We start from the raw sequence: 141,885 nt of genomic DNA, 5'->3' as shown, positions 1-141,885 counted from the left end.
TGTTGTGTTGTGTGTTTGTATGTATATATGTGTTGTGTTGTGTGTTTGTATGTATATATGTGTTGTGTTGTGTGTTTGTATGTATATATGTGTTGTGTTGTGTGTTTGTATGTATATATGTGTTGTGTTGTGTGTTTGTATATATGTGTTGTGTGTTTGTATGTATATATGTGTTGTGTTGTGTGTTTGTATGTATATATGTGTTGTGTTGTGTGTTTGTATGTATATATGTGTTGTGTGTTTGTATGTATATATGTGTTGTGTTGTGTGTTTGTATGTATATATGTGTTGTGTTGTGTGTTTGTATGTATGCTGGCTGCTGGAACACCTACATTTCCCTGCTGGGATGAATAAAGTATATCTTATCTTATCTTATTGTTGGCATTTGTGGTTTTGAGTGAAATGTCTCAACAACTTTACATTGGGTTGTCATGAAAATGTTTTTACATGCACAGGATCCAGGGAACTGGACTGAGCGGTCAGGCTGGTTTAAGGTCAGTGCTAATGAGCAACCAATGACAGAGTGCTACAGAAAATTATTTTCTGCATGTTGCGTCCTTGTAAAGCACTTTGTGACTGACGTCTGTGAAAGTACTCGCCTAACTTCACTTTACAACACACATAGGCCTACATGAAAAATACATATAGGCTACCACAAACATTGTTACCATAGCAACCACAGAAATTAGCTAACTCCAACATTAGCCTGCTAGCAGTAGCTACATTTAACCTGAGTCACCCAGAAAATAACAGAAGAAATTAACTTCCAGCTCAGGAGGTTAACTTAGTATTATATTATATTATATTAAAGTATCACTCTCTACCGGTTAAATATAGCAAAGTAGATTCATGTAATGCTAATACAGAAACAGCACAAAGTTATTTTATCTTTACGATAACTTACAGTATTAATGCAGCTCGTTCAGGCTGTTCCTCTTCTTTAGGTTATCGTCCATCTATTGCAACACAATCTCCACAACAGTTAGCCTACTTGCTATTAGAAATCCGTTAATCTTCACCATCAACAAAAGCAAAAGCAATGAGGTCCATAATGATTTATGATGATTTTACTGATTCGATGTGACACCTGTAGTAACACAGACAGTCCGACTTTCAGACTTGTAATGATTTAATGGTATAAATGAACCAATGAAATATCACAAATGCAGAAAGGTCAAAAGTCATTACAGCTAAGTTCACCTGAAAGTCAAGATTCATGATCCAATCATTATCTCATGACCTGTCAGAGGGGAAGCTGGGGATGAAATATGTTAACATAGAAGACAATGATCAATAGTCACTGACCACAGAGGTAGATCTTGCCTAATCGAAGGTCATCTTTGATATGTAATCATCTCATGTACCATCATGACCTTTTTTACCCTCAGAGAACCGAACACCAAAATTATTCATGGATCCAAATTATATAAAAAACTCCCTCGAGGCAATATCTCGTCTGGAGCCAACTTCCAGATGGTACTAATGTTGCCAAAAAAAATGATAGATAATTTATTGCAAACTCTTGAACTTATGGCTAAATTAGCTGCAGACAAATCTACAGACAGACAGAAATAGACACAAGGTCAGATAGATCAGGGGCCAGGCCATTCCCCCTGCGTGGTTTTGCCGCAGGGTCAGATGTCTGAGACATGTTTTATGTCCGGCCTGCCTGCTCGGGGAAAATATCAGGGAAAAAGTCAAAGTCGCACAGGAGTCAAGGGGGAAAAACCAGGGTGGGGTCTGCATACTAAAAGTGGCTGTCATTCTCTCTGGGAAATCTGAATGAAATCAGAAGACAGGCGGTTGATTTAAACACAATCGGGGCCTAAGCTAACACACTTTAATCCTTATATAACAGACAGGATCCATAAGAACAACAACCAGATGTGTCGTTCAGGTCCTGAATGACCATTAATGGTCACAAATACACATCAGTCTGAGCTTACTGCACAGGAATGTTCTTCGCTTAAAAGGCCAACTGCAGCTCAGTTCATGTGTTTGTTTTACTGATAAAACAGTGATGACTTATCTGCTTATGGAAAGGACCGCTCGACCTAAAGACACTCAAACATCTGTACAGTCAACATTATGATTATGATGATCAAGACAATGTTACAACCTCTGATGGTGAAGGAAGTATAGGCCTACTTAGTTTACATACTTATAACACATCGTGCAAATACTGATTACAGGGAAAAGCACTGAAGAAATAAAGTCAAAGAACACAAATGTTATCCAGAGAGTGTTTTAAAGTACTCCTACAGAACATTCACAGCTGTGACCGATATATTTTGACATGTTCCATCACTCCATAATCAAATTTGACATCGCTTGAGGGGGAGCTTTTTTGAGTAGGACAATGGATGAATCTGATTGTGTCCTTGATTGATTAATTAATTGATGGCTTGATTTGTAAAAGAAATATTGAGACATGCTGTCACAATGACCCACAGCCCAAATTGACATCTTCACAATGCTTGTTTTACCCAACCGAAAACCCAAAACAAACAATAAAATAAAGAATAAAGGAAAAGCAGTAAATCTTCACATTTGAGGAGCTTCACCAAATACATGTTTTTATGTGAAAGGGACGAAAGGAATACTACTGTAGATACGTTTTTACACTTCATCCTGAACTAGTATTTCAAGAAGAGAAATGTAGACATTACAGAAAGTATGTTGTCTTTGTTGTTTGCTTTGTTTTCCTGTTTATATATACGGACCGTTTTATTGTAATGAGGTGGATTTCAATTTTAAATTCAACAACAGTCAACTCAACTTGAAGCTCTGAGAGCGGCGGGGGTCCTATAGGTGGATCCCTCCCCCCGGCACGCCTCTAAAGGTTAAAAACACGGGAGACATGAGAGTCTGCGGCCTACCGGGACACCTGAGCCTGCGTTCACCCCGAGGCACACACACACACACACACACACAAACATGCACAGCTCATTTATTTTACATGAGGAGAAGACAATCACACACACACACACACACACACACACACACACACACACACAAAAGGAGGTTATAGGATCCTCCCAGTGGGAACAGTGGGTGATTCCCTCCACTACCTGCGATCATCACGCCCTGCGGGAGCCGACAAACAAACACAGACATTATGCAACAGATGTGTGCGTATTATGTAACATGTTTAGAGCTTGATATGTTTGAGAGGATTGCACTGGACACAAATATAAAAAAGAGGCTTCAGATGATGAGAAGGAAAATGCGGTGCTCACAACATTTGAGCCGGAGATTTCTCCTGAGCTAGTCGGCGCTGACTGACAGCAGCATAATAATGATCCTCCTCGCTCACCCCTGAACACAGCAGGTTAAAAAAACCACAGCGTTTCCCCCTTCAGCGTTCATTCCTCTCGGCCCTGTGAGAAGAAGCAACCCCATGCGGACGGAAAACCAACGACAGAGACGGTGCACACGGATCAGAAAGCTAAAACCTGTCACGTCTGTCTGCGGGGGAGCACAAATAAAACGAGCGAGTCAGACATTCAGAGTTTATTAACAGAGTATTTACAGTCACAGGGAGGTAACAGGGCCAGCACAGTGTGGATGTGTGTCACTGTGTTAAGGCTTTTGAGTCCGCGTAGAGGAGATCTGACACCAGTGCTCTGACTGCCGCTGGGTCCTCGCCGTCTGTGGAGGGAAAAACACAAACATGCCGATGATCAAAGACAATGAAAAACATAGTGTGGGAGCAGATAAACAACACGAGGACTTTTCCCCATTCTTCTTCTTCTTCTTTTGTAGGAACTCAAACTGTTACCAGGGTGAGCATTTTACTTTTCAGCCATGCCAGCTGTTCTAGGGACGGCACAGGTCGTCGGTCCAAACAGAAATATCTAATCAATTAGATGCACAGCAGAGAATATTGACTGCCTGGGGCGCTGGTAGCCTAGTGGTTAATGTATGCGCCCCCACGTATGGAGGCTGTAGTCCTCCAAGCGGACGACCTGGGTTCAAATTCGAATTATGGATCTCTCGCCCCCGATTTCTGACTCTATCCACTGTCCTGTCTCTAAAATAAAAGGCATAAAAATCCCTCTGAGGAGACATTTTTATGTCCGATACTGAACGTGACTGTAAACTGTTTTGAGCCTGCCAGTCACATTTTCCAATCCTCAGTGGAAGATGTCACTCCTGCTTCTGGATGTAAGCGTATGCTCAGCTCACGATTGAATACGTGTCACCATACTTGACACATTTTTCATTTTTGTAACGACACAAGATTCAAGTAAACGTCTGAAAACTGTCACCATGGACAACCTCGGAGGTGCAGAGGGGCACCGGACGCCTGCTGCTATGATGTCACTCCGCCCACCACTTTAGGATACGGATTGCAGTAAAACCACAAGCGAGATCAGCGTTTTATGTTTTTTTTTACTTGTTTTCCTTTTAGTCAATCTGTGCATTAAGTGCATTTTTGCAACAATTGCTCGTGAAATCACATGTTCTCCTCCACAGCAGAATATCCCTCAGACACATTTTCACACTGTTCTTTGTCTGCAGATGTCTCTCTCTCTCTCTGTGTCTCTCTCTCTCTGTCCCTGGGCTCCTGCATCAGACGTTTGCCACACTGGGTTAGGTAACAAGTCGGTGAAATCACAGTCAAAAGAAACACAACAGGCCCAGAGGTTGAATTATTAACACGGGCAGCAGGAAGCTATGGTAACACCGCCATCAGGCTTCAATAAAATCAGCTGGAACCTGAATTTTCATCTGCACTCCGAATGCTCCAGAGAGTCCTGCTGATAACATGTGTGTGTGTGTGTGTGTGTGTGTGTGTGTGTGTGTGTGTGTGTCATTGTTGTTTCCTTCTCGCTGACTAGGTTTCCACTCATTTCACTCTCAGGCGTGGTTGACTAGCTGGTCATCCATGCAGACCACAGACGATGGACTAAATTGCGTTTTAATCAGGTTTCCGCTCTCCTGTAACATCGTTTCATTCACAACATGCAGGGCTGATAAAAACGCAGCCTGACAGAAGCGGGATGGATGTTTAGAGGAGGAAAATATGAAACTATTGTGCACATTTTCAATGATTAACCAGGTTACCGACTTAGTTAAACATCGTGTTAGTCACCGGGAACAAGTTGGTCAGCAACAAAAGAATGATTCAAGAGAGGGAAAGAGTCAGAGGGCGGTTTTTCTCTTCCTGCTTTTGTGCTTGTGGGTTACAGCCTCTCTGGACACACTCCGGTGTTTTTAGCCAAGTTTACTCACACGCGAGTGATTTATATAGACTTGGCTGCAAAAAGGAAACCTTTGATTTGATTCTTCCTCCATACATTTCCTCCTCGATCTCTTAAATGTGTAGATGTGTGTATAATAAATTACAGAGAGGCATGACAGCTTATGCAACTTTTGTGTTTTAATCGTAAACCTCTGTTTCATTTGTTCCTGTGAGCTGTGTTACTTCTAATGCTAAAACTTGGATTCACCAAACTCTCTTCTCGTAAATGACTCTTTTTTTTTTTTCCATCCTAATGAGCCGACTGGCCACGAGGAGGTGTGTGCGTCGTTAGATGTGATCATTAGGCTAATTGATTTCGCCTAAAGAGCTTTTTTAATGTTATCTCTTTCTGCTCTGTTTGTGAGGACGTTTCAGGAGAGAGAAATTCACATTTTAACACCGCACACATTCTTGTCCTGCTGTTTGAAATGTGCAACTCAAATCACTTAACATATGGCCAATTAATTGGGCATGGAGCGCCAAAGCCCATGCCGCATCTCCTTCCAGAGAGGGGGCGTGGTCAGACACGGCTCATTTGCATATTTAAAGGTACAGACACAGAAACAGCCTGTTCTGAGCAGGGCTGAAATAGAGGGGTTTATAGGCATGATCAAATGCAGGATCAGAGTGGATTTAGAACAAGAGACTTCACACACATGTTTTGGGGAGCTCTGAGACTTATTTTTACTGGTTGAAAAGGAGGAGAATATGCAACCTTTAAAAAGAAGTCGATGAATCGTGTCAGTCTTGGCGGAGACTACATTTTTTAAAACATTTATCTAGTTTAGTTTTTGATTTAGGGATTGAGATTCTCAAGCAACAGAAACTGTTCTCTCAGCAAAGCCAGGCAGGATATCAGAAGAAGAGATTTACAACTAAAATTCACATGTGGTCCAAAAAAATAAAAAAGGAAAGGAAATCTAGTTCTGAGAAAAACCGGTGAACTGTTTCTAAATCCCTGCTACTCACCAACCTGCCAGCCCTTGTTAGTAGTAAAAATCTGCCATGTGGGGATCTTTTTTCTCTCTTCTCGTCCTCATTAGTATTCAAGTTTCAGAGTTTCACAACAGAACGGCAGAAAAGTTGGCTACAGATATTCACAGTTGGTCTCTCAGATTGACAATCAGAGGAGATGTGAATCAGCATCCTTATAAAGAACTGTCTTTAGTTTTTTTTTTTTTTGTTTTTTTACGTACCGACTCCCAGCGCCTTCAGGCGGCTCCTAAACTCTGGTCTCTCCTCCAGGACCCTGAACAGGTTGGTGGACTCCATGTGCTCCAGCTCCACCTTCCAGTAGACGTAGATTTTGTGGTTGAAGCTCACATACACCAGGCAGGGGCTGTTCTTACCCTCCTTACACGTATACTGACCTGAAAACATAAAAAATGACATGTATGAAGGTTTTTTTCAATCAATATGTGGCTGCAGTATCAGGATACGGTCTGTTGTGTGAATCCCAATGAACCCATCAGGACTAATATGAGCCTCTGTAGCAGAGCCAGCCTGCACACAAACAGAGGAACAAATCTAATCTTCTGTAATGACCCCACAGAGCAGCAGAGAGCAGAGCAGAGAGGAGGATGGTGAAAAGAGACAAACCCCAATTCACTGAGGAAGATCAAACACAGTCTCTCTTATCCGCTTACTGCTGAACACGTCGTATCAGCTGCTTTGACTAATCGGAGGACTGTTTGTTCAGTCTCTGCAGAAAGGAGTATTTAAAGACAAGCAGAGAATACAAGACAGGAGAGGAACGAGCAGCGACCGGGGGAATCCAAAGCTCAATGTTGCCCCCTGCTGGTGTCATGAGATGTTTCGCTCGGCTTTGATTAAATGATGAAAACAAAAAAAGCTTAGAATTAGAATTTAAGTTTGAAGGCTTTATAGGCTTTTTTCTTTTTTTGCAGTACTCTGGCATGATTTCAGAGGGTTATTTTTTCGGGTTATTCTCATATTTTTGATTTTTCTTTTCTACAGAGACAAACCAGAGCTTAAGCCGACATAATAAGTGAACATGCAATATATATTTTTTTAAACAGAAATATAATCCAGGGTGCAAAAAAAAAAAAAAAAAGGTTGTAAACTTCTGCTTCACGTTCCAAGAGACAAGAAGACAGGAGAGAATCCAAACTGACAGGTGAGATGATTTGGAGGAGGAGTCCCTCACCCGCACAGAAGGCGTTGACGTTCTCGTCGAACTGGAACCTCACGACCGTCCGGTTGTGGTCGATGATGTACGTTTGACCGTCCCAGGCGCACGCCACCACCTCCTCCCTGCCATCTCCCTAAGAACAAAACAAACACATGACCTCATCACGATCATCGAGACAAAAGTGGACGTCTTTGCTTTTCTGATTAAAGGTGTTGAAGTGACCCAGCTCACACCTGTTCTTGTTTTCAGGTTTGTGTCTTGATAAAAAGGGAAATCTTTACAATTTTTTTGCTCATGGTTAAAAATTTTGCGTTGATAATTTGGGCTTTTACCGCATCTTAAAATAAACTCCTAAAACACCAGTCGGACGGTCGAGGGTTCGATCCCCAGCTCCTGCAGCCACATGTCCGATGCGGCCTTGGGCGAGACACTTAACCCCAAGTTGCCCTCGCTGTTTCATCATTTGAATTAAATGGATTTGGTCATTCTGATGGTCACTTTACATAGCAGCTTGTGTGTGAATGTGCAGGTGTGACCGGTCCAGCTCAGGTCCATTTAGCATTCACACAAACTCACAGTGACGTCGAGCTTCTGAAGTGCAAAGAGCTGATGATCCACCTGGACGGACCACAGCAGCTGCTCCGAGCTGTCCATCAACTTCAGGGTACCTACGAGGATTTACAAAGTTAGATTTAGCAGTATAACCTCAAAGTACAGCTGTAGGCGTTTGTGTGCAATAATATTCAAACAGGGGCACGAAGCACGATGAAGTCGACCCCGAGTTCAGACCACACGTCTTCCTAAAGACGAGGTGAGAGAATAACCCCTCCACACTCCTGACATCTTTGACTAATCATCTCTGAAGTCAACAGATCTGAAGTAGAAGCTGCTGATAGCGTCTCATAATGATCTTGATGATGTCATTTCTCCTTCCTCTCTGCTGGCCTGTCGTCGTGTCAACCAGAGGGAGACAGTGAGTTGGCAGGCGGAAGCCTTCAGCGATGATAATCCCTCTGTATCCTCTCTTGTTTAAATATTGATGAACTCTCCAGCTGCTCTCTGAGCCGTCTGCCAGAAATCTGCTGCTGCTGCTGCTGCTGCTGCTGCCAGGAGGATCCTCCACACTGGCTAACAGCTCCGCTCCTGAACATATTACTCCTGCTACAGATACAACAAGTGGCACACAAGACATATGGCCCTCGTTCACATCCGACCTCTGATTGGCTGATCATCTTAAAGAGTACTTTTCTGGACTCAATGAAGAAATGACACATAGCTGAGCTCAGTTCTCGGCCAGCTGGTGTTCACACCGTCTCAACACGAGGTCACACACTTTAAATGACTCAATTATTTTGACTCATCAGGAGTGTGAGGACCCCCGTGCATCATGTCTTTAAGTTCCTATCAGGGGTTAAATACGATGTGAGAAAAACAGTGATTCAGATCTTCACTGGTGCGTCTTGACTTTATATGATTACATCATTATAAATGGGTATTGGATTGTTTTTCTCCCCAATATCGATATTGGACCCAAAAATCCGATATCGGTCTGACCCTACAACAAACACCTGCTTTGACTTCTGTTGAGTTTCTGATTGGTCAAGGAGAAATTCTTGGCACTCAGGTTAACATAATCACACAATCATTTTTTGGTATAAATCCCATCAGCAGTGGAAGTGCTATTAAAACATTCAAATTAAGGTTTTTATGTGTTTTAGGGATGGACACAGAATATTGAAGGCGCAAATATTGCACCTCAAAGCGGCCGTCTGAATAGACCTGTAGAGAAGCTCATGACGGCTATCTAAGGTTGGATACTAATTTATGAAACCTTTGCGTTTAAAGGCTCTGATGAAAAGAAGAGAACAACACAGTGAAAAAAAACTTGAAAGGAAATCAGCGACACACAATAAAGACATTTTTATGTGTAAACTAGACAAGAGTTCAGGTTTGTTGCTGACTATTAAACGTGTTTTAAATTCATGACTCACCGTCTAAAGTGCAGAGAGCGAACAGGCCACATTTAGAAGATTCTTCTTTAGAGCCTGTTAAAAAAAAAAAAAACACATAAATTATAACTCATGAGTAACTTATTCAAAGTTACACCTGACTGAAGAGCTTCAGGTTGAGTGTGTTTGGTACCTTTGCTGATGCTGCCGATGAGATGAGTGGACACGTTCTTATTGTGGATCCGCCCGGTGGTCAGATGGAGAACTACATCTCTGGAAGGTCCCTCACTGAGGAAAAAGACATCGAAGGAGATTTCAAGAGAAAAACATAATCATATATATATATATATTTTTTTTTGTTTATATGTCTGTAGCTTCAGTCTGTAAAGGGGTTTACCTCCCAGGGGTAGCAGGGGCCTCCTCTCCTGAGTCGCTGGAGTCCTGTTGGGTCCAGGAGCAGAGCAGGATTGCATAGCCGCAGCCCGGCTGAGAAACCATCAGCTCTGGTAAACCCTCAGGACCCGGATTCACTGACAAACTGTCTACCTGAAACGTGCACATTATCGAACAGACACTGAAATTGTTGTAAATCTATGAACCGATGTATCAACGTTCACCAGTATAACTTCAATCTCCACTCTGCCTCGCATTTCCCCTATCAGACTGAGAGTTGAAGCTCAGCGTACCTGCCCCTCTAGAAGCCATTTCTTCAGCAGGACCAGCTGCCCTGATCCCAGGTCTGAGCTCTCAGACGGCTCCTCCCAGCGGAAAGCTCGCACCACCCGGTCTGTATAACCCACCACCAGCTCACTGCGGCCGTCACCGTCTACATGTGAAGACATGAGCCAGCACTGAAGTCAAAATCCAACATGCAGGAATTATAAATGTTTCATATATGAGAACAGCAACAGAGGAAGGTTTTTACCGATGTCACTGATGAGGATGACTTTGGTGTTGGCAGGTATGTGCTGAGTGAAGAGCGGCTTCTGGTCGTCGGAGGAGGAGATGAACTCGTGCTGGCTCGACGAGTCGGATTTATTTGCAGTGGCAGCTGTCAGGTCGAAGAGGTGAAACCAGCCCTCTGCACCCACAGCGACCACAAAGTTCTTTCAGACAGGAAGGGAAAATGAAACAAAAGACAAAATGAAGGGAAACATCTCATCAGAAACACTCATCATGACATCCTGCAGCTGATGATTTCCTGACTCACCTTTCCTTTGTTGCAGACATCTCCGACGGCAACGCAGGTCAGCTGCAAAACACACGCGATACAAGAAGCACAAATGAACACGTTCAGTTTCAGTCATCTTTGAATAAAAGAGTTTTCAGATTCTGCAAGGGTTGTGTCACACTACCAGAATCGAGAACTTCGACACATTACTATCGAGTGGGGGGGGTTTTGAGATAATTAAAGGTATTTCATATTTTATTTTGAAAAATATTTTATAGGTGACGGGAAACTGTCAGTGGATTCTTGTCTGGTCATGAACATTTTCAGCAGATTTTCTGTATAGTTTTTGAAAAGAATTAAAGGAAAAGTCTGCTTAAATTGCACTAAGACACTGATATTTGAGTCATAATAATTTATTTTGAAGACTCTGTGATAGGTGAAGAGAAACTTTCAATGGATTCTTGTTCCTCATGTCCCTGACTGTGGTCATGAATATTTTTAGCTGATTTTACTGTATAGTTTTTGAGAAAATTAAAGTTTAATTTTGCTCAAATTGCATTAAGACACTTATATTTGAGTCATATTTAATAATTTACATTAATTTATTTTGAAAAATCTGTGACAGGTGACGAGAAACTTTCAATGGATTCTTGTTCCTCATGTCCCTGACTGTGGTCATGAATATTTTTAGCTGATTTTACTGTACAGTTTTTGAGAAAATTTAAGTTTAATTCTGCTCAAATTGCATTAAGACACTTATATTTGAGTCATGTTTAATAATTTACTTTAATTTATTTTGATTTTTTTTTGATAGGTGACGAGAAACTTTCAATAGATTCTTGTTCCTCATGTCCCTGACGGTGGTCATGAATATCTGTAGAGATTTTACTGTATAGTTTTTGTGAAAATTAAAAGTAAAGTCTGCTCAAATTGCCCTTAGGTGCTTTGATATTTTAGTCATTTTGAAAAAAACTGTGACAGGTGAAGAGAAACTTTCAATAGATTCTTGTTCCTCATGTCCCTGACTGTGGTCATGAATATCTGTAGAGATTTTACTGTACAGTTTTTGAGATAATTAAAGTTTAAGTCTGCTCAAATTGCCCTTAGACGCTTTGATATTTTAGTCATGTTTTTTAAAAACTGTGACAGGTGACAAGAAACGTTCAAACCCTTCAGTCTCAGCTCTCACCATGCCCACGCAGGTTCTCGTGATCCACGGTTTGGACTCATCATTTTTGTACACCAGCAGCTTTCCACTCGTGTCTCCCACAACCAGCTCGTTCAACTACAGAGAGAAGACAGCACAGTTAAAGTGGATGAACAAACACTAATAATAATGTGACCCTTGATGTTCATTATAAAAGGTTAGGCGTCCAGCATCTCCTCTGCATGCTTATCTCATCTGGTTTGTGTTTTAAAATATATAATATGAGTCAAAGTTGAACATGTTTCCTTACAGAGTCGTTGTCTGCGTCTCCCAGACAGATCGCATGTGGAAACAGAGTTCCTGTAAAGTCCAAACTCACACGCTGAACATAGTTTAAAGCCCGCATAGCTACTGAGGAAAGCTAAATTTCACAGCTGATAATTGTTGTTAAACATTTCTGCAGCTGGTTGAAGGAAAACGCGCGTAATTACCAGAGAGCATGCAAACACCATCGCTTGGTTTATTAAATATCTCTTTGTTGACTTTCTTTAAAGCTCAGATAAACAAGTTTTGCCATGTAAAGGTTGCTTTTTCAGTCAGTGCACACACGCTCTTTCCTGGTAAACAAAGGCACGTGACTTCAAAAGTACGGCAAGTAAGTAGAGACAAAAAGATCGTCTTCGAGAATCTAAAAACGGTAACTCTCGCTTTTTTCTGTTACTACTTTTCTTGTAGTTAATGTGCTTACTGCGCAGTTTGCATACATAGAGAGTAAAAGTATAATGCAAACTGGATGACTGAATATTCATTTTAAATATAGGTCAAATAATGCACCTATAATCTGAAAATTAAAACATGTTTCTGTTACTGTATTTTCATTTTAAAATTTGCTTTTTCATTTGAATTATGATACAGATTTAGCGGGGCATTTTTTGAAAATGATAAAGCAAATGTAATTTTCTTCTTCATTTTAATTTTAGTCAAAGAATGTGCATTTTTGAAGTTAACTAAAATTCAAATTAGATAAATGAATCATCATTTTATTTTTGAGTCAAATAATACAGAGTCATATTCTAAAAAATTAAAAAGCATTTCTGTTAATGCATTTGAATTTTCAAATTAGCTTTATCATTTGAACTTTGATCACTAATCGCTTCATAGCATACTGCAGGTGCCGCTATCTTTTAGTTGTTTTTTGTTTTCCCCAGTGTATTATTTTATTCAAACGTTTAACCTTTTGCACATACATGTCGGCATATATGTGTATAGTTTTGTTTACTATAAAAAAAAAAGAAAAAAAAAAGGTAGATCTGATTCACAATGTGAAGTACCAGCATTGTCCTCTAGAGGGCGACAATGAATCACAGGTTTTCATGTCAGAAAGCAGCAGAGGCAGGAGGGAGGAGATGTTTACACAAATATCATGAACAGTCAGAAGTCCAACACAAGAAGAGTAGTGATTTTAAAAATGCCATTAGCTCAATGTTAATGAGTGGGAGGATTGTTTATTCTGTTTTCTTCCCTTCTTCTGTCCTCCTCAATCATTATTTCTCTTCTTTTGTTTGTCAGTTTATTAAAACTCTTTCCCTTCTGTGTGAATTGTATGAAAAAATGTTTTGTTGAAAGTTGGTCAGGAGAAGTTTGCTGCAAGTTTCAGTAAAACTCTTCCCTGCAAAGTTTTTATAATAATGCTCAAATCAAGTGTTTGCACATTTTAAAAAAATCGGTTAGTTTTCAGTCAGTTTCCACGACTGTTAAACTTTTACAACATAGTTCTTGAAAGTAACTTTTAGCACACTCGTTGGATAAAATAAGTTTCAGTTAAACTTCTGTGGAACATGTATCCGTGTTTGTTGGTGCACCTGCTGAAAGACAACATTGTGAGAAAAACGTTTTTTAATGACAAACAAATTAGATTATCCTTTTACATCATCACACACAAAGATTGCATGGTCGATATGGTTGCTTGTGAGTTTTTTTTGTTTTGTTTTATTGTCTCCCAACAGATAAAAAAGGAGGAGAGGCTGAAACACATAAAGTGGTTTAAGGGGAACTCGGGCGCCCAGATGTCATATTAATTATTACACTCAGCTATGACTGGAAAGCCCCTCAAGAGAACTGAGCGCCCTCCCAGCCTCTGGAAGAGCAGCAGCAGCAGCAGCAGCAGAGGAGGGAGAGAAAGTCCTCACAAAGCGCTAATTGGACTCTGGAAGCACACTGACAGGGCATGGATAGGTTTCAGAAAGCCTGGCGGTGGCGGAGGGGTGCAGGGGGAGGCTGAATACAACCCACGCTTCTTTTCTAAACTCTCTTGCTGCGCTGAAAAAGAAGAGGGGGGGAGACAGAGAGAATAGGGGGGGAGGGAAAGAAAAGAAAGTATTGGTGGTGGGGGTGGGGGAGGAGGGGGCTCCTCAATGCAAGCTTGATTTTGAATGCCACTGCCAACGCAGAAAAATTGCACAATTTATTACAATCCGCTCTTCAGGACGAAATAAAGAAACGGAGGAGGAGGGTGAGGCTGTGGGTGAATAGAGGTTATCTGCACACACACACACACACATACACACACCGAAGTTACTTATACAGGAGACGAGCATTGGAAGGGACACAAAGATAAAGCACTTCATGCGTAAAAGCTGAAATATTACGCATAAAAAACGGTTTGAAAGTAAACCTTCCTCTTTTTGATTTGTTTTTGTGTTATTGATCACTCACGCCTTGCAAACACGAACACTTTGGCATCAACTTGTTTTTATTGGACAACTAATGGGACCAGAAAATTCAAAACAACTTCAGAGAAATCAGAAATGCATGCGTGACGGCTGAATTACGCACAAATTACGCAGGAAAGGTTTGAAGAAGAACTGTTTGTGTCATGACTTCTCTGTTTTTATTGAACTTGCACACACTACGCATACACACATGTATATAATATGATGTACGGAGGGGAACAGTCATAGTAAAAGAGAAGATTTTCATGCATAAAAAACTGAAAAATCAAGCAATCATTCCTAACCCTGGCTCCTCTTCTTCTGGAGGATATTACGCGTCCACGTTCTGCACATGCACGCGCAATCACACTCAGAGAAAAACAGAGTGGGTGTTTTTGCTCCTTGTTTTGTTCCGCGCTGAAAGACTTGTTTTATTATTCTACACTTTTTTTCAAAGCGACAATAATCGACAGGACTCGGCGCGTCGACGCTACTGTAACCATATCGGGTGTATCAAATCATACACAAAGCCTCCTCCCAAACTGCTTCTTAGGGCCCCTCCGCAGATTTGCGCCCCTTCGTTCCGCCTGTGCGCGGCTGATGATCTGCTCTAATCAAAGTGGAAAATTCGGCCTCTGATGCACAATGGAGCCTCAAACGAGCGGCATTCAGACGCGTCTGTAATGTTAACAATAAAACTAGAGCAGCGAATGACTGATTTACATTCAGAGATAAAACTGCAGCATGTGGAGAGTTGTTTTAAGTCCGGATGGTTCGCTGCGAGCAGAGCTGTCTTTCAGCACCACAGCTTGAACCAGCGCTAGGAAGAAAACCCCAAAATATAAACCAAAGTATGGCTACATGGAAGTTTATTTTCTGCCATGCTGGATAGATCTTCTGTGGAGAATCAGGAGGTTATTTAATTTGACAAAAACAATCCCTTCGAAAGCAAATATCTGATTCACTTTCTTCTTCTTCTCTTTTAAACAACCGCTGGATTTGATTCCACTCCTCAAACCACTGATTGATTTGATGTCACCTGTTGAAATGAAAGTGTTAAAAGTCATTTTCTGAACAAATTTTCTGTGTGAAAGTTCAAAGTCAGTGCGTCTGTTCAGTGCAATATGAGGGGAAAGTCCCAACCCAGCATTGGAAAGACTTTATTCAAGACGTGACTTTTTTTTATTTTTATTTTTTTTTTAGCTCAGTAAAGAACTGATAGTTTTTTCACAAGTTAAAAGTTATTTGTTAAAAGATCCATTCGTATTCTAATGTACTTTGTATTTAGTCCCAAGAACAATAGGAAAACTATCATTTTTAAAGGTTACAAAACTACATGAATGCATTAATCTAACATGAGCGTAATCAGGGAGTTTCGTTTGGAACAAAACATAAAGATTTTGGAAGTTGCACATTACGCACAGAGAGTGAACATGTTGTCCTCCACTCTTCTCCTCTCCGTTGAAACTTTCCGTTCTGCTCCTCCACTCACCTCTCTGACACTCGTGATAGATAGAAAGAAGAAGAAAAAAACTCACCACTGACTGTTTGTTTAGTGCTTCAAGTGGCACGCGTCCGGCGCGCTGCACCGGGGCAGGAGCCCAAGGTGAATCCACGCGACTGGAGGGCGTGGCTAGAGCCCCATCCACACGTATTGAAAAGCAGTGGCGTCTCTCCTCGAGGACTCAGTAGAGCTTTGAGGTGCGCGTGAGGCAGCAGCCAAGGGACTGCCCCCAACTGAAACAAGTGGAACATAACACGTGAACGGCACGAGCGGGACGCACCCCCTCGAGACTTGGGTGATTTTCTTTATAAGTTTGTTTTATTTTTCTTGGAATGGACATCACAGCCAAGATGGAAATTAACCTCAGCCAGCAGCAGCTCCTTCCACCCGCATGCTACTTCTCCTCCTCCGTGCCGCAGAGCATCCAGCTGAGCCCGAGCGGCAGCAGCCAGAGCAGCGGGAAGTCTGCGTCCAAGCAGCCGAAGAGGCAGCGCTCCTCCTCCCCAGAGCTGCTGCGCTGCAAGCGGAGGCTCAACTTCGCGGGGTTCGGCTACAGCCTGCCGCCGCAGCAGCCGCACGCCGTCGCCCGGAGGAACGAGAGGGAGCGGAACCGGGTCAAGCTGGTCAACAACGGCTTCGCGACCCTGCGGGAGCACGTGCCCAACGGAGCCGCCAACAAGAAGATGAGCAAAGTGGAGACGCTGCGCTCGGCCGTGGAGTACATCCGCGCCCTGCAGCAGCTGCTGGACGAGCACGACGCGGTCAGTGCGGCGTTCCAGTCCGGGGTGCTGTCGCCCACCATGTCGCAGGGATACTCCGCAGACATGAACTCCATGGCGGGGTCACCGGTGTCCTCGTACTCGTCAGATGAGGGCTCCTATGACCCCCTGAGTCCAGAAGAGCAGGAGCTGCTGGACTTCACCAACTGGTTCTGAGCATCCGTATGAGGTAAGAACCTAAAGATGTGAACTAAAAAAAACAGATTTCTACAGATACAGCATTCATGATAGACACAATGATCAGTCGTTTAACATATTGCATCTCTTTTCCTTTTTACAGAAATATGGATCAACTCATTTAACTGTTGTAGTGCGCTTGGGATGGTCCCGGAGAAGGCTGGCGGTCCATAACAACAAGACACACTGTCAAAGCCTTTTGGTCCCGCGTCCTGAACGACCGGTCCTCCCAGACTGACAGACAGACAGACAGACAGACACGGCCTTAAAAGTCCTGAAAACTTCGGGGTGAAATCAGGCCAGAGATCAGCGCCAAAGGATTAAAGAAAGTTGGATCTCCTGACAGCGTGGGAATCCAAGCTTCTGTGCATTCGTCCACGATTTAAAACAAACAAACCCTAAAGTGAATTCACGCTCTTCAGCAGCACATTGAAAACATTATTTAATACGCCGCTCTTCAACTATGCTAAACCCAATCACAGAACAGCAGACCCTTTGGTAAACCTCTCAGAAAAATGCTTCCAAGTCGCGGATTTTATTCTATGAAATTCTATATCGAACTCTTGTTTTTTTTTTGTTTTTTTTTAAATATATTAAGATATTTTTGTATGTAAGAGATTTATAGATGTTTTGTACACATCCTTTTTGTATATATTTTTGTCTATATATTGCGAAAGTTGCTTCTATACCTCCTGCCTATGTAGACGTGTAGTCTATTATTCTCTGGCTCTTTTTGTTCATGAGGTTTTTCCCAGAAGGAGTTTGACACTCCGCCTTTTTATTCTATAGCACCGACGTGTCTTATTTAATAGCAAAACCATGTTATTGCATTAAAAATGTCATGAAGTTAACGATGATCAAAACTTATGCAGCTACTGTCCAAACAGAGCGCAATGACCATGCATTGTCTCTCTACACTGCCAGCTCTATGTTGTCTTCACATAAAAAAAAGTCTTATAACCATATTTTCTACACTCAAGTCCAAAATAAAAATGATTTGCTACTGAATTGTTTTTATGTCATGTCTTATTTGGGTTGGTGTTTTTAAGGGTGGGGAGGAGGGTCCTTAAGTTACAGCTCATGGTGTGTAGCTATAACAGAAGGGAGGATGATGGAGAGAGGATATGATATGATGCTGCAAAAAGCCACTTTTACGCACATTTTACGCACAGGAAAACTTCTCTCTCGTCTGTAGAAATGCAGACCAAAGTGTGTTGTAGAAGTTCTCAGCTACAGATCACTCATCCAAATTCTCAGTAATCCACTCTTGTCTTTTTTTTTGTAAAATGGGACAGTAAATACAAGAGAATTGATCCCTCACGCATAGGCGAAAAAAGTAAATCTTGAGCCACAGGCGCGTAAAATAGAAGCCCTCTGTGTTTGTTTCTGAGCATAAACATATATATATATAGATTATATATATGATTACCGTGGTTAACCTGCAGCATAGTCATACAAAGGACCGATAGTTGGAAGTTTATCTTAAAAAGTTCTCAAACAAACACCTTTTAAGATAAAGAGAATGTCCTGGAAAGTTGTGGTCGCCTTGTCCTCTGATTATGGACTGTTTGCATCATACAGCGTCTGATGATGCTTTTAATTTAATGTTTTTATGTTAAAAATGAAAACTAGATAGAAGTCCAGTAGTTATAACTTTCTTGTACATAAACAGGCTGCACAGAAACAGACTGTAAGCGTTCAGACCCAAACTGGTTTCCTCTCAACTTTCCAAAACGAGTTCAACTTTGTGAAAAAATAACGAGACGATTTCTTTACGAGTCTTTACAATCTGCAGAGAAGAAGGAATGCCAAATGCCTGGTTACACTCGACGATCACAGGGAGGTTTTCAAGGTGGAGCGCGTGCTTTGTGTAAAACGAAGTTTGACAGGTAGGACTGAAGGCTGCAGCCGGGCGCGTGTCTGCTGTAATGAGTGAATGGAGTCTGTCGGGTGGTCGAGTGGAGACACGGAGCTGAACTGGCTGATGGCGTGTGCCTCCTCCTGACAGCAGCATGCCGCTGAACACACACACACACACACACACACACACACACACACACACACACACACACACACACACACACAGCACCTGGTATGTGTGTGAAGCTCCTCTTGTGTTTTCTAACTCAGATGAATGATTTCAGATTTAGGAATCAAAAGTTTTGGCTTAAATCTCAGTTTTTATCTAAAGAAACAAATGATTTCCAAATGAGAGAAACAAACAGAAACAGTCGTGATTCCTCCAGCTGTTCTCAAAGGAGAGTTCATGGGCCACCAGGGGGCCATAAGGGGGGGGGGGGGGAATTGAAAAATGAGCAGGACTGCCAGCTCAGAGTACTGTAGTCAGTAGAAGCAGATTTGTAAAGAAAATGACTTTTTAAGTTTAGACTCTTACTTTCATCCTTATTCTGCTGAATCAGTGAAAACTACAGGAACAAGATTCAGTGTATTGTCTCTTCCATAACATACTCAGTCATATTTGAAGTCTACATGTTGGTAGTTATTCTTTGTTTCTATGAATGGTTTCCAAAATGTTTGGGAGTTATACTTATGGAAGTCTAACTATCAAGTTAAAACTAGAAAATAAAAAAACAAAAAATATAAAGTTGACCTCAGACATATGTGTTGGCACATCTGTAAGTTGGCGCTATATTATGAAAAAAAAACATATTTTCCCCCCTCAATATGTGTGAATAAAGCTCTTATTTATATGTACAAGAACATTTCAGCATTAGAGCTTTCATTTCACTGCCAGAAAAATAGTAAAATCAGCTTTTTTCAGCTTTATTTATTTATACAAAGACTCAAAGACAACATGTGGCACCAGATTCTACAATATACAATAAAAGAAAAAAACACAACAGCTGACCGGCTGCATTACAGGTCACATATACACCTCCATGTTAGCAGATGGGACAGGGGTCAAACTAGAAAGTAAAAAAAAAAAACACGTGCACATTTTGAAATAATCTGTTCTGAGGGATCTTTGATGTTTGATCGTTAGCCGAAGTGGAGAGGGGTCAATTGCACAGTTCCACCAGCCAGCTCTGCCCTGCACATATCACCAGCACAGTCGGCGCCATTTGAGGGGTATTTTGGCTTCACTTTATACATGTGAAGTAGATGGAGACGCGATGTCCATATTATCGATATCTTTATTTGTTCAGAGCCAACTCGTAACTAATGTTATCTCAATACACTTGCAAAGTTACAGTGGCAAGAATAAATGTCATTTAAGAGGCAGAAACCTTAATCAGACCCGGACTCATGTTGAACAGTCAACTACTAAAACTGTGTTGGGAGTGGAGGGGTGGAGGGGGGGGGGGGGAATGGGGAGGTTGTATTTCTATACAGTCATTGCTTGGTAGATCTGCTTGGTCACTGTGGATGTTTTTAAATCCTCTGTGAAATCTCTTGAGTCCAGGCTTTCTGCGTCGCTCTGCAGATCGTTTTAGTGTTTTTTTTTTTGTTTTTTTTTAAATCTCCTGTTTGAGTTTATATTTGTGTTGAATCTGTGTTGCTGTTTTTCTTAGCCGAGTCAGCTCACGACAAACCTGGCTGAATAGAGGTTCCATAAATTAAATGTTTGGCAACTGGGTAAGTCAGCAGAACTAAACATGTGCGTCTTCTTAAAGTGTACTTTTATAATCATGTTGCAGAGTGACACTTCATTCTCATATTTATTTTAATTCTCCATGAAGACATACGCTGCTTACAGGACGTCCCCCGGTCTAACAGTCGTGGTTTTGCAGCCTGTCTGAGTCCATTATGTTTCCCTCCTCGGCGGTCTGTCAAGCGTGTACGAGCCGCAGGAGAGCACGGCCATATCTAATTGGCAAAGCGCGGGCTAAACAATGGCTCGAACTATATTAGATGAATATCTCATTGAATATCATTCATCAGTGTTGATTAAGTTGGATAGAAGAGGACAAAAAAAAAAGTCTGAGCGTGCATCTTTGCTCAGATATTGTTTTTTTTTTTTCAGAACAATGCGAGGCTGTTGCGTCATGAAGATTTACATGATGAACTCTGCGTCCACAGCAGCTTGTTCTCAATAAGAGGCAGGAGTTAAGAGGCTTGATGCGACACATGTAAAAGTGCTGTGGTGTGTTTTGACTGAGACAAACCCCTCACTGCTGGAGAACATTTCAGGACCACAGACAGCACTTCACAGCTCTCTGCAAATCTTAAGAACAGAACTCTTAATACATATTTCTCATCATCTCAAACATTTTATCACCTAAAGGAAGAGGAAAGTGAAAGCCCTCGATATGTTTAGGCCATAAATCATTGTGGGACAAAAGGGAGATTATGTGACGCGTTCAACAGAGACCAGATCAAAGAAACCCACAAACCAGTTTACATGATATGGGGGCGTGGCACTGACAAAGGCTGCGCAACGGATAATAACAAATGAAGACTTATTGTGTTCAATATGTTGTGTGGAAGAATGTAAATCGTGGATTATGTAGACTTTCAGATCAACACAAACGCTCTCCTCCACATGATTTATGCACACTCCCATGGCCCATCAGGGACAGAAACTGCTGCTGAAGAGAGCTTAAAAACATCTGAAAACAAGTTTCAAGAATATAAAATGCATCTCAACGTTGATTCTGTTGTGATACGTTTGACTTTTTAGGCCATATAATTCTGCCACTAGCCACAGCTTCCCTGAGTGGGCTGGGCCGTCTTCCTTCCCCACATGTGGAGGCAGGGCTAATGGTCGCACAGGGAGGGAGGGGTTCACACACACACACACACACACACACGTATGAAACATGTATGAGCCTCTGAGTGAAACACAGATGAGCTGAAGGAAGAGTGTGAACACAGAGCTCAGAACAACAAATCCAGAGAGGGGGGGGGGGGGGGGGGATTGTATCAAGTCTTTACTACACAATCAGGTATATTTAATTTGTGCTATATTAATGTTCAGAATGTCGCATATTATCTTAAACTTCTCTTTTCAAATAGTGTAAGCACCAAGCAGGTTGAAGGTCTTTTTGTCTTTTAAACTTTTCATGTTATCACCTGTGTTCACTTTTCAGAGGCACCTGATATCCCCGCAGTCGACGAAACTGTTTTGTTTCAGATGTTAAGAGAAATCACTTAGAACAACAAAGCGCTCTGATGATCTGATTGGCAGTAATGCGGATACCTGAGCTGTCGGCCGGCAGACATCACAGCGACTTGAGTTCAGAGGTCGCCGGAGCTATCGAGAGGGTTGGCGATGACCGACTTGTGAATGAGCATGAAGAGGGGCAGGTAGGCCAGGAAGTCGAGCAGGTCCAGCGGGGGGATGTGCTGCAGCTCCAGCCTGACGGCGGCCTCGTGCTCCAGTCGGATCCCCCCGGCCTTCAGCTCCAGCAGAAGCTGCTCGGCGCTGATGAAGCCCCGCTGGGCCGCGCTGTCTCCTCGCTGCTCCTCCAGGAGGAACAGGAACAGTTGCTACGGGAGGCAGAATAACAGTTTTAGGCACAAATAAGGATGGAAAAAGAAGGGAAACAGGCTTTAGAGTGTGTGTGTGTGTGTGTGAGTTATTGTGTGTGTTTGTGTGTGTGTGTGTGTGTGTGTGTGTGTGTGTGTGCTCCTGTGGGTAGCCTCGGATTACCTCAACCTGTTTGCAGGCTTGTTTGCGTGCACCTGTTTGCACAGTTAACGCAGTCAAGGTAATAATTGTTGGGGGGAGAGGGAGGTAATCCTTCTGGCAATTAGCCCCCCCCCCCCCGCCCCCCAACAGCCTCTCCAGTTAACAACCCTATCCCTAACAGGTCTGTAATTACACAGCCTCCCCTACCTGGCCAGAGGCTTCAGTTTCCACACCCTCGGCCACACGCTTTCATCTTCCTCCTGCCTCTACTTCCTCGTATGAATGAGGGCCGGGCCCTGCGTGAGCGGCCAGCTGGTCGGCCCCCGGTCCCCGGTCCATCTAAGATGAGCCGTGTTGTCCCGGGCTGATTACAGGACTGGGCGGAGTGGACGGCATGTTCACTGCTGGGCACTTTAATGAGATTAGGCTCTCGCTAATCTATGAAAAGGGGAAAAGCACCCCTCTCTCTTTCTCCCCTCATTTCTATGCATGAGGGCCGAGTATTTCCCTTAAAAAAAAAAAAAAAAAAAAGGAGCTAGCATTTCAAAGCATGCTTTGGAATTGCTCCTCAAAGTGTTTACCAGTGTTCGCTTCCTTAGAATTCAACCTGCGGAGCGGAGAGGCATGAATGCGACTCATTTCAGAGTTAATCTGATGTTGCATGGAGGGATTCAAGTGCACCTTATGAAAACAAATCTGAAGAGTAGAAACATGTGGAACAGGGTTCTTCTTCTGCACATTTAAGACAAAGAGTAAGTTTTGATGCAAGCTAACATTTGGAATTACCTTTGCTTTGAAGAGACGCACTTCGAGCGAGCGGAAGTCCATGTCGCTGATGAGTGATCGCATAAACTCGCTGCGAGAGAAAACAGGAAAATGAATGCGCCGGTAGCGGTTGAACAAAGTTTACAAAAGTTTATCTTTGATTTTTTTTGTTTCACAAGGTTGGGGGGGGGGGGGGCTGGAAGCAGAGGTCGAAAAATCGTATCCTGCTTTCACATGGTCGCAGAATAATCGTAAAGATGAGTCCCAAACATGGAAAAGTTTTGAAAATCACAACAACTTATGAAGTCATGGTAACGTTTGGTTTCCTCATCACATCATCCCATTTAAGAGTTATTTTTTCTGTTTTTGCATATCGATTTTAATCTCTCATGACGTCGTAACCACTGCATATAAAACTCAACTCGTCGTTTTTGTAGCATCCATGATGTTTCCTCGCTACTATCGCCCAATATCAGAGCATTTTAGGAATGCAGGGTTAGCCATTAGAGCTTAAGATGGATCCTACACATCCCAGAATGCAACTCAAAGCATCTAGTGTTACATCACGTCTGTCTGCTGAACGCCAACACCCTGACTTTGCAGGTTTTCTCTTCTGCGTCTCCAAACCCGATAAGACGATCGGGGTAAGTCTTCAGATTTTTAGAGCTCATTTTTTTTACCCCTGAACAGAGCTGTTGTGGATCACACAATCTCTCTCTTGTGCCTCTGTAGACAAATTCAGGACAGCCGGTTTGGCGGGTGAGTTTTGGCGGGTGTTGTGTGTTCGGAGAGATGTGATGGTAAAGTGTTCTGAGCCCTTTGTGGTTGCTCACAGTAGCCTGGCTGCCAAACAATACGTGGGCACACGTGGACATCCCGCCACAGTAACGGATAAAACTGCTCTGATTTTGGGACACTGGGGTGTTGGGGTGGGGTGGGGGTTTGGCTGGAGCAGGGTGAGTTGGGTTTTTTTTTTGTGTGCGAGGTTTTTGGGGAGGGGATTCAGCACACTCTGGTGCAATGTGAGTGCCGGCAGACCAGCAGAATCTAGGTCCGCACGGACAATTGAAGAGGGAGACACGACCGCTTGTGTTCCTTCCAGTCCAGCGTGTGGCACAGCGACGGCCGCCCCGTCTCTTAACGAGCGCCCGGTGTTAATGAGCCCCCTCCTCGCTGTGCGTTCAATGGCCAATGTTGGAGTGAAGAATGGACCAAGCGCTGGGCCAACGAGTGCAGTGAACGCCTGAGTGCTCGCAGCACCGCGATTGGCCCTCGTCCTCCAACCAGGGTGTGGGTGGGCGGGGGGGGGGCTTGACGGGGATGAAGCGAGACAGGGCAGCTAATGATCATTAATTGCACTTGGTTTGCAGTAAAAGAGTCCAAACGCTGGTGTGCTAAGGACACTGGCGTGATAATGGCGAGCGTAAACGAGCAGGCTGGGGGAGCGCTGATGAACCGCGGGGAGGATAATAGCAGCCCAACCCATTTCTCTTTGTTGGCCTCCCCCTGGCACCCCGCTGTGACACAGCAGACTTCTCGCTTACGTAAGGCAACAACATTTTGGCGGTCTCCTCGTCGGGGAGTGGGTGTACGGCGAGGCGGGGGGGGGGGGGTAAAGGGATGCAAATATATTCTGACCTAGTTTGATTTGACAGAATTGAGAGTTGTTTTTTTGGATGTTTTTTGAGCGGGCTGCGGTGACGCCGTGCTGACAAAGTGAAGGAGGAGGAGGGACAGTTTATGATGTGATGGCTGATGAAACAATTTAAAGCAGAGAGATGATTAAAATAAAGTCCTGAATGATGCTAAACTTCTGTAATTTCTACTTGACATGGTTAGATCGCAGGGCAGAGAGAGAAATACGTTTTTCTGCCTTGCCTATGGAGTAAAAGTGCAATTGGGATGCAGTCAACATTTTTCTTTTTTTTTCCCCAGAAACATTCAAAAACCCAGTATCACTTCTCCCTATAAACAAACCTCCCAGTAGTAAAAGTCTCTTCTTTGTGGCCACTTATAAATATCGTGATCGATAAACTGTGAAGGAATCCTAACATGAAGAAGATGAACTGATTTCAGCAGCAGCTCAGCTCCCAGCCCCCATTTTTTCTCCGTCTAACCAAAAGTGTCACAAAACTTTCTTTTGTTTTTTTTCTGCCTGTATTTAATTATTTTCTCTTAAAATAAAGAATTTTGCATGAAGAAAAAACTTCCTTTAACATCAGGATACCATAAGATTATAGTATGAAAAAGGACAGTCATCTTTTTTTTTGTTTTTGCCTTCTACAGAGCTGGTTTCTGTTTTCTGCTGTGTCATGTTTCCTGCAGCATAAGCACTTCTTCTTCTTCTTCTCAATCTTCTTCTTCTTCTTCGCTCCCTGACTCATTAAGTCAGTTCAGTGAAATTCCAGGAACGAGGAGACTTACGGTAACTCTCAGTGCACAGGCATGCATGCTCACAAAGGGGGCCGTAGTGACAATAACAATGACCTCGATGCTGTTTTGGGGGGATGGGGGGGGGGGGGGGGGGGGGGGGGGGAGTCCTGTATGGCAATGTGCTTGTTGGCGGATCATGTGACTTCCCCTGAGGGAATGCCGGCGCTGTGTGAGGTGGACTTGTTGGGGAGCACAATGCTGCAGCACACAGGGACAGATGGGCTGAGTCAAGGGCCAAAACAGCACGAAACAGAGGAGTGAGAGGTACGCGACAAGAGAGCCGAGCGGAGATTAGAGGGACGGACAGTGAAATCTGGCAAAGAAAGGAGGAGAGTGACGGGGGTGGGGGGAATGGGGGTGGGAGGGTGCAATTAGTGCGAGGTAAAACCAGGAGAAGAATAAGAAAGTAGATATAAAAACATGGGCAGCAGCTCCTCAGATTTCAAAGCCTTACATGATCAGAAAGACTGATTGTGTAACTACTGTTGCAGCTCATTTCTAAGACAGGATTAGAGACAACAGGATTAAGTGAAACAGGTAAGAGGATCAGTTGAGTTCAGTTGGGATGAGATGACAGAAGGATGCTTTTGTTTTCTTCTTGTTTGGGCGCTGGCATTATGAACGCCCGTCTTCCTGCTTCGTCTTATTTAAATTGCAAAAGAGGAGTTTTTGTGCAAAGAGGTTTAATGTAGTCATTCATTATCATTACTATAATTGCCTCCATACAGAGCAGACACCCTGGGTTTTTTTTGGGGTGGGTGGGGTGGGGGTGTGGGGTGGGGGGGGGGGGACCATGTTCAGGCCTCCTCTAATAACGCCACACAAAGGGCCACGGCCGTAAATCAGAGGACCCGTGACCCTGGCCCCGGCCTCGCTGAGAGGGAGCTCTCACTGTGGGGTGAGTGCTCCGGGAGCAGGCCTTGACCCTCGGGGACCTCCAGAGAAGGTCTTGGCTCCACGCTCTCCTGTCTGTCGGAAGCTTCACACACCCCGGGGCGGGAGAGAGGCGATGTGTGTGGGAATCTGAGGCATATGGGGGCATAATGTAAGAGACACGAGGACGCTAAAGGCCGAGTTCAAATCAGAGTGTTCAGAGTCCGTCTGTGCAGGGTTCAACGTAGAGATGTGACTTCTTAGAACGGGCAGGAAATGCTCTTATTAACCTTTTTATTGGTTAAGGCCACAATGTTGTACTTTTTACTACGATGAATTAAATATCATACGCCTCGATAAATGCTGAAGACGATATCTTCCCTCTATCACGTCTTGTCGAGTAGATTTTGGTTGAATTTGAGTTTCTTTTAAATCACTTTATGAAATCTTTTCATGTTTGAAGATTTATTTGTTTTCTTGTTTGAGCATCTACTTTCAAATCACTTATCAAAACTCACCTCTTCAAACAAGATTTTAATGTATGATTGTGAAGTATTTCCTGTTTTCTGCAGTTTTACCTTTATTGTTGTTATCTTTATGATTTGTGTGTAATGTTGCAATGTCTGTTAGTCTGTCTTTACTGTGCTGTTCTTTCTGTTTTTTAACAATTGTACAGTGTCTTTGACTTTTTGAAAAGCACATAAAATGAATTATTATTATTATTATTATTATTAATGTTATTGGCCGTTTTGAGTGGCAGGTTTGTGTTTCAGTGAAATCTGTTTTCAAGACGTCATTATTGACAGATAATTCAATAGATGTTTATTTTTTTTTAAAGTGTCCTAATCAGGTTTTTTGTACGGAAGCCCCAAGAGGACATGTATCCATACATTTTACTGGATTGTCCTGGGATGTGAGTCACTCTCTCGGTTGTTCAATTTGTTCATCCTGTCACCTCGGGATGACGATGCTCCCGTGATAAGTCGACAGCTGTTTTCTCGAGATCTTGAGACGCTAGCTTGCGAAGAAGGGAAAATGAGCGTTGTTCTCCTGAGATCTCAGAAATGAAACAACTAAAATGTACAGGTTATTACGTGAAAATTGAGTAAAAAACAAAGTGTGTATGTGGATGAATAGTTCAACAACAGTTCCAAGCAGTTCTTAGTAAAACATTTTGTGGAGTTTAACTAAAGTTACATCAATCTATGTGTATATATGTATAAGAAAATATGAAAATTCTTCAATTCAAAGTGATATAAATCAGAAAATCCTCACATTTAAAAGCTGTAACTAAAGATAGTGTCGCTCTTCTGATCGATAAATGACTGCATCCTTTTCCAAACGGACATTTGAAGTGTTTTTTGAATATGTGGCCATTCAAAATCCAGACTCATAACTTTGACTTCTAACAGTCACATAAAACGTCTGAAGACAGAAGATGAAGAGGATCAGAGAGAGCGCCCCACACACGACGACATAATCAGCGAAACCAAACTTGTGAACACACTCTTATTCTTTTTTTTATGGCGGGTCAGAGAGACTCGTCTTCCTGTGTCTCTCTGAAGGAGGAGCGTGTCGGCGGCTGACGTCGTCACTTACTCCATGGAGGCGATTTTCTGAGCCAGGCTGGTGATCACAGCGAAGAGCCTCAGGTCCACGAGTCCATCTGTCACTCTGAAGTCCACCATCTCCAGGATCTACAAGAAGAAACACACGAGGCCATCAGTGCTTTACAACTCTAGACTGGAATATCTTGACTACTGTCGGATGGATTCACGATCCTGTGAGGAGGAATCACACGGTTTAAGAGAATCACTTGATCCTACATGAAGGGTGCTCATGAGGCAGACATTTGTGCTTTTTAGTTAACATTTCTTAGTGGATTTCCAGGGATTATGACACCCATATTTAATCGAGTTTGTTGACTTCCTCTAGTGCTGTAATCGCGGCAAAATGTGACATTGTCCAACACAATTTTTTTCCTGAAAAAATACCTGCAAACTAATGTTTCACATCAGCTCGATTTCATCATGCTAAACACACATAGCACATGTTTCAAGATTCAAGATTTTTATTTGTCACATGCTCACACAGATGTGCAGTGAAATGTAAGGACTGTTCCGCAAGGCCATGCAATAAACACTCAAATTACTAATATACATATGTACAGTAATATAGAAATATAATGTAAAAAATAAAAATGTACAAAAGATAAAATATAGAGTAATGTAAACAGTGTAAAGTGTCAGTGTGTAAAGTATCCAGGGTCCAGTAAAATAGAATATAATGTAAAAATGAAAAAATAATTATTTGAATGTAAACAGTGTAAAGTATCCAGGGTGTCAAAGTGGAATGTGCAGATTGTAATGTGTGGTGTGTGTGCATCATGTAGTCACAGTTCTGTTTTGTTTTTAACTGAGGAGAGTGGAGTTAACAGTCCGGACAGCCTGAGGAAAGAAGCTCTTCCTGAGTCTTTCTGTGTTCGCCTTGATGTGTCGAAGGCGCCTGCCAGAGGGTAGCCACGTAAACAGTCCGTTGTATGTGAAATACACACACATGCACAAACAGCATCCTATGGACTTGCACTAATGGAGAGATGTCAGAGTGAGGGGGGGGGGGGCTGCACATGAAAGTGCGCTCGAGCAGTTTTGGGGGGTTCGGTGCCTCTGCAGTGCTCAGGAAGTAACCTGGCACCTCTCCAACTTCCAGACCAATTTCTATACTTTGGTCCGCATCGGTGACCCTTCAGTTCCCAACCCCAAGTCCCCACAGACTGACCTACTGCCGCCTTTATGAGCAAACGAGCGCCTGTCTGAGGATTTTGATTTGGCTGATTGGTGTTTTTTTAGTGTCACATTATGCATGCATAAGTAGAGATATAAGCCGACCCTGTAGACGAAGATCTCCTCTTCTTCAGACAGCAGCTCTGCAGGCAGGATGTTTTTGAGAGCGAGGAGAACCTGAAGGCAGGAGATGTAGCCGTCGCCGTCGCCGTCCTCCTGAGAAGAAGAAGAAACACCGTCAGCACCAAAAATATTAGAAAACTATACAGCATTAATGTGCTTGATGTCATTTCTGCATTACAAATATATATTTTTTTTTCATGTTTGGCTTTCAACGCTGCTGTAATCGTGGTTTAAAGATCATCTGAAGACTTCAACGACACGAACATGAAAACATCGAATCGAGAAGCCGAGAGGAGGACGTCCTCCAGAAAATCAGAAACTGGAATACTCACACGGCACATCAGTCCTGAAACATAATTGCATATCACAGCTTCACACGGCCTCTTAAATACTCTCTCTACACTTTCTTACATGTATATATAATACACAATATCTAAAAATGAAACAGCCAAAACTAAAGACATGTAACTTCAACTTATATCAGTATTTCCTTTTGAGTTCTGGGAAACTGTAAAAGAAGGAAAATGACTCGCCTGGTTCCAAACAACCAGAGTCTCATTTTACAGCGAGAGAAAGTACAAAAGATTTCGAGGAAATATAAAAGATTGAACAATCTTTCCACTTACTGCTTCAAAAGCTCTTTTGTACTCAGCCAGCTTCTCCTGACTGAAAATGCAGAACTTTGCCAAGAAGTCGACTGCAGAGAGAGTGAGAGAGAAGACAAAGAAGACAAACTTTTAGAGCTTGACGGAGTATCAGCTTCACTCCTGACTACCCAAGAGCAAAAATATCACTTTAGAAGACGCTTATTTTTTTTCCTTTGTGGTGCATTTTTGATTTCCGGACAGGCTAACAACATTCAGCCTCTGTGTGTGTGTGTGTGTGTGTGTGTGTGTGTGTGTGTGTGTGTGTGTGTGTGTGTGTGTGTGTGTGTGTGTGTGTGTGTGTGTGTGTGTGTGTGTGTGTGTGTGTGCAGAGCAGATTAGAGTAATATTTCTCTCCTGTGGTCGCTCTGGGGTCACGGAGGGTAGGCGACACAGGGTGAAGAGTTCACAGGGAGTCCAGTGGGCCTTGATTGGTTTGGAGGTGGGGTCGAGGGGACAGAGGGGACACTTAGCCGCTGAATAGATGATGGAGACCCAGCGGACGAGACCTTGAAATAAAACAAAGGATTCCACTCTAAACTTTTAAATGAGAGTTTAGAGCGGCGACCAGGAAGCAACCTGGGTAACATTTAAAATTTCTTATCATTTACATTTAATATTATGACTCTGAGGCTCATCGGAGCTGAAATCTAAAAAACTGATTGTAGGTCCATCATCAGAAACTAGAGGGCGACTATTTTTGGGCGTACTGTTTGATGGCAGAAAGACCGGATAATCTTTGGACCAAGCTCGTCAAGTGTGAGAATTTTCAGCTTTATTTTCTGATGGCTCTGAAAACTTTCAAGAGGTTTTTAATGCACATCTTTCTGCACATTAATTATCTTTGTACTTTTGTATTATCTGTATTTTGTCCTCTGCATTTTCATTAAAAAAAAAAAAAGAATTTCCTTTGACAGCTTGCAACGTGATTCGGAGAGAAACGGTTTTGGGATTTTTTTTTTCTGGATGTCCAAGTATGTATGGCAAAATAGAAAATAAAGAAGTCTGACTTAAGTAACTGCTTCATTTCTACGTGTGCAATTAAAACAACTCACCTCAAAAGTGTGTGTGCAATGTAATATCTTCACGTTAACTTCTGTTTTAAAAAAGAGATTTTAATAAACCTGCCTCGGCATGACATTTAAAACTTTAGACTTCAGCACTGGTTTAAATAGAAGCCACCAAAAACAGGATTGTTCTTGTACATATATCTGAAAAGAAAAGCACCCTAAGGTAAGAATCTTAAGTGTCTCTTGTGAATTTGTGACTTATTATTGCCTTTTTATGTTTGAACCCTGAAACAACTTAAAAGACTTTTAAGCGACAGAGTATCTTAATTCAGACTTAAATGTAATGATTAATGTCCAAGTCCCCAATATAAAAACGATGATTACACCAGGAGGACAAACTGAGGCTAACCACACCCATGAATATTTCAGCAGGCAAATTTGGGAGGGTGAGTGACTTAGAAAAAAAAACGGGGCAGAAAATGGGGCTTTTAAGCTGCTGCCACTTCAATTTAGGAGATGAGAATGAGTCTACTGAATAATGGATCTATTCATTGGTTTGGAGAAGAAAGAGGAGCAACAGAGTTGATATCAGTCTGGACTTAAACCCCTGGACCTCTGGGGTTTCTCCACAGTAGCAGGGGGGCTGTTTGAATCCGCCATTTATCAGCTTAGGCCTAATCAAAACCAGGCCTTCCCTGGCCTCGTCCTTTCACATGCAAAATGCGACATTCGCATCCAGTCAACTTGACTTGTTAAAGCTTGATTGATCAAAAAAAAAAAAAAAAAAAAAACCTGCGGACTGGCTTCACGCATCTGTTTGCAAATATCTTGTGATGAGAGAGGAGATCTGCAGGACCGGGATCTGCTGGAGTCGCCACATGGGATCAGGCGGAGGATTTAAAACCTGCTCTCTTCAAAAGATGCAAACACATTCACACACAGTGGCTGCATCAGTGCACCGGTCAATCAGCTAAAGAGAAATGGCAGCTTGTGTGTGTGTGTGTGTGAGAGAGAGAGAGAGAGAGAGAGAGAGAGAGAGAGAGAGAGAGAGAATGTATCCATCCTTCTCTTCTTTAAAAAAGGGGGCTGCAGAGGCGACCATCTGCAGGAGAGCTGACGTGCTGAGGCGACTTCTGTAAGTCCACCAACACGGATGTGAACATATAACGCTGTGAAGGAGAATCCATGAAAGTTTGTTTTCTTCTTTACCGACCTGCATGAACCAATCAGGCGTCTGCTTGCTGAGCTGACAAATATTTATTTCGATCCGTAGTCTCAAGTCTTGAGAATCCAACTTCCACAGGACGAGCATAACATATAATACTCATTAAATATTTGTCCTCAGAAGTGAAAATTTGAGTCAAAAGCCAAAACAGATGTTGACAGACATTTTGAAGAAGCATATGGGACCATGGGAGTTATGATACAAAAATATCCAACAGCACGCACATCTGAATCGTTGAGCACCGGGCTCGGGACAAAAAATATATCCAAAGACAGAAGGAAGACTAAATCTGCACACTAGAAGTTGCTCCAATTCACCCCTAGGGGGCCGAAACTTTCAATTAAATATTAATTAAAGCAGCTTCTGGTGTGCGGACTTACTACTTATGCAATCATATAAAGTTTATATCTAAAAGTTCTTTACATGATGTTCTAATGAAATAGCCAGTTTGCAGATTTTGTTCTAGACATACTTTTGAGTTTTTACCCCTGAATGAGGGGAACAAATGACACGAACAGTCACCTCTAATGACGTTCAAGATGTCTCTAAAGCTTTAATACATTTTATTATTTCACTTGTTTTGCAGCTGTGCTCACTTTGAAGATGAAAACTCCAATCAATAAAACACACACTGTGTCTCTAATGCCGGTCAAATGTGCATTTTGATTTGTGTTTTTGCATCACATGTGTGGATATTGTGGTGAGTGACTCGGCACATGTTGCTGCAGATGATACACCTGAGCACACACAGTGGGCGGAGCTTTGTCTTCTTCAGATCGTGTGGGGGGAAACATGTTTGAGAACACACTTGACAATGACTGAAACGCTCTGATTTCTTCTAATCAAACTGGTAGTGTGCAGGATTTGACAAGTTTGACGTCCTATACGCACCTACTTCATGAGATTGTGTGACCACCTCCTTAAAATCATGGTTCAGTGGGATCTAAAAACGGACCTGGCAAAAACTGTCAAAAGAGGTGAAAAGACAAAAAGATGGAGAGAAAGGGAGAAGTGAATAATGCAGGAAGCGTCTAAGAAAGTTCAACTTCAACATCAGGCCTGATCACAACTTTGCCTGTTGTTGTCTGCACTGCTTCTATACACACACACGTAGTGCAGTGGTGCTGCAGCAGGTCGGGGGGGGGGGGGGTCCCTGGCTGAGGGGAGCACTCCGTCAGGGAATCATCTGGACAAAAGGTGCAGTGGAGTGAGAGATTGAGGGAGGAAGCGAGGGCGGGTGGAGGAGCGGGACAAAGCAGAGGCGGTAAAGCCTCCTGCCTGATAGCCTTATCTGATTCCACTCCAGCGCTTGATGGCTTTTTTTTCCAGCCTGCCTTTAAAGCGCACAGGTTGTGCCTTTGGTGTGAAGCCTAGCAGAAAATGTTAATCAAGAGAGGGACTGTGTGGAGAAAAGGGCGAGAGAAAGGGGAGAGTCACTCTGCTGGGGCCGTAATCTGTAATGAGACCGAGGCGATTCAGTTGCAATAGAGAGAGGAAGAATGGGGCTGTGATGATGATGATGAGCAGGGAGGTTCACTCTTTCACTGCCGTTTGTTTTTCTTGTTTTGTTCCTTTTTTTTTTTTTCCCCCTCTCTTGCCGAGTCACTGCTCGTGCAGCGGTGCACAGGCTGCAAACAGCCCCGCGGGTCACAACTCATTTAACACACGCTCGGACGTCGCTTTTTCCCCGTCTGGCAGCTGACAGATGAAAAACACTGCTGGCTGCTCACCTGACAACTGTCGGTGCTCATCTGTGTATGATTTATATTCCCTTGTTTTTTTGACCGCCACGCTTGTTTTGATAACGCCTCAAATGTGAGTGTCCCAAAACGGAATCAAACGTTGGGTCAGATTTGAAATTTTGTTGATTCTTTGTTCATCAATAAGATAGTTTTTAAATCTATCTATGAGTTCAAAGCATTCAGAGGTATTCTGAAATAAGCCACCAGGTTTAAGTCATACTCAAACAAAGAGAAGATTTGGGGTGTTTGTATTAAAGTGGTTGTTGACCTTCTATGTATTTTAATGTCTTAGTTTAAAGCCACTTTGTGTGAGCAGTGCAGGTCACTGATCTGTGGATAGATCCACCTGGGCTTACGGTTAAAAATTAAAGTGTCCCGATTGGAAAGTTTGAAAATATGGTCACACTACCCAAGCTATGTTTAGCCGCCCTTCACTTTGCTAGCAGAAGCTAGTTAGCCTAGCTTGCTAACTCACACCTTAAGATGAATTCAAACGTAAAAGCATAAAGAAAATGTTGTAAAATATCGGAAAACGGATTGCTTATCTAACTTATTGTTTAAAGTTAATTGGTTATTGTTTGTGTGACATCAGTAGATTAAAAAGGAAAAGAGCTTTAGTCGAAGGTACAACATAGTAGCTTAAAGTCTTTATATGTGATGTTTCACACTTAAATATAGAAATCAAGTATATCCTCTGAAAATAACTCTGTGAGTCATGACTGTCTACAATGGGTGTAACACCCGAGTCCCACTGTCTGTGATGTTTTCAGAGTTTTCAGAGTCCTATCTTCACTTTGTTTACATCGTCAGGACAGCGGCTGACTCCTCCCCTCGAGTATAAAAGTTGTTTAATTGAGGGACTAGAGAAAAGAAGAATAACATACTGTACTCACTGCTTAACTGTGTTTCTAGATCACGCTCATTTCAGGTAAATTTACATGCAGTGTGAAGATACGAGCATGATAAAGATCGCTAGCGTTAGCATGCTAACACAACAATGCAGCGCGAGTTGTTTTGGTTTCATGCTGGTGCTCAAGGGCGACATCTGCTGGATCAAAAAAAAATCACATATAAAGCCTTTAAAACGCATCTTTCCACAGAGCTGTTCCTGCAGATATCTCCATTTTGTGTCTTTACACATAACTGAGGAAAAATTCAAATTACTTGCCTTTTTTTTGGCTGATTTCGATTTTTTTGCATGCAGGATAAAGCTGTATATGTTTATTATCACATTTGAGCACTATGCCTTATTTAAAAGAAATACATTAAAAAGTTTATACTCCTCAAGCTGGCATCAGAATGTCTTTCCAGGGTCCCGTATACTCAGTATGAATGATGCAGACCATGCTGACCAGTTTGGTGATGTCATTTAAAATGTCATGAAAAAGCACCTCCATCACTAAATACTCCAACAGTGTCAGAGTAAGGATAACATTTATAACACACACACACACACACACACACACACACACACACACACACAGGGCTCTATTGTGTTTCTAACGAGTTCACTTGTTTGTTGCTCTCTTTCCCGCTTAATCCCAGACTTTTGTTCCTGCTCATCATCACACTGTATAAAGTGTCCCATAATTCCTTTTAACAAAGGTCACATTCAGCGCTGGAGAAGGAGGTGACCCCCTTTTTTTAATAGCAGGAAAATGTCAGAGTGCAACATGCCCCACATATACAGACCTAAAAATATGCGATTAAGAGCGCAAATTTAGAGCAGACAGCGTTCACACACAGCGAGGTAAACAGAGACTAAACCGCAGCACGCCCCATGAGAAATGGGTTTATGGGATGTTTTGGGTTTAAGTTGTTACATGTGATGATCCTGTAAATCTACCGCCGGAGTATGACGAGACAAAGCCTTAAAAATATGAAGTGTGAAGCTGAGAGATAAGGAGGTGAGAGTGTGACCTGTGAAGCAGGCCAAGCGTGTCGTTTCACAATAGTGCAGGATGAGGTATTGTCGGGCGTTTGGAGCACGCGTCCAATCAAAGGTAACCATCGAAGTCTTATCTGATAAAAGTGTGTAAAGGAATAAATAACACTTCATTGTAGAGGGACTGAACAGGTTTTCACACTGGTGTCAAACAACTTACTGCAGGTGCACAAGGAAGTCAACACTGTGATCATTCATTTATCAATAAAGTTAATTTTCCATACATTGATCTTCTGATCTTCTGGCCTTTGTAAGTAAATACAGAAATGTCATACAGCTTTAACAAGGCTTAAGGATTAAAGGATTAAGATTAACTTCCTGTGCTTACAGTGAGAAATGTCTTTTAAAACTCAAGGAAAAATGCTTTAATATGAATTTGAATAACTTATAATAACTTAACATTTTAGTCCGAGTATTTGATGAATTAATAAAATATGAATGGACACTACTCAGAACATTTTCTATTAAAAAAGACTGGTACACAATAAGAGGTTGAAGAAGTCATCAAGTGTTGCGAGATCGGAAAGAGTTATGCAATTGTTGAATTTGTTTTTACAATATATTTCCTTTTTCTTTCATTATCATTTAATCCATTTATCATTTACTTCATATATTTCCTTTTTCTTTTATTATCACTTAATCATTTATCATTTCATTCATATGTCATATAGTCAATACGACTTTTTTTTGCTTTTTTTTGCTTTTACATATCCTGTCAATCATGCATACATCCGAGGTGCCTATGCACCTGTGAGGTCAGGATAAGTGTGCCGTCGTGTGCCGACCCTGTGACCCTCGGAAGGTAAGCTTGAGCAGTCACACCACGGCACACTTCTACTGACTTTTACTACACACGTAACATCCTAGCGGGGAGAGATTACAGTTATTCCCTCTCCGGGGGGTAATCTAGAGTCCTGTACCAGGGGTTATTCTTGAATCTAATTATTCTAGAAATGAATGTTAGGCAGATAATCCTAGGGCTATGTGATTATAACAAGTCCTTTCTCCTCCAAACGGTGTTAGCGGAGTAATTTTACATAGCTCCAGGTACCAGGAAAGAGGAGACGAGCAGCTGGTAGGGAGCGAGCTCTCACATAGTTCTAGGAAAGAGTAGTCTAGTTAACTAATGGGTGGTGAGCTTCCGTTAGCTATAGTAAAGTTATTCACCCCTTCTTGCATGTCCAGCACATGTTACACAAGACCCAATCCATTGTTTTTTTAAGCTACCGTTTTACCATCTCAAGTTTGCCATATTTGGCAGCCGCCATCTTGGTTTTGTTTGATACGATTCCACGGGAGCACGTTCTCGCTCTACCCACTCATCCGGACAATTCCTGGACGACTGAGTGAAGCAAGAGTGGTGCAAAGGCTAATGTATCAACACATGCATTAGCATGGTTAGCCGCAGATGCATCAGTTATTCATAAAAACGCACACACGCACAGGAAGTGGGATGATTGATGTGAGTGGAACTACAGAAAGCTGAAAGTGACATAACGAAAGCATCTTGTTTATCTCAAGGTAACGTTCCCTGATGTACGGTTCGTTTTACTCTAAATTTGATCACAATTTTATATTTTTTAAAGGCTTTATATGCGATTTTTTTGATCCAGCAGATGTCGCCCTTGAGCACCAGCATGAAACCAAAGCAACACGCGCTGCATTGTTGTGTTAGCATGCTAATGCTAGCGATCTTTATTATGCTCGTATCTTCACACTGCATGTAAATTTACCTGAAATGAGCGTGATCTAGAAACACAGTTAAGCAGTGAGTACAGTATGTTATTCTTCTTTTCTCTAGTCCCTCAATTATACAACTTTTATACACGAGGGGAGGAGTCAGCCAGCCGTCCGGGCGATGTAAACAAAGTGAAGATAGGACTCGGAAAACTCTGAAAACATCACAGACAGTGGGACTCGGGTGTTACACCCATTGTAGACAGTCATGACTCACAGAGTTATTTTCAGATATACTTGATTTATATTATATTTAAGTGTGAAACATCACATAGAAAGACTTTAAAGCAACATTGTGCAGTACAGACGAAAACTTTTAACTAACAATTGATATGAGTTATTCGTTAAAAAAAATGTAAGTAATGAAACAAGTAAGAATGAACGTAACTGTCTCATAGACTTTTAAACAATATGACTTTTTTTTCAATGCAACAAGTGAAGTCGCCCTCTGCTGGTCGGTAGAATACAAATACAGGTTTAGTGCACTTCTAAATTGGCTTCAAACGGTTACAGACCCAGTGACTCAATGTCCACTTCTTATATAAAGTCTTTACTGGTGCATCAACATTCAGAGAGCCTCGCTGATGTTTGTAAACATATCGACCTTTAAGAGCAGAATTTGGCATCTCAAGCTGTTTTTTTTTTTTTTTTAACTCAAGTGGGTCCTACAATGTGAAAGCTGGTGGCAGTATTTGGCAGCATTCCCTTTGAGGCTGTTGTTGCTGCATGAACACACGACTCCTCCCACTCACTTTCTCCTGAAAAAAGAATAAAAAGACCGAGGAGTGAGCGTGTTTATGTGTGCGTTGAGGGGAGGGGGGTGACTAGGGCTCTGCGAGGAAAACAAACAAAGACACACGTAGCGGCCACACTCATGTCTCTGGCTGCACGCCACCCAGCCTCACCACAAAACCACAACTTACGCTTTCTGCTCACACACACACACACACACGCCTACGCCCCAATCAGCCCCTGCCGCAGAGCCACACTGATATGTCCTCGGGAGTCCAAATCATCTGCTGCACGGCAAAAACAGATCTCCTGAGATAACCCCACAAAGCAAAATCATCAGCTATTATTGCCCTGCCGCTCCTCGACATTGTGCCATTAATAAGGCCATTGTGGAGGGCGCTCTCTGTTTGGACACCGTATAATAGACTCTTTGACGGATTGACTTCACTCTCGCTCCCTCTACCCCTTCCTTTTCTCTCTCTCTCGTGAATACAGCGGGCATATTCCACGCTGCTGCTCATCAATAGGGCGAGCTGTTTGTTTGCGCTCTCATGCTGGACTGATGGTAAATACATCGAGGTATTCCAGACCAAAGGCTGAGCAAACAGGGCTTACATAAAGGCACTGTACCCAAACATCCTCCTACACACACACACACACACACACACACACACACACACACACACACACACACACACACACACACACACACACACACACACACACACAGACTTTTACACACACCTCACATCTCTCATTCAAGTGACAGGCCTTTCTTGTTCGCTATATTTTCTGTCTTACAAACCTCATTCAGTGTTTTGAAAACAACAATTAGGACTCCGATCTCCGCCCCGTAGGTGAGACGATTGCAATAAAAAAGCTGGTGGCTGGTGGGTTGTGCGTGTCTGCGGGTGGGTGGGGTCACAGCGGGGCTGGCTTCAAGGCCGCCAGGTGTTCAGTATCAACGCTGACATTCATCAGACAGCCACAGCGACGCTCACACCACATTCAGGTTAGCAGACGCTATAGCCGCTGCTCTGTGGCGACACAAAGGAGAGCTGCACAGGTACTTGACATCAGTGTCACCACTCTCCCTGCGTGCACTTACAGTCTCTTCAGGGTGGGCACAATAAATGATTATACAAGCAGTGCTTTCTCACTCAGCATGTCTATGTTTTACCTTTCGGATTGAAGCCTGATTAAAATGACCTTTCATAACATTTAGATGCAGTCGGATAAAGTTCTTGTTTTTCATCCCAGTTTCAGTGTCAATACAGTAGTTGCTGTTTCTTTTTCTGCTTGCAAACTGTGCTTTTAGGTCATTAGTGGCGCTTACATCTGCTCTACAGTCTACCTGTGTTTACATATTGTCTTTGCTCTTATTCTCCGCTGCACCACTGTTACTTCAAAACACGAGCAGCATGACAGCAGCGACTGACTGATGACAACATGGAGGGTCACAGAGTTGAATGGAAGGATAAAGGTAAAAAAAAAAGGTTTAAGGTGTGTGTGTGTGTGTGTGTGTGAGAGAGAGTGTGTAGGGAGGGAGTGGGGGGACTCTTTATTTTGGGAAATCCTTTGGCAACTGGTCAGCATCGGACAGAAAAAACAAAGACAATTATGACCAGTTAGGCCTTTTCAGAGCCTAATGAGGAGCCGCGGTTACAAGTGTCAGGACAAGAGCCCGCCAACGTGCACATGCACACACACACACACACACACACACGATAAGCACTGTGTGTATGAGCAAAGAAGCAAAACAGGACAAAACAAAAGGAGCCGGGTGAATATTCAGGCGTGAAAAAATGACAGATTGTACCAGGACACACTTTGCAAACAAAACCACGCCCACAAACATGAGCAGAGAGGACAGAGCGTCTCTCTCTCTCTCTCTGAACAATACATCATGTACACAACATATATCACTGCTCTTGTAGTTTTAAGGAGAAAGTCATGACATGCTCTTCAAGCCGTCTGACCTCTTGCTGACCTGGAGCTTTTTGGTTATAAGTTTAAAGTCCTAATATGAGATTTTTCACACTTAAATATAGAAATCAAGTATATCCTCTGAAAATAACTCTGTGAGTCATGACTGTCTACAATGGGTGTAACACCCGAGTCCCACTGTCTGTGATGTTTTCAGAGTTTTCAGAGTCCTATCTTCACTTTGTTTACATCGCCCGGACGGCCGGCTGACTCCTCCCCTCGTGTATAAAAGTTGTTTAATTGAGGGACTAGAGAAAAGAAGAATAACATACTGTACTCACTGCTTAACTGTGTTTCTAGATCACGCTCATTTCAGGTAAATTTACATGCAGTGTGAAGATACGAGCGTAATAAAGATCGCTAGCATTAGCATGCTAACACAACAATGCAGCGCGAGTTGTTTTGGTTTCATGCTGGTGCTCAAGGGCGACATCTGCTGGATCAAAAAAAAGCATATAAAGCCTTTAAAACAAACTAAAAAAAACATGTGTTTGCGTCTGTGCACGGCCTGTCAGCACCTTTGAGTCCGGTTGGATTTAATGACTTTCATTCCTCCTCTCTAGATCCTTGCTGATGTTGTACTTACTCTCTGATGTATGTCGCCTTTTACAAAAGTGTCTGCTCAATGAGTTGTATTGTGAGTGTCCCTGCGATTCCCGTCCCTCAAACTAACCCCATCGCAGCAGAAACTCCAGCGCTCTACGAGAAGATTTGTACTTACATCAAATTCACCCACTTTCTATATAAATAAAAACACCATTAAACACACACACAACCTAAGTCTACACTCCTGTGACCCAACAAAGCTCTCCATCAGTAACAACCTCGTGGTACAATAAGAGCAGTGAGACCAGCTGCAGGGTTTCTTCATCCTGCTTGATTACGGTCTGGACAAACCGGTCCAATCAGTCCCATTCATGTGTGCCAGCACTCACAGGACAACTCTGACCTGCCTGACCCCTGCAGGGGGGCCGGACCCTCCAGCCTTGACCTGAGGTGTGGATGCTTATTGTCCGACCCCGCCAGCCTCGGCGCGCTCACAAAGGCTTGGACGCCAGAAATTAGGCACTCGAGGGAAACTGGAGACACTCCTGGCTAAACTCCTGTTAGAGAAAAAAGGCAATTCTAAAAAAATCAAGTGTCGTAAATGAGGGGACATTTTTGGAGTCGAGAGGCGTGTTGGTTAGTGCGTCAGGTGTTTTGTTTTTCTTGCATTGTCTTTGGTGTGAAAAAGAGGCAAAGGAGAGTGTTGGGCGACAAAGAGGGAGGAAACATTGCAGAGAAAGAAAACAGTTGATTTTTTTACTTTTGAAAAACACTCAAAATAATCAATTCAAACCAACTGCTTCACATCAAGCACCTTCCTTTCCTTCAACATGGTGTCCGATGGAGTCTTAACAATTTACCTGACATTTGTATATATATATTTATTTCTCGTTTACTGCACATAGTTATGGTTACATCTGTTTATATATGTTCGTCTGATCACTGTCCACTTATATCTACTCTTTTATATTTTGTATTTTAAGTTAAGTTTAAGCTTTAAGTTGTATTTAAATTGACACTTTATATTTAGGTTAAAATGTTTCGTCTACCTGCACTGTTGTTAATTTACTGCTCTGTGTGCCTTTGAATTGCACAAATAAAGTTTTTTTGAATTTGAATTTTCAGACCTGTTTGAAAATGTGAACTTGTCCAAACCTCTTTACATTTTTGACTGATGAGGTATAAAGTGAGGACAAAAATACTCCAGAACCCCAAAACCAGTTGGAGCCATGGAACCTGGAAACCATTGTGAATTTAAGTTTTGGACGAAGCAGCTAATGCAACTTAATAAGATATATATTAAAAAACATAAAACCACATAGTATGTGGCCTGAAAATAGTCGACCGTTTTGTAAGAAGGAATAAAATGAACACATTTTCTGAAGATGATCAACTCACAGTCCTCAAAGTTGGAGCGACCTTTGCTGCTTTTCGCCTGACGAGGAGCGTCATCCTGCAGTTTTGAGAGCATGCTCAGGGCCTTTGTTTTCTTCTCCTCCATCCTTCTCTCCTTCTCTTCAGGGCTGAGGTGAGGCCTCCTTTCTCCTGTTGGCGTCTCAACTTGGTCCCTCCATCCCGAATGATCAGAGTCCTCCTCAGTGGGGCCGCCGTCATCTGCACTGAAAGCTGAAGAAATACAACATGAATAAATATGTGTAATGAAGTCTTTTGCCACATCGGTATTCATGATTGTTTCTGTGGAAGAAGCCACTTAGTAAAAAGCACTAAGAAGCCATTTCTGCTCCTTTAATAAACACTAAATGTCATCACATTGTTCTCCTAAATGCCACAGTCACATCTCCCTTCAGTCCTTTCAGAGTCTCACTAAGCAGCAGACGCTCTTCCTGAACCTTAAACAGCCGTCCATTTTGTCCCTGACCGGCCAATTAAGGGTCCCATTATCTGTGAATATAAAGTCCACAGAATACACTCCAGAGCTGAGACAAAGCTCGCCATCAATGCAGACTTGAGCTTTAAGGAGCGCTCTGATTGTCTTTTGCAACAGTTGAAATCAGACTTTTTTCAGACTCTTTTCTTCCACATTTTGAAACACAAGTGTTACTTGTATAAGTAAAGTGAGCGATGATTTAAATCTGAAACATTTGGAGATGGTTTTTATTCATAAGGAAGAGAAAAGCTTGACCGGTCGAGTAGGCGACAGGCAGAAAGATTCATCAGACGTGGTGCCGTGGATTCATTTGTCCCGTCAGTGAGCGTGCAGAGGTCAGCAGCTCAGATTGATGGAGCCATGTCTCATTGGACGGGGGCCGTCTTCCACCACGCTGCACACAATCACACGCTCCTGTCAGCCCTCGGTGTCCAAGCCTCAATGTCACCCAAACAGACGACAGGATGAGGAAACGTGTTCATCTTCAGAGCACAGAATTGATCATTCTGAAACGCTGGAGATATCTTGAGTGGCATGTTGAGGAATATGATGTGGGGAGACAGGCTCTCCAAAATGTGAAACTTTTCATTTTAATGTTTTATAATAACAATATAACTTAGATTATTCTGCATGATTTCCATCTGATATTAACATTGAATTGTTGCCAAAAGGGACAATGGCCGTTAAAGTTTAATAACATGCAACTTAGGAGAAAACGAAGAAAATGTTTCCACCAACTGAAGAACAAGTTTTGCATATTTAGCTAAAAGACGGCCTCTTGATAAAACAGGAAATATTTGCAAGAATTATACAACACAATATGGTCAATTACAGAAACACACTACAGACTTCCCCTCGGTCTTTTAAGCCTGAAAACTTCATTTTCAATCTTAAACTCTGCATGACTCGGGTATAACTGCAGATGTCCACCACACACAGAAAGTTTGAAAGACGCTCTGCACAGCGGAGTCAGTGATGTCTGCAACAAAGGAAAGCACAACTTTCTGACCTAAAGCTGGAATACCAAATAATTGTACAATGTCTCTGTCTTTTAGAGCTTCATGGGGTACATAAATATGAACTATCTGATGATGTATGCTCAAAAGAATCAATATCAAAAGATATTCTTTTTAAAGGGATTTAAAAAACGATCATTTTCTACATCAGTGCTTGAAAGATCCATGCCAAAAAGGAGTTTGAATGGCAAAAAACATAAAATTACAACAATACAGAAGGTTTTCCTTGATAAAAAAAATCACTGTATCAATCAATCAAGTGTCAAGTTTGTTGATTAGTCATTTTTCTGATGATCTGTGCAGTGACCTAACGTTGAAGTCAAGATAAAGGTTGTAAAAGTGTTCAGCACTGCAGACCTTCAGTCTTTGTTTTTCACCCACAGAAATCCAAAACATGTCCAACATATTGGTGCAATGTTGACCGTGTGAAAGAGTTTGTTGTGTGCATTTTTCCTGCAATAACCCCCCCCCCCCCCCCCCCAAGAAAAAATCAGGTCTAGAACGTGTGCATTGGTTGCCATGGTAACAAAAAAGGTATTGAAATCGATTTGTAATAGTATCATATTTGAAGTTTAAAATTCTGGCATTGTGACAACCCTCAGTCCAGACCAGACAACTTTAAAAGAAAGCTGAACACACAACTCAAATTATTCAGGATTTGGTTTTTGGTCCTTTATAAAAAAAAAAAAAGCCTCCTATCCTAACCTCCAACACGGCCTAATCCATGAATGCACCGCGCTGATTACTGGTCAGTTCAATCTGGAAACAAGAGCCCATCTAAAACACACAGAGCAGGTTGCCATACCAACAGCAGCATCTGAACACTGCAGATAGCTGGATTTGGCAGCGAGAGGCCGAGTCAAATCCCCTCGCTGATTCCCCCTGCAAAAAAGGCTGCCCAAGACAATAAACACACACACACACACACACACACATACACACACACACACACACACACACACACACACACACACCGCCCACCCTCTGTCCGGCTCTCTCCAACACACAACGCCTGCCCTTTAGCATCCAGCGCACCAGCCAGAGGCAAGAAGGTCGGACTTGTATCTCTTTCTTTTTGCGTGTTTGAGAAAGGGATGAGCATCAGCGAGACAATCAGCGTGCCGAGGCTATTCACTGATGCCACCCAGAGCCTTTCACTTCTCTATCTCCTGAAAGAATGGACGAATGGGAGCAAGAAGGAAAATCCTCAACAATTTATTATTCATGGGGAGGGGATTTTCCTTTCAGGCCTCCTTTATCGAAGCCTTTCCCAACACGTCACTCTCTCTATCAGCCCTGACAAGTGCCAATCAAAAGGGCTTGAGTCCAGATTTTTTTTTTTTTTTGGGAGGGGGAACGCTAGAGGATTTCAGAGACAATAGCCAATGAGTCCACAGCAGCGGTGGCTTACAGACAATGGTGACATGGCTACACTGTCAGTGTGTGGTCCTCTGGGGGGGGGGGAAACGATCCTTGCTTAGTACATGACTAATCTCTCCTTGCACCATCTCTGTCTTTCTGGAGCCTTAATCTGTCCCGCAGCTTCCTCAGCTTTTCCCCCGAAACAATCCACCAGGGCCCGTTCAGATTAGTGCTCTTTGTGGCCCTGGCACATCGCTACATTCATGTGGATGCTAACATCTTTAGTAGCAGCTGAATGGTAAACACTGGAGGGGAGCTCTGAGTGACCGGGGGCAGCGGGGAAACAGTCATGAAACAATTACGAGGGGAGGGATTATTCCACCTATGAATCCCTGATGAGCCGAGATGGACAAAGGTCTTATCATGAGCCTCGCTGGGGAGCAGGGGGCATCTTACACCGACGATTCCTGGCTGCAGTTTAGTCTAAGAATCTCTCAAACTGTTGGAGATTGATCCAGAGAAATGCGGACAATTTATCTATGACAATAAAGCCAGTAAACATAATTAGAATATATGTCCAAGGTGTATAAATATAAAGGCATTTGAGCTGATTTAAGTCATTTGCAGGTTCAGTTTGTTCATCATGTGGTCGATTATCAACCTGTGGAAAGTTTTCCAAATTTAGATAAAATGTTTATTTTTTAATGACCGTCAATATAAAGATGAATAATTATGGAAAATTTAGGATGCCTTTTTTTTGGAGGTCACTCAATTGAAGCCACAAAATCGGTATTTAGCATGACAGTGACGTTGTATCTTAGTTTGGTGATATTTCTCTGCCGGTGTGTCAATATGAGTGACCCATTCCAAATCTCATATTTGATCTTTAAACTTGAAAGAACTTAGCCTAAGTTAATGGTGCACAATGGAGTTTTGGTAGAGAAATTTGAAAGTTGGAGAAGTGTACATATTCTGTGGTATATATGTTCATAAAGTTTGTGTATTTACTTCAGAAAATATAACACAGAATTTCAAATTTTCATACCAAATCTACATAGTGCACCTTTAAAGTAAAAGTTTGGTATTTTGCTTAATAATGTGAATCAGCAGAACAGATGAACAGTTCCTAATTGAAGAGCCCGCTGCCTTAGCTGTCTCATTCTGACTTCAGTCATAATGGGGTCATTCCCTCCATTACTTCCAAGCTTCATTCAAAGGGTTGAACTTCTTGCACCTCCTGGGTAACCGAATCTCACCTATCCCCACAAAGACACCCCCGCACACTGGGCATCTTTTAGAGACTGTTTGACCTCAGGACTGACCCCTCCACGCCCTGCTGATGACCTCCTCCTCCTCCTCCCTCCTCCTCAGAGAGTGACCATGCCTTTGGCCTCTAAAAGGTCAGAGTACAACAGCCATCAAGGAAGATCCTCCGGGTGACATCTCTTTTCATTAGTTACTTAACTCTGGCCGGGCAGTTAAACAGAAGGAGACGTGTTAAAGTAGCTGTAAAAGTTAGAAAGCTGCTTTTAGGGGATTTCAGTCATTGTGAACTACGACAATGGATTAAGACTGTATACGTTTAACAGGCTAATAAATCAATCTCGCTCTATAAGAAGGGCAGTCGCTCGTCCTCTTTAGGAACACAGACGGAGCTGAAGATCATAATTCACTGCAAAGATCCAAAACGAACAGCAAAGAGGTGTCGCTCTCTGTAGGTGTGTCTTTAGAAATATCTAAAACAAGTGAATAGCATACGATGTGATGTTCCTCGATCGACTAATTGCGATGACAAATTTGAATCATTTGACATTCTTAATTACGATACAATACAATATGAGACACTACGATATGACGGACACAATATGACACGATTTGTATGATATGATACGATACATATAATCCATCTATCCAGCGGTTTACATCCTATAGCGCTTTATTATCTGTCTTGTAATTGCTTTTGTAACTGACTCAATTTAACTGTAAACATGTGAGGCCCCTCAATTTTCTCTCCAGTACAAATAAAGATTGATTTATTGTTTAAAACTGGATCATAAGGACATGACATTGTTTTCTCTTTTTGTCTGAATATTCGGCGTCAGCTCAGTCCTCACACAGAAATATGAATCTTTCACATGATGGATGCATCGTCTTTGAATTCAGCGTCCCATGTGCAACGTCAGAGTTAGAGAACAATGAGTCCGGACATGTGAGTCACCAGCGAGAAATCACAAAACACGATCACAGTCCGTGCTCCTAATGAAGATGTTAAGGGGGGGGGGGGAAGAAAAAGAATCCAGCTCTTAGCTCGAGGTTGGCTCACCATTTCCATGTGGCGACAGCTCCCCCTGACCTTTTCCCTCCCCGTCGCTGTCAGCTTTCCAGTGTTTGCAGTCTGTACAGTAAGCTTCTGCACCATCACTCATGAAGGTACACAAGCCGGCCGCACAGGTGAAGGTGATACTCTGAGGCAGCTGGTCCTCACAAGGATTATCGGGCTTAAGTGTACCGGAGACAAGGGAACGCTAAACACAGCGCTGACAGTGAGGAGACAATGGCTCCTAATAAACCAGAGCTGACAGGGACTGAGTGGGCTTTTACCGGATCAGACGCTAATGGTGAGGACGGGCTCTTGTATTGATTAAGTATTGTTGTTATAGGCTCTTAGGAGAGAGTTCCACTTGTGACACAGAGGTGATATGCTGTGGCTGCACACAGATCAAGGTAAATGATTATTTCATAGGTACAGTTAAGAGACTCCGTGCTGCTATTTTGGACTCACAGGGAGAATCTGCAGACGTGAACATGTCGTGCGATGGACTCGGGTCTATGATCCATGACGACGGGGAGCCTGAACATCCTTCAGACTGATCCTAGAATGAAACAAGAAAAATGCAACCGTGATTTGGAAAACATGGTCTGCCATTGGCTAGAGAGAACGAGGAAATCAATCTCTGACTTTGCAAACATTAAAGACTAAATAACAAAATTGAGTCCGTTAAAATAATGCAGATCAAGGATTGAATTTGAACTATTTCAGAACATATCACATATACCTTTTCAGGGCTACACCTGCAAAACCTGCACGTTCAAGATCATTGTCGGAAAGCAACATTTTCCTGTAATACATTTGTTTAATATTGTTTGAAAGATATGATCTGCTGGAGTAAAGGAAGGAGCACATTTCAGTTTTATTTTGGGAATATTGTTAAACATTTACTTGTTCCTGTATTTTATTTTGAAAATATGCTGTCATTCTGTAAGACTTCTGTCATCATGTGATCAAGAGACAGGAAGTGAGGTGCATTGGTTTGAAGTGATGTCGAAGTTAAATAGAATAGAATAGAATATAATAGAATTACTTTATTGAAGCCAAACTGGGAAATTGTGGTGTTAAAGCAGCAGGTTATCCAAACACACAATATGAGTAAAAAAACACAATATAATATTAAATACAAAGTAAATAAGAACTAAAAAATATAAAAAAATATAAAAACTAAGAATGAGAATATAAAACCCTTTTTTTTTTACCGTGGTTGCATGCATAGACATAAAGAACCGAGCTGACTCAACGCATAAAATATTGTTGTGTGGTCACTTTTTAGTGGTTATGGAAGAAGTAAGTTAAAGAAACAAGAGTGTTAAAGAAACCTAATAACAGCAACTACAATGTGTATAGCGTTCAATAAATACACCACACGTCTGTGCATTGATTTTTTCCAATTCCGCCTTTGCAGAACATTTGGGGTTAACTGGGAATCTTCATTGTTTTTAGTGCTCCTAACCCAGGCCAGAGCTCCTCCCACTTTCCTGCTCCAAATTGACCAAAGGCTAAATATTTATCTCTCTTCTTTCTAAATAATCCACTGTGTGTATTCTTGCTTCTGTGAGGTGCATTTATGCAAATAGTCGTATGAATCCAGCCGTGAGCACTCCAGCTCGTCATTGTGGTTTGGCATAATTGCAGGGGGCTTACTAGTCTCATTCATGCTTTTCAGGGGCTCTCTCTCATCCGTCATAAAGGGGAGATTAATCGTAGATCACGTGGAGCACCTGCATCCATTCCACTGCAGCCCAGCATGCACAAGCCCTGTTTACCCCTCTGACCCCTCGGCCCCCAAACCCCCCCGTCTGATCCTGGTGCTGGTGCATCCTCTGAAAGAATCCCAGCATGTTGGGCGTTTAGCCGAGCGTACCCCCCTCCTGCACTAAAGCAATGAGCTGCCTGCTCCCGTACAGTCGGCCCCCGAACCTCTCCACCCCCCTCCTGCAGCCCGTGACTGATTAACCACACACCTGCTGCACGCCGCGTGCCCTCTGTTATATTGTGTCTCAATTATCAACAACAATTTGGCTCGTCTTACCGGAATGACAGTTATAAATGCATGCCAGTTCAAGTTTGCAAAAGGGGGTCTTTGTGTGGGAGGGGCCCTGTGTGTGCCAGGTTCAGGGTTATTGTCTGAAGAAGTTGATTTTTTTAAGAGGTCTAGTGTTTGTGCACGACAAGGCGCAGTCCTTCCCTTTGGAGGAAATCTGATAGATGAACGGAGGAGGGGGGTAGAGAGAGTGAAAAGCGGCAGCGGCAAGCACTCACCGATTTGTTTTCATTGGCTGTCCCTGCAGAGTCACACCTTTCAGAGCCGCTGCCAGCTGTGAGGGGCCTCGAGACACCTGACAAAACCACACAGGGCACAGCGTCAAGCAAGGAGGAGAGGACGCGATTGTGTGTTTGTAGTCGTGGTGCAGGCAAAGGTAGGCGTGTGCGGCAGTCAGTGCACATGTGTACATAAGTGTTAGCCTCCGGGCGCACGCTTAAATGCACTTCTCTTTTGTGCTGGAGTGTGTGTGCTCAGATATGAGTAATGTCGAGTATTAGTTCCAATTATGACTCTTAATCTCTGAGCAAATAATGGCAAAAATGGAGCAACAAAACCCCAGACGAGCACCTGTCTGCAGAAGCGTGCCAGGTGCTAATATTGTTCAGGAGACACAGAGGGAGGAAGGAGTCAGACAGATTTACTCTGGCTGTAAACATTAGTGGCATGCATGAATAAAAAAACAAACACACAATGGTTCTAATTTCTGTTCCTTGAGTCAGAACATTCAAGTTATAAAAAAAACAAAACAGGTTTTCATACTTTCCACTGATGACATTAAATCATGTGCAGAATGATTTCATTCTATTCCCCCCCCTGTTTTGATTTCTGAAGCCATGCCAATACGACGCAGGTTAAAGGTATTTAAAGGTGTTGCTGTTCACAGTGAGGTCTACGGATTATCCAAAGCAGCGGTATGGCAGCATTATTCTTGAAATGATTTCAGTGCATACATCTGTCCTGGTGCTGAACGTGATTCAATAAACAAAACGTTTTCAAGAGCTGGAAAAAAAAAACTCAGATTACTGAAAAAAACCCAACAACTAAAAAGTTTGCATATATGAATATAACTGAACGATTATTGCATCTTCCGACTCTCTGTGACTGAATGCTTTTTTAATGTGCATTTTGACTGCAGTACTGAGGAAAACAGTCTGACATATTGCATGAACTGCTTAATAATAAAATAAGCTCTGGTCCTAACCAGGAAACTTTGTGCAAAGAGGTGTTTTTGTTTACACTTTTTATATTTAGAGCAAACCCTCAAACCTGATAAAAAATGACCATAAAATGTTCTGCATGGCTTCATACCACTCGAGTCAAGTCAAGAGATGTTTCTTACTATAAGTGGTAAAGCTGAACCTTTAAACTCCTTCATTGTTTATCTCTCTCTGCGATGTGTTATCAGACTATAAACAACAGGCGCTGCACTAAACGACTTTGCTGCACACGCTTCTTATCCATTGTTATGTATTCAGCACTTGGTTCCAGGTCTCTGCTGCTATCTGAGTCGGACTTTCCCGGTTAATGATCCACTCTAGCGGTTTGATCTTTATTAATATGGAACATCCTGATATCCCTATAAACCGTCCTCCGAGCGGCCACACCTGAAGAGGGAAAAGCAGTTAAGAGCTCGCAGCGGCATGCCTGGGAGCAGATGAGAGGCGGTATCACGGCTCGTTAAAAGAATGAGCCGCTCGACGCCATAAAGGCATCGCTTTGCTCTCAAGGCCGGCCGCGGACGGAGAAAACACACCTACAGTGTCTTGTTTTTCACACCCCCCCCACCCCCTCTGTCTGGTCGTGTGTGTGTGTTTTCTCCTCAAACACAGCGACACACCTGTCCGACTGCTCCCTGTTATTAAAGTGACGGTTTTTGCTTATCAAACGATCTCGTTCAAACTGTCAGAAAGATTTGTCACAGCAGGGTTGACACTCCGTTAACTGAGATTGCATGCCAGTCAAAGTTGTTTTGTTTTTTGATAAATCTGCAATCAAGTTGCCAAAAGATATTTTGGCAACTTGTGGACAGAGAAAAAAAAAAGACAGAAAGTTGACGCTGAAGCCAAGTTTTTCTTCTGTTGAGCTTTCACTTCCTCTCTTGGCTCAGTTTCCAGCTGGTATTAAACACGCAGCGTGTATCAAGTCTATCAGGTTATTTTTGCAGGATTATGTTTTAATCCTGGGATTAAACTGAGTGTACGTTACTTTTCCTGAAATTCCTATGAACTGCACTTCCTCCCATAGTCTGAATATCTGCCTTGTCTTACTGAGATCTGGATATTTGTTCACTATGGAGTTGAATTCTTATCATTTTAGTTCTTATATGGGACAGGAGAATAATATCCTGATAAAGCTCATCAGCAGACTATGTGTTGTTGTTATTATAAAATTCAAATGATTCTAAAAAGTGGTTGATTTTGTTCCTTTAAATCTGTTTATGTAACCCCTTCATGAAGGCTTATACCTGCTGAAGTCAATTCTGGATCGTCTAGCATCCTCATATCGGACCAGTCCTCTTCCAGCGACAGCTCGTCTTCATAACCAGAGGGACTCGGCAGGGTCTCGGGTTCGTTTCTGTCGAGAAGAAGCAGCTGGACGCGGGAAATTGAGCCCAGATTCCCTGAGTCACAGCCCACAGTCAGCGCAGCCAGGCCAGGAGACAGCTCTGCAGGGAGAGGAGCAGAAGGATCAACAAAGCCTGAATTAGTAGAAGAAATGTGGCTGTATCCCTAATCCTCTTTCTTCAGGTCACAACCATCACTAGCTCATATCTGCAGGCGATTGACAGTTAAACTGAAACCTTTGACATCTCAATTAGCTCCCCCGTGAAATTTGGTGTCCAGGTTCATGTTCCCCTCAGGATGAAAAGCAGCCGACTCATCCATCTGTCCATCTTCCAATTTCACTCTCATTCAAGGAAAAGACAAAGAAATGCTTGAACTCTTTCAATTGTGACCGAGCAGAGTAAGTGATCCCTCAGAAAACCAAACACGGCCTTTGTTGTTTTTTTTCTGAATGTGCAGGTATTAAATGAAGTGGATTTGATTTAGTTCAAGTTCAGCAGGAGTGTTGATTTTCTTCTTCTTTGAAAATGTGTTGGAACATTTCAAACAGAAAAACAAACAAACCCCGAGGTGACATAAAAAAAAAACTGTCAAAAACAAACAAGCTCCAGCTGTAGCCTTACAATGGGACATATGGACATATAAATAATAATGGACCGTATGTTTGAAATGTAAACACGAAGAAACTGTAAGCGGAGACCACCTGCTATATAATAATTACACGGCTGCAGCGTATGCAAAAACATGCGAAGTCTCGTATTATTTAGATGTGCAACGTAAGAGGGGGACAAAAAACGAATACACACAGAGCTTGAAAACAACATTACGTGTCATAAAGGTTAAAAAAATACTTTAAAATATATATCATATAATCAGACAATAAACCTCCATATATGGAAACATGTTGTAAAATTACAACCGTTGACCTTTCGAGGTAATGATACAAAATTGGCTTGAATGACTTGTTGAACTGGATTAGGAAATTACTGTAAATTACAACGCTTTCTCTCAACGCAACCCCGAATACCCCCACCACTAACAACCCCCCCCCCCCCCCCCCCCCCCCCCCTCCAGCTCTAGAGTTCTCATCGTCACACCCAATTAAAAGCGGATCAGTGACACTGTGGCTCGGTGCCCATGCAAATCCTCGGCCCACGCTGACTGGGTGTGGAGCTGCCATTCCTCTCGAAAGGGGATTTCACACAACACGCTCTGCTGCAGGTACCCCGCAACACACACACACACACACACACACACACACACACACACACACACACACACACACACACACACACACACACACACACACACACACACACACACACACACTTTCTCAGCAATGTCCCAGAAAACTGCAGAAAACTCTCATATCCCCTTCATATGTAAGACTTCTCACAGACAGAAAGATTTCAGTTTCTTTCAATTAAATTGTGACGCAAAGAGACCAGTCTGCTTACACACACATACACACACACACACACACGCACACACACGCACACACATTCTCCTGCTCAGGGTTTTCAGTTGGAAAGTGACACATGTGTGGGTGTCTGAAGGTGTGCTGACGCTCTGTAAAGTAATCTCTCAGGTGAGAAAAAAAGGAACTGTTAGCCAGTTCAGGCAAATGAAGGAGTCGTTGAGAGGAAATCCCAGGGATAACTGTGCAAGTGTGTGTGTGTGTGTGTGTGTGTGTGTGTGTGTGTGTGTAATATAATGTGAGAGGACACACTTTCAGTTAGGCCGGGCATTAGCGCACAATTAGCCAAAAGTAGCAGCAAGATTCAGAGACACTCAGCAAACAAAGTGGCAGATAACAAACGACTTAGGGTGTGATTAAGGTGTTACCACCCACTCGGTTTTTTTAAATGTGCTTTATAATACAAAAAGGTTTTTATAGTTCTTTCCATTAAGTAATTTTCTTCCTGTGTGCCAACTGAAAGTAAGAATGTTTAAATAAATGGCTCAGTTCCCTCACTCTCTACAGATGTAAAATGTGCTTCTTGTGACTGTCTGATAAAAATCAGTCTGCAGCATTAGCTCACAAAGTGCCAAAGCATTTGTCTTTGAGCCCTGGGTTGATTTTTATCACTCTGTGGTTGTCATGGCAGCGGACACCCTGATCCTCCAAACATCCTTTAGGGGCAAAGGTCTTCGGGGTCGCATGGAGGTCCGGGTCAAGCAAGCAGGTTAAACACCTTGTCGGGGATTAGCTGGCTATGAGGGAGGTGGAGGAAGTCTTCATTGGCTAATGTCTCTCTCAGGAGCTCACTGAACCACCTCCAGGACACACACACACACAGACACACTTTTACACATGCTATCCTAACACAGGCATGGACACACACACCCACACTTACTCTGTTTTTGTTGACCATGGGCTGATACAGACCAAGTGCACATGTATCTTGTTAATCTAAAATAGAGACTGAAACAATCACTGGACCAAACACAATAACAAAAGTTGTGTTCACCCAAAAAATGTTGATTAAAAGTAAATTATCAGGCAAATATTCCACACAAGTCTGCAGAAATCATCCTGAGGAAACCATGACATTCTGAACCAGATTTCATGGTGGTGGTCTTTTTATTAGACGAGGTGTGTGTGTGTGTGTGTGTGTGTGTGTGTGTGTGTGCGTGTGTGTGTACCTCTATCAGGTGAAGAACGACAGGATGAGTCAAACGCCTCGTCCAGAGAACGACCGGATGCAGACCGAGGGGCGACAGCGTCCAGTTCATCGAACGCGCGGGACTGAGTGCAGCTGAGCTCGGAGTATCGCGAGGCCGCCGAGCCGCAGCGTCCTGCAACATCAGAGTGGGGGTGTCACGTTCTGATGACAAAACAACGGTGATGAGATTTAGACGTGACTTTAATGATACACGTGGGCACAGCGGGTTGTTTCATTAGGACATAAAAAGGAAACAACAGAGATGTTCATGAATAACAATAAAAACCCACTGAGAGAACTTAATGAGCAAGTTATGAAAATTATAAAATCTACTTTTTCTTTACAAAAAAACAAAGAAGCCCGAGAGCTACAGCTCCTGGAGGGCGTTTTCTTGATGCAGCTATCAGACTATAAATCTAGGCTGGATGTTGTTGGGTTAGTTAAAGCTTGTCCCTTCCAGGTTTAACACTCCTAGACCAAGACCTCCTTGGGTGAAGCCCCTGAGGGAAGGTATGAAGGTCTACGGCGGCGTTACAGTCGTACCTCAGGGCGAAAGTAGTCCCAATAAACACAGGGCTAAAACATCTCCCCTTAAGCCCTAATTACCAAAATAACTCACTCAAAGGAATGGCAAAAACTGTCAAGATAATCAGTAATTACTTATCTCCTCTCTAACCGTCAAAACAAAACAGTTTCAGTCGGCCGGGGTAAGAAATCAGAGGATTAGTGAGAGAAACTGTTTCACTGGGTGGTGTGTTTTTTTTTTTTGTCGTCCTGAAAGAGGCTTGTGGAGGCTTTTCTCACATTAGAGATGCAGAACAGCTTGGCCCCGCACAAAAGGATAATATATACAGAGGCTCTAAAAAGGAAAAAAAGGGCAAACTCAGCTCCTCCGAGTCTGCCCACACGGACAAGTCGAAATGTACACATGGAGCCACCCTCACACGGTCAAGTACGAGAACAACGCCCCGCACACACACCGCTGCACTATTGTGCACTTGAGCGGCGCCGCGCTCTCCTTCGCAGAGACAATGGCGGGACTTGACTCGACACTTCAAAGCGTATACTGCTTGCCGTCAACTCAGCCGTCACTCTCGGGCAGAGCAGGGCCGCACTGAGTCAGGGCGAGGTTTTTTTTTCCGGGAGGTTAAGGGTAGATGTGAGGGGTCAGAGGGTTTGATATGACAGCGTTAGAGGCACACAACGCCTCCTCTTGTGCGCATGTAGCCCCTCTGTTTTTTCCCGGTCACAGCGACGGGGCTAAAAAAGGCCCAAAGTGGAGCGAGGCCAAGCCAGGCCAGGCTTCATTGTGGAGGACAGTTACACCCTGGAGATGTTGCTCAAAACAGGTCAGCTCAGGGTCGCTCTCTGGATTGTAAGGGGTTTGAAAAAATCATGCTAGGGGTCAGAAAGGGCTGAGAGGAATAAGGAGACTGCCATATACAGTACGTCCAAAACAAAGGGTTATAAGCGCTGCTTTTTTGTATGAAATTGCATCGTTCTGCCTCTGTGGACAGCGTTACATTCTCCTTGCAGCCTCAGCTTGCATCTTCCCTATTTGGTGGTGCATACTGTAGGTGCATTCAAACTGACAATTAAGGTAAAATGCAGTTCACTATGAGTATCGGGATCGTGTACGAAAAGCTGTTATAAGACAGATTTGTATGTTTGAAGTTGTCTTCCTGTAGTTTTTGTAGTTTTACGATGTAGGATTATATCAGACATCTTTGGTGTTTTAACTTTTTAAAGCGATTTTAATGCGATTTTTTTGATCACAGCAGATGTCGCCCTTGAGCACCAGCATGAAACCAAAACAACTCGCGCTGCATTGTTGTGTTAGCATGCTAATGCTAGCGATCTTTATTATGCTCGTATCTTCACACTGCATGTAAATTTACCTGAAATGAGCGTGATCTAGAAACACAGTTAAGCAGTGAGTACAGTATGTTATTCTTCTTTTCTCTTGTCCCTCAATTAAACAACTTTTATACACGAGGGGAGGAGTCAGCCGGCCGTCCGGGCGATGTAAACAAAGTGAAGATAGGACTCTGAAAACTCTGAAAACATCACAGACAGTGGGACTCAGGTGTTACACCCATTGTAGACAGTCATGACTCACAGAGTTATTTTCAGATATACTTGATTTCTACATTTAAGTGTGAAAAATCACATATAAAGCCTTTAAAAAATAAGTTATTTAGCTTATCTGGCCGGACTCTTCCAAGTGTTCACCTGTCAGACTTCATTTCAGGGTGTTCAACAATGTTTTCTTAACAATAAGAAAAGATATCCAAATCTCTTGAGTATAAACCCGAGTTGTAATAAACCAGACTTATCCTTTAAGCTTTACATGCTGCCACATTGAGGCCACATTGAGCTCGAGTGGCCTCCATCTGCAGTGAAATAAATGAACCGGTGACACTCGCTCTGTGTCTGCTGTGAAGAGAACAGCGTGCTACGATACAGCGTGATCCCTCCCCGCCTCCCTGCGGTACAGCGCCACGCGGAGAACAGTAGTTGTCTCTGATAGAAAAAGAGAAAATCCCTACACAATTTCCACATTGTTTGCTTTCTTTCATAAAGTTCCCGGAGGAGTCAGATGTCATTGGCCCCGTCCTTTATGCCCATTGGGAATGGTAAATTAGCGTCCGCAGGAAAGCTGCAGAGGTATTCTATTGTGGCGGCCGAGCTCAGTGTTCTGCCGTCAGCGAACGGCGGTCAATGTGGATTTATGACCATCGGCTACACGTCTCCCTCTCAGAGCCCGGATAATAGCGTAGGCACGGGGAGCCCGGGCTGAGAGGCACGGCACACGAGGTAGGCACCCCGGCGTCTATTGTTGGGGCCTCACGCCTTTTGAACGGGGAATCAAACGGTACCAGCTTTTCATCAAAAGCCCTCCTTTCTATCGCTGATTTAGAGCAGAAAGAAAAGCTTTCTGAGTTATATGTTATGGGGTGGGAGGAGGTGGCAAAAAAACAGGCAGACAGGGACGCTTTCATAATGTGTTGATGGGGGCAGGAGCATCAGAACGCCTCACTATGGAAGCCGGCTTTGGGTTTTCTCTGCGTCTGGCCTCATCTCTTTGTCTGCGGCGGGATGTCCAGCCATGTCGAGGACAATCGGGCCTCTAAGAACGTGTGCGGGGAGGAGGCTGTGAACGGACCATATGTGGCCAGAGCTCGTTTCTCACCTCTGACAGGGGAGATGGGAGGCAGGACCGGCCAGCGGTGAGACTCCAGACGGGTCACGGAGGCAGTTGGGGTCAGCTTTGGTCCTGAGCCTGATCTCGGTGGAGTCGACCCGAGTGGGCTTGGGCAGGAGGACCAAGTAGCGGAGGGGAAAGCCAAAGTAACAAGGCCAGGATCGGAGTCCAAATGTGGGTTGAGGACAGGATCTGTTGACGCAGCCTGGCGGTGATTCTCTGTCAAGCTTTCACGCCTGCTCGGAGGTTTGGAAGTTTGGGAGCTGACTACTGAAGCTGAGCGAGATGAGACGGGTTTACAGGAGTCAGTTTCTGGTCCGTAGAGTTTAGAGGTAGTTGTAGTGTTCACGGCTGATTGGCGAGGGTTGGATCCCGCTGGAGAGTTAGGAGGTGAAGGTGACGACGTGGCTGAACGAGGGTGGAGTGGTGATAAACAAACGCTGGCTTCTAGGTCTGTGATGTCTCCTGAAAAAACAACAAAAGGAAAACAAGACGGCAGCTTTAACGATCACAACATTATCCACCTGAAGTTAACGTACGAGTTTAACAATTCCAAAATGTCAAATCACATTTCCCATGTAAATTCCTGTGTCCTACTTTTGGTTATTTACAGAATGCAAGCTCTGATCTGAAAGAGAAGATCAGTTTCTCTACTATTATCTAAAAAGAAAACAGGTTGCCAATTAGAAGTCCTCGTCAGACTTCATGAGCCCAGGACTCAAGAACTGGACTTGCCCAGGTCGCGGTCAATGTCTTATCATGGAAATATAGATCTGTCAAAGATGACATTTTACTTTAAAATCTTTATCTCATTATTTTGATTTCATTAGTAATTTATCAAGAAAAAAAATAGCATCAAAGATTGAAAGAGATTTCAAGATTTCAAAGATAAAGGGGTTGGGAAAATGGATGGATGAATGGATTAGTGAATTGATAGACATCAAGATAGATGGATTGGTGGATAGATGGACTTGATCCAAAATGGGAAATTGTAGAGATTGGAGGTGGATGGATGGATGGGGGTTGGATAGATGGATGGATGCATAAATGGATGGATGGCCAAATTGAGAAATTACAGAGATATGGAGATGTGTTGATAGGCTGGTGGATGGATGGATCTACTATGTTTTATCCCAAATTTTGAAATTGTGGAGCTATGGGGAAGGATGAAGGGAGAGGTGGTTGGTTGGTTGGATCGATAGATAGACTGGTGGATGAATAGACGGAAGCCCTTTTTGATCCCACTTTGTGAAATTGTAAAGATATTGAAAGAGATGAATTGATGCATGAATGGATTGTTTAATGGTTGGGTGGTTTGTCAGATGGATGGATGGATGCACTATTTTTGATCCCAAACAGGGAAATCATGGATACATGGAGAATTTCTGCCATCTTCCAATTTCTGTTATATATCTCTAAATAATTAATTTAACGAGCAATGTTAAGACATTACATCGAGTACAGGGAACTTGTGATATGGACTTACACTTTTTATAAACATTTTAAATTTACTGGGGGAAAAAAGCAATGATTCTTCATCTTGAGGGCGATATGAAGAAGAGTGACTCCTGATGCTAAATCAAAATATCCCTGTAGAAGTTTTACCAGACAGGACGCTGCTCCTGCCGCTGGCGAGGTCGGTGCTGCGGCTGAACAGGCTGGAATGAGGACGACTAAAGTCTGAGAGGGACCCGTCGGAGACCACAGAGGTCGGAGACAGCGATCGATCCGTACCAGGAGGTCCGAGCCCCTCGTTCAAGTCCGGCTCGGTGATGGACACCGAATCAGGTCGTGGTGGCGATTTCTCCCTCTCCTGAACGTCATTGTTTTCCTCTGGAGCAGAATGAGGAGATGGCGGCGATGTTTGCACAGTGTCGGGCTTGTTTGAGTCGAGGTGAGGGGTGTTTTGGTGGGGAGGTGACGGACTAAGTTTGACTAATGGTGGAGAAGCAACAAGTGGAAGACAGGGGACGACGACAGCCGAGCGCCTTCCTCCGACCGGATTCGGCACAGCATTTCTTCTCCTGTCTGGAAGTTGGAAGTTACCTTAAAAGAAAACAAAAGCAAAAGCATTCCTTTTGAATAAACACCATAGTTTACCCAAACAGTCTATAAACACTGACCCCATGAAAGCCACTTTTCACCGTTCAAAGAATGCTTCAAAGGCAGTTTTTCATTGGTCAACATGGCGTGGGTCATTTTTTTTAAAACTGCCAGTCTGTTTGTGACATTCTCATTCCCACTCCGCTCAGTCCACACAGCGGTGCCCCTGCTGGGAGGGTTGACCCGCTAACAAAGGCAGCGAGAAATCGCCCCGCTGGAGCAGCTGCCTGTTTCCAAACTCAATATTCAGAAAAGTAATCAGACCTGAGGCCAGGGGTGCGAGTATAAAAACAATCTTTAATATCTGATGGAGATGGAAGAATAGAGGTCAGTTACAGGTGTCCAGAGTTTGAAATTTTCTAGATCATCTGGATTATTTTTTCTTCCCTCTGGATGGTTTTCAAAAACAAAAAGTGTGTCTACTCTTCTAATGATTGACAAACATTTTGCACAATATCCAGCAACTTTTATGAAGACTTACAAATTTTAAAAATATGACATGAAGGGTGGAACTGTTTGGCCAGTGATAACTAAAGTCTATCAAATCAGTCTTTCACATGTGGATAATACGTGAGGTACAGGTCTGTTTTATATCCATCCTTCTCTGTACCTAACATTTTAATTATCTCACTTCTTTTTTTCTCTACTGAACATTTCCTTTCATCCCTTCAAGATTCCTACTCCACAAACATCAACTCAATCCAGCGCCGCCCATTTCCCTTTCTTCTCCTCCATTCTTCCCCCTCTGCCTTTGCACACCCCTTTCTTTCTCTTTCCTCCTGTTTTTTTGTTGACCACTGAGAGGGTGTGTGTTTTGTGTGTGTGTGTGTGTGTGTGGAGGGGGTGGGGGGGTAGGAGGGTGTCAGACAATCTGCTCTTGTTTCCTGGGGGTCTACAGCCGAGAGGAGTCAGCATAGGGGGGAATAAAGAGAAAGCATTGGAGAGCACATTTCTTCACTGCCTCCTCTTACAATGCCCTGCCATACCCATCTGTTACACACACACACACACACACACACACACACACACACACACAAGCGTACATGAACTGGTGTGTGTGTTGATGTGCATATGAATGACATGTGTCAGAGCGCAAAGCCACAGCGTCAGGCGCAGCACGTTTCTTCAGACTGAGGGGTTAAGGGCGATTGTGAGGGAGCCGGCCACCATATGGTGGAATAATTAGTATTAGAAATGCCCCCCTCCTCTGCTACACACACACACACACACACACACACACACACACACACACACACACACACACACACACACACACACACACACACACACACACACACACACACACACACACACACACACACACACACACACACACACGGGCATGGTGAAAGCAGTGCCCTGCTGTGGTGTGAGGTGTGTGCTGGGAAAAAAATGCCTTCACATCAGAGGCCAGACTCTGAAAGGAGCGGCAGGTCTCCCCCGGCCTCGGGCTCTTTCACTCCCTCCACCAGGACCACCAGGAGGGCGGCGCTGTGGGGACTTCCTCGCCAGAGAGGAGATTTGCACTTAACCAAACACAACCGCAGAGAGAGATTAAGAGCTAACGACGAGCCTGGTGGCCTCTGCCTCCACCGCTCCAGCAGAGGAAGAAAAGGCGAGAAAAAAGTGTTAATGAGGAGAGCAGAGGAAGTCAAAAGGAGCCGGCGGCCTCCTCCTGGTGGAGCTGTGATGGTGGAGCTGTGATGGTGTGAAAGCAGACAGGTGTTTTGTTGATAAGCCTCACCCTCTAGTGTTTGTGTCTTCAGGGCAGTGAGAGTGTGTGCTATCGACTTCCTCGCCTGAGATGAAGGCTGCTGTCTGGACTTGGAGCTCAGGAAACGAGGAGGTCTGAGATCCTCAGGACGAGCCTTCATGTGCGACAAGAAGCGAGGACAAAACAAAGGACGATGATCTGGATGATCGTGAGCCTGAAAGACAATAAAGAGAAAAGTGAAAAACAAATCTGTAAAAATGACTTTACAAATCCCTTAAGTACCTCTACTTTGACTTAAACTAATAACATACAATGAATGTACTACTTGTTAAATATAATGTGCTTATGTATATAAACTTATAATTCATTTATTCAAACATTTTAAAATGATACAAGTAGAAAATAAAAATTCAGATTATTTTGCAGGAATATCAGATTATCATCAAATTAAAAAATTAAAATAAAGGGGCGCTGGCGGTGCAGTGGTTGGTGTGCACGTCCCATGTATGGAGGCTGTAGTCCTCAACGCGGGTGGCCCGGGTTCGAATCCGACCTGTGGCTCCTTTCCTGCATGTCAATCCCTGCACTCTCTCCCTGATTTCCATCTCTGTCCACTGTCCTATCTCTACATTAAAGGCACAAAAGCCCAAAAATAAATATTAAAAAAAATAAAATCAACTGCAGCTGTGAAATTTTCAGGTTTTATTGTTATTCTTTTTTTATTTTAGGAATGATTAACTATAAATATTGATAAAAAAGTGAATTAGGCAAATTGATAAAAAATAAAAATAGAAAAATCTATCAAAGAAAGAAAGTTTTAGAATAAACATAATAAAATAATAAACAATATAATATATTTATTTAAAAAATAATAGACAACATTTTTTAATCAATACTGGAAATGTTTTTTTCCAGATAAAAAAAAAATTAACAAATAGAACTTAAAGCAAGACATAATTTTGGTGTTTGCCAGTGTTTGTTTGTTTGTTTTTTAGCACAACTAATTTAAAACAAAACAAAAGAAGACTTTTTATTTGATTCTGTGTTGTTTTCATGTTACAAACTCTTCCTTTTCACCTGTTTACTGACAAACAGAGAACAGCCCTGTGTGCTCATCGACACACAGGATGAACTCACTCAGAGAAACATCTGTGTCCCATGACACAACAAAATGAGAAACCCTGCTGCACTGTTTGTGGAGGAGAATTCAAATGATGCATGGTGCCTCTACTGCCCCCTTGTGTTGACTCAACAGATCACATCTCTCTTGCTCTTACTCAGCACACAAAGCTGCTTCTCCTCTTAAAACTCACAACCTCTGTCCTCCTTCAAAGAGAGGAGGCAGAGAATGATCCTGATAAACATCTGTAGAGTACACTGTAGTTGACATGGGACATAAAAGCAAGCAAGAAAGGTCAATATTGGAAATGTGGAGGGACTTAGCAGTGAAGACCAGTCCAGCTTTGCTGCCGGTGACTGATCAAACAAAAGAGCAAACAAATGTAATAGACGGCACACAGACGCAGAGCTTTATTTGACTTGTAGTTCTGCTCCTCAGCCTTTTATCACACAATAAAAACAAACACAAAATGCAGACAGTGATGAACCAGGGGACCTTCAGACAGATGGAAAAAAAGAGGGGAGAAAATGGGGGAGGAAGGTGGGGTCACTGTCTGTGACTCACACAGGGAGGATCAGCTTTTTAAATCCCTGCACCATCTCCGCTGATTCCCTTTCCTCAGATCTGGAGGCTTTAAAGATTTGCATTCTTGTGATGTAAAGAGCTACAGAAGTGAGGTAGAAAAAAGCCGAACAAGAGCTACAGAAGTGAGGCCTCTCTCCTCCTCCTCTGCTCCTCTTCGTCCCCTACGGCCTCCTCCTCATTACCTGTCACTCAGGCCCCCGTCAAAAGGCTGAGGGGGGCTTTGTGAGGATTCAGACTCGGGGGCTGGTGTCGTCAAACCTGTGACCTTTTCTGCAGAGCAGGTCCGGGCACGAGTGTGTGTAACGAAGTGTGCGTCATGACAACCCGCACGAAAGCTCTTTTTAATGCATGCACACACGCAAACGCACAGTACAGGACAAAGACGATTCTCATCACGCACGGCCACACTGATGAGTTTACTGTTAGAGATCTGACATTAAAGAGACGTTTAAAGCTGCAGCTGGCAAAAAACTGCAATCAGTTTCATTCATAAAACAACTTAATTCTAAAAGGGCCGATATCTACTGTGGTCTAAATTCCATCTTTAAATACTGAAGATGAACAAATGAAGCAACATTATATTTGCAGAGAATCAAGTATGGCATTGATCTTTGTTAAAATGACTTTTCTGAACAAGAAAAGCAGTTACTTCAACATGTCAGAGGCACATCAGAGACAGTAGGTAATACAGTACTTTCTATAGACACCATTAACCGTGGTGTGGGCTCCCTCGGGCCCCCTAGGCCCCCAGGAAACAGGCTGACCTCCTGGCGTCATGCAGCCCACACGCTGTCCTCACACAGCCAGAACTGCCCTAATGTCATTACGGGCCTGTTTGTGGTCAACAGCTCCCTGATTGAGATGTACAAGAAGTGCTGCCTCGATGAATGTAGGAAGTCTATTAGTTAGTCAGAGTCCCAGATGGCCTGCAGAGGACAGGCTTGCGTGTGCTCCTTCAAACACACACACACACTTAATTACACTGCCTCCGAGTGAACCCCCTGACAGGCGGACGACTGCGAGCAAAGACAGAAGTGTGTCTATGTCCCGGCGTCTGCAGGAACAGAGAATTCTTCACAGAGCTGCTGCACAAGAAAGCCAGGCTTAGGCCCTAACAAGGTTAAACCCCTGAAAAAGAGTGACTTTTTAAATCATGGAGATTTGTGTTTCTGCGGGGTGTAATTAGCTTTGCTGTGGGGGATGAAGGGTCGGGATGCTGCATGGCGAAACGGGGGACGACGACAGTGGGGCGCATTGTGGAGTCCGGCGGATTCAGGGGAGTAAATCTGATTATCAGCTCGTGTCAGAAGCCAGGCTCAGATACAGCTTAGCATTCAGAGCAACTTTCTACTTTCGATGGTGAGACAATGACCTCCCCCCCCCCCCCCTCCCTCCCCCCACAACCCTTTCCTGGCCCACGCAGACCCAGAAGGCCTGCGACTGTTCCCCTGAAGCCCCAACATCCTGAAACAATGCAACACTATGACAGGAGAGCACAGGATGACAGGAGGAACATCGAGCGATAGAAGAAGTATTTACTCTGGGTTTAAATGGGGAACTGCAAAGGTAGTCTAGTCTATGCCGGTGTTGTGGTGATGTCACATGAGTCAGTGTCAGTTGCCTCGAGCAACTAAAAGTATGAAACTGAAAAAATCTGGAGTTGTAGACGATGTGTAGACCTCCATATCCTTTTTTTCTATTTCTGCAAGATTCTCCAGGGTATATTTTCTTGCTACGAGCAGAACGCACATAAACGTCAAACAAAAAGTGTCAGCAGCAGGGTTGCATTGTGGGTAATGTTGGCTGGAGGTGCCGACAAGAAAGAAGAATGCTTGTGTATGAAAGACAAAAATCTGTGATTCTGTGAGTTATCTAATGACGCTTTGGTAAAGTTCCCTGTGTGTTTGGGCACCTGTGCATTCTGACCCGCGCCGTCACATTGCAGCTCGTTTCCCCCGGCGACGGTACAGGAGCTTTGACGGCGGTATAAAAGCAGACTGCTGGGTCAACAGCCTCTTGTGGGCTGTGTGTCTGTTTAGACAGGGACACGCTTGTTGTAAAGGTTGTGTTGCTGCAGTTTTACCATCACAATGCCCCTTCGTGATTTATTAGATATCTGCAGAAAAGATGGAGGATGGCAGAGGGTAGTGCCAGGCCTGATGAACTCGCCGAAGGCAGTTGAGGATGTAAATGAGGCTGTAAGGACCAGCGAGCGTCTTTGTCTGCCGACTTTACTTGTTTGTTTAAGCGGAGGCCAAGACAGGAAGCCAGCCCACACAACTCTGCTGTCCCCATGGCAACCCCACTGTTAATTGTGGCACATCCACTCCCCAACTCTTTTCAGCAGAGGGGAGAGGTGGAGACTTGTGAGTGTTGGAGGAGAGAAAGAGGAGTGTGTGTATGTTTCTTTGTACTTGTTAGGAGAATGGCAGGATAATAAGATTTTGCTTGATTTTTAAAAAGCTCGACTGCAAAGTTGGAGTTCTATTTTAGCAGTAAACTCCATGAAATACTGTTTTTTTAAATTGTAATAAAACAAATCAATTCTGGGGATATTTCAAACCATGCATATACAGTTTTTCCCAGAATAACAGTGGGCCCGATACGGTACCAATGGGGGGGCTTGAGTTTAAACATGACATGACAAACAATGCATTAACAGGAGGGACGTACCAGCTGATTACCTGCAGAGCATGTGTAAAGATGTGAATTGCGTCATGTACTGAAGTGGGAGAGATCGAGGGAAGATTTTCCACCGGAAGATCTTATTTCAGATAAATAAGGGAAAGGCGGCTCCATGTGTGCAGCACTGAAGTCCAACACACATTTCCTTGTCCCAGGGACAAGGATGTGCAACGTATTGTATCATCTCATACTGTATCTATGGTGTCTTAAAAGGTTTTGTTTTTGGATACTGTCCAAATATTTAATCGTTTTGGATTTTGATGCTTTGGAAAAAACTGCTCTTGAAACTTTCATGTCAGATCTTTTGACTGAATTGAATCAAAGTGACATCATCATCAGAATTAATTAAATACTACAAGTTAGCAGAGTTTGCAGAATTCCACTTCTAACCCCTGTAAAGTAAAACTTTCAACAACAAAAAAGTTGAAGACATTTGGGAAAGTTGTAAGAAAACCATCTTGCATTTTGCTCAATTTTCATATTTCTAGTTTCTAGGTTCACTTACAACTTGTTGGCAGAATCCTCTATCCCATAAGACGGCCTTGCTGACAAAAGACACATAAACGGGTCCCTGAAAGAAAAGAACGAGAAAAGAAGCCGAATGAACATCTTAGAAATAATTGGTCACAATCAGGGAACACTGTCACAGTTAGAAAAACAGATTAATGAGAGGCAGATTGAGATTGATTGACACGAGGATTTCAGAGATGAGTCGCTCAGTCTTCCGCTCTGTGGATCACAAGCAAAGAAACAATGACTGAAGCCCGGAAAAACAAACATAAAGCCACACAGTGAGACGTTTAAGCCCCCAACCGGAGCATTAATAACCCCTCCATCATGATTATTGAGATGCTGTGAGACCCCTCCAGAGGGTTCCAGCTCCTGCAGCAGAAGACTGAGTGATGGAGTCGGCTCTCCCACACAGCAACCTTCAAACATCTGCTCGGTTAACAAAACGTCTGCTCCTTATCTCCTTCCCTTTTCTTTTCAGCATGTAGCTTCATCGGGACAGTATGGTGGGTTTAAGTGAGGGTGCATCGGTTTGACCTGTGGAGCAGGGGTGGGGGGGCGCTGTGTTAACTCATCAATCACTGCAGACACTTCACCGTCCGGTGCCCAGCGGTCAGCGGAGCGGCTCATCCATCTCTCTTTGCAGCTCCTGGCAGCTCCCAGAAGCACCGAGTCAGCTCCAGAGTCCGTCCACTCCAGGGAGCAAGAGAGCAGATCCTCCCAGGACTCACCCCTCATTCATGGGCTGTAACCCCAGACCGGAGTGGGAGACAGGGGGCAAGAGGGGCTCACACAATAGAGCTTGATGTGTGTATACATTTGTGTGCCTCTTCTTCTTCTTTTGGAGTGCACTGGTGTGGAGCGCTCTGCCAGCTTTTCACCAGACTCTCAAATTCACTCTCAGTGCTTCTACACGTGGCTGGAGGGCAGCCAGAGTTTGGCCTTCTCATCGACTTCTTTTTGCTTTATTTTGACTGTACCTGATGTATTTAACAAAGCAGGTTAAGTACGATGATGCACATTACACAAAGAAATACCTCACAACCCTCCATCTTTAAAATATAAACCTTAAATTCAAGCCGAGTTAAAAACAGAATGAATCAGCGATGCTGTCCAAGTCTTCCGATTTAATATTTGGTGTGCTGAATGAAAAATAAAGTACGTACTGGGGCGCTAAAGGTTAAAGCAGCTGAGTGTTGGGTTGGTCTAGAATGTGGAGACACTGAAACAAAAGAAACTTAAAGGCTTTATATGCGATTTTTTGATCCAGCAGATGTCGCCCTTGAGCACCAGCATGAAACCAAAACAACTCGCGCTGCATTGTTGTGTTAGCATGCTAATGCTAGCGATCTTTATCATGCTCGTATATTCACACTGCATGTAAATTTACCTGAAATGAGCGTGATCTAGAAACACAGTTAAGCAGTGAGTACAGTATGTTATTCTTCTTTTCTCTAGTCCCTCAATTAAACAACTTTTATACACGAGGGGAGGAGTCAGCCGGCCGTCCGGGCGATGTAAACAAAGTGAAGATAGGACTCTGAAAACTCTGAAAACATCACAGACAGTGGGACTCGGGTGTTACACCCATTGTAGACAGTCATGACTCACAGAGTTATTTTCAGAGGAGATACTTGATTTCTACATTTAAGTGTGAAACATCACATATAAAGACTTTAAACTTACCAATGTACAAATTCAGCCTCAGTTGTCAAACACAACTACAAGGAAGTGGACGTCTTCAGACCCAAATTACAGGTTTGAAGAAGTCAGCAGGAGACAGCATTTTAGCCTAGTTTATATAGCTGATATTAGCTTTTTTTAGCCAGCTTGCTTCACCTGATAAAATTAGGCAGTAGATCAAGTAGATCATTCCTTTTAGCTCTGTTTCAATTCTTCACAGATTTAAAATGAAAACTGCTCAGACTTTATTCTCCTATAAGGCTTTAAAATCATTAGAGAATCTGTAAATGCATCAATTCACAGTGAAATGTCTTGATCAACACGAGGAGTGCGGATGTAAATTACGGCGTTCTTGCTAACTCCAGCATTATCACATTATCTATATTTTCCATTTGAAAGGTCAAGAATAAACGTTTGCTCTCAGATCTCCTGCTTGCATTGACGAGACGTTCTTCAAATGACAAATAGTCAACTTCAATCTTCATTGATGATGCCGCCGTTTGACCCATCATTACAATCACAACCCGTAATCCCGTATATAGAGTTCGTCTAAAGTGATTGCTGCTCCTCTTTTCCTTCTTCAATTCCGATGATGAGATTAGTGAGATCCCCAGCAGATGGGATTTCCGCTGAACATGAATCCACCCGATGTACCCCCCCCCCCCCCCCCCCATTTTTCAACGAGCTCCACATATTGGTACTTCCGGTCGGACCGTTTGAGCGCAGAGCCGTGTGGGCTGGCAGGACTCACACAGACAGGAAGTGCTGCTGTTTAGGGCTGAACCAGCCGAGCTAAATAAGGTCAAATATGGTCAGTCTTATCAATAATGAGTAGGTGGAACGGGCTGGATCAAATTACCAATTTAGAGCTAATCACCAAAGTGGTGGCTGCTCTTTGCTTTATCCCCTCTCCTGCTCTGTTTTCTCGTCTCTCTTGGTGATTCCTGACGCCATCTGTCTGTCTGTCCTTCCTCTCCCTCTCTCTCTTCTGAGCACTACACTGGATGTTTTATTAATTCTGTTTCACCTGATTACACCCCGTCTGTGAGTCAGGATGCATTAATAGGCATTTAATTAACGTTTACAGAGGGTACAGAGAGCCAGTCAGATCAAAGCAGCGTCCTCCCCCCGGAGGTTAGCAGCGAGGACAAAATAAAACAGGTTTATATAGAAATCTCAGTGATAGGTGGAGATAAAACAAGCTGCTGCAGCCGGCACCTCACTGGTAAACATGCTGGTAGCTTTTCACTTCTACAACCATCAAAAAAGGAAAAAATCTTGTCCAATTTGGAGAACTTGCTCTAATTTAGTTTTTAGTTTTTTGCGCTGGCTTCAACATCAAATCTGGAAAAAACAAAAAAACTGATCCCCAACACTCTACTTCATGACACCTTATTTCTAATCAAATAACTTTATTAATCCCTCTAAGGGCAGTTAGTGTGGAGCAGCTTGTACCTTCAACTAGAAAACATTTTCTGATTAATGTGAGAGAGATTAACTCTCTTCATGATTGGATTTTGATCGCCACCGACTCTTTACCAAAAAGTAAATAAATGACACAGACTACCTAAACCTATAATCTCGCTTTTTACTCGTACATCTCAGTGAAGTCAGCGGTGCGGCATATAAAATCAGCAGCTGGACTTGTCGATAAACCAACAGACTTTGAGACAAAGGGCCGACACAGTCTCCAAAGCTCAAGCCTTTTTAAAATCACGCAACAGGAACTCAACAATGCAGCACAACACACAACTGACGAGCAGATCCAGAAAACAATCAAGCACGCGGCCGAGCTATCAATGGCAAACAAAGAGCGAGGGGTGACCACCTCAGCATGTCTTTGGACCGGGTTGGAGTCAGACACAGAATAGGAGCGCACGCAGATTGAGAGAGAGAAAGCCCGGGGTCAGCTATAATGAGCCGTGAATGTGAGCATCCGTCCAATCCCGTTTAATGGGGTTCATCCCTGGAAAAGGGTTCTGTGTCCGGCCTGCACCGGTGTCAGTGTGTGTTGGCGTTGCGGTACGGGTCAGGGGTCTGCAAGGACTCTCTGACCCTGAAATGAGCTCTGGGAGTCAGTGGGGACCCCCCGCTGGCAGGACAGAGCTCCTTTTATGCTTTAATCTGCGAGCACATGGGGATCAATATGGAAACTATTGGTGCTGCAGGAGTGAGCGGTGCAGCCATTTTAAGATGTCTCACAGGGGGTTGGCGCACCCTGACAAAAGCACAGCCCTGCTGCCACCACCCGTCACAATGACCTGTGGGACAGTGGCACACCAGCAACTAACCTACTTAACATTCATTAGTGTCAGAGAGGTGGACAGATGCTCTGGGTTTTTACGGATCTTCTCTCTCATGTTCCCTACATGGGGGCGCATTCAGCAGCGTTTGACGTGTCTTTCATTTGGGATATTGGGGTTGTGGGCGGCGGCGGCGGCGGCGGCAGCAGCAGCAGGCCGCTCAGCTGTGGATTAGGGGAGGAAGAGCTGGGTGGGCAATGGACGGACTCACCCTCTGCGCGTGGTGCGTGGAGCGGGGGCCGCCCGGCAGCCAGGTGCTCCTGCTGAGGGGAAGCCTGGACCGAGACACGAGACTCCGATGGCGCTTAAAATCCTGATTTGTGAAGGGCCTGTTTTCCCAGTGAAGATCTGGAGCGCCTCGTCTCTCAACCGCAGACATGTCCAACGAGCTTTACTCTTACATTTGACTTGTTCTCTCGGTCCAAATGTGAACGATCCCAAGTCCTCAAGCAACAAGCAAGACAGGAAAAGTGATTTAAGGGGAAATGATCTGAGAAATGCTTCTCAGTGGGAGGCAAACTTGTACTCCTCAAATAGCTTATGCCTGTTAATGATTACCACCCTGCTGAAACTCTCTCATTGCACAACCTTCCTCTTCAAGAAAACAGAGCAACAATGTTTGTCACACAATGTTTCATGCACAATTTAGAGGCACATAATAAACTCAGACCCCGTGTTCCTTTCCACAAAAAAAAAAAAAAAAAAAAAAGGGCCGACAATAAACTTTCAGTGAAGAAGTGAAGCCTTGCTCCGTGACAAAGGCCAGAACAGACACCAGGACCAGCTGGGAAGAGAGGGGGTCTTTCAGCCCGACTCCAGACACAACATGGATCAGGTTCTGGGCGGCCACACAGAAGCATAAATCTCCTTTCCTTAATTACATTACAGGGCATATAGTGGCAAGCTCTGTGGAAACAATGGAGTCTATCAATTCCACAAATCAGAGCTCAGTGGGGTATGTATGAGTGTGTGTGTGTGTGTGTGTGTGTGTGTGTGTGTGTGTGTGTGTGTGTGTGTGTGTGTGTGTGTGTGTGTGAGCTCTGAACAGGCCTCTATCTGTATCTCCAATCAAAGCTCATTATGTAGAGTGTGACTTGAGTTTGAGGTTCTTCATCTTCAGATTTGTATTTGCAGGAAAGACCCAGTGGACACGCTCATGGTGAAATATTAACAAAAAGACAAGAGGGGAGCGGTGAGTGTTTTCCATGGTGACCGGACCAAACACATACAGCAGAGACACACACGAGAAAGAAGCAAAACCCCCCCTTAGCTAATGTGCAGCTTAAAGGTGCAGAGAAATGTGAAAGTTGGAGAAATGTACAGATCCTGTGGTACATGTTCATAACTCTATACACAAACTGTCCTCAGGTGATAATCTGGTCCCTGTAACACTGTTAGAAGATAAAATGCTAAGTGAGAAGTTGTGGTGGTGGTGGTGGTGGACCCCGCTGCAGTGGAACCGTAACTCTCCTGGTAGCTTTTCAGCTCCAAACAGGACACAGAGTATTCAAAAAAGACAAAACATGTCGGTTTTATATTCTTAGATAGAAACCATTTAAAACTGCAGGAACTCATGAAGAGACCCAATCTGTTACTCTGTTGTTATGTAACTCTGTGTCTCTCTCTCTCTCTCTCTTTCTCTCTCTCCCTCTCTCTTTCTCTCTCTCTCTCTCTCTCCCTCTCTCTCTCTCTTTCTCTCACTCTCTCTCCCTCTTTCTCTCTCTCTATCCCTCTCTCTCTCCCTCTCACTCTCCATCTCTCTCTTTCTCTCTCTCTCGCTCTCTCCCTCTTTCTCTCTCTCCCTCCATCTCTCTCTCCCTCTTTCTCTCTCTCTCTCTTTTTTTTCTCTCTCTCTCTCTCCCTCTCTCTCTCTCTCCCTCTTTCTCTCTCTCTCTCTCCCTCTCTCTGTCTCTCTCCCTCTCTCTCACTCTCCATCTCTCCATCTCTCTCTCTCTCTCTCTCTCTCTCTCCCTCTCTCTGTCTCTCTCCCTCTCTCTCTCTCTCTCTCACTCTCTCTCTCTCCCCCTCTCACTCTCTCTCTCTCTCTCTCTCCCTCTCTCTCTTTCTCTCCATCACTCTCTCTCTCCCCCCCCCTCTCTCTCTCTCTCTCTCCCTCTCTCTCTCTTTTCGACTCTCTGGGGGCTCTGCAGAGTTTTTGGGGTAATCCAGATGCAACAATACAGGTTGCTAAGACACAGAGAGAAAATGCATTGTGTGAGGGGAAGTAACGGTGGAAATGTCAGTATTCATGTCCCAAATTTGAATGTTTTTTTTTAAAATGAAGATAAAATTTGGATAGCGAGAACATCCTTGTATTATATTCTACAGAGATTTGACGGCAGAGTAATAATTCTCGAGGAGTTTGTGTTTTTTTTTCTTCTATTAAACAAAAATATGGAGAGAAAGTCTTTCTTGGATTTATTCTCTCTGTCTCTCACACAAATAAACACATACATCAGCACACAAAAGCTGACAAAGCCTCTCACAAAACACATAAAAATACAATTACAAGAGCTTTCATGGACTTCTAAGGATCCCAGCCCAGCCCACCGCGTGCTGCCCTTTGTTGGCCGCGGGACCTGGAATCAAAGAGCGTTGACCTGCACGGCTCTGCCCGGCAGGTCGGCGGGGAGTCCAGCTCTGACTCCAAACCCTGGTTACCATGCCACGCTGGGATCCCCCCCCCCCCCCTCCCTCCACTTCTCTTAGCCCCCTGGTTAGCTCTGTTATTTCCTCATCTCATCAATCTGTCAACTAAGCCCTCTGACACGCAGCACAATATGGTCCCAGCATTTCTCAGTGCAGGCCCTCTTTTCAATATGGTTCCAGCTTTCCAAGATTAGTCAACTCACCCATGATGGTCCACTCTCCCGGGGAGTCGGGGACTGGCAGGGAGTCAGCGCCAAATATAGTTGCTAGAGGCAAAAAGATGGCAGCTTCAAAACCAAAACTCAGCCAGGGATCCTGATCAGAATCAGCTTTACTGGCAGAGTCATATTTGCACAAATCCCAGTCATTTAATATTACTGTACCTTATCAGTCGACATGAGTCTTTGGTTTCTAACAACACCGCTCTGATGGTCAATAAATGTACATTATCTGGGGGGGGAGCCATGACAGCGCTGTTAAACGACAGTGCAGAAACCTTCAGTGGGCACCAAAAGGGCCCCAAACTAAATTCCTACATAATGTTGCTTTCAATGAATATCTACAAGCCTATATAAGAGAATAGCTCAAGGTGAGTGTGTAAGAATGCTGACATAAACATGATAATAATCACGTTATAATTTACATTTTTGCAAAGCGATTTATTTGAATTTTCTATGTTTTCATGTTCATTATGTTACAAAATATTCTGATATTTCTCAGGATTTGAGATAAGGAGGAATGGAAATTGCACAATAATTTAAAGTTTTCTCTTTACAAGGGCGCCAGTAGCCTAGTGGTTAGTGCGGGAATCCCATGTTCAGAGGCTAAAGTCCTCAAAAAGCGGGCTACCCAGGTCCCGAATCCAACCTGTGGCTCCTTTCCTGCATGTCATTCTCCACTCTCTCTCTCTCTCTCTCTCTCTCTCCACGATTTCTGAGTCTATCCACTGTCTTATCTCTCTAATAAAGGCAGAAAAGCTCATAAAAGTCTGCTTCATTTCGTTTAATCTTTGTCTACTTTGCCAACACAATGCTTCAGAATCCCACTAAACTATGATTGTTGTGGTTCAGCTTTACAAAAAAAACAAAACTTGATAAATTCAACTTTAAACTTTAAACCTTTAAACTTCCTTGGAGTAATATTTTCTCTGTGTTTCAAAGTTTGCACTTCTCTTACACCAGTGTGTCCTTATAACTGTTAGCAATAGACCCATTGGTACCGAACTAATTAAAGTAAAAAATCTCGCCAAGAAGATACTTTTTTTCAGAGAAACCTGGCCACCTGTGAACATGTCGAACAGTTTTATGCAAAGAGAGGGAGGTAGAAAAAGGAGGAGCGTGTTTATTCCTGTGCTGTAGACTGGACTCACTCGAGGACGGACCATTCAATTTATTTTCAAGTAAGGATGAAAGGAAGACTCCAAACTATGCATGTCTCCTATTCAGAGGTGACGCTCTTTAAAGAAAGAAAAAAAAAGACAGCAAAAAAGAGTCGGAGCGGGGGGGAGGAGGGGTGGAGCGCTGCATAAATTTTACATACACAAGGCTGCAGACAAAGTGATTGTTGCTTCCCCCCAAAACTTTTTTTTTCCTCCTCCAGAAAACACTTTTCTTGCTGAATAGGCACCTATTAGTGACTCCATTATGGGCACAGGGCTCTTGAATGGCTCCTCACTGTGCGTCTTTATCATAGTCAGGGCTGTGAATACAGGCTGGCCCCCCTCCCAACTCAACTCTTTACAGCCTGTATTGATAGGTGCTGGTGATGATGGGTGAGGCAGGGGGGGGGGAGAAAGGGGGGAGGTCGGGGGGGGCTGCCTCTCTCTCACCCCCCGTTGTGTGCTCCAGGTGTGGTGTGTTAAGCGTAGCGTTTCCAAGCCTCTATTGTCCCACACACTTTTTTTCTTCTCCACTTGTTCCAGTAGGAAAAAAAAAATGGATGCAGTGTTTTACATGCATTAGCTGATCTCCATAATGCAACCCCCCCCCCCCCCACCCACCCACCCACCCACCCAAAACTGCACCCCCAAAACAAGTCAGGCCTCCGGCGAATCGCTGCACACCGCCTCAGAGCCGTGTATTGTTGTTGGATTATTCAGGAGTTAGCTGAAAGAAAGAGACAGGCCGAGTGGGGTGTCTGTACTTTATCTCCAGGGGAGACAGGGGCTAAAGAAGGAGCTTCTTTGGAGGAGTGAGTTAGTGCGGCGAAAAAAAAAAAGCACGAAAACACCTGCAGAAGACACGCCGAAAAGGGGCGCCGAGGCGAGGAAACCCAGAATGTTTGTCTGAACTTTTCTCTTCCACTGTAAAACTAACTTCTCCTGAATGGAGGAGCTGAAATTTATCACAACATCATCACATCTGCACAAACTTTAAAGTGTTGACCAACCAATCAGAAAGTTCACAGTTTCAATCAACACAGAGTGAACAAACCTCTGTGTGTGTGTTTGTGTGTGTAGAGTGTGTGTGTGTGTGTGTGTGTGTGTGTGTGTGAAAGAATGATCCATTCACGTTTGAAGTTATGTGTGTACACTCAGTTGAAGTGGAGAGAGAGACACAGAGAGAAAGTAAGAGAGACTTTATGATGAATATGGAAGCATTGTTCAGCCGTGCTTACCTCCGCAGGGAACCATCTGCTCCCTGTCAATGCATCACCTGCTCGTCTGAGCCGTCTCCATGGAAACGAGGGGTGGGGGGGGGGGGGATTAGGAGAGGTTATGGCTTTGATGGGAGGGGCCGTCGCCGGGGACAGAGAGAGAGAGGAGGTTGTCGCTGAAGGAGGCGTGGTGGACAGGAGTGGGGCCGATGGGGAGAAGAGTTGCCGGAAGAATGTCGTCCTCTGCTGGCGGAGAGAGGAACAGCAGGAGTCACATACATGTACACATGGAGAGTAAGCTGCACAACATTTTTCCACACAGAGGCCACCTGTTGAACATGTCATAGGTGTAGAAGAAATACTCACTGCAGCATAAAAAAAAAAAAAAAAAAAGATGCAGATTTCTTTCAAACTGCAGTTAATACATTTACATGTTTTATAAAAAAAAGTTGATTTATTGTGTTCATCTGACTGAAACAAGACTTTTAAAAACAAGTTAACATGTTAATCTGACTGAAATTGCACTTCAAATTTCTCAAGGTTGGATTTACACATCAGCTAATGCAGTAGGTAGGGGGTGGATTTACTTATTTTATGGGTACACCCCAACCAGACTTAGACGGGCCAAGGCGTTCTGCAAATGCTCCAAAGTTCCTGTGCTGGGCTTTGACCCACAAAATACAAAACTGTAGAAGAAGGGCGGAAAGAAAACAAAAGTAAGGCTATCAACTTCTGCTCGAGGTTTCTACCTTAAATGAGGTTGAGGCTGGGATTTAGTTTTATACTAAAGGATGCCATGGCTGTGAGTAAAGAGAACAGTAGACATTTATCTTAATCCTCTCTTAAATTATATTATGTAAAGTGTTTTTACTTTTCATGTGTGAAAAACAGTGTGGCACTGACGCAGTAGGTGAAGAAGCGCTCTTGCACTTTTAGGAAATGACGTCGTACAGATCTGATAGTGATGAGTTTCTGCAGAGTGACAGTGACTCTGCGTTTGTTTGCATCTGTTATTGTGTGACGAGCAGCGTGAATGTGGATCAATCACAGAGTCCTCATTAGAGCTGTGTGTTCCTCCACCTACAGAACGTACAGTGTGACATGACGGCTGAGTAAACACTGACCTGAGGACAGCTGAGAAGGCAAACAGATGAAGTATGAACTGATGACTGAGACAGACAGCCACCAAAAGACACTCAGTCCATGGTGTAAATTTTGCCCTCGGGCCTGGAAGTGTCAGAGACCAGCTACATTAAATGCCGGGTTGTGAAGGCCCTTTAGCAGGAGACGATAGCAACATTCAAGCGCTCACCTGCAGTCGCCCTTCACAGAGCCCCGGCTGACGCAGAGAAAGTCTGACTGACAGGTGAAAGTGACCACGGCTGCAGGGAGGAAACACCTTTTGTGTTTGGTCATGGAGCTGGTGAGGGCGGTGACCCAGATCCCCCTGCCGACAAGATCATCAGCCTGAAGGGGGGGAGGGAGGGGTTCTGGATCACTCTCTCTCTTTACTTCATCAATACACCCCCTCTAACCGTCACATCCTCAACATGTCAGCCCCCCCCCCCCCCCCCCCCCCCCCCCCCAGTTAGGGACCTCTTCCCCTTAAACTGTATCTAATCTCCATCTTAACCACATGTGTAGGAAACACTGCGCCTCTCCAGCACATCCTGTAAAGGTGTTAAAACAGCTGCACGCAGCTTATATTACATTTGACAATTCCTGAGGGAGACACACAATTTGGGGCAGCAGAGTCTCGGTCTGTAGGGAACCGGTACGGACCAAAGTATGGAAGTTGGTCTGGTTGCTAAAGAAGTGCCAGGTCACTTCCTAAGTACCGCCATGGCGCTCCTAAACAAGGCATGGAACACCCTTCAGCTCTTGGGCGTCCCTGTGTGCAAGCCCAACTCGGACGTCTCCCAATGAATGCATGTCCATAAGTCCTGTTGGTGCATTTCAAAGCCTATTATTGATATTTGATTGATCATTATTGATTTTTCTTATTTAATTAACTTCCTCCACAAAGCAGAAGATGCCCGTAGAAGAGAAGAGAATGATTAAAAAGTGGGGTCATCGTCTCGTCTTAACACAAATGTAACGCAACAGATTAACTGGGAGGAAGTCGATTTAGCAAATGTTTTCACAACAGGTCTGAATGAAGGCTTTTTGAGTCCTTACAGAAATGCTAAATGACATGCTGTTGACATGCAGTCCACCTGATGTGAATGTCCTCAATCAGTCAATTTTGATTTGTAAAGCATGAAATTATAACAAATGTCCACGGCAAAAAGAAAAAGGTCTCAACTGAAATACTTGTTCTAACTTTGAATTTCAGGTGAATTTCAAGTCTTCAAACTTAAAGGTTCAAAGGTGGGATGCCTCTTCTTGCTCTGTAATTACATGTTAGATGACGCATGTTTCCATATCTCTTCTGGTCGACACATTTCAACTGCTGCAAAATGTAAATCATGTCAGCAAACTTTAAGATACATCCATCTTCAGTTTCCACGACAACCTGTATCAAAATCAAGTTCTACAATTCACTTAGCAGACGCTTTTATCCAAAGCGACGTACATCAGAGAGTAAGAACAACACAAGCAAGGATCTAGAAAAAAGGGAACAATGTCAGTAAGAGCAAACGATCAGCTTTGAGTCTGATTGGACACACAGGTGCTGACAGGAAGTGACCAGAGGCAAAGCACAACATTGAGGGCAGTTCTTGAGAGCTCTAATCAGTATAGAAACCATCTTATAAGTCGTCGTTATCAAACAAAAACCATCGTCATTACCATCATCATCATCAATAATATGGAGACCATCATCATTAAGTTAGTAGGTATTCATGAAAGAGCTGGGTCTTTAGCTTTTTCTTAAAGGTGCAGAGGGACTCATTCCACCACCGGGGGGCGACAGAGGAGAAGAGTCTAGTCAGAGACTTAGGACCCTGTTGTGAAGGTTGGATCAGACGCCTTTCATTGGCAGAGCGTAGTGGGCGGGGGGAGGGAGTGTAAACCTGGAGGAAAAGTAAGGAGGAGACGTTTTTGTCGCTGTTTTGTAAGCGAGCAGCAGAGTTCTAAATTTGATGCGAGCAGTAACTTGGAGCCAGAGTGGAGTGAGGAGATGAACAGCGGAGTGACATGTGCTCTGTTGGGAAGGTTGAATTTGGTGAAGTTGGTGCATAAGAAATTAGGAGGGCGATTCATCCTCTGGGTAACATAAAAGTCGACGTAAACTTGATCAAACTGGTGGATCGATTGCTGATATTGCCGTCCACAGAGCCGTGTTAACAAGTGTCATTCTCATGAAGGCATCATTTCCCACTTCATATCAGAAACACATGGTCTGACCCTGACTCGTTCCCTGGGCCAGTTTCTGATCCTGGGAGAGTTCCTGTCAGAGCCACGTGTAGCTGCAGGACTCAGGGTGACTTTTCTGGGTGTAAAATTCAATTATCCAGCGGGTGAGCGTGTCTGTTGTGAGCGGTGGGCGGACGGCTGCCCGTTCCCAGCATGCGACAAGGGGGTTAAGAACCACAGAAAGGCCTCCATTATCCAGAGTGAGAACGGCCCATGTGGCTGGCTGCACGGCCTCCGCTCTCATTCACTCTGCCTTTACAAACAGCACTCCCGAAAGCCTCAGAGTTTCTTTCTCTTTTCTCCGCTCCCCCCCTCCCTCCCTCCCTCTCTCTTGCTCTCCAACTCTCAGAAAAGAGCCTCCACAATGCTGCTGGGAGGCTGGAGTGGATTCTTCAGCACCCCTGTGGACAGTCCACATGTGGACAACATTCACAGGATGTCTGTCAACTAGTCCATTAATCAACGACATCTCATGAAAGAACAATTAGGAAGCTCACAACTCCATAACGGATTATCATCTCTAAGCACCCCTGCTTCTCAGCAATTTTCTGGCTGCGGTTGAATTTCTTGTCACTTTTTTTCTCCACGATAATTACAGAAAAATGGAGTTATATAATCATGACAAAACCAAAAAAAAAAAAAAAAAAAAAGATTTAAGGACAGCTGTAGTCGTGAAAGAGCTCACTCCTCGCTGGCAGAGAAATTTGTTCACATCTGGCTAATCACTGGGGTGAGAATGGATCTTCAGTGTGTGAATAAGACTGAGGCGCTATGGAGGAGGCAATTGAAGACGCACACACTGCACCACTTCTCCTGATAAATGAGCAATTGTCTCCATCGCCATTAATGACAGTAAATGACACAGTGGGGAGCTCTTCATCCACTGGACAATATGGAGAGGACACTGAGGAAGCTTGGGAGTTTCTATGTGACATCACGTCCCATCTGCAAATTACAGACCACTATAGACTAGCAGAAGACGCACACAGTGGCCCATTATGAGCACTCTGGAGAAAATACTAGGCTTTTATAGTATGCTTATGTGCATTTCGATTACCGGCAGATCAGTAGGCTAATGTGCAGTAGAACTTTTTTAACCCAATTTAAAGCAGCAATAACTAATATTTTCGCAACCTTGACATGTAATCAATACATGAAGTTGACATAATTAACTTTCCAAACAACATCATTCGTTTCAAGTCCTCTTTGTTTCCACACTAGCTTGTTGCTGTGTTTGTTTGTTGTGCGTAAGATTGTATAAGGTAGAATGATGTTTTCTGTCTATATACAGGTAGACAGGAAAAGGGAAAGATGAAGAGGTAGGGTACGCAGCTGGAATTGGAACCAGGACTTTTTTTCCCTACATTATCCAGTCACTTAATTGAGAAAATATTGAGATAATTATAAAAAAAGGTAGCTCAGATTGGCATGACTAAAACTGTAACAGTGACACATGTATTACCTTGAGATAGAAATATGATAAATGCTAATAGAATCAGTTAAAATAATTAAAAAATAAACACATGTAAAGGTGATTTGTAAAATAAAGCCACTTGTTCTTTCAAGTTTTGAACCACTGGATTTGAAATATGTTGCTCAGTGTGTTGAGGGGGGATGGTGTTCTTTCAACATTACCTAGCCCACACTGCCCTCTTGTGGTACCTGTGGAGCTCCTCATTGTCAGGTATGTCCATGTCAGCAGTTCTGCACAAAAACAAAAAAAGTTATTTCATGTTAAAATAATGTTTCAATATTATTATGACTGTATTTTTGTTTGTTTTTAATGGTTTGTGTTTTTGTACTGTTCCTTCTGAGTTATTGCAGGCTATTTATCACATAGTACAGAACAGACACACAAAAAAGTTGTACAAATGGTACACATATATACCAGTAGATATAAAAGGTTTATAATAAATGGCATATATTAGACATTTTTTGAAAATGTAAAAAGGTTTAAGACTTATTCAAATTTCTTAAAATCATTCTTGACTTGAACCGAATGCTTACACATTATTTTTCCTATAACATTATTTTTCAAACCTTAGTTATTATTTAATATTAGTAGGTAATAGTTAAAAAATAATTATTATATTATTATAATTATTAATAATAATAATAATAATTAATAATAATAATTATTATTATTATTAATAATAATAATACATTTAATTAATTAATTAAATAATTATTATAATTATTATAATATTATTATAGTTAAAAAAAATATTAAAATTATTATAAATTAAATAATTATTAGTAGTTATGAAAAAGTTATGCGTTCATGCCCCATCACTGGCTATATATTAGCATGCTCATATTAGCATAACTCCTGTATGTAAGCGCTGTCTGGCTCTATGCTGGCAAGCTAACATTAGAGCTAGCTAAACAGTTTGACTTACGTAATTTTTGGCATGTCAACGTTAGCATTTAAGTTCAACGCACAGTTCAAGTTCAAGAAAGACTAACAAGTCTACATGTAAGCAGACTATTGTTTAACTTGTATTTGTTAAACATTTGATAACATTTATATTAGCATTTAGCTCGAATATCACATATTGGTCACAGCGAGGGGCCACATTCCTTTAATTCTCACCGCCTGGGGGCCCAAATTGTAGAATACAAAAAACGATTAAAGTCGATTATGTCTCAAATTGAACTCAACATATACCAGTGATCAAATATTATCATGGACATATTTCTGGTTTTCATGATTTCATGGTAGATTTTGTCATGTTTTCTAATTAATTGATGTGTAAAAATTGACCTGAGGGCCACGTTGAGGGTTGATGGGGGCCGCATGTGGCCCCCGGGCCGCCAGTTGCCCACCCCTGCTTTATACTGTATGTTAGCATGCTGACATTAGCTTTTTATTACGCAAAACAGTGACATTAGCTTTAACTTAAATAAAATAAATTACTATTAAGTCGAGGATGTAGTCATTTATATATATATATATATTAAAACAATAAATTAGTTAACCCCATATAGCCTATGATTTAGCAAAATGTGCTTATTATTGTATATTATTTAAACTTAGTTTCAAATGGAGCCAACAGTAATGTTAAATATATGACATTAGATGAATAAAGGTGCGTTTGCCTTCGGTTTAATTTGTAATGTATACCTGTTGTCAGGTCAGTCCGACGATACTGATAAAGAAAGGCATCTCTACTGCAGCAGCGGTCATGGTTAAAACTCAACTAAAACCCTTAAACCCCTCATCCAGCGGTACACAACAAGAACCAGATGTGCCATATTGTAATTCTGTTTCACAACAACCGTCCCGTGACATACCGATGCTGAGGGGGGTGTGGTGTGACGTGGCCCCGCTGTTTGAACGGAGGGGTTTTAAAGACAGGAGCTTGCTCAAACAAAGTCTGGTTACCAGAGTCCAGCATCTATTCTGCACACACACGTTGTTCACCTGAAGAGAGAGAGGATGGACGCTGCTTACAAGAGGGTCAATGGAAACTATGGGCCGGGGGCAAAGACAGAGCCAGATGCAGAGCCAGACACAGGGGATCAAGGCACCAGGGTAAACCCTCATAATGACACTTCAACTTCTATGTTTTAACGTTTTAAACTCCTCTGCATTCGTGCTCTTTTTTTGTTTGTTATAAAAGCATCAGCTAACCTGTTATCTAACATCATTGTAAACCTGTTTAAAGTAGAAAGAGTCTCATATTACAAAATAATTTAACATCTGCTGTATCTCAAATCCTTTTTAATGCAACAAAAACAATGAAAGAGCCAGACATGGCTAGAATATTCCAGGTATTCCTGCAGACAAAGCAGGGAATAGTTCTGAATAGAGGGGGGGCGAGGAACAGCTGATGTTACTGCAAAAAAAAAAGAACATATGTGCTCTCATAATACACCTGGAATATATAACTGGACCTTGCAAAAACAAAAACATCAGGTTATCGTTTCATCTTGCCCTATGTATCGGGGTATTTATACTGCAATAACTATATTTGATAAGAGCTTGATCTTTCAAACACATAGCTATTGGTTTACAGACCTCTTATGTCAAAGCTTAATCAAACAAATGTGTGTTCCAAGTGATTTATTTGGCAAAATAAACAATCTGAGGATGTTTCCATTGGTTGTGGAACTAATGATAGGTGCTTTTCTTTTTCTGGCGTTTTACAATCAAATAGATAATCAATGTGTCCGCAAATGAAGTTGCATAACATACAAAACCAGGATTTAATTAATAAATAACTACATCGTGACTACATCTGTAACATATTCTGCTCCACATGCAGGGCTGGGGGGGGGGGGGGGCATTTAGGGTTGTGTTTTCCTCTTTATTCGGGATTGTTGTAAATCCTCTCATGTGTGGAGCATGTGGTCACACCACACCACTGATGCTGCACAGCCCGAAAGGTTAAAGGTGTGAGGGCTTTGAGCTTTGAGATCTGACGCTGTGAATGCAGAAAGTCATGGCTTTCACTCTAGATTTTATGCATGTTTTTTTTTTTTTTAACACATGACTTTGCTTAAAGACATGCTCACAAACCTAAATCAAGAGGCAATACAGCGATGAACCTATCTTAGATTTACACATCCTCTTGGCCTTAAACTCTCAAATGAACAGATTTGGAGTTTAAAACATAAATCATCACAAGGATCTTAAGGGGATCAAGATCAACTATAAAAAATGACTGCATTTATTACCCCTCCTCCTCTTTTATGGACTCCTCCTGTAACAGTAGCATAAGCGCCCCCCTGAGGTTCTGGCTTTTGTAAAAAAAACGAACGACAATATTTATAATCTTGTGCACATTTCTGCATTTTTAACCCCTGTGTTGTTTCTTGAAATGTGTCTATCTGCAGAAGAGAAGGGGCTCCATGTACCTGGAGGAGGAGACCGACAAGAAGTCAGAAGTGATCTCCTGCATCTTCTCCCTGAAGGAGGAGGTCGGAGCCTTAGCCAAGGGGCTCAGGCTCTTTGAGGTAAATCGATAATACCCATCACTGGAAGGTCTTTCTTTCTGATCATGTAATTAGAATCAGAATCAGAATCAGAATCGGGTTTTATTGCCAAGTACATTTACACATACAAGGAATTTGACTTGGTGTGTTGGTGCAAAACAATTAACAGGGAAATAAAGCAGAACTAGCAACAACTTAAATAATACAGTATAAGAAGATGTTACAATATATAAAATAGAATTTAAAAATGTAGGATGTATCAAACACATTGCACAAGAGTTTGACTTGGGTTTAAAGTAACCTCTACAGAGCGGGGGTTAAACACATTTTTTGAGGTTTGGCTAAGATTTAATGTTTGTCCAACCTCAAAAAATAAACTTTATTATGTTAAATCACAATTTTGAAGTGAGTATTAGCGTAGAACTTGCAAAAAGACTCTTGATAGAAAGAAGTTGATAAAAGAGCAAAAAAAAAAAAAAGAGGCTGAATGTTTAAATGTAGTCAAAAAATCAGACTCTATTCTATTATTGTATTTTTTCTCTGCTGTTATTTAACTGATGTACATATGTTTTATTTTTATTTTTATTTTTAATAATTTTATCCCTTTTCCTGTTTCCTTGAGCTGCTGTAATACAAAAATTTCCCCCATGGGGGATCAATAAAGTTTATCTTCATCTTTATTAGCATGAAGCAAGTAGCCAATTAGCTTAGCTTAGCATAAATAGTGAAAGCAGCATGGGGGGCCAAAAAAGAAAAAACAGTTTCAGCACGTCTGTATTTCACTGGTTTACACAGAGTTTTCAAAGATCTGGTTCATGATTTCAACACACAACTGTAGCTTCAGTGCAGGGCTCAGCGGGTCACGTAAATGATTATCTTTCGTTTTTTTTGGTTTTGTTTTCATGTTTGTGGCCTGCGCTGACCCGTTAAAGCAGAAAAATAAACAAAATGAGCTTATCTCACATGTTTGTTGGATTAGTTGTGTGCAAACATGACATGTGACTATTTGATGCACTAACACACCAACACACCCCCCCCCCCCCACCCTCCTCCCCCTATTATTTATCAATAATAATGAAATCACCAAACACTGGACTAATCCAAAACTGAAACCCTGATCAGCACCTTGTAGAGAACGGGAAAGTACAACAAAAAAAAGAAGCTGAAAAATGTTTGAAAATTCAGAATATAAGATGAGCGTGTCAAACCCAAAGGCCAAACTAGGGACACAAGTTGGAAATTAGCAATAGCTATATACTCTTTAAGCAGCGCATCAGTTTCAATCTGCTAGGAGTTTTATGCAAGTGTGAAAGCACTAAGTGATCAGTTGACTGTTAATAAAAAGCAAGTTGAGATATGATGTCCCGCCGATGCATGTAAGAGGATTCAGGCTCTTATTTTCACTTTTTTTTAAAACACAAGAGGAGCATCTATGTGTGTGCTGTTTTTTTTTAATTCATTAATCAATCAATGCTGCCTGTGTGTACGTGACTGTCTGAAGGATTGAAGGGAACACTGGCTGGCAGCGCTTCAATAGTTTAATCTTCAACATGAGCGACACTATCAAAGTTCAAGTTTGCTCTTCCTGCATGCGAAACAGAGAGAAATGGACCCAGAACTTTCTGCAGGAAAACAGTCCAAAATAAATCTGCAAAACATCCCAAAAAGATGTTTTGGGGAAAGACTTTTCTTTGGATATATTTTCTCATTCTGAGTCATGTGCACACTTCTCTGGGGGTGGAGAAGTTTTGTTCCAATTGTAGAAGTAAACATGAGGATCCTCTTTGAACCTATGAGCTTGCACGTTCCCCATCCTCCCCCTGCTCCACCCACCCACCCCACTCCTTTCTTATAAAACAGGCCAAATGACCCCCAAACCATTAACACTCCCCTTTTCTGCAATGTAATGCTGATTCTCCAAAAAGCACAGCCTGCCTGAAGAGAACATACTGCACTTCTTCCTCTTGTAGTCCTCTGCTTTCTGGCAAAGTGGAAACGACTGCTCGCAAGAACCATATGCTACCGTTTAGCCGTGCAGCCTTGGTGTTTATCCCGGGTTCATTTTCATCTTGTGAATGCGTAATCTCCATTCTTCTCCAGCTTTTACACACTACAGCTGCGACCCTGTTTATCCGCCTTTGTACAAAGCGCATGTGACACGGCAGAGGGGTTATCATGTGACAATACAGAGCCGTGCGCCGACCCTGACCTCACAACGCAGTCAGGGCGGCAGCAGGGTGGATGTCACCCGGCTTGCACAATGGAGCGCGGCTCTTAGGGGTACAAAAATCTGACAAAATGACCCATGCCTCATGCATGGTTTAGGATTTAGGGGTTGGTTATGTTAAGCCGGACGAGGGGACTAAATTCAAACATTAACAAGTTCGTCTTTTTTTTTTTTTGCAAAGAAATAGCATTACTGTTTAGAATTTCTATGCTGAGAACAAAATCATGTTATTGCCACACAATGAACAGTATGCATTTTAATATTTGTTTACTGTTGTTTAATGCAATGAAATATAAAAATGTAGGATTCAACTCTCACATTTTTAAATGCCTTTGCACAATCCACATCTTCATTTTGTCAAAGCTCAAGAATGTCTGTCTCGGGGGCGTCCTATAGGGGGGGCGTTATGTTGTACGCCCCATGTGCAGAGGCTACAGTCCTCGTCACAGCGGCCATAGGTTCGAATCCGACCTCGGCCCTTTGCCATCCCCCACTCTCTCTCCCCCCAAAATTTGCTATCTCTCTTCAGCTGTCCGATCTAATAAAGGCAACAATGGCCCATAAAAATGCATCTGATAATTTGAATCTATTGAAATGTTTAGCAGTATTCATTTAAAAGGTGAAACAAAACTATAACATGCTTAAATTGAAGTCACTTTATCTGTTTGTTGATGGCATATTCTCCTTAAAAACGTTCTCATATCACGTCCAAGAATTTATAGGGAAACATTCAGAGAGTAGTTTGTTACTTGAATTTCACTTGATTTTCTTCTTTCCTTTGATAAACTCTGAGAGCAACAGTAAATGTGCTGATAAAAGCACGTCATAAAAAGGAAGCCATCTTCACTTTTTGAGTGCCAACCTGGTCATTCCTGTAGTCATTCCTGGGGGATGCAGGCCCCCATTTCTTTAAAGAAAGCTGTTATATGTACAATGGGATCCAGATGGGAGAAAACGTGAGGCCCTGCTGCTTACACCCTCCTCTTCACTGGGCCTATAGTAGACAGAGAACAACATACACCCCCAATGTTACATAAATAAAAACACATTCTTGATGGTGAGCCTTTCTGCATTTTGAACATTAAAACATTGTAGTGAATCGCATCCAATTAGGTTTGGAAACATCCCAAAGGCCTTGTGCTCATGCTGCAGAATGAGGAATAGCTAAATGTTGGCTGTGAAGGGTGATTTATTTGACAGTTCATTTGACGGTTTTAGAGCTAACGAGTACAGTATGTCCTGAGTTTTTCTCAGTTTTCTGGGTCAGTGTCAAACTGCAGAAGAAGATTTAAAGTAGCTCTGTCTGACCGGAGAGAATGATGTTCATATCTGCTAAATTGCCATCAATATGGTGGCAACACAGCGCCCTCTGGTGGAGAGACAAAGTCAGTGCTGCAGCCAAAAACATTCACTGTTGTGTATCACATCAATTATAATTATTTTCCTTTTTTTTTTTTTTTATGAGGAACTTTTTCATCACAAAATGGAAAATTTTGAAAAAAAGAGACAAAAAAAAAAACCCCTCTGAGATCTTTAGGTCTCACCATCACCTCTTCCTTTTCTTTGTTTCTGTGGATCGCAGGAGAAGGGCATCAACCTCACACACATCGAGTCCCGTCCGTCACGCATGAACAAAGAACAGTACGAGTTCTTCATCAGCGTGGACTCCTCCTGCTCCCAGGCCCTGGATGAAGTCATCGACAGCCTCCGCACACAAATCAGCGGCAGTGTGCACGAGCTATCACGCAACAAAGAGAAGGACACAGGTTAGTGAGTGAGGATGAATCCTCAACTTAACAAAAGATATGTAAACAAAACAAAAAAATGGCATGCTCATTATGTTGTGAGAGGAGAGGTCAAAGTGGATGTTATGTAAGATTTTGTCAGTGTAGTATTATGCAACTTTTTAAAAAGACACTTTAGTGTAAACATGAAGTGCTAACTCTTATTTTGGAATGAAAGTCAAATCTGTGCTGAAAATGTAGAGAGATTTTGTTAGATAGGTTTATCGTTCAACCTTCTGTCAATGCTAGAGGTAAAAAGTCAGAGGGTAACCAAAGTCTGTTGGGTTTATCCTCTTGGAAACATGGAAATCTGTTAGTCAGGGTTCCTGTAATTTCAAGGCAAGTCATTAAAAAAAACGATTAATATCAACGCCATTGTGCGATTTGAGTTAAGTTTTGGGAATCGCTTCATCAAGTTTTGTTCAACTTAACGCTGAAAATGTGCAGATAATTTGTTAGTTAGATGCATCTTCTAACCTTCTGCCAGTGATGGACGATGAAGTCAGGGGATAACCAAAGTGTTCAGGGCTAATCCTCCAGGAAACAGGGAACTATGCACCAAACTTCATGGCAGTCTATGCAGTCGTTTTCAAAGCGATTCACTGCAAACTATCAGTGTGACAATCAGGTCACAGGGAGTGGCTTCAACTTAACCTTCAAGCAACCATCAGTATCTTGCTGTATGAATGGCAATCAATCCATAGACGGCTCCATCCCTGGAGCGTCACAACCAGGGAGGCTTAAAAAAAATCAAATGAAATAGAAACTTGTGAAATGGTCCATTTATCAAGCAAAGTGTTGGGTGGCGCTGAGCGACCCTCCAGTCAGACTGGGGAACAGACAGCCAGAGTCGCCAATGAGACTGATGGCCCATCGCCCAAATGTCGACCCCTTTATTAGTTGTTTCCAGAATGACATTAGTTTAGCTACTGAGGACCAACAGGCATGGCGGGGAACAGAGGACCTCTCTGTCCAGGAACACGGAGACCCAGGGACATGCCAAGGTCACGGCAGGCAGACAGACAGGGCCACCGTGGAATCCTCCTTTAACCTCGGCGTAGACTCTGCGGTCTGCCCGGTCAGGGTCAAGTGGACGAGGGGATATTTGTAGCCTGTTTTTGGAGACTGCCTGTTTATAGAGGAGCCTGGCGGGGACTTATTGTCGTGGCCTGAGGGTGGACCACACTGCACAGATGTAGATTGATGATTGGGGCCCCAGTGTTTTTGAGCGTCATAAATCCACATGAACCAGCAGATGACCCGTGATTGGTGCTCTGCTGAGTGTCAAAATGCCACAGCACCAAAAAAAAAAGAATCCTACAGGCAAAACATTATCTACATTACCAACATCAATACCAATTTGCGCTGTCCTCATTTATATCAGTGAAGAATCGCTACCATGTCCGACTAATAGCCCCACAGTCAAAAGTATTCATAATACTGTGATTTAAAACAGAGTAAGGTCATTTATTGTCACTCGGGCTACATACACTGTAAAGAATCTACTTAAACTAAGTGGTATGGTTCATATTGTTAAGACTATTAAGTATCAATCATAATCGTTAAAAGTGTGAAATTCAGTTATAATAGCAAACCAGGTAAGATTTGTGTACTTGTTGTTATTTTGTTCCTTTTTTAATTTGAACCTTTTCAGCACGAAAAGCAAAAGCTGATTAAATGTCGCCCTGATTATTCACTTGGGTCCACAAGTCAAACCCCCTGATCTGCTGATCCATCCCTGAGGTGAACAGAACCTCACTGTGGTGGAAACGTTTGGTGTTTGGAGAGATTAATCTTAAAAACTCCCTCAGTCATCAAGTTGATTTCAAATGTGATGGGAATTATAGCTCTGTGAAAGGATTTTGATCTCATGACTTTTTTTTTTCCGAGGGTGGATTTCTTTTTGTTGAGGGTCGTGGTGTTAGCTTAGCATCAGTTTTAGGAGGTAATCATTGGCTCTTTTTTTTTTCTTTTTCCATTAACACAATTACAACTTATGACTGGTTTGAAGGTACATTAAAGTCAACAGATTTGTTCTTCTTCCTTTTTGTTGGTGATTGGGGGTTTTAATTTATACAGTTTATGGTTCGCACACCGTTATAGTGATGCATTAGTGCCACCAAGTGGACTGGAGTGGAACAAGGAGAGTCCATTAAGGGCAGACAGTAATTCTGGCTGAATAGACAAATGAATGGCTTTAAGTTCAACTGTTTCATTTAAAAGAAGAGGATAATCTGCAAACGTACTCCACAGAAATACCACTTAAAACAAATCTGAAAATACAGTTGTTCAGTTTTCAAGTTTTTATTTTCAAATGGCTACATTTAAAAAAAAAAAAAAAGTGATGTCTGTCAATCAATTTTTTCAAGCGATTTCAACTCTACAGAAATTTTTTATTTTTATTTTATTTATTCTTTATTTCGAACGATTAAAAATAGATGAAAATGAATAAACAAATGGAAAAAAAATAAAAATCTGTATAAAAAAAAAAAAAAAAAAGCCAATTTCAATATAATACACATTTGACTCATTCGAAAAGGGATAGGAAGAAGCTCAGGCTTGTCAAGTCCTACCCATTCTTCACCATTAACAAAATGCAAAATCCAATAAAATAAAATAAACGGACAATACAAAAAAAATAAAGTGACAAGAGGGCTTACTTATGTCATTCAAAATTATCCTGACTTTCTATGCTGTCTTAGCTCTAGGCAGTATTTACCCTAAATTGCTTTGCCATTGATATTTACATGTTGAATAAAAACATGCATTATCAGAGTTTAATAACGGTTATTATTCTGTAGTGCCATGGTTCCCTAATGACATCCAGGACTTGGACCGTTTTGCCAACCAGATCCTCAGTTACGGCTCCGAGCTGGAATCTGATCACCCGGTAAGGACTGACTCATCCATCACTGTGTGTGTGCCGCATCCTGCCTCTTGGTGTGTGTGTGTGTGTGTGTGTGTGTGTGTGTGTGTGTGTGTGTGTGTGTGTGTTTGTGTGTGAATACGTGTCCACTCACGCCCCCACATGTCTTATGAAAGCCGGGCTGCGGAGATGACAGGCTGCACTCTGCTGTCTATTCTAATGGAAACTATCTAGACACACAAATTGATGTCATTGCTTTAATTGAGCCCCTATAATTATAGATAATTGCTCCCTTTTGCCACCGCCATTAAAGCGAAATGTATTCATCCTAATCTGAAAAACACTCTACAAAGGCTTCATTTGAATATGTATTTTGGAGCTCTTATTACAGACGGAGTGCATAATGCTGTCAAAGGCCACAGGGTTGAGCCTTAGCAGAGGATTTCCACTCTTTGATTTAGCTGTGAGTGGCCAGGCTGCGATCATGAGATCTAACATGGCTTTCCTTTGTGTGTGTGTGTGTGTGTGTGTGTGTGTGTGTGTGTGTGTGTGTGTGTGTGTTTAGGGCTTTACAGATCCAGTGTACAGAGCCCGCAGGAAGGAGTTTGCTGACATCGCCTACAACTACAGACAGTAACTACTTCTATTATTCTCCATTTTTAAACTCTGTATCTTATTTTTTTGTGTGTTTTTCTAGTCGGTGGAGAATCGATGGTCAGAATATTTTTTTAACATCTGGCTGTTTATTCCAAAACTATTATAAAAAAAATCCAGACGAATAACAAGTAGTGAGTGGTGGATTTAAAGGGCCTTGGTGTTTGTTTGTATAATAATGTAGGATATTATTAACAGGCACTACAAAGACCGACAAACTGAGAGAAATCCTCACTGAGGTGCTTTGGATTTACATACATCTGTGCAACAAAGTGGCTAAACAATTGCTATACACTCAAATACGTCAGCAGATTGGCATCCTCAAAGTCCGTCTACTTGTATAAAAAGGGGACAAAATGCTTTTAAGTGTCTTTTAAGGGTAGTGAAGTTGAGTAGTGCTTTAAAGGGATTCAAGGATACAGCATCAACCACGTCTTTTAACATTAGTTTGCAAAGTGTCCTTCATAAAAAGACAGAACTGATGCAGCAAACCTCATGTCTTTGTCCCAGTGGCCAGGTCATCCCTCGAGTGGAGTACACAGAGGACGAGAAGGCCACATGGGGCAAGGTGTTCAAGGAGCTGAAGACCCTGTACCCGACTCACGCCTGCCGCGAACACAACCGCGTTTTCCCTCTGCTGGAGAAGTACTGCGGCTACAGACAGGACAACATCCCCCAGCTGGAGGACGTCTCCCGCTTCCTGCAGTGTAAGACGTGATGCACTAGGGGGTGACATAACCTATTATGTGCTTAAGGGCAAGTCCACGGTGCGATAATTCTCACTCATAACCACTTTGGCCAATTTAAACATAATAAACATAAAGTGATGTTCCTTTGATTCTACTTTTCCCCACAAAGCTAAACGGTTATAATCCAGTTTGTTTGGCATCAAATTTAACATCTAAAAAGTTGTTATAGCATCTTCCCGTGAGAACAGCATGAAAGTAGAAAAACGAAACTCAGAATGCAAATTGACTTTGCAAGAAACTTTAATTTCTTCCCGACAGCCGTCTAAAAGTTAGCTAACCCAAAGCAGGGGAGCAAGCTTTTCAAGGGAAAGCTAATGTGTTAAAAAGCTACTAGCTAGCCTTAGCTCAAGATGAAACTCAACTTTCTTTTTTATTCTTCTTTAATTTACAAAACAGAAATGTCTCTATCATTTAGATAGTTTACATCTGAACTGAATGTGTCAGTAGTTGAATAAACAGGAAAAAAATGCTAACTATTCCTGCTAAGGCAGCTAGCTTATCAGACCAGAGCGAGTGTATGCTAAAGGTTATAATTACATAATCCAGTTTGTTTGGCATCAAATGTAACATCTAAAAAGTTGTAATAGCATCTTTAATGATGGTGAGAACAGCATGAAAGTAGAAAAACGAAACTTAGAATGCAAATTGACTTTGTAAGTAACTTCACTTTCTGCCCGACAGCCGTCTAAAAGCTAGCTAACCCAAAGCAGGGGAGCGTGTTTTCAAGGGAAAGCTAATAGCCTTAGCTCAAGATGAAACTCAACTTTCTTTTTTATTTCTTCTTTAATTTACAAAACAAAAATGTCTCTATCATTTAGATAGTCTACATCTGAACTAAATGTGGCAGTAGTTGAATAAACAGAAAATGCTAACTATTCCTGCTAAGGCAGTTAGCTCATCAGACCAGAGCGAGTTATTGAGATTGACTGTATGCTAAAGGTTATAATTACATAATCCAGTTTGTTTGGTATCAAATTTAACATTTAAAAAGTTGTTATAGCATCTTTAATGATGGTGAGAACAGCATGAAAGTAGAAAAACGAAACCTAGAATGCAAATTGACTTTGTAAGTAACTTCACTTTCTGCCCGACAGCCGTCTAAAAACTAGCTAACCCAAAGTAGGGGAAAGTGTTTTCAAGGGAAAGCTAATAGCCTTAGCTCAAGATGAAACTCAACTTTACAAATTTAATTCACAAAACAGATAATTTAGATAATCTACATCTGAACTAAATGTGGCAGTAGTTGAATAAACAGGAAAAAAATGCTAACTATTCCTGCTAAGGCAGCTAGCTCATCAGACCAGAGCGAGTTATTGAGATTGACTGTATGCTAAAGGTTATAATGGGTGAACAGCAGATGCTGTAATGACAGGTCAGGTATAAAGTCATATATTTTTGGCTGAGTCATCCAGTATGATACGATACAGTGAACAGAACATCCCATCATTCGCTTCATTGCGGGGACCGTTCAGACGCCCCACTTCCTATTCCTCCCCATTCACTAACACGACTAAACACTCTCCTCTTGTCATCCCTCCCGTCTCTTTCCTCCAGCGTGTACAGGCTTCCGGCTTCGCCCCGTCGCCGGCCTGCTCTCGTCCAGGGACTTCCTGGCTGGACTCGCCTTCCGTGTTTTCCATTCCACGCAGTACATCCGTCACGGCTCCAAGCCCACGTACACACCTGAGCCGTGAGTGTCTAAAACTCATTTCAGGAATAGACTGAAATTCTATGACTTCAACAGTGTTAAAGAGTTATTTTAATTTCTGCTGCAGTGATATCTGCCATGAGCTCCTGGGACACGTTCCTCTGTTTGCTGACCCGAGCTTTGCCCAATTCTCACAGGTGATTTGAATAAACACTTTCTTCACTATCTGTGTCCGTGTTGTACTCTTTTGGACTCTTTGCTTTAGCATCAGTGAGTTGTTGACTTTGCATAAAAATCTGTGTAGGTTATGTAACTCTGACTTTTTTATTTTCTGATATTAACGCTTTGATTGAATTCTTTTTTAGGAAATCGGTCTTGCCTCCCTTGGTGCCCCTGATGGGTACATTGAGAAACTTGCTACTGTGAGTACACGAGACATTTTAGATAAAACAATCAGAAAAAGACAGCTACTACTTCTGGTCAATTTAAAACAGAAGCTAACAAACGTCTTAAAGGCTTTATATGCGATTTTTCACACTTAAATGTAGAAATCAAGTATCTCCTCTGAAAATAACTCTGTGAGTCATGACTGTCTACAATGGGTGTAACACCCGAGTCCCACTGTCTGTGATGTTTTCAGAGTTTTCAGAGTCCTATCTTCACTTCGTTTACATCGCCGGGACAGCCGGCTGACTCCTCCCCTCGTGTATAAAAGTTGTTTAACTGAGGGACTAGAGAAAAGAAGAATAACATACTGTACTCACTGCTTAACTGTGTTTCTAGATCACGCTCATTTCAGGTAAATTTACATGCAGTGTGAAGATACGAGCATAATAAAGATCGCTAGCATTAGCATGCTAACACAACAATGCAGCGCGAGTTGTTTTGGTTTCATGCTGGTGCTCAAGGGCGACATCTGCTGGATCAAAAAAAAAATCGCATATAAAGCCTTTTAACAGGGATTTATACATTTGTATGCTCTGTTTGTATGAATCATCCTGGATGGGTGTGTGTGGTTTTTTTAATGCCAAATTTGCATTTTTGGGCTCCTGCTCCACAACCTTACGTGCATCTTTCTCATTGGTGTAACTTCTTGCATGAGGTTCGGTGCACAGATCGTATTGTCATGAAACCTTTGGTGTGTCCTCAGGTGTACTGGTTCACCGTGGAGTTCGGCCTGTGTAAGCAGGGCTCGGAGATCAAAGCTTACGGAGCCGGCTTGCTTTCATCGTTCGGAGAGCTGCAGGTAAGAGGAGGGGGGAAGGGAGTCGGGGTTACGTCCCTCCCCGCAGCAGCAGGAAAAAAAACATTGTGATCCCCCTCTGTGTTATTACAACACATTCACCTTGTTGTAAAACAGCGGTGGTGCAGGCAGTGGGTTAGTGGTCCACTCGGACTCGATGTGTGTCACTGGGGGAGTCGGCCCGCCTGCCCTCCTGCAGGGTTTGGGTAAATTGGTTCAGTGGGGGCAGAGAGAGGATGAGCAGCCTGCTATCGAGGTCACAGTTAAGATAAGATATACTTTATTCATCCCAGCAGGGAAATGTAGGTGTTCCAGCAGCCAGCATACAAACACACAACACAACACACATACAAAAAAACATGAGCCCACAATACAGAGGATGTGCACTCAGCAGAGGATGTGCACTCTGCCAAGTATCACAAGCAAAAAAACAGAACATCCCTGAATCATGCTGCACTTCCTGCTTACTGATGGGAATAGAGACATTCGGTCATTGATGAAATACAAAACAGCAGAAAAAACGGATCAAATGTGCAAATTCTTACTTTTCAGTACTGCTTGACAGACAAGCCGCAGGTCCACTCCTTCGACCCGGACAAGACCAGCCTCCAGAAATACCCAATCACAGAGTACCAGCCTGTTTACTTTGTGGCTGAGAGCTTTGAGGACGCCAAGGAGAAAGTGAGGTGAGAAAATATATAACAGCGTCCCTGCTTTTATACACACACACACAGAAAGTTTTTGTCGCATAATAAAACTTGTGTATCATCGACGTCTCTCTCTTGCTCGCAGGAAATTTGCAGGCACCATCCCCAGGCCTTTCACGGTGCGCTACAATCCCTACACCCAGAGTATCGAAGTACTGGACAACACCCAGCAGCTCAGCAACCTGGCCGACAGCATCAGTAGTATGTCACCCACTATATTAAAAAAAAAAGTCAGCTTATTTGTGTACAGAGCGGAGACAAACATGTCGTTCTCTCTATTAAAACTGTTTTTTACTAACTATTTGAAGCAGTGAGTTTGGTCCTATATTAGTTTGTAACCCTTAAAAAGTCAAGCTACGATTATTTGGAAACATGTCAGGCATGAAAAAATATATTTTTACAGTTTGTAAAGAACCATACTGTCTTGGTCTCAACAGGGAAAGACAAGTGTCTTAGAACCTGCATTCTCTTTAGTGGCCACTAAGGGCTCTTTAAAAGAAGAAATATTATATAGAAGTAAATGAGGAAAGTGAACCTAATTCTCATTTAAGATAGAAGCTTTTCCCCAGAATATTCTACAATTCTACAATTCACTTAGCAGACGCTTTTATCCAAAGCGACGTACATCAGAGAGTAAGAACAACACAAGCAAGGATCTAGAAAAAAGGGAACAATGTCAGTAAGAGCAAACGATCAGCTTTGAGTCTGATTGGACACACAGGTGCTGACAGGAAGTGACCAGAGGCAAAGCACAACATTGAGGGCAGTTCTTGAGAGCTCTAATCAGTATAGAAACCATCTTATAAGTCGTCTTTATCAAACAAAAACCATCGTCATTACCATCATCATCATCAATAATATGGAGACCATCATCATTAAGTTAGTAGGTATTCATGAAAGAGCTGGGTCTTTAGCTTTGTCTTAAAGGTGCAGAGGTATAGACAGAGATGACAATGGAGCACAATTTCAGGCAACTCTGATTCATAAAAAATACAAAGTCATTCTGCTGTGACTAAATGTTTTTATTTGTGTTTGACTCTTGTTTCAGGTGAAATGGGGAAACTGTGCGAAGCCTTAAAGAAACTGGAGTAACTGCAGCAGAGAGCCTCTCCTCTTCTTCAGTCATCCGGCACATCGGCTCAGCATGCTTCCAAACTGTCTTTTCTTTGTATTAAAACATTTATGCAAGTCACATATTGACAATATTACTCTGATCTAATTAGTGTTTTAGTTTAGGGAAAAAAACATCATAGCCTGTTACTTATGTACGATAATAAGGAATGTGTCCGTAGCAGCTAAAATAATATCAAAACTATGACAGTATACATGTTATTAGAGAAGTGCTTTTGAAATGAAGAACGTTTGCTAGTCCTTTGAATGAATTAAATATGTGAATATCAAGCGTTGCTCCTTATACGAAGCAGAGCAGATGAAATAACCAGATTGTTTTTTTTTTTAAACATTTCAAACCTAAAGACATATCAAGAGATAATTGTTGTCACTAACTTTCATATTGCTTAATGAAGTGTTTTGTTTATGCATGAAATGTTGTAATAAAACAAATAAATATTTCTCTCGCCTCCGTCCCTCCATTTTTCCTTTATGTAGTACATTTATATATATATATATATATATATATATATATATATATATACATATATAGGGCATAGGCCCTCCTTGAAATCTGATTGACCTCACCAATTTTTGATAAAACTATTTGTCATCCATTCATAGACCATTCCTTTGTGGCTACTCAGAAAATAAGCTTTAATATAGTCTCGAATGCTTCAAGAAATTAGGCCTATAGGCTAGCCTATGAAATATAAAAGATTTATAAATGAAATGTATTTACATTCTTTATACAATATACAAATATACAATTCTCTTAGCAGAATATACATTTATTATTTAAATTATCATAAACGTACACTTTTTAATGTAAATACTGTAAAAACTACCTCATGTTTACTTCAGTATCTTTGCACTCCTCACCACTGCACTATTATCTTATATTATTTAGCCTTGTACATATTAGTCTTTGCTTATTGCTTTATTTTTGTGTTTATTGTTGTTATTTAATATTATACCTTTGTACAAAGAGAGCAAAGTTTACCAAAGTAAAATTCCTTGTGTGCTTAAGCATACTTGGCCAATAAAGCTGATTCTGATTCTGATTTAAAAAACGGCATGTTGGCTGTCAGACTTTGTATAGAAGACCGTTCCTTCAATTTCAAGGCTCCAATGTTGAATTTGAGTTTTAGATTAGAGCACATAAAATGCAAGTCCCTTGAATGCATCACTACAAAATCACCAATACAAATACTACACGTTTTTTTGTTTTTCTTTTATAAATAGGATGAAATAACATGCATGTAACATTTTCCATCTCTTTTGGGTGAATGAGTCTGTATAATATTTACAGTCTAAGGTCTGTAGCCTAAATCAGGAAAACGTCGATTTTTTTTCTCAATTCATGTCACAGTTAAGTTATTTCAACCTTTCATGACGCACAGCAGGCCCCCCTAAAAACAGCCAAACGTGCTGTGTGTGCGTAACTCATCTCCATGAGCTCCCTCAGATGACAGACTATATAAACCTGTGCTGAGGTGAGGATGACACACTTTCTCAGTCTGCTCCGGTGACACCGTGATCTGATAACCCCCCCCCCACACACACACTATCCCCCCCTCCAGCCTAAAGCTCTTTGCACTCATGAAGACGGACAGCTCGGTGCAGGCGGCTCCGTTCAGCGGGAGGAAGCAGAGTCTGATCGAGGATGCTCGACGGGAGCGCAGCAGCGGCTCCCCGGGCTCTCCGGGGCCCGACCGGTACGGGGACGGCTTCGTTTTCGAGGAGAAGCCGGGCAGGGTCACCGTCAACGTCCTGTTCACCCTCAGCAATGAGAAAAACTCGGGATTCTTCAAGACCGGGAAAATATTCGAGGTAATAACCATATTTAAAAAAAATCAAATAGCCTACCTATAGGCTTACTTTAAATGAGTGAAGCCCAATATGCTCTGCAAAAATACTCTGGGTCTTAAGCACCAGGGAATCTTCTTGTATCATTTAATTTCTGCAACTCTGTGCTGCTGCTCCAGCACATTTCAATCATGCATTTTCACCTGAATTAGTTTTATAAAGTAAAGTTACTCTGCAGGTTTAGATTTGTATTAAGATAAAAACAAATATACAGATCAGAACAGTTATGGGTCCTAATATTAATATTGTGAAAATTAATTCATTTTTATTTCTCTTTAGTTCTTTTTTTTCTCAATGTGATTATAGCGCTCTTATTTTGAAATGCTCACTGTTAGTTGTGCAGCTTATTGTCGCTCTGTGTTAATGTGCAGGCCATGCAAACGTCAATAAAGTAAAAAAATATGATAACATACAAAAAACTATTTGGATAAGAAAGAGCTACCAGGAGAATTTAAAGTGGTTGAGTTAGCTCCTTTAGCATCTGGAAGGTTTAAGGGATTTACTTTAGAGACACTTTGAATCTTCAGTATTTTTGAAACTGATCTTGAAGTTCTGAGTATGTCATCCATTATTGATCTTTATTTACTAATTAACTGATAAATCATTCTGTTTATGTTTTCTTCTTAGACCCCAATGTTTGTGTCAGCAGATGTTTATTGTTGTTTTAATTGCAGTAAAAAAAAAAAGAAGTTTTGTTTGTTATTATGAAAGAAGTTCAAAATCAGCTAATCGACACTTTTAGAAGCTGAATTTGGCATTTATGGTTGAAAATGTATCAAATTAATTATTTAAATCCTGTAATTAAAACCACATTTCGGCCGCCGATGGCTTCATATTTATAACAAATATTCTATAAAGTTATAAATATTTTAATTATGGCTTTGTATTAAAGAATGGTGGGAAATGTCTCTAAAAGGCAACAACTGTTTGTTGTTTTGTTTGCGTCCTGTAAATCGTCTGGTTGCAATTTGAGATTCAAATCACATGTTTTATATTTCGGTTTGTGCATTTTTGTCTCAAAGATCAGGAAAAATCCTTCCACACATCAACTCTACTAAACTTCTCTGGTAACTGCGCGCTGATTCCTTCCCTTGTTTCCCTCTCAGACATTTGAAGCTAAACTTCTCCACATCGAGAGTCGACCGGGGAAGAAGTCGAAGAACAGCACGACGGACCTGGAGTTCTTCATGAAGTGTGAAGTTCACAGCTCGGACCTCGACGTCTTCATCAACTCACTGCAGAGAGTGGCTGAGGACGTTCGCTCCATTCCCGACGAAAAAGGCAACTACCTGATTTTATTACTGCACCTCCTGCCGCACTGCTCGAGTCAGTTACAAACCAGGACATTAACAAAAAAAAAACACTAATCAATCATTTCCCCTCCTGTCACAGTTCCCTGGTTCCCCCAACAGATAAAAGACCTCGACAGATGCAACTTGTTAATAACCAAATTTGATCCGGACATGGACGAAGAGCACCCGGTGAGTGCTCACATACCCACAGCAGAATTTCACCTCAGCTGTTAAAGGAAATACAGCTTTCTTATAGTCATTTGAAATCTTTTCCTGCAGGGATACAGCGACCCAGAATACAGAAAAAGACGAGCTTTCATCTCCGAGCTTGCCTTCACATACAAACAGTGAGTCAGATGTTGTCAAATGGAACTTTTTTAGTACTAAATGTCATTGAAATATTCTCTCACACATATATATGTTGTTGTTTTTTGGTCACAGGGGGGACCCTTTGCCCACTGTGGAGTACACAGCAGAGGAAATATCCACATGGTGAGCATGAACCCAGACACAGACGTACTAACGCAGATGCACAGCGTGACAGGATGATGAAAGTACAATGATGTGTTGTTGTTGTGTTTTAAAAAAGGAGGGAGGTGTACCGACAGCTGAGGAGTATTTACCCCGGTCTGGCCTGCAGGCAGTTCCTGGACGGTCTGCAGCAGCTGGAGAAGGAGTGTGGCTACGGAGAGGACCGCATCCCTCAGCTCAGGGAGGTTTCTGCATTCCTGAAAGGTGACGACGACGACACAGAAGAATTAGTGCCTTAACATTTATATCAGTTTGAGTCATGTGGAATTCAATTTAAAAAAAAAAAATCAAAATAGTATAAATACAATTTGTCCCAATTGTTAATCGTAAAATAAAACATGATTTATTTAGCTGAGCGGACGATTTAAAATATCTACTATAAAATGTTTAACAGTTTGAAAAATGACATAAAGCAACATACAATTATGAATCATCAGCACAAAAAGAGTCCCAACTGGTTGAGAACTGTAATTCTGAGCATGTTTGTCCATTGCATTTTGACAAAAGAACTGAGTTTGTGCATAAATGTCATTTTGGTGAAATACATGTAAGTGATTATTGAAGGATTTTAAACGACAAGAACAGAAGAGAATGTTTCTTCAAACCCGATAGCCATTTAGGACTTAGATTCTAGCGTCTTTTTTGGAACCCTGACAGCGCCCGCCCTTCTCCTGTCTATTATCTCTTCTTCCTCTTAAGCGTCTTCTTCCTCAGTGTAATGACAGCGTTCCTCTCCGCTCTGCTTGTTTCAGAGAAAACGGGTTTCCAGCTGCGTCCAGTCGCCGGCCTCCTGTCAGCCAGAGACTTCCTCTACAGTCTGGCCTTCAGGGTGTTCCAGTGCACGCAGTACATCCGTCACGCCTCTGCGCCCATGCACTCTCCTGAGCCGTGAGTCATCGTTTTTATTGACACCTGATTATTTTACTCCTGTACTCCACTTTTGTTTTTGTTAACTCTGTTTCAATCTGCTCTGACAGAGACTGCTGTCACGAGCTGCTCGGACACATTCCCATGCTGGCAGACAAAGAATTCGCACAGTTTTCCCAGGTACTAAACGTGCAGCACCACTATACAATATGTTCTCAACATCTTCTGTTGTTTCTTACCTTTAACACTGATTTCTCTGAATCATTTCAGGAGATTGGACTCGCCTCGCTCGGAGCGTCAGATGAAGACATTGAGAAACTGTCAACGGTAGTTTTTTTTTAATGTTTTCTAAAATCTTAAATGAGACAAATGTAAAGCTAACTTAAAAAATGGCATGGGCAATTCTTACATAATCTAACGGGGTCTCCAACAGGTAGCTCGGGAGCTTCCTGTTGGAGGTTTTCAGTTGCTCGCCTATAGGTTGACCGACTGTGTTAAAACATTTTTTAAAAATCTGACAGTAAATGCACCTCTTTCCACTATTTATATATTTGGCCCATAAAACAAGTGTAAAGTAGTAATGTTTTCTTGGACATTGATGTGGGTTATTGCAATTTCACACGTGTACAAACAGCATCTTAATCCAGCTGATGTGTGCTATGAAAATAAATGCAAGCGATTTCATTTGATGTAAGTAGCTCTTGCCCACTTTCATTTTTTCAAAGTAGCTCTCAGATGAAGAAAGGTTGGACGCCTGGACTTATTTTTTTTTAATCTGGACTGTAAAGTGATTATTTCTTTTACGATTTCATATCAAATATAATAATATGTATTATATAATATATTTAATTTCAGGGAGTAAATAAATTAATTAGGAACATCCATCCATTTCTGTGTCCATATGAGGAAGAAACTGGTTCTAAAACAGATCTTTAGTGCCATCTAGTGGCCCGTATAAATACCTGCCGATCATTTGAAAGCCTGCATAATAAATGCTGTTTGTTAATCTGCCTTTCTTATTGTTTTAGTTGTATTGGTTCACTGTGGAGTTCGGCCTCTGCAAGCAGAATGGAGCGGTGAAAGCGTACGGTGCTGGACTCCTGTCGTCTTATGGAGAGCTCGTTGTGAGTGCATGCAAACACAAGAATCATAATTCACCATGTGTATTCTTTATCGGCTGTTTGTCCTGACAGTTTTTTGACATGTGCTTTCAGTACGCTCTGTCCAATGAGCCCGAGTATAAACCGTTTAACCCCGAGGAGACGGCGGTGCAGCCGTACCAGGACCAGACCTACCAGCCCGTTTACTTTGTGTCCGAGAGCTTCGAGGACGCAAAGGCCAAGATGAGGTTTGCACATTTTTACTCCATCATGAGTATGTTGAGTATGTTACGGCTGCTGTCGAGTGAAAGACTTCTAAACCAGTAGAGCAATCTCATGCATCAGGTTTGAAGATGCGACTTCTTTTTCAGGTTTTCATTTCATCTTACTCTTTTTTTGAATGAGCATTGCGACTGAGTCAGAAGTTTAAATTGGAACATAAAATCAACATAAACCTCTGATTATTTCTCTCAATTTAAATGCTTAACATCATTTTCTGTCAATTGTTTTCTGGTCCTAAAGATAATTTTATTTTATTAGTTCATAGATTGAAAAATAACATCTGTAGAATTAGGGTTGTTAGAATACCAGAATATAAAACATAGATATGAAACTAGTAAAAATCAAATGATGATACGTCTGAGGTAACTTGGAACACATTCAAGATGTGTAAAGTAACATTGTTGACGTCTATGCCAATTAGTGCTGAAGTATTTTTTGGTCAGGCTAACTTAGTATTCAGTATTTTTTTTATAGTCCCCCCACACATCTAATCAATGCATCTCTAAAATTCTCTATTCCACTTCAACAGGAGGTACTCCGCAACGATCAAGCGCCCCTTCACAGTTCGCTACGACCCCTTCACCTGCAGCGTGGAGGTCCTGGATCAGCCGGGCAAGATCCAGAACGCTCTGAGCCAGATGAGAGAAGACCTGAAGACCCTGCACAACGCCTTGGAGAAGCTGAGTCTATCCTAAGACCAGAAAATGTTCCCTGCAGAGCCGAGAGAGTAACACATACAGACGGGGGAAAACTGGATGAAGATGGACATTTGGCCTGCGCAAACTGTACATGAGATTATAAACGACATGTAAAAGAAAAACCACAAAGTAGTCACAAGGCCGTGTGTGTGTGTGTGTGTGTAATGTATTATGTAAAAAGAAATAAATGTTTATTTTCATGAAGAAACTTCGGCGTTGTGTGTTCCACAAAAAGGTGCTGAAGCAGGAGGAATAAAAAAAAAAAAACACAACCGGAGCAAACCACTACAATACAGGGGTGTACCGGCCATGTTCGAGATTTTAATTCCAAACCAACTATTTCCATTTTGGAAAATCCTTGGAACCCATTTATCATGGTGTATTGGTAAGGAGTTAATTAGGAATGATTTAAGGATCATGTTCCCTCAGATGGTCAAGGCCAAAGCCGGCGCTGACGTCCAGCTCGTGTGTAGTGAGGCCAGGTCACCGAGACCTCACACTCGACCACATCACGGTCCGCAAACCCCTGAAACTGTTGACAGACACTCTTCTCTCTTTGTTTCTCTTTCTCTGCTCGGCTGGAGAATTTCGGGCCCTTTGGGGTTGTTTTTGACGGGCGTCCAGTGTTTTTGATCTCCACGCTGGCGACGGTGCGTATCAGACTCGCTCACGTCAAACCTCCAGAAAGACAAATCACCTCCGACTGCAAGGCTCATAAAGCATCTCCGCCGTCAAAACCATGACTAGCAAACCCAAACGCCCCCCCCCCCCCCCCCATGCATCGGCCACCTTGTGCTTGGAAGCTTTCCCCTTCCCATAATTCCACTGTACAGTAAATCAAGCCCTGCGAAGGCCTCCCCAGGAAACCCCAGTGTTTGTGGAGTAAAAAAAAAAAAGAGGGGGAGAAAAGATACAGCAAGTGGAGGGAAAGAGTGATCTACAGCTTGACAAGTGTGCAGGGACACACACACACACGTACTTAACTCCAAGCAAAAGTCAAACACTTTATAATTTCTTGTATCTTGTCCCACATCCAGCGCCCTCAAATCCTCAAATCCCTGCGAAAACCGCCGCCAGAATCCGAATCTGCCCGAGCGCCAAACAAAAGCGGGTTTGCCGCCGCAGTGATGGGGGCAACCAGGATCCAGCTCGAGTCTACTCGCCGCAAATCCCAAATGCTGCATCATCCTGACTCCAACCATAAATGTTTTCCTTCACTGATGTCACGGTCTACTCATCCCCCTACGCTGGCCTTGTTTTGCCTCCTCACGGGGGCTGGAGACGGGAGGTCATGAGGTTCACTCTGTCCTCAGGCTTCAGAAGACACGGGGGGATTTAAGACCTGATAAAGAGCAAAATGGATTTCTTAATAGTTTACAAATTGTCTAGCGATGCTTCATAGATCAGATGTGAGAAATTAAAAAAACAGACAGTTTAACAATCTGGAATCAAGAGACGGCCTCGCCAAACTGGCCCTGTCCAAAGTGCAGCACCTCGAAAAGGCACGTCATAGCTCTTTTCTTTTGGACGGAGCCAGGCCCGGATCAACCATTTTCAAACATTATCTTTGGTGCATTAAGGTGGGACCAATACAAATCCTAGTGTACATAGATTAATGTTAAAACTTGGCAATAAAACTCTTAAATTTCGACAACATAAAAAAAAAAAAGTCTGATCAAGAAACACTAAATGAAAATTCAAAGAGGAAAGAAAGGATGTCTAAAATGTTGCACACATCATCGCTTCTTTTAAAAGGTTTAAAATCATAGATATTCTACAATTTAGCAATATTTCATAAAGACCGGGGTCAGGGCTGTGTAACATGCACCTCCAGCGTTTAGCAAAGTTTAAAGTACACAGAAGAAGAAAAAAAAAGAAAAAAGAGAACAGGCTGTATGTGCATCATCAAGAGGCAGATCTCATTCCAGAGACTGTGCTGAGAAGGAAAAACTTGGAAGCCCAGAATGACCTGGCACAGAGGAGATCGTTGCAGCTTGATGCGTCCACTGGGGGGGCAAAGAGGAATAACTTAGAAAGGAAGAGGTGTTGGTTGATGCGACATAGCGCATCATAACATTTGTCTGCTAAGATAAACTAGCCAAGTCCTGAATCCAGAACAACATGTTCTTTTGCCTCTTGAAGTCCTCATAAAGCAAATTGGTGTATTTCCAAAAAATCTATCAGTTTATGAAGGAGCCATGTCTAGTTGGCCAGGTCATGAATACACAGTACCTGATGATGGACTACACCGTGTGTCGAGCTAGCACATGAACTCAAATGCTAATTAGTTATTTTTTAAGATTCAATCAAGACACATGCTTCATCTTCAACAGTTTTGATAGATGTTTTTTAGTTTCCAGAAACGAGGCTTGTGTTTCATGCTAAGCTAGGTTAAACACCAGACTTTCTCTTAGATTCTGCATTTTATCTGTTTAAAAAAAAAAAAAAAGCATACATCCCACATTTAGCCTACTCCTTCCTTTACAAGCTTTTGGTTTTGACCAGGAGAGAAACTGGTTAGCCATTTCTTGTTCTGTTATCATCCTTGGGCCACCAAACTTTTTTTCACTGTGTAGACAAATCAAGCAAGTTTTAGTTAAAGGCTTTATATGTGATTTTTTTTGATCCAGCAGATGTCGCCCTTGAGCACCAGCATGAAACCAAAACAACTCGCGCTGCATTGTTGTGTTAGCATGCTAATGCTAGCGATCTTTATTATGCTCGTATCTTCACACTGCATGTAAATTTACCTGAAATGAGCGTGATCTAGAAACACAGTTAAGCAGTGAGTACAGTATGTTATTCTTCTTTTCTCTAGTCCCTCAATTAAACAACTTTTATACACGAGGGGAGGAGTCAGCCGGCCGTCCGGGCGATGTAAACAAAGTGAAGATAGGACTCAGAAAACTCTGAAAACATCACAGACAGTGGGACTCGGGTGTTACACCCATTGTAGACAGTCATGACTCACAGAGTTATTTTCAGAGGATATACTTGATTTCTATTATATTTAAGTGTGAAACATCACATATAAAGCCTTTAATGTTTAAATTGCTATAAATGGAGCGCCGGTGGCCAAGCATTGAAGTTATACAGATTCACCCTTCACACAACTTGTTGCCCCGACAGTCAATCGACAAAGTCCCCTCCACCATGTGATCGAGTACCTTCTGACTGATTCTCTCCTCCCCATCAAGGTCGACGTAATCGCTTCATTCTGGGAAACATTTCACAACAAAACCAGTCGTGAGATCAAATCAAACACCGGGCCTCAAAGAGCTCTAATCTCCGTCTTTGTTTCCCCTTCATATCAGGCTCCTCATTATTTTTATTTGCTCTGTTTTTTTTCCTTTTTGTTGAGCCCGGGGCTTAAAGCTGGAAGAATCATCCAAGGAGAGGGAGATTAGGAGAAAGTTGGTGAGGATTTCCAGGGCGGTCTTGATCTCCCTTTCATGTTATTAGTCCAACAAACCACAAAGAGATCAGACATCACAGCTCCACTCAGGTTACAGTAAAGGTTAAACACAGAGGTTGTTTTCAGCGGGCATCGGAGAGTGTGCTTCCAGGAAGGAGGCAGGTTTGTAAGATGTCCAATATGCATCACACTTGCAGGAATCGGATGATGCATTTCTTCTCATCGACCATCAGGTGGTGTCCTTGAGTCGCTGGGATTTGTTGAGCCAGTGTGTGTTTCATGACTCATGCTTCAGAGGAAAGTGGCTCCGTTAAGATTCCAGTGCCCTTTTCTCGGGAGCTTATGTACTCTTTGGAAAACGTTTTGGATAAAAAAAAAAAAAAAAAAAAAATGGCAGCTTCTTCTTGCATCTTGACGTTGACGTCTACAACGATACACACAGCTGCTGCAGCACCAGCTTCTGCAAAAATCAAGACCACACTTGAGCGTGGACGAGGAGTGCAGTAGCATGTTTTTGCTTTGCGGATGGCGGTTAACGTTTCCAGTCCAAGAAATATACAAGATCGACGAATCGGTTTTGAAAGAGTGGAGGGTCCCCCGTCCCCCCCCCTTGGCCTCTGCTCGCTCCTTTTATGTCATGCACATGCATCGCCATACAATAGATCTTAAGTGTTTCAGCTTCCAGAATGACATTCATGAAGTAGAATAAATGGCTGTCAGACGCTCCAGTGTGAGCGCGCAGTCATCCAAACGCTGCACCCTCGCAGATTAAGTACATCTGTGGAAACAAGCTGCCACCCCAGAATGATTCATGATCGAGCTAATTAAACGAGCGCCTTCTGCTGCTTCAGAGGGCTCTGATAATGGAGATGGTGGTTTCTCTCACATGGCATTCCTGTGACGGTACAAGGAGTCTTTGTTTTGCTGGAGGGGCATCACAAGTTTCTGCAGAATGATCCCTTGATGAACTCCATGTTTGGGGCAGCTTGATAATTATTCACCAAAGGGTGAGGTGAACATTTCGTCCTCTTCCTGCATCTGTAAGATCGGATTGTTTGTGCGTCATGGAGGAGTTCAAGATGACCTGAGATGGCCTCTGAACGTCCCAAAGCTCTTCCTATGATTACACTAACAACCCGTCCGCGAGATTTGTCCAACAGCTGGAACACTGCCAGACCTCTTTAGTTTCCCATCGTCCAAACTTTCCTGTGGATTTCCTGCGCACCACAGCAGGTGGAACCGCACATATGAGGGATATACTGTTGATGGGATTCAGAGTCTCTCATCGACAGTGAGAAAAATGAGATAGCGAGAGAGCGAGAGAGCACCCGGGGGCAGTGCTCATGTTGACCGGCGAGGGTGGAGAATTGGCACCGATTCCTTGATGCGTTCCTTTGAACTTCAGTTTTCTTGGCAGGACATAAGACAGCTGATGTAACTTTGCGCTTAAGAGAAAAAAGGAAAATATCGCAAGAGACAGAGGGTCCACCAGCACCTTGTTAATCTGTAGCCCGACCTGATGGGGCGGTCAGAAAACATAAAAGAACAAAGCGCGAGCGTTTTATTTTTTTGCCAGTTTCCATCGATATCACTCAAAACTCAGTAGATACTCAGAAAAATACTTTATTGATTATTTATGAGAGTAGAAACACAGGACCTAGTCATCCGCCGTGGCAGGTGCAGTTGCAGACGTCTACATTTCAGTCATCCAGAAGCAGAGTTTCCGGTCGCCTCCGATCACACACAGCGGAAGTCTCCGGTGCCAGCTGAGGCCCGATCCCACCGCGGCGGATCCGATCGTCACCGGCTGGAACGACACCGATATTTTAATATAATACTGCTGCGGTTGAGAATATTAAAAAAACTGATCTGGGATGTGAAACGCATCTCACTGACCTGTGGGTGGCCGAGATGGTGGATAAGTAGCTGACTACAGATCTTTCCTGGACATCCAGTGGTAGCGAATAGGTTTTCATTGGCTCGAGACCATCTGAGGAGGGAAACAGCATCAAATTAACTTTTTTTTTTAAACAGCTTCAAATTCATATTTAAAGTCTTTATATGTGATTCTTCACACTTAAATATAATGGAAATCAAGTATATCCTCTGAAAATAACTCTGTGAGTCATGACTGTCTACAATGGGTGTAACACCCGAGTCCCACTGTCTGTGATGTTTTCAGAGTTTTCAGAGTCCTATCTTCACTTTGTTTACATCGCCCGGACGGCCGGCTGACTCCTCCCCTCGTGTATAAAAGTTGTTTAATTGAGGGACTAGAGAAAAGAAGAATAACATACTGTACTCACTGCTTAACTGTGTTTCTAGATCACGCTCATTTCAGGTAAATTTACATGCAGTGTGAAGATACGAGCAGAATAAAGATCGCTAGCATTAGCATGCTAACACAACAATGCACCGCGAGTTGTTTTGGTTTCATGCTGGTGCTCAAGGGCGACATCTGCTGGATCAAGAAAAAAATCGCATTTAAAGCCTTTAAGGTTTTTAATCTACACGCACCAAAAAAATTATGATGCAAGTTTTAGATGTTTAGAAAACTTAAAAATAAAAATCATCTTTCAAGATACGAGCATGAATGAATTCCTCTTACTTGAATAGCCGAGCTTTGTCTATGTGAGCGGGTCTTTTTTCTTGAGGATAGCTGCAAAGAAAAGAAACATCGTTTAGGCACGTCCTTCACTATTCTGTGACATCACCTCGTCATGCAGATCCAACGGTATACCGGCCGTGCTTCGCTGTTTACCTGGAGCGAGTTATGTCCCAGATGAGCCAGTCGTTTCCTGCCACGGCGCCGACTTTGATCGTGTTTGTGAGGCACCAGTCGGCCGACATGAGCGGCGACTGGCCGCAGTCCAGTGACAGGATGGCCTGCTGCGTCACCAGGTCGTAGAAGCGTATTGTCCCCTTCTTCTCAGCCACCATTAACTGAAGGGGAAAGACGGGTCACTGTAAACTATTTACTGTATATTTAAACATGTTGGAGACAAAATATAAACTTCAGATACACAATTTTCTGACCACACACCTGACCGTGTGATGGGGAGTACAGTTTGAAGCTGCATATAAACTTCTACCTCAAAGAGTATGACCTCAAAGCACGAGTTTCTATCTGGAAGAAGTCCTTCATACCTTGAATGCTTCCTCCGGGTGCCAGCACACGCTGATGCCAGGAGAGCGAAGTCTGAGAGTAGTGCTTTCATTTCCATCCAGGTCCCAAACCCTGCACGGATAAATCAGGTATCAAAATGTACACAGAAAAACTAAAAGACATTGATGCCTTCAGTGTATTGGAATTTATTTTACTCGCAAATTCCAAGACTTATACTCGTGCAACGCTTTAACTTTCATCCAAAGAAATTCCTATGGATTCTTTGTAAACATTAGAGATCTCAGGTTAACGTGAAAAGGTACAAACTGAGGGATTTTAATCTGTTCTCATTAGTTTTAATGATCATTTCACTTCATCTGTGGACTGCACTAAAATTTCAATTTTATTTTTATTATTTTTATTTGAACATATTTTCAGATTTAATAATTTCAGTGATTTTTTAATTTTCTATTTGAATGTTTCTTTTCTTTCCTCTGTCATGATGCTTTTGATGTCTTGTGTGAAGCACTTTGAATTGCCTTGTTGTTGAAATGTGCTATAGAAATAAACTTGCCTTGCCTTAAAATTCAAGACAACTCTACTCCCTCTTAATTAACAACAAAGACGGGATTTGAGCGATTCCAAGATTATCCCTTTGATGCTTCCATAATATCTGAAAGACTTCATTTTGCTTGAGTTTTTTTTCTTTGTTGGGGCGCTCGATCTAAAACATCACAACATTTTATCGTCCAGATATCTTAAATGTTACACACGTTCAACTTTGACCGGGAAAGACGTGAGGGCAAAGTTTCCAAATTTGCCAAAATAATCTTAAAAAGAGGCGGTTAGTTGTTTCTTGATGAACAAGTATCACATGGGAAATGATAGATGACAAATTCAAGTTTCTTTTTTTGTTTCTCATTTATCCAACTCTTGGTTGTGTGTGTGTGTGTGTGTGTGTGTGTGTGTGTGTGTGTGTGTGTGTGTGTTGTGATGTTCAGGGTCTTTCTGCTTTTCCAGGGAAAGAGAGCTCCTTTTCTCAGAGCTGGGCCCTGAGCTGTGAAGACAGACAGGCTAATGCTGGACTCCTCTTTCAGGGGAAAACGCCAACCTCACATTACATTGAGCTATGATAGCAGGGGCAGTAGCATGGGCGGAAGGGGGGATGGATGGGGGGGTGGGGGGGGTGGGGGGGGGGGTGACACACACATCACCCTGGCCTGAATCTGCGTTACGCTCCACTCGGATTACAACAAATGTTTCGCTGTGGGCGGCCCCGCTGCCATTCATCTTCTGCGGAGTACAGAGAGGGCAGCAGAACGCACGTCAGCTGAGGAAGAGCGGCGGAGGAAAAAGTTGAACAACATCCTACTTAGTGCGAAATGAAAACAGAGCGGACTCGCAACCCGATGGCCAACCACGAATCAAAGCTCGTTTGTGGATTACGACCAATCTTCATTCAAATAATAGTCGGATCTAAAATCTGAATAAGGCCTATGATAGCAGAGAAACACCGCAGATGTAATGGATCAGTAGGATGGAGGGAACTTCTTGTCCTGAGACCTGGATCTCTGGTTAACCACATCTGAACTAGAAGAAAAGGTGGGGAAGGGGGCACGGGGTGGCTACAAGTTTTTCTGGGAAATTTAAAAAGAAACTCTTGTGAGGTATGGGATGAAGTCATGCAGGATACATCATCTAATAAAGCCTTCCAAAGAGCATCTAAAAGTCAAGTGTGTTGTTTGAGTGATTGATGGCGTCAGGGAGGATATGCCCCGTCTCAGATGGAGACCTCAGTAAACACTCAACTTTTTCCCCTTCCTCATCTCCCCTGCAGCAGGATAGAGCCCCGGTCAAAAAAAACTCTCCAAAAACCTCCATCATGGAGCATGAGCGAGGCCGAGAGGGGAAAAAAATACAGAACCCTCAGACCACACCAGGAAAACAACGGCTAAACCCTATTCTTTCAGACCAAGCACTGCTCAATTGCACGCTACACCACCAACGGCCAAACCGTGGTCAAACCGCTCCGCCCTTCAAACGGAGAGCACCGACTCCCTGAGAAAACACGACCTCGGGCCGAACGAGGTGACACACGCCCGACCTTCTCTGATAAAACACGGCGTAATTGCACAACACTAAAATCAAACCGATAACACTTTTCTTCCATCGAAAACAAAGAGTGGGGAAAAAAGGGGGACATCTGAAAATCAGGTACTGTGCTATCTGAGTGGGACGACTGCGCGGGCCAGGGCCTTACGGGCAGTGAGTGGAGTTAAACGGGGAAATGCCGTAAGCGCTTTTGCGATATGATTTATTGTAGAGAGTAGAGTAAATAATCGAAAGGCGACTCTCTGGAGGGAGAGAACCGGTCGAGTCAAACCAGCAAATAATCCCATCGCAAAAAGCCTTTAAGAGGTTCACCCTGGTGTCGTTGCACAACAGGACCGGTCCAAATTTGACCTTTTGACCTAATAATTACTTTGTTGAACAGCTTGACTGTGTTCTTTTATTTTGTCGGGCCACAGGTCAGAGATTGCATTTTCAGCCCCCGCCAAAATAAAACACACTCCCAGCACTTTGCCTCAAATCCAGTCAAGCTCTGTTATCAGCTCTCTTCTCATCGAGGAGGGTTTGCTGATGGAGGCTGTTGGTGGTGGGGGTGGTCCACTCACCCCCTCTACCTCCCTATACCCTCCTCCCCTGGTTTCCGTGGCGACTGCTAAGCCCGAAGTTACGACAAATCTGTTGCAATTCTGATTTTTAAATCCCCATAATATTTAAAACAAGACACAAGACAACCAACTAAGAGTAAGTAGCCCGAGGACACATCGATCATGTTGCTGCAGGAGCTGGGGATCGAACCCTCGACCTTCCATTTGAGAGACGACGACGACTCGACCATCTGAGGCCGCGGCCCGCCCCGCAGTGTTGAATAACATTCAGATTAAACTCGATGTTTTACAGCGTATTTACACGATGGTTGGATGTTGATGAAAAGGCGAGAGATTGGTTGAAAAGCATGTCGGGGGGATATGAAGCTGTAATTTGTTTCCCTTACACAACTTAAGGGATTGGGCGAATGCAAACAGATTAACGTCGGGAACAGGACAACATGCTGTAAACCATATGCATATTGCAGCAGCAGCAGCAGGTGTGTTATCCTGACTTCATCTGTGAACTCAGTCAACCCCAAAATCCTCTCAGCATCCTGCAGTGTGGCCTCATGATCTCTAGGTGGCAGGTTTCCCCACAGACTCCCCTCTCTGTGCGTCTATACTGATACTTATGAGCTGATATAGACTACATAAACCCAACGTAAACTCCCTGAAGGGCGTGGAGTCTGGCTCCCCGCCTCGATGCTGCAGCGTCAGGTTGCACGTTGGCTACAGTCGAGTTCCCACAACTGCAGGGGGACGGTGATGACAAAGCTAAGCAAACTTATAGTAGAGGAACCGCTGCCAAATCTAACAGAGCGATGGAGAGGTCATGAGAGCATACATGCAGGCAATCACCTCCCCTCCCCTCCCCTCCCCTCCGTCTCTGCAGGACTAGTTTCCTCCTCTCATATTGAGGCTCGGTTTGTGTGGGCTGACTGGAAGCCCCTTCTCCCGTTTAACTTGATCCATCCCTTGTTCCGCCTCTGTCTTCCTCCCGCGTCCCATATTTTCTCAACATGACAGAATTTAAATCTTTCAGCAGATGGAGCGCACCGCTGTTTTCTCTGGCCGGTCAGCAGAGGAAGGGGAAGAGGAGAGTGGAAGGGAGGGGGGGGGGGGGAGAGAGAGAGAGAGAGAGAGACGAGTTCGGCCTGATGTGGCAGAACGAGGCTCTGAGCAGGACACGACGATCATGGAGCTGCGTGTCTGTCAGAGTGTTTTATAGGGCAGAATTTTACACTGCGATATCATACTAGTGAAAATAAATGATATCAATACTAAACGCAAGCACTAGGCATCTAATATCAGGTTGTTTTCTTGTGTTTAGTTCCCAAAAATTGCAAGCGAGTTTCTGCACACTGCCTACGTTGGCAAAGCGTCAGAACCAAAAACATTGCCAACGAATTTCTGCAGCTCGGCCCGAGCTCTCTCTCTCTCTCTTTCACTTGCAGCAGCTTTTGGTTAAAATATGAAAGAGGATCTGAATTCAGCACTTTACAATGCTATCGATCATTAAAACAAAGCCGATTGTATCGTTTTAAATCACAAATTATTGAACACATGACACAGAGAGGTCTAAGGTCTTTGTCATATTTCAACACGAGATGTCGAGTGAGTGTTTTCATGTTTTTTAAAGGGATAGTTTGGTATTTTTAAAGTGGGGGTTTGTATGAGGTCGATAGTAAGTGTATTAGCTACAGGAGATGTTGGTCAGAGAGCCTGCTTGAACACTAGGCTATACATCCCTGCAGATGAGGCTGTTTGTACCATATAATTGAGATATTTTTAAGAAAACCTGAGCTAAAAACATGATTGTATGATTTAAAATGATTGTTGGGGTTTAAACTTTTGATCAGACAGAAGAAGTAAATGTTTGCATGTTGCATTTGATCCAGCCAGCAGGGTGTCCCAGGCGTGACCCCCGGCTTCTGGCACATTTCCCCCCCCTCCTCTAGCATTAATTGAAAAAGGAACATTTGGGGACCCCTTGTTTGAGATCCCCCTCAGAGCGGAAAAACTGCCTGCAGTTAATTGGATTTCCATGTTTAACTAATTAGCTCGAAAAGCTACAAAGCAGCTCTGTGCTTACGCACGGTCACACCGGAGCATGTGGTGCTTAGCATCGTGTTTCACTGTGGAAACAAGGTCTCGACTTTCTGCACCATTAACAGAGAACAGGACTGAAAATCAGAAGCGGGGAACACACACACACACACACACACACACACACACACACACACACACAAAAACACACACACATGGAAATAAATACGGTTTGGACCTGCAAGTGTGGTCATCGCTGACGGAAGCAATTTGTTTCCCCTCCGTGGGCTCGAACACCAAATGGTTAATGTAGCTGGTGTGGCCCTCCATCACCTAGGCAACAGTGTACAGAACAATATGTAAACAAAAGACAGCAAACACATGATAGATAACCTGAAATGAGAATCTTAGAGATCAAATGTGTGCTCGGTGTACTGGCTCTCTGTGCTGCTTTTCCTGTATCACTAAGTACTACATGTCAGCACCGAGTAAAGAAAAGTTTGACGTCGTCTGACAAGCGCAGTGTTGTGGGCCAATGTGCTCCAGATGTTCCACTACCTTGACTTCATGCCGATCCTGGAGATCAGAAGTCAGCAGGCGTAGCTTTCTGTCGGCTGCGGCGGTGCAGAATCTGCGCAGGGGGAGAGGAAGAGGAAAAGAAAAGGGAGGATGTGAAAACAAACAAAAAGAGAGAACATCAAAACAGAGTCAGACTTTATAGACCCAATGACAGACGACATCTCTCTCTCTCTCTCTCTCTCTCTCTCTCTGCACACACGCCTGCGGCCGCTCCAGACTGACACCTCAGCACGAGAGGGTGTCGGCGTGTGTGGTAGAGACTTGGACGGCGATCAGTGGAGAAGCTGCCAGGGAGATTCTAATTGCAAGTAAGATAAACAGGGAGAAAAACAAGATTCCTCACGCCATCTACGCATGTCTCTTGTTGAAGAAACCTGCACAGAGAGCCGGGCAGAGGACTTTCCCTCTAATCAGCCGCAGTGCACACCGGTGCCTGCAATTATTCACACAATTACACTACCTCACTTGTGACAAGAAAAACACACACATATCAGCAGAATAAACAGACAGCGGTTCACACATTTGCAGATGGATTTGGCGTGATGTCACTGCATAAACCCCACGACGTGCTCCAGGGTGTTACTGTTACAGTAGATTAGATTATTTGAGGATGGGAGGTCTAACCCCACACGTTCATGCTGCACTTTGCAGGGACTGAAAATCCAAGCCATTCTCTCACAATTTCAGCACAGGAGGAATCTGAGCTTTGTTGTGGAGCACCTGGGATTAATTGTGCAAACACACGACAAAAAAACGAGAGACAAGACTTTGCTCTTTCCTCTGCGAATTCAACAAAAAATAAATCGTCTTTGTCTGCATTCAACATTTGAATCCTCTGCTCCCAATGCAAGTTAGTTAAAAATATCTCATCTTTTTGCTACACACTTCACAATATGTAAAAAAGGATTTGGAAAAGCTCCTCGGAGGTGCTTTTGGTTTGCGTCGATTTTGGCGCCCCCTGTGGAGAAAGTGGTATGTCGTTACGCTCCGCTGATCCTGCCCTGTATATTTTAGTAGTTTTAAATACACAGGGGAGTGTAGGGCTGGGCGATATCGACCAAAACTCATATCTTGATATATATCGATATGTCTTTTATTAACAGTGAAAACACATGGAAAAATAAACTACCTGTTTGTGAATTTAAAAAGTAATATTATAAAATAAAAATGTTCCTTAAATGCAATAAAAGAGAGAGAGAGGAGGAGCAGGGTTAGGAGGGACAGACAGTCAGTCATCATCAGTGAGATGAGAAAAAGGTGACCTGGCACCTGTGTGACGTTATTTTAATGCAACATAAACTATATCCATATTAACGATATTGTCTTACCCTATATTTTGTTTGAAAATATATCGATATATCTTAAAAACTCGATATATTTCCCAGCCCTAGGGGAGTGTAAAAAAAAGTCTGTTCTTCAGCATGTTGTGAGTCTCTATTTACAGATTCAACATAAAAATGTAGAATCGTCTGGATTTCCAGTTTGTGAAGTGCTCTGGTTTCTGTTGTAGTACATTTGTAGTCCGAGCTTTACGTATCAGCAGGCTTTTGGTGTTTGCAGAAAATAAAGCCGAAACCTCTGTCCTCACTTTGACATACCTGCTTCCAATGCCAGCATTCTAACAATGATTTATTCGTCTCCGTGAACAGATATCTGGACAAAAGTGAAGCTAACAATATATTATATACCAAACCTTTTCAACTCGAGCCACAAACCTGCTGGACACTGTGTTGCGATAACCAATCAGCGATTCGTTTCCCCGACTACCTGAAATGCATCACGAATGATCGACGTCCATTCATCAATCATTAAAAAATATATATTTTCTTCTCCTCCTGAGGACAGAACTGACAACGCTCCACTTTTTCTTTTTTTTTTTCCAACATCTGCATGATGATGATGTTATTTCTGCAAACTTCTGCAACAATATATTTATTGGTTTGGTGGCACTTTTGGGGCGCTCGCTGACAATCTCTACGTGCAACTGCGCTGTCGTTTTAAGACACGGTGCGGTTCTGCCCTCTGCGGCAATGTGCATGTGCTCACGAGCTAATCAAAAAAAACTGCTGCGAGAAGCTAAACAACCCTGTGAACCGTGCCATGACAAGATAAAGCAATATTACTGGACTCTGCAAGCCCATTGTTTGAAAACGGTCAACATGTGGAGTAAGTGGATGTGTATTCATGTAATTTACACTCTGCTTCTTGCTCGATCACTCTCTCTTTTTCTCTTCTGATCTTCATCTGTCCTCTTCCTCCTAGCCTCAACCATTCTTTGTATAACTGAAGGGCTGTGTGTTAACTTTTTTGTCGTATCTGTAAAGACAAATCTGTGTATGCAGTGAAAGTCAGACATTATTTGTGGATAGTCTAGTGTTTGCAGGATTCAGTACTTGGCAGGCCTTCCCATTTCAGGCTCTTAGGTGGATGATGGTGTGGCAATGCTCATGCTGCATCTCCTCTCCTCCCCCCCTATACTGTGGGCCCCTGCTCAGAGTCTAGCCCTGTGAGAAAGTTGTACTTTTCCTGGAAGGCACGGCTGTGTGCAGATCTTAGGGAGCGATGGAACCTGAGTGGGCAGTCATCAGCACAATAACATGCGCGCACGTCACAGGGCTGGCTCGAGGGCCCTGCGGAGTAAACCACAGAAGGCCGGGAATTATCGCTGCCTTTCCTTTTCAATTACAGAAAGCTTAAACACCTCCGGAGGGACCGCCGAACCTTCCCATGCAGCGCTGCAATTAGGAGCAAACGCTCGCTTTCGAACAATCTAGAGCTCGGCTGAACTTCCCTCCCGTCCAAAGCCACCTGAAATAACTTTGGCTCTGATCCGGGGCAGCTGCAGAGTGACAGTGAGAGGAGGCTACGGCTGCATGCACAGAGTGGCTTTCTCTGCGACTGCTTCTTCTTCTTCTGCTAAGAGGAGTGTTTGTGAATACTCATCCCCGTTGTGTTTGCAGACGTACAGTTTAGATGTTTGGTGTCTGATGTGGGAGTGAAGCCTCCTTTTTCCTCGTTTAATGGTTTTGGTGACCTCTTACATAACAAGAGGCTCTAGTGAAGCTGCAGATGTCCCTCCATAGAGCCTGTTATTCCAGAGAGGTCATTACTCAAACTGATTAATGACTGAGCAAATATGTCAGCACATTTCATAAAAGAGGGGGCATGTCAATCAAACCCAAGTTTCCAACTGTCACCGAATGATGTGCAGGACGTGTATGGAAAAAAAAAATGATGTTGCATGGATAAAAGCTTAGAATCTAAATAATCCATTAAATAAGGTTGTTTCAGGATACAGGGGATAAAAAGGATATATCAGCTAGAGGGCATGGCGGGAAGGCAAACTATAAACACATTATTTTAAAACAGAAAATAAGTTAATTTAGGAGCATGCTCGATTCAAAGTGTTGCTGTCAAGACATTTGAGGCGTTCTTTAATTAAAATTATTTTCTCAATAACTTTTAAAGGCAGGGTTGGTCATTTTCTCCAGATCCACTTTTAAAGATTTTCATTTAAATTCTCTTAAGGTCCTGACAGAAATGAATAATTCTTTTTCTCTGAAAAAAGGAACCAAGATGATCCGTCACCTGTAGCAGTTTAAACTTTGACCAATCATCTGCCACGAGGTACCAATCTGATGAACCAATCACGCCTCCCTGCTCGTTCTCTACACCCTGGCCCTTTCTGAATAGCCACAGTTCAGTATGCAGTATGTACTATTCAGTATGGAGTTTCAGCATACTGAACCCTCGTGGTCATTCAGTATGCATCTTTTGGGTCCACCTCAGTAGACTGAACATTTCAGTATGGATACTAACTTCCGGGTTTTATGCAGTATGGATCGGATGCGTGCTTTCAGGAAATGAATTGTATTTCACCACCCACAATGCAGTGCGAAATTAAACGTAAATCGTCACGTCCGCCTCCAAATCAAAACAAACGAGCGTGGATTAATTGAATAAATTTTTAATCTAGAGTTAAAGTCCCGACTGAAATCACTACTTTTAATTAACAACAGAAAATAAAACAAATATCTGCATTATTATAAAACCTTTCCCCCTCTATTTAAATAATGATGTCACTATTTAAATGTGTCTTTATATTACTGTCTTTCATTTGTACTTTCCTTTATGTACTGTATCTTATTTAGTTATTTAATCTGTCTTTTACTTGATTTACATTGTGATATTGTTTTTTTTACCTGACTGTATATGCGCATTACTCTTCTTGAATAAAGCTAAACAAAAAAAAAAACGGGTGAATGCGGCCGGTTCGGGAAACGTAAATGACGTCACTTCCATACTGAATGAATCAGAAGAAGTAGAAACAAATATCTGCATACTGAATAGTAGGTACTAAACAGTACACAGCACGGATAGTAGGGACTGACTACTGACAGATTGAGTAGGTACTTGGCAATTCGGATACAGCCCCCGCATGCCCTACATGTAGGAGACAAACTGTCACCTGGTTGAGGGTTCTTGAAGGAAAGTACCTGATAGTAGGTATTCTGTCCAGCCTCGACTCAGGGCTCCAAGCGAGAGCATCAACACGCAACTCATGATGGAAAGCGCGGAGGACATTGAACTCAACTCCCTCTACCTCCATGTCCTCCTCCTGTAGACAGAAATATGCATTTAAAGAATAATAAACTGCATTTCTGTTTGGTAAATCCAATCATGTGAAGCCTTTTTCTCTAACCTGGAAGAGGCAGGTTCCCACAACCACATACTGGTTTCCACCGTAGGCCAGCAGAGAGACGGGGGTGCCAGAGCAGAAAGGGCTGAATTCAACCACGTGAACGTAGTCCTCACATGGCAGCGTGTAAGTGGGGGTGCGGCTCGAGTCCTCCTGCATGATCACGGATCCTGGTAAAGCTTTATCTGTAAAAAAAACAACAACAACATATCAACAAATATCTTAATTCATGCATTGTTTACTGATTTTGATCTGTTTTTGCACATTTACATTTAATCTTTCATATTTAATCTTCCTATTTAAGACTAGTAATGTTTAGTTAAATCCTGGTTGTATATATTCACATTCTTAGTTTTGATATTTTTAGTGCTTATTTACTTTGTATTTAATATTATATTGTGTTTAGATTTGCTAATATTGTGTTTTTTACTCATATTGTGTGTTTGGATAACCTGCTGCTGTAACAACACAATTTCCCAGTTTGGGATCAATAAAGTAATTCTATTCTATTCTCATAGCAGTATATGGCATAATCCTAACTACTGAAAATGATGAAATCCAGTTATCAGCATGAACAGTTGCAGCACAAATAACTCCCTAACCTTTAAATATCACAATTAAAGCAGATGTTTCAAATGCACTCAATGGATATGCACGTTTTTACGCTAAATGTTTGGGGGGAAAAAATCAAACCAAACCTCACTCACGTATCATCGTTTTTAAGAAATGTTGAATTTAAAGACAAACCATAACCAGTAGGGCTCATAAAATGTAATTTTTATAAACTGTAGACGCCACTGCTTAATTCGGCATACTTGAAAAAACAAGGCAATGCTTTATTTTAGATATATTTCAATTTCCATGTGATCCCATTAGCGCTGAGCTGAGGCTACTTTACGGGTTAAACTCCTAAATCCTACGATTAACTACTGCAGATTAGAGTCAAACACAGACGCCGAATTAAGCATTAGTCTTGCAAATAGTGAATGGTTTAAAATATCTCTCAAAACATTAAGCACACAGTTAAGCTGAGGAGTGATTAAAAAACATGAACATTTCTCTATGGGATGCAGTACAGCTGTTATCTGGGTCACCGCTTGCTAGCAATTCTCCAAATAACAGTTTATACTGCGCGAATTCATGTTTTAACAACTCAGGCTGAGTACATGATAGTTACCTCTTATTTATGGGGGGGTTTAATCCGTTTCAGAATACTAAACCGACTGATTAAAAACTCACTATCCTTTTTGAAAAGTATGTATTTCACTCAAATGGTGCGCGCGTTTCATGTGTTGTGAAGTTTCTTCCGGGTTCGGCATGGAACGTACCACTAACGGCAAATGCGAAGGGGTGTTTCGCGTGACGTATTTTCAAACATCGATTTCAAACGTGAAACATATCGGCTATTTTAAAGTTAGTCGGTTTTATTTGTGTCTAGTAGCAACTGTGTGGTCGTCTAACATGAAAAACTAATTTAAAATGCAGGGGGGAACATTTTTTATCATTTGGCATCTCCTAATGTTGTTTGATTCAAGCTGATTGGTCAAGAGCAACACACGTCATCAGTGATTTAAGATTTCAAAACAGCTGCTTCTCGTCGTGGACCGTGTGTTTCTCGGACGCGAACAACTGCAATATTACAGGTTTGCACAATTAATCTATCACTCTTTTTATTTTAAATTAGCTCTAGACTGGAGTTATCTTCTTATGTGTTGCAGGAGTTTAAATAAAACACTTTCTGACTCATTTGTTGGCATAAATTGTAAACTATCTTGTTACCATTTTAAGGCCAACGGACTTAGTGTTTTCCTTAGAATGAAAAATGAACCAACTTAACCAGAAATGACTCTTGATTAAAGTGATCTAATATTATTACAGTTATTGAATCTTGCAGTTAAATCTGGTTCATTTTTAAATGTTAAGTAACTTAAACTTGGATGTTTTTCCAAGTTCTTGGGGAGTAATTACCTTTCTTTCTTTCTTTCTTTCTGTTTCAGGAAAACATGGAGGCTTTAGGTGACAGTATGAAGGTGGTGGTGAAGGTTTTTAGGAGAGAGTGCCACAGGGTTTTAGACTCTGAGAGGACCACCATTCATGGAGCTGATGGCATGCAGATGGTGCTGCAGCTGGCCATGGCTGAAGTTAAAAAGCAGGTAACAAATCAAATCCTGTGATGAAAACAGATCAGCAAACATTCTTATCTCAGCCGTAAAGGAAAAACACTTCTAACACATGCAAACAAACACGACATTAACGCACACAATTGTCCATCCAAGAATTAAAAAAACACTGGAAAGGTGCGTAATGTCAAAAAGTATAACTTTACATATTCATACTCAAAGTAATCCAATCACTTATTACAGCTGAGATTTGTGTTGGCCTTTTGGTCATTCATCCATTATTAAAGTGCAGGGGTGGGAATCACAGATATATCGATATATTAAAAGACAAATCTTGAATTATAATTTAAAATATGTTATAAACTGAAGAATACAAAATGCCCCTTAAACCATCAACAAGCAGGATTTAAGTATTTGTCACTGCAGTTTCATCTCTTATCACACTTGAACTCTTACCGTCTTTTCAAAGCAGTTGGACATTGTCACGCTGTCTTCTTCTTTAGCCAATCAGCATCAGCGCCACAGTAAGGAACCAGGAAGTAATGGCAGTAAGAGAGAAATTGGCAGGAAAATCTGACTTTTCTTCCAAGTTAAATATCGATATTTGGAACCGGAGATTTGATTATTGTATCACATGAGTCAGGGCGACCACATGAAGCTGTTTTGATATTCGTCCCGCTCTTACGAAACCGTGCAAGGCCTCTATATTCTGCTGATCATTATAGAGCCAACCGTATCGAATGTGCAATCAGTTCTGGGGAATTTCAAAATAAACTAACAAAACAAGAAGTTACCGTACTTTATATAATATTCTGTGTTCTTACTATGAGTCACCCAGCAGCCCCCAAAAAAGAGAAAGTTGCACGCGCCCGATTCACATCATCATAATGGCCTGATTCAATTGAACCATCAGGCTGACTGTCATCACGTCTGTAACTGATGACATTACCGCAGATTTCCGGCTGAGACCGCTCATGGCTCACTTTTGGACTGTGGGAGAAGGTCCTCGCTGCCTTTTTTTTTATTTTTTTTTTAGGACTGATTGGTTCCAGGCTGTCGGTAATTACGGCTGCTGCTTTCACCGTTTTCTCTCTTCCTGTGACAGCGCGGCGGAGAGTTCAAAGTGGCCCTGAGTGATGTCCTGATGGCCTGGAAACACTTACTGTTAGACAAACTTCACCTGCCGCCCCCCGACTCTGCACGCCTGGAGAACTATGATCTCATCCGCGAGGCTTACGAGTCCTTCCTGAAACGCTCCAACACGGTGGACCTGCTCGATATCTTCTCCATGTACAAACAGCTGAGGCTGGCGGACTCGGATCCAGATGAGCCCGTGAGCCCGGTGAGCACATCGATGATCAGATTGGCTACTGCGTCATAGATCGATTGATTTATCCCTCTAAATACTTTTTTTTTTATTCTGTCCCCAAAAGATCCAGATGTTTGAATTCTTATCTGGCAACATGGAGGTCTCCGGGTTGCCAGACTCCTCAGTCCCGTCAACACCGTCTAGTAGTCAAAGCAGGCGCTGCAGCTCACAGGTAAACCAAACCCCCTTTTTTTTTTAAAGCACTAATAAAAGGTGCAATTCTGTCATAAACAATAAGAAACCCCTCGTTCCACTTTGCCCTCTGCCCTCATCCGGATCATTTTTTACAGAAAAATGAAATCCTTTCTCTCCCTCTGGCGATAATCCACACTTTTACTTTCCCAGATTTCACTTACTTAATTTCTGTCTGGACTCCGTCCTGCTCTTATTGACAGGAACTCTATATCATATCGTCCAGATTTAAGAGCGCAATGTGACTTCAATTACCAGGCACATGTTTAAAACACAACATAATGTGAAGGCTGGAGAAGAGCTCCCGTAACAGACTCTCTCTTCCCCCCCCCCCCCCCCCTCTCTCTCTCTCTCTCTTCTCTGTCACTTGTGAATTTATGAGTTATTTTAAGTTTGAGGCTTTCTGCTGCTCCACCAGCTACAGTGATGTCAGTCGTTTAATACAAGCTGTCAGCTGCTGTTTTTAGTGGTGTAGTAAAAAAGAAAAGTGTTGTCCCCTTAGGTGGATTATAAACACAACCTAAATGGACTCAAGACACAAGTTTAACTAGAAGAATAGTTTTAACTCTGATTGGCTTTTTTTAGAGGAGAATTGGATGAAAGGACTGATGCTAACAGCCGTGTTACCTCGGGCTAAAGATGACAACATCTGCCTGTTTTCACTTGTTTGTTTTGAAAAGTGTAAAAAATGCTGATTCTTGTTAAGATAAGATAATCCTTTATTTATCCCACAACGGGGAAATTTACAGTGTTACAGCAGCAAAGAGAAAAGATTGCAAACAAAAAGTGAACACAGTACAATTTAAATGAAAAAATATATATAAAAAAAATAGATAGATACCACAATATAGATTTAAAAAAAATAGATCAGCTGATTCTTGTTAGGTAGGCCATAAGCAGCTTGAATAAAATCTTTTTCTTTTCAGGGATTTAAGTGATGTTTATTCTGTTTATGTCACCAGGTGAAGATGGCAGTGAGAAGGGTTTTCTGCTCCTATCTGAGTCTGCTCGTGAACGCCAAGAACGACATGGCCTCGGCGCTGACCCTCGACGTCCCCGACCGCGCTCTTGGGCGGCAGGCTTTCACCGACGTGAAGCACGCCGCGCAGAACGACAACACCTCTCTCTTCCTGGTAAGAAACAACACGACTCAGGATGTGCTTGTAGACTTCAGCGATGACGTACACACACACCCTCGACGTCACTAGAATAACAAAACTACAATTCTACAATTCACTTAGCAGACGCTTTTATCCAAAGCGACGTACATCAGAGAGTAAGAACAACACAAGCAAGGATCTAGAAAAAAGAGAACAATGTCAGTAAGAGCAAACGATCAGCTTTGAGTCTGATTGGACACACAGGTGCTGACAGGAAGTGACCAGAGGCAAAGCACAACATTGAGGGCAGTTCTTGAGAGCTCTAATCAGTATAGAAACCATCTTATAAGTCGTCGTTATCAAACAAAAACCATCGTCATTACCATCATCATCATCAATAATATGGAGACCATCATCATTAAGTTAGTAGGTATTCATGAAAGAGCTGGGTCTTTAGCTTTTTCTTAAAGGTGCAGAGGGACTCTGCAGATCACATGGAGTTTGGACGTTCATTCTACTCAATTCTTCTCAGAACTACGACCTGAAAGCGTCTTAAATCCTCTCCGCTGGGTCTGTTTCACACTTTTTTTTTTTTTTTCCGCAGGCTGTGACATCTTTCGTGAGGGCCATCCAGCTCGGAGGGAAGGGCTACGCTCCGGCTGAGTCCGACCCGCTGAGGAAACATGTCAAGGGCCTGTCGGACTTTGTCCAGTTTATAGACAACCTGGAAGAAATCCTGGGGGAGGTTCCTGACCCAAGGTACACTAATTCATCTGTGCCCTCCACACTCGCTCTCTGTTTTACACTTTCCTCTGAGTGGATAGAGTCAGAAACCAGGAAGAGAGAGAGAGAGAGAGTGGGGAGAGGAGCAACTGGTTGGATTTGAACCCAGGCCACCCGCTTGTAGCGCGCAGTAACCTTCAGGCAAATTGAAAACAAAAAAACAACAAAAAGTGTGTTTGTTCTAGTCAACATATTTCTATGTCACTTGTTTGCAGAAGCTAATCGATGAAAGATAGAACAAGCTGCTTCTTGTCATGCACCTCTATAAAAAAAACAAACTCCTCTGTTGTTTACTCTTCTGACGTCTAACACTAATAAACATATTCGGATTCAGAGAAATCCTCCCGAGCTGATTAGGGGAATTCACAGATTCCAAGAACGGTCGTGCGTGTGTTTCCACCTGGCAGCGCCGGAGGTCACAGTCGACGGGGGTGATTTATGCCCGAGTGGGATTTTCTTTGAATCGCTGAAACCCGACAGGAGAGTTTCCTCTCTCCTGCGAGGACATTTTAATTCTGAATTACGAAGCCGAACTTATTCCTGCTACTGTTTCCTTTTACTTGTGGGGAATATTTACAGGCCTGGCAGGCACCTGTGCACTTACATCACACCTGTGATCATAAATCCACCTGTCCCACTCGCTTTCCTTATCACATCCTTTTTTTAAATCCCTTGTAATGACTCCCGCGGCATCAAGCTGCTCATGATAACATTTGGATTGCTTAAGCATGTTCATCTTTGCGAGATCAAAGCTCCTTCTTTTCGTCGAGGGACGCGTTGGAGCTCTTACTTTGATGAATTATCGTCAAACCTCAGATCATTCCTTGAATCATTACGGATCATTTTTGTCAAAGCACCTGGCACCACAACACAAGAGGCTATCAGAGATGATTTAGTGTTACGTTCCACCGTGCGAGGGGTTGAGCTTTGGGGTGAAACTGTTAAGAAAGAGCTTAAGAAGCGACGTTAACTGCACACTGTGGTGTTTTTTTGTGCAGCGACTCGACTTTCTGAGGGTTCTCGGTTCATGAAGACTCTTATGAGAGCGCTCGAGGTCTGAAGAGACACCGGTGAACCCGGCCAACATGTGTCTTTCAACAGACAGTGCCTCGACGCTCTCGGTGGAGTACTGTGTTTCCTCATACAAACACCTTCTGTGGAGAGTTCAGGGCCTTTGTTCACTGAACATCTGTTTTCCCAAATGATTCTGTTACTGAGCCCGGCTCGTTCACATCAGAGCTGGGTCAGAGTTGGACCTCTGCCTCTCTCTACCTTTTTCTCTGGATATTTTTTTTTTCGAGCATGTGTTAGAGCACACAAGATTTATTACCAGTACCATACCAGTATCAGAAATGCCTCTGCCTGCAGCTTTAAAGATCCCACATTATTCTCATTTTCACTCTCGTATTGTCAGTCTGTGAAACCTAAAGAGAAGTTTTGACTCAAAAAAAAAAACTCTTTATTTATTCTGGCTTCAGTGGAAAAACTCCAATTTCATCCTCTGCCTGAAATGGTTCGTTTCAGCTGCTGTCTCTTTAAAGGCTTTATATGCGATTTTTTTTTTTGATCCAGCAGATGTCGCCCTTGAGCACCAGCATGAAACCAAAACAACTCGCGCTGCATTGTTGTGTTAGCATGCTAATGCTAGCGATCTTTATTATGCTCGTATCTTCACACTGCATGTAAATTTACCTGAAATGAGCGTGATCTAGAAACACAGTTAAGCAGTGAGTACAGTATGTTATTCTTCTTTTCTCTAGTCCCTCAATTAAACAACTTTTATACGAGAGGGGAGGAGTCAGCCGGCTGTCCTGGCGATGTAAACAAAGTGAAGATAGGACTCTGAAAACATCACAGACAGTGGGACTCGGGTGTTACACCCATTGTAGACAGTCATGACTCACAGAGTTATTTTCAGAGGATATACTTGATTTATATATTTAAGAGTGAAAAATCAAATATAAAGCCTTTAAGGCCCCCCTCCCCCATGTGCCCACTTTCTGATTGGCCAATTCTCTGGAAGCCTTCCAGGGTGGGGCAGAACGCTGCAGGGCTGCCAGGAGAGGGCTCTCCAGAGCTGGGAGAAGAGAGCCTATGTAAAGATGTTTTAACAGCTTATGTAGAGGCTTGAAGTCGTCTCGGGGAACTGTCGTGTGATTTGCAGAACAGCGCCGTTGAGTGCCCTCTGCAGGCTTATAGTGGGATTACTCCAAGATACGTTTAAGCTGGTAATATATCAGTTTTTGCCCGGGTAAAAACTCACAAAGCATTTTCTTTTCACATTGTTACATTTTGAGGACGTCGATATTTTTCCTAAGAGATTTTCATCAGCGTGTCTAAAAAAGGAGTTCAGATTTTTTTCTCTTCGGCCCTGACCTGGACTTCTTAAAGAAACCCGACGTGACGCCCTTGACTGTTAGAAACCTTACAGAAGAGATATGTTACTGTAGTTTTTGGACGTGACGCCCGGATGATCGTGTAAGAAAATCCCCCCCCCCCCTCCCAAAAAAAAAAAAAAAAAACTCCACAGAGGAAAATCCTGGAGTTTCTCTCTCTTTCACAGTACATTGGTGGGCGCTCTGGCAGTGCCCGGCGTGCATTAAAACAGGGATTTAGATGGTACTTTCTGCTATGTAACTGTTAACATTGGCACGGCTGAGAGGCAGAGGGGGGGGAAAAAAAAAAAAAGCTCAACTTGGAGTTAAACACTGCAAAAAGTGCTCCGGGTTCTTAAAGTCAGTAACCAATAAATTGAAAGTGAAAGTGCTGTATATCTTCTGGAGACGTTTGAAGGCTTTTCTGGGTTTTCCGAGTTATTCATGTTGGCAAATTTTGGCTGAACTTTCTGATGCTAATAATTCAGTCCGGAGGAAAATCTGTGTGTGTGTGTGTGTGTGTGTGTGTGTGTGTGTGTGTGTGTGTTCTGCAGAAGAAGAGTCTTATAAGCTCTAGCTCTTACGACTGTCTTTGTGTTTTCTTTTTTTCTCAGTGTTTGTGGAGCCAAGCTGGTGACCGCCATCAGGTCTGTGCTCGTGAAGGGACGCAGCAGCGAGGACGCCGTCTACGCCGCAGCAGAAGAGACGACGACGGAGCTGAAGGAGAGGGTCCGCCAGCTCCACCTGATCCAGAAACGGAGCGCTAATGGAAGCGGGACGGGGATAAGCCCTGCCAGGGTAATGTATAACCCCGTGCAAATCCAGCCAGGCAGCTAACGCTTTTGGCTTTTGTGTCCACATTTCTTCCCCCCCCTTTTTTTAAAAGTCAGTTTTGTGAGCTAACGATTGATGCGTTGTCGGCCCTCTCCAGCCAAAAGCCTACGCAGTCAATCACGCCACGGCGTACGGAGGTCGGGACACGGTGAAGGTGCTGATGGCGCTGCTGGATGAAGACGCCCTGAAGCCTCCGTGCAGGAACAAAGCAGATCTGCTGTCCGAGGATCAGCCCGTCCTCAGCGGAGCGGAGGGGACCTGCGTCCTCACGCTGTTCAGGTCGGCATGAAATAGTGAATTTGAGGTTAACTGTTGGATGTGTGCAGATCTTCAGACACGCCCAGCTGTGTGCACATCAGTCCACCACTTCAGTCCAAATTAATTTACCTAAAAAGCTACTGGACGGATGGGGGTGGGATTTGGTACAGACTTTCTTGACCCCCCCCCCCCCCCGGAAGATGAACCCTAATGGTGACTCTCTTGAAAAAGTTGACACTGGTTTGGAGAGATATGTGGAAACCTTTGGGGAGATTAAGGTGAACTTTTTTTATTAATTCTTGATCCCTCAACTTTCCTTCTAGCGTCCTCATCAGGTCTGATGTTCAGTTTGACAAATACTGTAGTTACCGATGAAAAGGCCGTACAGCTCATGACCTGCCCACATGAGTTAGCGCACCTTTACTAGCTTGCTCTAAATTCAAACGCAGGATTAACATTTACATCATCTTTGCACCAAAAAGAGTGTTGTTATTTGTTTTCAGTTGTCGCTCTGACAAATTGTGTAGATTTGTCATTATTACATTAATGTCTTCTGACATTATGAGGAGCGGTGTTTAGGATTTACTGGCATCTAGTGGTTAGGTTTCACATCTGAATCAACCCTAACCCCTCCGCCCAACAACCTGCTGTGACAAAAACAAAAATACAGATTTTTTTGTTTGATTTGTCTCTGTAGATATGAAGCACTCAGCGAATCTTTTATCTTGTTTTCAGGCATTATTAACAGACACATTCATATCTTCCAATTACTCTTAAAAAAATAGGTTTTATGTGTAAAGTTGAGGATCCAAGGACAAATTTCTTGGCCTTGACTTGGCCATTAGTTGTTGAATTGTAAGATCACAATCACAACGTTTGGACCAGAGGTCTTCTTCAGGTGATCCTTTTTGAACCTGAAGAAGACGTCTGGTTGAATTGCGCTATTGTGATGAATTAAAAAAAAAAAATGTGTGGCTGAATCGTAAGGTTAACCATGTTGATGCAGCCCTGGATCAAAGCTCTAAATTCTGGCTTTGCACGATTGTGACACTGTGGACAGAAATCCAGTGGAGCTGGATCTCTGCTGCTTCAACTTTTTTTTTTTTTTAGGGTCAATGACCTTTTGACCTATGGAGATAAGACTGTTACAAAACAAAACAAATGTGTCAGTAGATCCACAAACACATCTGTGCTACATCCATTTAGTCATAAACATTTTTGCAACAATAATATCGCCATGACGACGCAATGGGAGTCAGATTAAACCACAAACCCCCATTATGATAGGACTTTGTCCAACCGTCCAATTGCTTATTTTTTTGCTTTTGATGTTTTTATTACACGATTATTTCCAACCGCACCAGGATTCAGCGGGAAACAAAAATTACACCAACATGACACTAACTCTCCCCCTGAAAACCGTCCAGAGGAAAATCCTCCCACACCACACTGGAACAATTTTATCCAGTCAAACATCTGAAAAATAAATAAAAACGTGAAAAATAGCCTCTGGATGTTATGACGGAGGTGGATGACATGGAGCGGCTGACCTCTCACATGCTGCTCCTCCGACATCTGACACGTTGGAAAAAACGAGTGTCCAAAAAGCAGTCCCTGGATTTTTTTTAGTTTTCATGTAACATTCTTATTTTTCTCATTTTATTAACTTGTCTTCATCTTGCATTGCTTTTTTCCGCCCCTCAGATCCCCCGAAGTGTCCACCGGTTGTTCTCCAGAACCTCTGAGAAACCGAGTCCAGAGCCGACTAGACCTGCTCAAGCCCAAGGTAACGCAGGGCCCCCCTTGTCATCCAAACCATCCGTTAGCTCCAAATTGAATCAGATGTACAAACACTGAAAATAATGTCTTTACATCCTGTAATTTCTCCTCTGCTTTTCTATGATTTGTTTTCTTAGCTGAAGCGCACATCGTAACTGACTTCCACCGCTCTCGTTTGCACAGCTGTGTTTTAGCTCTTAGTGTCGGTTTGAGGGTGCCGGGTAAATCCAGCGGCATAAAGCGGCTTATATATCGGGGGGGGGGGGGATTCAAACCATTAACCTATCCGGATGATAAGTTGTTCTATTGTCAGGGGCCGGGGCCACTGCACAATGAAAACATAGAGTGTATCCGATAGAAGGATCTGACTGACTTCCTTCCTCTTGAGCTCGGATGTTCTCTTTGTACCTGAATGTTTCCAGGTTCAGTGTAAGAGAATCTGTTCAGCATGATTATACAACTTTTATTTTAGAATAACGCTGACTGAGGTTATGATCTTTGGTTTTTTGCATTTGAATGTAGGATTTTTTTTTTCCCTCAGACTTCTACTCATTGGTGTGTCTTCTTCTTTGGTGGGTTCAGCTCACACTAGCGCCCAGTTGCCCGGTACCCTGCCCCAAGCACAAACGCCCCCCCCCCCCCCTTTCCCGGTCCCTCTCTACCATCCTGCACTCACATTGCTCCAGGCCCAATCGGGCCTTTGCACAGTTATCTCTTGTCTATAAGTCATCACATCATAACACTGATTTTCAAGAAGGCCTCCAAGTTCTTGTGTTTTTTTTATCCAGCTAACTTTTTTTCGCGTCTGCCCCAATTTGGAGCAAACACTCAACCTACACATCTGATCAACGGGAACCCTTTGCCTAGAATGTTTAAATGATTGAAGAGAGGAAGGTGTGCATCCATTAGGCTATACGTCATGTCCACGTTGTGTAGCTGTTGAACAACCTCTTCAAACTAACAGAGTGAAGGAAGTGTTCCCTGCTGGGACACAGTATGGAGGCGTCACATAAGTCAAACAAACTGGACTTTGGGGGGTCAAACATGCTCAACTGGCAGGGTACAGATGACCTAGTGTGAGTGCTTCCTTTTTCATTTTGTCATTGATGGAAACCGAGCTTAAAGAGCCCATATTCTGCCCTTTTTGGGGTTCGTATATTTAATCTATGTACCTACTAAAGTATGTTCACAATAGCTAAAGTTCTTAAAAAGTGTCTGTTTTCATGAACTGCCGCTCCATGCACCGGCTCTCTTCTGACTCTCTCTCTAAGGCTCTGAAGTGCCCACGTTCAGAGTCCCCACGTGTGCCAAGTCTGATCTGATTGGTCAGTTTGCTCAGCCACTTTGGCTCCGAGGGCCGGGGAGCAAAAACCATTAGCACCTTAGCACTACTGTGCTACCGCAGGCTACGGCATATCGTGGGCATGCCACAGAAGTTAACGGGCGTGCAACATGAGCTGCAGGGCTTGCCACAACGAGCCAATGGGCTTAGATCAGTGATCTCACACTGACAAGACGTCACACTGACACATTTTTTTCGAGGGGGGTCTAGAACCGAGCGTTACATGCAGCTAATGCTACAGCTAACAGGAGGACGTAGGAGAAGCCGCGTTTCTGCAGACTTTGAATTTTTGCCCATAGATGTGCCTAAACATGCACAGGACACTTGGAAAACACACTAAAGAGCATATAAAACCAGAAAAAGCAGAATATGGGACCTTTAAAGACTGGTTATTAAAAATGTCAACAGAGTCCTGGTTGGAAAAACTCATTCAGGTGCTGATTTATGCAGATTGGGACCCTGCTCAGTGCTCACCCTGTCCAGGCTCTCTATACATTATAACATATAATGAACATGTTTCCAAGCCCTACATATCAATCTTTTAAAGTTCATATCTTACATGCATGAATTTTCTTTCTTTTTATACATTTTACTTATGATACTTTACCACTTTTCCATTTCTTTTACAACAACATTTAAAAAAAAAAAAACAGGACAGATATTGTTTTTTACAGTGTAGTGTTGCAACCTTTACAGCACGTCTCCTCCAGCCTCTCCAGGCTCCACACTTGCTGAGTCAACCCCGAACGCCCCGACATGTCCAGCTTTAGATTTGGATGTAGGTCTGATCGTTCAACATAAAGTAGCCCCGGCTGTGTGAACTCTTGTGCGTGCTGCTAAACACATTTTGTGAAATGGCTCCCCTTTATTTGATTGAGCTAGCAGATGTCACTTTAGCTCCCCACACTCTGGCTGCCTTCCTGTTTGAGTGCGCTGTAATGGTCCCTGGGCAGCTCACCGCTTCCTGAACTCGGCGAGCGGAAGCTTTCTGCATCAATTTTCACTTTGAAGATGCCATATCAGTCGCGTAATTCGACTAGCAAAGGGGGGAACTTGAAAGGTTATTGTTTCCTGTTGTCTGCTCGATGACTTTATCCCAGACTTTGTCCAGCGGGTTTCATCATGCGCTGACGTCAACCGAGATGGGACAGATTTAGTTTCTGCTTTTTGGGACGTTTTCCAAATCGCTTTTCTCGGGGGGGGGGGGGGGGGGGGGCCACAGATGATCGAAACGCTTGACTCGATCTCCTAATGTGGCGCTATCTGCACTCTAAGTCTCAGATACGGACAGCAGTAATGATGCACCTGTTCCTCGTTCTCACTTCTATCACCTGCGCGTGAGAACATGCGTCAAAACACATCGCCCGCAGAAAATTGTTTGCACCTGTTTTTTTTTTTTGGGGGGGAATCAGGAATGTGTTGGTCAGGTGTCTGTGGCTTTATGTCAGCCGGTGCACAGAGGTTATTTCGGGACATCCTTCTTCAGAGGAATGAGGGCCGTCTGACCGCACGGTGCCACGTTGGGGCTCCCACCTGTTGTAATTGGATTAGATGTTCTCCCGTCAGTCACAGTTTGGCCGTGTTCACTCTTCCATCCCCTCCCATTGTTTCCGAGGTGCTCCAGATATGTTTTTATTAGCATGCAACCAGGGCAGCATAGATTTTTAGCTCACTTATTGAAGTGTGCCTTGATTTTGAAGGCTTGCTGTTGTTTTTAGGCCGCTCTTTTTTTTTTTTTTTTTTTTTAAGAAGTTCTTTTGAAAAAACGGCACAGAGAGGCTTTGATCCCTTTGTGCCTCACGGACCCACCCAGCTTTGCTCGCTGCATTATTTCCCGCAGATTTCTCCCTTCCCAACTGTGGCCCACTGGCCTGAAGGGTGAAATCCTTGGATCGTGATAATCTCAAGCAGACATAGATCAAACAGTGGATAAAAAAACCGGGATTTGTAGCCTTCAGTATCATTCACATTGTTCTAACTAATCTAAAGCTTTTTAATGAGCTGCTGGTCGACTGTCTTTGAAACAGAAAACTGATTCTCTTGTTTAACTAGGGCAAGTACATAATTCACCTTTCTTTATCAGTGACTAAGGCGTCTTCAAGTGGCCTAAAGGACAAAACGTATACACGCTAGTTTAGCTTCAAACGGATGAAGAGGATATTTGGAGACGATTTGAAAATTGTTCAATTTGATTTTCTGGTGTCAAATTTAATAATTTTTGCGATAATGGAGCTCCCTCCTCTTCTTCAATTCCCAAAAAACTGACCAAAGTTAAAGCCAGAAACTTTAGCCCCTCGCCCTTGTTGGAGGACAAATCAACTTTCATACATATTCATTGTTCCTAGACTAAACCCTCAAGACTTTTAGATCCTCTGACTTTCTATGGAGCACCACCAGCAGTCGAAGAAGGGTGGGGCTTTTTATATTTCAGAAGAAATCTTTAGACGTTACTTTGGTTGATGACCAAATACCTGCAAGATGTCGAATCAGAATCCCATCGGGGGAAATCCTGACACTTCAGAAATGACGTTTTAAAACCTGGAAACCAAGGCCCACCTGTACAGGGTCAGAGACGCTAGCTAACCGTGATATAGCAGCTAGAGTAAAGTTGTGTTTTCTTTCTGTTTTTCTTCCAGGCCGAAGACAAAGTCATTCGATCCCAGTTTGCGTGCACATACAAAGATGAAGAACTGCCCCTGAACCGCGTGCTGGAGTTCCCCAGCACCAGCCAGGTCCCGTCCTGTGTGCACGCGGCGCCCAAACCCAAAACCCCTCCAGCTGTGGATGAGGAGACAACAACAGGTACAGATTCGGTCTTTATTTCACCAAATCATACCGATTTTAATAAGCTTCACTGCATGCAGAAAAAAGAAAAAAAAAAAAAAAAAAAAAAAGCTCAAAACAAGGGATAGATTTCTGTTTCGTCTGACGCCACAGAGTTGGACCGAGGCCCAGGCACACCGTCTCAGCTCCAGCCTTGACCTCTTCTCAGCCCCAGCCGTGGGACTGGTGCTTATATCATTATATTAAATGAGTCCCCCTTTCTATAAAAACCTGCTCACGTCCACATCTGTAAAACCAAAAAAAAAAAGCACACACTCACACAGACTTTTTGCCCATTTCCCCCCTCTGTCTTTTGTTCCGTGGGAATTCAGGCTCGGCTCCATCAGGTTACATGACAGATGTTAAATTTCAACTTCGCAGAGTAAACACACAGCCTGCTTCAGCTAGCAGCTAACGTCAGCAATTTCGTCACAGCACTTTCCCTTTTTTTTTTTCCGACCAGGTTGTCACATTTGCTTTTGCTCTGTTTCAATCTTTCCAGACGTGCCTACTTCTACCTCTGAAAATAAGAAACAGAGCAGTGAACAGCGGGGAGTCGCGCTCGGGCCAAGAAGTGGAAATGCCCAACACAGACTCGCGGGAAGTAGAAAGAAAACTGGCGCTCGGATGCAAAACAAGGGCAACAAGAGGAAGCAGGTGGATTCTGACCAGCAGGGGGGATCAGAAAATGAGCCTCCACAGAAAAAACAGCCAACTAGTGTCTCGGTGAAAGTACCCGGCAAGAATGTGGGCAAGACCTCGAGTAAGAAAAAGCTGATAGCAGGGCAGGGGAAACTTACCAGCTTCTTCAGAGTTTGACGATTATTTGTTCTGGTTTCATGCTGTTGCGGTGGACAGACTGTAGAACGACGTTCAAACTAAGGCACGGAAGGTCGTTCGTTTTTTGTTTTTGTTTTTAATCTGGTGTTGCAGGGGCGTTTTCAAATTAGGCTGTCAAACAGTCTGATAAATGTATTCAGGAAACGGCTTCACAAGGAACTATGTGATTAGCGTTACAGTAGATGAAGGAGTTCAAAACTGCGGTCGACTCTGTACATTAAACAGAGCTAGAGCTAGCATCGGTTTCGCTTAAAAGTAAGCTAGAGCTAGCTAGCACTAGGACTAGAAGCAGGTGTATACAGCTGGCGAACTAAAGCCTGCAGCTACATTTAGAGATCTTGCAAGCGTATTTCAAAAACTTCAGACAGAACAAGCCAAACTGTTTGACCCCTTATTGCAGATTTTTAAGCTAAAACTAAGCTAACGCTGCTAGCTGTAGCTATATAGAGTTAATATCTATCTCTTTAGGTTAATTAATATATAATGTGTTGGTTAGCTTCAGGTAGTCTGGTAAAGTTTTATTAGGCTACATTTAAAAACAGAGTCTAAGCTAACGCGGCTACATTTAAAAACAGAGTCTATGCTAACTGGTAAGCTAATGCTGCTAACTGTAGCTATAGCTATATAGAGTTAATATCTATCTCTTTAGGTTAATTAATATATAATGTGTTGGTTAGCTTTAGGTAGTCTGGTAAAGTTTTATTAGGCTACATTTAAAAACAGAGTCTATGCTAACTGGTAAGCTAACGCTGCTAGCTATAGCTATATAGAGTTAATATCTATCTCTTTAGGTTAATTAATATATAATGAGTTGGTTAGCTTTAGGTAGTCTGGTAAAGTTTTATTAGGCTACATTTAAAAACAGAGTCTATGCTAACTGGTCAGCTAACGCTGCTAGCTATAGCTATATAGAGTTAATATCTATCTCTTTAGGTTAATTAATATATAATGTGTTGGTTAGCTTCAGGTAGTCTGGTAAAGTTTTGTTAGGCTACATTTAAAAACAGAGTCTAAGCTAACTGGTTCCCTGATTTCCAGTCTTTTTGCTGAACTATGCTAATCCCTAGCTTTAAATTTAGCATACACAAGAGTCGAACCGATAGTCTCATTTGTCCCTCGGATAGAGGCTGAATATGTGTGCTGCCTCCAATTGAATTACATTGATTTATCTGATTAATATATTTAATTGATTTCTTTGAAAAGAAGTCAAATGATTGTGTTTTATGAATAACATTCGTTAGCACAATTTTCGCTGATTCATTTTCTGTCAATAAAACGGATTCATTGATTTCACCCAAACTGCAACAACATCTTTTACCTGTCGAGGAGTTTTTTGTAAAACGCACCTCCAACCTCCAGTTGTATAGTTTATATTTAACCATGAAATCTGTAAATATGATGCAAATGTTTCCTTTTTAAATAAACTTTTATTTTGTTTTATATTTTTTGTACATGCTCATTTTTCAGTTTTTTTTTTCACACAATGAGGCAGATTTTATTTACAGCACATTTCATGAGAAAGTGGCAGGACTGTTGGTTGAGATGATCCATTTATACCTCCCAGCAGGGTCGGTACACTCTGCCTATCATACACCGCAGCACTGAAAAGGTGAAAGAAGAAGAACATCAAGATGTATCGTTGATACTTGAGGAAATCCTGGAAGCTTTTAATTAAAACAGAAGGAGGAGTTTGTCTTGACTTACTGTCAAGTTTGGTGTCTCTGCGGTCGATTTTTAAACTCGGCTCCGCTGGATTGTAGCTCACGCTTTGGTCTGTGAGCAGAGGAAAGCTCCGGGTAAAGAATGGATTCAGCCCTCGGACGCCGTGTCCTTTCAGCCTCATGTCCTGCAACACAAGATATTGATCAGTGATTACATGTGGCACCATACATTTCCACACTGCAGGGTTTGACATTTGGTCATCGGTAACCGTTTGCATAACAAGAATAACTTGTAGCACAGGTGTTCGATCTTTATTTACCAGCGTATCCAAGCCACGGGAACCCCAAATGGAACAAATGTGCTTCCTCCTTTTTACTACATCACAGTGGCCCGTTTTCTCTCCAGATGGCTTTGTTCTCTCCATCATGGCCGCCTGTTCCCCATTACACCGCAGAGATAACCACCATGTTCACAGCACACTGGGGGCGCAGCCTCCAGATAAACTCTTTGCGCGTCGCAGCCAAACGTTTGAGGGAACCCAGAAATATCATCATTCTTCCCACTGTGATTCCAATAAAACATTTTATGGGCTCGCGATCATTTGACCTTTTTGAGCTAATAGTATTTCCCGGTTTTTCCAACGCTGCCGTTAAAGATTTTCATAGATGTGAGTATAATGTTGACTTAACAGTGGACAGGGGTGGTGGCCGATTGAAAGGGGTCAAATGTTCAATAAAAGAATCGACATAATGTGCTCTTTGTTGTTGTTGAACTATGGTTAGCTGCTAAACTGTTTATAGAGAGAAATCTCACAATAAATAGTTATGATGCATGACTGTCATTGGCGTAGGAAAAAGCTGCAAAAGGAGTCCAGCCAGAAACTTTTATTTGGGATAAAAATAATCCAAATAGCTGGTTTCTTTGGATTTTTTTGTTTAGCCAACAACAAATTTAAAGATTTGGTCAACCCATCCTAACAAAAACGTCTCCATAAACAAGTGTCCATGATACTCGAGGAGAACCAACACTTGGTGCCAACAGTCTTCATAGGGACTATTTCTTTGATAGAAAGTGCGTCACATGGAAACAGATTTTTCTTCTTCTTTTTTTTTTGTATAATATCATTTCACGGTGTAACAGGTACATTGTTTTTGGAACGACACGAGGCTCCTGAACACTTTTCAGTGCTTTCACCTTGAAAAGAAAGTAAGTTTCCAGGTAGTGAAAAGTAAACCTGATGAACTTAAGAGCTTAAGGACTTTCCCAACCTGGCAACCCGAGTGTTTTTGTTATTAATGGCTTATAACTCCTGTCAAAAGGATTGGTTTATTACTCATTACTCCTTTTGTCAGATTCTTTTTTTTTACATTTTCCCTGATACTTCGGATTAGTAAGACCTGATACATACAAAAACTAAACATAAACTTTAAACATGGAGTATTTTTTGGAAAACACAAAATGATCCTCTCATGGGATCAATGACATTTCACAACCATTTAAACAATTTGCAAAAAATGTAAAAACTGCCTTTTTAAAAAAAAACACTGATGTGAAAAAAACAAACAAAAAAAAAATTTCCATTTGTTTTCCTTCTTTAGCATTCTGCAAAGTTTCAGCACTTATCAGCAGAATTCACCCAAAATGTTTCATGTAAAATTTAGAAATTGAAAAACAACGTATAGGCTTCTTATGCGAGAACAATTTATTCTCCTGTAAACTATTTCTTCCATCGTTTTCACTCATGATTTCTACATACTTGGAAACTATCCCAATCGAAGTTGAAGCCGACTTCCTGATTAGCGCTTAGCTTGTTCCTGTTGCAGGTCAAAATACCAACTTCATGAAGTCGAGGTTTTGCACCTTGCAACCTTGGTCTTTATCTATTTTTTTGTACATTCTTAATTTTTCATTTTTTATTTAAATTGTACTGTGTTCACTTTTTGTTTGCAATCTTTGCTCTTTATTGCTGTAACACTGTAAATTTCCCCGTTGTGGGATAAATAAAGGATTATCTTATCTTAACTTATCTTATGAGAATGTATAATAACTTGGAAAAGATTGGTGCCATCTTGTTTTTACACTTGTCTGCGTATTTTGCTATCACTACCAAGGGTTGGCTGAAAAGTGTCTCCAAATGAGAAGAGGTTGCAGATGGCTGCTCCCCAATAAGTGTGGTCCTTCTTGAGGTTTCTGCCTGTTAAGAAGGTTTTTCTTACCACACCCCGATGCTGCCAAGTGCTCGCTCATGAATAGAATAATGAAGAAATCTAATAGGTACCAATTTCAATGTTTTACTCACTGAGACGAAGATGATTTTGGGACTTTCCTCTTCATCCTCCACGTTGTTGTCCGGCACACTTCGTCTGTACGCTTGGGGAACCGCGGCGCGCTCGGCCATCGGCTCATCCCTCAGCAACAGGCCGAGGCCGTATTGCTCCGCCGCGTTGTCCTCTGCTTTAGCTGCGGGCAACGCTGCGGTGGCGGAGAGGCCGCTCAGCTCGGAGAACAGCACCAGAGTATACAGGAGAGAGTAGAGAGAGATCATGATGTCGGCCAAGTCTACAATGTGTGGTTGATCTTCTTCTCTCTGCCTTTTTTTTTTAACTATAGCGTCTGAGCTGTCTTATATAGTCAGCGAGAGGGCGTTTTGTGTACGGCGCAGAATTTTTAAATGTGAAAAAGCTTCATGTCTCCCGCAGATGTGCATTAACCTAAAATAGCAACGGTCACCGGAAGTTGAAAGGTCAAAAGCAAAAGTCGTAATTCTATTGACAAGCGTTGCTCCATAAAGAAAATGGTGAATTACTCCTTTTAGTCTGTTTAGAGACGTCGTGATATAAGGGAATAAAGACAGACAGCAAGAGAGCTCCCAGGAGTTCAAAGGTCAGGAAATTAATTTAAAATCATCCACATGCTGAAATGAAACCAGCAGGCGACAGGACAAATACGCATTTAGAGTCATTTTCTCTGAATGGCGTCGGGGGGGGGGGGGGGGGGGGGCTTGACATGGCGGGATAAAAACCCGACGATGCGTCACCCACAAAAGGTCAATAATTGAAGAAAATCTCACAACATTACCTGCTTGTGTGGCTTAAGAGAGACAGACGCAGACATGTTGTGTCTTTGACAGCTTAGCCAAGAGATCATTTGGCCAGGACTGGAAAATAGAGGAAGTCTCGAATCCATTGAATGCACGTTCGCTGGCTTCGAGGCAAAGTAAGCCGGTGGCCATCAATTATCAGCTCTTGTGCAATGCTAAGCTAACAACTCGTATTTATTTTACAGATATGAGTGATATCAAGCTTCTCATCTTAATCCCCGAGCTTTAGAAGTTTACGTAGTAACTTTTCAAAGAAGGACATGCCAACCTAAGATGTTTTCATGAATTACCACTTCTTATGTAATGCTAAGCTAAGCTAAGCTAAGCTAAGCTAGCACGTTGATGGGCCCCGTATGTGTTTCATAGAAAGCGGTATCAAGCCTTTTCATCTCATTCTTAACAAAAATAAAAATAAATGTATTTCCCCCCCCCAAAAAAAATTGAGAACTCGATACGCCGCAGCTCCGCAATCAAGCCTTTGATGGACGAGCACCCACACCAAGGTGGCGTTCATCAGATGATATTAAAGGGTGGAGGGGCCTTCATGTTGACATAGCTCCTCGCAGGCTTCTTCTCGGCTCAGACAGCTTACCTTATTAACATCACAGGAGCCTCGGGGTAAGGGGGATGGAGAACCGGGACATGAATAATAGCTATTGAACTCAGCTGAAGTGATTTTACTTGGAGCGGTCAGCCTTTATTTTGTAAGTATTATTGTTGGAGGGCGAGGACTTCTACTGAAGGACTGAACTCGTCCACAGGGGCTCGGCCGTTCCAGCAGAAGCACAACTGAACTTGTGAGCTTCGCGCTCTGTTGTTGTAACCTTTCTCGCTCTTCCTCCTCTCGCTGATAATCTGTACCTCCCTTTCCCCATATTTCCA

The 141,885-nt window shown here is 42.7% G+C and overlaps 8 protein-coding genes across 11 annotated transcripts; 4 read left to right on the top strand and 4 right to left on the bottom strand.

Moving 5' to 3' along the window:
* Positions 1-3,498: 3,498 nt before the first annotated feature.
* On the bottom strand, positions 3,499-12,266 carry itfg2 (integrin alpha FG-GAP repeat containing 2). Of its 3 annotated transcripts, XM_061029846.1 has the most exons (12): positions 11,978-12,264; positions 11,710-11,805; positions 10,560-10,601; positions 10,275-10,455; positions 10,036-10,175; positions 9,747-9,895; positions 9,543-9,637; positions 9,392-9,445; positions 7,977-8,068; positions 7,416-7,533; positions 6,445-6,618; positions 3,499-3,651 (listed from the first exon to the last, which is right to left on the bottom strand). In XM_061029846.1, the coding sequence occupies exons 1-12, from the start codon at positions 12,071-12,073 to the stop codon at positions 3,575-3,577; spliced, it is 1,314 nt and encodes a 437-aa protein (XP_060885829.1). In that variant the 5' UTR covers positions 12,074-12,264; the 3' UTR covers positions 3,499-3,574. The 3 variants fall into 3 exon arrangements, with proteins under 3 accessions (XP_060885829.1, XP_060885831.1, XP_060885830.1); XM_061029848.1 differs by lacking the exons at positions 3,499-3,651; positions 6,445-6,618; positions 7,416-7,533 and having other exon boundaries at positions 8,065-8,558; positions 11,978-12,266; XM_061029847.1 differs by lacking the exons at positions 3,499-3,651; positions 6,445-6,618; positions 7,416-7,533 and having other exon boundaries at positions 8,065-8,561; positions 11,978-12,265.
* Positions 12,267-15,683: 3,417 nt separating this feature from the next.
* On the top strand, positions 15,684-17,473 carry ascl1a (achaete-scute family bHLH transcription factor 1a). The gene is made up of 2 exons (XM_061030094.1): positions 15,684-16,830; positions 16,942-17,473. The coding sequence occupies exon 1, from the start codon at positions 16,215-16,217 to the stop codon at positions 16,815-16,817; it is 603 nt and encodes a 200-aa protein (XP_060886077.1). The 5' UTR covers positions 15,684-16,214; the 3' UTR covers positions 16,818-16,830; positions 16,942-17,473.
* A 4,486-nt stretch (positions 17,474-21,959) lies between these two features.
* LOC132956694 (serine/arginine repetitive matrix protein 2) lies at positions 21,960-71,222 on the bottom strand. Its single transcript, XM_061030267.1, has 15 exons — positions 70,970-71,222; positions 66,768-66,833; positions 61,903-62,086; positions 59,661-60,101; positions 58,044-58,520; positions 54,831-54,983; positions 52,085-52,285; positions 49,836-49,912; positions 48,024-48,114; positions 42,374-42,601; positions 30,035-30,105; positions 29,391-29,501; positions 28,102-28,199; positions 23,218-23,287; positions 21,960-22,289 (listed from the first exon to the last, which is right to left on the bottom strand). The coding sequence occupies exons 1-15, from the start codon at positions 71,135-71,137 to the stop codon at positions 22,038-22,040; spliced, it is 2,688 nt and encodes an 895-aa protein (XP_060886250.1). The 5' UTR covers positions 71,138-71,222; the 3' UTR covers positions 21,960-22,037.
* Positions 71,223-82,707: 11,485 nt separating this feature from the next.
* On the top strand, positions 82,708-97,747 carry pah (phenylalanine hydroxylase). The gene is made up of 13 exons (XM_061029988.1): positions 82,708-82,894; positions 84,199-84,318; positions 88,107-88,290; positions 91,110-91,198; positions 91,740-91,807; positions 92,339-92,535; positions 94,132-94,267; positions 94,353-94,422; positions 94,591-94,647; positions 95,376-95,471; positions 96,021-96,154; positions 96,261-96,376; positions 97,224-97,747. The coding sequence occupies exons 1-13, from the start codon at positions 82,799-82,801 to the stop codon at positions 97,265-97,267; spliced, it is 1,407 nt and encodes a 468-aa protein (XP_060885971.1). The 5' UTR covers positions 82,708-82,798; the 3' UTR covers positions 97,268-97,747.
* A 1,061-nt stretch (positions 97,748-98,808) lies between these two features.
* On the top strand, positions 98,809-104,150 carry th2 (tyrosine hydroxylase 2). Its single transcript, XM_061030229.1, has 12 exons — positions 98,809-99,118; positions 100,261-100,435; positions 100,547-100,635; positions 100,726-100,793; positions 100,888-100,938; positions 101,036-101,181; positions 101,730-101,865; positions 101,955-102,024; positions 102,115-102,171; positions 102,873-102,968; positions 103,059-103,192; positions 103,756-104,150. Exons 1-12 carry the CDS (start codon positions 98,888-98,890, stop codon positions 103,919-103,921), a joined length of 1,419 nt encoding a protein of 472 aa, XP_060886212.1. The 5' UTR covers positions 98,809-98,887; the 3' UTR covers positions 103,922-104,150.
* A 4,796-nt stretch (positions 104,151-108,946) lies between these two features.
* nup37 (nucleoporin 37) lies at positions 108,947-121,853 on the bottom strand. Its single transcript, XM_061030067.1, has 10 exons — positions 121,604-121,853; positions 120,430-120,611; positions 120,224-120,345; positions 115,707-115,779; positions 115,387-115,481; positions 110,487-110,577; positions 110,101-110,282; positions 109,948-109,998; positions 109,236-109,329; positions 108,947-109,146 (listed from the first exon to the last, which is right to left on the bottom strand). The coding sequence occupies exons 2-10, from the start codon at positions 120,583-120,585 to the stop codon at positions 109,033-109,035; spliced, it is 978 nt and encodes a 325-aa protein (XP_060886050.1). The 5' UTR covers positions 120,586-120,611; positions 121,604-121,853; the 3' UTR covers positions 108,947-109,032.
* A 94-nt stretch (positions 121,854-121,947) lies between these two features.
* Positions 121,948-136,790, top strand: parpbp (PARP1 binding protein). Of its 2 annotated transcripts, none has more exons than XM_061029946.1 (11): positions 121,948-122,069; positions 122,424-122,579; positions 123,652-123,888; positions 123,980-124,087; positions 125,070-125,240; positions 125,812-125,966; positions 128,980-129,163; positions 129,297-129,478; positions 131,162-131,243; positions 135,215-135,380; positions 135,904-136,790. In XM_061029946.1, exons 2-11 carry the CDS (start codon positions 122,430-122,432, stop codon positions 136,218-136,220), a joined length of 1,752 nt encoding a protein of 583 aa, XP_060885929.1. In that variant the 5' UTR covers positions 121,948-122,069; positions 122,424-122,429; the 3' UTR covers positions 136,221-136,790. The 2 variants fall into 2 exon arrangements, with proteins under 2 accessions (XP_060885929.1, XP_060885928.1); XM_061029945.1 differs by having other exon boundaries at positions 135,865-136,790.
* Positions 136,791-137,501: 711 nt separating this feature from the next.
* Positions 137,502-140,567, bottom strand: pmch (pro-melanin-concentrating hormone). Its single transcript, XM_061030217.1, has 3 exons — positions 140,203-140,567; positions 137,946-138,087; positions 137,502-137,842 (listed from the first exon to the last, which is right to left on the bottom strand). Exons 1-3 carry the CDS (start codon positions 140,446-140,448, stop codon positions 137,793-137,795), a joined length of 438 nt encoding a protein of 145 aa, XP_060886200.1. The 5' UTR covers positions 140,449-140,567; the 3' UTR covers positions 137,502-137,792.
* Between the last annotated feature and the right edge of the window lie 1,318 nt (positions 140,568-141,885).

Source organism: Labrus mixtus, chromosome 22 (assembly GCF_963584025.1).
Source record: "Labrus mixtus chromosome 22, fLabMix1.1, whole genome shotgun sequence".
NCBI lineage: Eukaryota > Metazoa > Chordata > Actinopteri > Labriformes > Labridae > Labrus > Labrus mixtus.
Note: the sequence above shows the minus strand (reverse complement) of the source record. Positions and strands in the feature narration are given on the sequence as shown.

Coding starts and splice junctions, on each gene's coding strand:
- pah (XM_061029988.1), top strand. CDS start 82,799: ATGGACGCTGCTTACAAGAGGGTCAATGGAAACTATGGGCCGGGGGCA. Junction 94,268..94,352: donor CCCACGTACACACCTGAGCC/GTGAGTGTCTAA, acceptor TTTCTGCTGCAG/TGATATCTGCCATGAGCTCC. Junction 96,155..96,260: donor GACGCCAAGGAGAAAGTGAG/GTGAGAAAATAT, acceptor TCTTGCTCGCAG/GAAATTTGCAGGCACCATCC.
- ascl1a (XM_061030094.1), top strand. CDS start 16,215: ATGGACATCACAGCCAAGATGGAAATTAACCTCAGCCAGCAGCAGCTC.
- nup37 (XM_061030067.1), bottom strand. CDS start 120,585: ATGCAGGAGGACTCGAGCCGCACCCCCACTTACACGCTGCCATGTGAG. Junction 115,482..115,706: donor AGGATCGGCATGAAGTCAAG/GTAGTGGAACAT, acceptor ACTGTTGCCTAG/GTGATGGAGGGCCACACCAG. Junction 110,283..110,486: donor ACCCGGAGGAAGCATTCAAG/GTATGAAGGACT, acceptor TTTCCCCTTCAG/TTAATGGTGGCTGAGAAGAA.
- th2 (XM_061030229.1), top strand. CDS start 98,888: ATGAAGACGGACAGCTCGGTGCAGGCGGCTCCGTTCAGCGGGAGGAAG. Junction 99,119..100,260: donor AGACCGGGAAAATATTCGAG/GTAATAACCATA, acceptor TTTCCCTCTCAG/ACATTTGAAGCTAAACTTCT. Junction 103,193..103,755: donor GACGCAAAGGCCAAGATGAG/GTTTGCACATTT, acceptor CCACTTCAACAG/GAGGTACTCCGCAACGATCA.
- LOC132956694 (XM_061030267.1), bottom strand. CDS start 71,137: ATGTCTGCGGTTGAGAGACGAGGCGCTCCAGATCTTCACTGGGAAAAC. Junction 62,087..66,767: donor GAGGATTCTGCCAACAAGTT/GTAAGTGAACCT, acceptor ATTGTCTTTCAG/GCTCACGATCATCCAGATCA. Junction 23,288..28,101: donor CAGAAAATCGCCTCCATGGA/GTAAGTGACGAC, acceptor TTTCTCTCGCAG/CGAGTTTATGCGATCACTCA.
- pmch (XM_061030217.1), bottom strand. CDS start 140,448: ATGATCTCTCTCTACTCTCTCCTGTATACTCTGGTGCTGTTCTCCGAG. Junction 138,088..140,202: donor CCAAAATCATCTTCGTCTCA/GTGAGTAAAACA, acceptor CTTGTGTTGCAG/GACATGAGGCTGAAAGGACA. Junction 137,843..137,945: donor CAGAGACACCAAACTTGACA/GTAAGTCAAGAC, acceptor TCACCTTTTCAG/TGCTGCGGTGTATGATAGGC.
- parpbp (XM_061029945.1), top strand. CDS start 122,430: ATGGAGGCTTTAGGTGACAGTATGAAGGTGGTGGTGAAGGTTTTTAGG. Junction 131,244..135,214: donor TAGACCTGCTCAAGCCCAAG/GTAACGCAGGGC, acceptor TTTTTCTTCCAG/GCCGAAGACAAAGTCATTCG. Junction 135,381..135,864: donor GGATGAGGAGACAACAACAG/GTACAGATTCGG, acceptor TTTTCCGACCAG/GTTGTCACATTTGCTTTTGC.
- itfg2 (XM_061029846.1), bottom strand. CDS start 12,073: ATGCGGGCTTTAAACTATGTTCAGCGTGTGAGTTTGGACTTTACAGGA. Junction 11,806..11,977: donor GAGACGCAGACAACGACTCT/GTAAGGAAACAT, acceptor TTCTCTCTGTAG/TTGAACGAGCTGGTTGTGGG. Junction 6,619..7,415: donor CGTCAACGCCTTCTGTGCGG/GTGAGGGACTCC, acceptor TTATGTTTTCAG/GTCAGTATACGTGTAAGGAG.